At 42.5% G+C, this 123687-nt stretch overlaps 1 protein-coding gene across 1 annotated transcript; it reads left to right on the forward strand.

The window, feature by feature from the left end:
- Positions 1-12026: 12026 nt before the first annotated feature.
- Positions 12027-98335, forward strand: LOC124776693 (protein takeout-like). Its single transcript, XM_047251797.1, has 6 exons — positions 12027-12172; positions 39327-39419; positions 48784-48919; positions 73570-73703; positions 92451-92600; positions 97759-98335. The coding sequence occupies exons 1-6, from the start codon at positions 12085-12087 to the stop codon at positions 97908-97910; spliced, it is 753 nt and encodes a 250-aa protein (XP_047107753.1). The 5' UTR covers positions 12027-12084; the 3' UTR covers positions 97911-98335.
- The last annotated feature ends 25352 nt before the right edge of the window (positions 98336-123687 follow it).

The raw sequence follows: 123687 nt of genomic DNA on the forward strand, positions 1-123687 counted from the left end.
GGAGGTAACAATAGGAAACAAGATTACGTACAAAATGGGGATAGAGGTGGAGACCGGAAAGGCAATAGTCCACCGGTGAACAATGACCGGAAAAGGAGGTTCGATGACCGATATGAAACAGGCCCACCAAGCAATAGTAGATGGAAAAATGCCAGGGGGCCGTGGAACACCAATACCTATGATGATGCAAACCGAACTTGGCCACAGAACCAGAGGCCCAGTCCGGACCGGCAAAACAGTGAAAGATATGACAATAACCGACCGCCACCACAAAATGCGCCAATTGCGCAACCGTGGCGGCCGACGCAACACAACTTACACATACTGGAGGTCAGCGACACAGAGCAGCCACACCCATCCACCAGTAATAATCCAACAAACTAGATTCAGCCGAGATACGCTCTCCATCGTCGGCTGAGGTTTGGAGTGAGAGCAGCCCGACACAGAACAAAACATCGGAAATCTGTATCCTCTGGTATAATGACGGGGTACAGATGGGACATGAATTAATAACTGAACCACCCACGTGCACAAAGGAGCACAAAGACAAAGTACAAGCGATAATAGAGATCAAAATTAACAATATTGATGTGCAAGCAATCGTAGATACAGGTGCTACTGTCAGTGTCATGAGTATGGACTTATTCAGAGTACTGGGGAAAGAAAAGCGTATGCTGACTTTTCCTGTTAACAGTTGCAAAGTCACTGGAGCCATCAGTGCACAGCGACAAATAATTAAACTCCAAGTGCAGGTAGAGATGTATATAGGGGGAGAAGCCATAGCGTGCTCGTTCCTGGTAGTAAAGGGTTTAAAGGTAGCCTGCATTTTGGGGGTAGATTTTTTGAGAGAAAGGGACGCAGTAATCGACCTTTCTCGGAGAAAATTAAGTTTGATGAACACGGGTAGGAGGATAGAATTGTCCATGCTCAGATCTGAAGAGGTACCTGTGAAAGGGTCCTGTAGCCACCTTTCATTAGTCCGGTAGCCCATTTTCATTACCATTTCTCTTTCTTTTCCTTGTTTCTCTATTCTCTTTACTCTCATAGTAGTGTGATTGAATGAATGTGGTTGTGTGTCACGTTGCTAGACGGTGGCGTAGTCTGCTGCAGAAAGTCTGCGATAGTCGTACAGATTCAGCAGCAGTTGCACAGAATAGCCGACTCTCGTAGTGGTCAAGTCGGCAAAGAGGTTTCCGCTACTTGTGAGAAATCCACCTGCGTTAGGCTGGTGGCGGAAATGGCATCTTGGGGTTTTTCGGTCCACGCGGAGCGTGGAAGAGGCTGGAGAAGCGGGAGGCAGCCTGCCGCCGGTACGGGAAGCGTCCACAGCTGTGCTCCAGTCGAAGAAGGGTGAGTTAGACTGACCGCGTGGCGCGTTGTTACTTGGCGAGGGGAGAGCTGTTAGCCTTTGGTCTCGCTTTTCAAATCTGGAAGATTGCTTTGCCTTGTCGCAGCAAGGAATGCAAAACTTTGGCAGATTTTTCTTTTAGCAAATTTCTGTAGCAGACTTGGATCCGCCGGAAGAGCGCCACACAAAGGTGTCGATAAGAAGTGAGCACTCGCTTCTGTATGAATGTCTGTTTGCCTTCAGCTGTGCCTGTATAAGCTTTCACCTTTCTAAATATTTAGAGCCTTGCCTTCTCGTAAATTTTCCTTACTTTCCGTGTCTTTCGTCCGTGGGGCGCCAACCACGTGGTAGAACATTATAGTTGTTGGGCTACCGGCATCACTAACTGTCCGATCTCATGTTTGTTTTAGAAAATGTTAACATGATTGTATGATGTGATATTGTTGGAATTTGGCACTATGCCTAGAAATTGTGCCTCCACAAACCACGTGTTATCAGGAATCGTGTACATGCCTCACATCCTTAGTGTCCGCCCCCGGTAGTTGAGTGGTCAGCGCGACAGACTGTCAATTCAAAGGGCCCGGGTTCGATTCCCGGCTGGGTCGGAGATTTTCTCCGCTCAGGGACTGGGTGTTGTGTTGTCGTAATCATCATCATTTCATCCCCATCGACGCGCAAGTCGCCGAAGTGTCGTCAAATCGAAAGACTTGCACCAGGCGAACGGTCTACCCGACGGGAGGCCCTCGTCACACGACATTTCATTTCATACATCCTTAGTTTAGGAATAAATGATTTTATCTACAATTTTCTCTTGTGTTCCGAGATTACGTTTTTGCGCCTAAGCCACTCACCTCGTAGCTTTCCCATTAGCACATCCAATGCGTTTCCTTATGCACAGGTCCAGCGATTAGTCTCCTCTTGTATTTTATAACAAATGCTTTAGATTAAGTCATATTTTCAGGTGTGTTGCTGGGAGCTGATCTTATACAGTGTTCATGCATTTTCTATTTTATTTTAAATGTTTGATTGTCGTGAACAGCGCACGGGCAATACTATTAATTACATCGTATCCGCTGTGAGCGACCTCACAACGTATGCATTTTTGTGAGTTTTTGGTCTGTGATCAAATTAATTTATTTTCCGACTCGACCAAATCTTTGATTAGTTGTATGGTTTGAGTCGGTGGCGACCCTATTCTTCTCACGTTGATTTCATAAGCAATAAGTATTTCCATTCCCAATAATAAGGAATAACCCATAGTAACGTGGGTAGTTACACCTGTGCCTAATTGTAATGCTATTAACATAAAATGTAGGAATCAGTGGATACTACATTTAGACAATCATTCTCTAGGACAAAGTCTCTATTATCCAGACGTACAAAGTGATCAATTAAAAGCAAATATGGACGCACTTGTGAACAAAGTATCACAGTCCGAAAATTTGAACTCAATGCAACAGCAGGATTTGGTACAGTTATTATCTAACTATGCAGATGTATTTTCAGAACGACCAGGAATTGTTAAGGGATATCAATACAATATCGAGGTGAAGCCTCACAAAACGTACTGTCGAGCCTCATACTCCATTCCTTGATCCAAGAAGGAAATAGTAGCTATCTCTTAGCAGATCCCCACTCAGGGAGAGTACGGGGACTGTATCCGCGTAAGGATGTGAAAATATTCCTACAGTAAATGACTAATAGTCCTACGTGTTATGTGTCAAAAGGTACACCATTCTTTTGGAAATGAATGAACATTAATGATGTGTTATCTGTAGAGATAATGTACTAGTGTAGAAGTATTTAGTTATAAGAATATGATTGACTTTCTCTTTTGTTTATGATTATTTGTGATATGTCTTCTTTTTAATTAGTGTTAGCTTAAACATGCTCTAAATGTCTGCACAGATAACCTGATTAGTGCAATTATTTGTAGTGTTAAATTGTTACAGAGATCAGTCAGGAGGAACATTTTAGTAGTGATTAGTTTGTGTACTGCATGATATTCTATATGTGTGTTACACTTGAAATATTTCTTGGTACAGTCTTTTCTATTATATATATATATATATATGTGTGTGTGTGTGTGTGCAGCTGTCAGATTGACAGGTTCGAACCCAGAATAATATTAATAATATGAGACCCTGAGAACTTTATTTTCAAACCAGTATTATCAAACAGAGTAATGCACCCAGTAGTGACCCGAGGGCACCATGGGAGGCAAACTTATTGCAAATTTAAGTAACGCGAAGTTACGCACAAAGAAGCTTCAATTGAAGCATGTGCAGATCGAATCAGTAAAAAGAGCTAGCCTGATACAGTCCAAGTCAATTTTAGCCTACAGAGACTACACTGTAGTTACGTAGGACCTTGCAAGTAAAGTGAGACACAATTTCAAAGGAGTTATTGAACAATATGCCTGAATCCGGCTGGAATGCACAAATAAAATCTACTCGAACATAAATATAGATGATTTTTGGGAAAACTAATACGAAATTTTAGTATTTGTTACCATGTACGCAATTATCACACACCTTGGTAACGAGCGAACAAAGAAGTTACGAATGTGCTGTTACAAAACATTGCACAACGGACATTGTAACTGAAAAAAAACTTAAACAAAAGTGCAGTATTGTGTGGCAGAGACAGACAGTGACTGTTAAAACTGCAGCAATACGTCACGAGGTTGTTTTGAACGAGCAATAAGAAACTGTATCATCGCCGTGTGTGCAGGTGGACAAAGAACTAACACGACACGAACAGTGAGCCGATAACAGATGGTGGACCAAGGTAGTGTCAAACTATAACTCTTTGTGTGTCAAGGGACGCCAGGAAAGCGCATTGACTACAGAGATACATTTTGTTCTAAGGTGAAAACTTGCGTGTGACTAATGACAAGTCATGACATAGTGAAAAAATATTGTGTGCCCATAAAACGCGTTACTGTGACAACGAAACATTGTGCAAACCAGAATAGTGAAGGCCTACTGAATAATAACTGCCAATAACTATGTGCATTCTTTCCCACAGCAGGAAAAATGTCCATAAGGATAGTACACTGTTTGTGAACTTGTTGCATGTTTGCTGGAGCAGTGCAAGAAGATGTCACACGGGCGAACTGATATACAACGCGCATCCGGCTACTTCAGCCATGCAGCGGCCGCAGCAACCCGTAGCAGACCAGACAACCACACGCCTCTCCGCGCCGTAGCTGTCAACACCGGGGGCGGTGACCTACACGGAGCCGACGCGTCGCGCCGAGCGCCGCTCAGTAATCACTCCGCACCGCTCACCAACTACATCATTATTGACATATTCCAAAATATTTACACAAACTGCATAACATGTCAATGAACTCGATTTTTGACAAACATTGAACACTTATTATGTATACCCGTAAATTGACGAGAGAAAATGAACACTAACAAGTGTAGGAGATGGATTTGTAACACGTAGGTAGTGAGAACATTATGAAAAGTGACGTTGTACTAAATGATTTCAAAAAACTAAGTGATGTATCCTAGGACAAGTGACCTTGCAGTATATCGCAAAAATGATAATTACGAGTTGTTAAACACACACAACAAACTTTCGTTTAACTGTATGTGACTGTGATATTATGTAACCGTTGATGACAAACTGCTAAATCATTTCAAAACAATGACTGTTAAAGAGACAAGATTAATCATGAACCAACTGGTATGGCTGGGGTCCAGCACAGTTTTTCCCAGGTTTCCTGTCTGCCTTCTCCCAAATGGGGGAGCCATGAACATATATAACCCTGGGACTAATTAAAAGAGCCATTCCATAAAAAAAAACAGAATTGTAAAGAACGTTACTGGCACCAATGTGTCAAAGTATAGAAACTCTTTGTCAAATGCTGCCAGGGGGCAATGTAACGTTCCCTGGCAGCACACACACTATTAATAAAATGAAATGACATTTAATTGTACTATGTACGCCACTATGAAGCAATTCGTATGTACTGTAATTGTTTAACAAAAAAATATTATTTAATTTCGTATAAAGGACATTCGTTATTATTATAATATTTTCTGTAATAATATTCTTGATGTATTTATGATTGTAATATTTCTATACTCATAATGTAATTACGAAATATGTTAATATCTGCGATAAGAAAAATGTAAAATACAGCCACAGAGGAAAATAATGTTGTAAGATTACAAAGAGATGTTAATGGTCAGCAATAATATAAATAGCACTGCATGGTGTACGTTCTTTGTCGTCTTCCTCGAGAGCTGAAAGAGAGAGGAACCTGTGACGTAACATTTTATGAATGAGTAGACTTCTTTTGTCTACATCTATCTTTAGCCGCCATTAGAGGAGAAATTACAAAGTAATGTAAGTTAAATTATTGTTGTGGTCCGAATACGTTATAATTTATCAAAATTGTGTATTACTAATGTAAATTAGATTGCCCATGTCACCTACAATATTTCTTTAAAGAATTTTCAGCATTTTTAGCGATTATCGTTGGTGTTGCTGGGCTGTGCCGCGACCGAACGATTTGCAGCGGCGGCACATTTAAAAAAATTGTTCCGCTAAAAAATTAACCAAACCCGTAAATCGGGAGCAGATAAAATTAGCAGTGAATTACGAAATATTTGTCTTTTACAGCGATCCTGAGGCTGACGGAATTTATTACTGGTTTTATATTTGTGCATTCATAGGCGGATAATTAACGTTGAAGTTGTTAATCTGTTGGTTCTTTCAATTTCTAAAGCAAATAACTTAAACGTATAGTGAAGTGTGTTTTGTCAATGATAATTAAACGTTCAGGTCGGCTTGGCATTATTTAACCATTTTATGCTAACACAGACAGTCTTGTGTTCCATAGCTAACGCCGGGAAAGAATTCAGTAACTATTTAAAAAACCACTGCATTTAGAAAATGTTTGCCAAGGCCGAAATACGAAAAAAAAATTTAATTTATACAATTTTCAACTAAATGTTCTTAATCAGTTAGTATGAATTTATCAGCATGAGAGGGTTGCTAAGGTTCACGTAATTTTAAATGTGCTTAATTTTGTCTAAATGAATTTTTATTACCACACGTAAATAAGGGGTTCTACAACAAAGTTCGTATTGAAAGAGCAAATAACAAAAATATTTAAAGCCATTTCTTCCCCATTTTCATTTCATTCATTTTTTTTACATAATAAATATATAAATATATATTTTTTCATTAAACTATCAACTGAGCTTTCCTGACCGAGCCATTCTGCTGTTATCGCTTCTCTACAGAAATGAAATGTCGTGTGGCTAGGGCCTTCTGTCGGGTACACCGGTCGCCAAGTGCAAGTCTTTTGGAGTTGATGCCACTTCGGCGGCTGACAACAAAATAGCCGTTCCCGCTCCCATGCCCACCCCTTTCATTACTGACGAGCCCGCCTCTCATAACATCTGGTGGTCAATTTCGCATTACATTCGAGTGACAGGATATTTTTGATCGTATTGTGTATGTCCTGAGCTTCATTAGGATACTGATTAATGACATTGTTTCATTGAAAGTAAACATGTATAGGGCATTATTTATTTTTTAAGATGAATACCAATTAGACACTTTTCCTCCACAAAATCTATGCCCAATCCTGTCGTGGTTGGTTTTCCTTCATCTGACGCTCAGAAATCGTTATATCAGATGGTTGATAGAACGAGAGGGTGGCTACATAACTGTTATCCAGTCAGGGGCCAGCAGAGCGCATCACTACACTATGTTTAGGAAAAATGTATAACAACAACCCAAAACGCTGGTGACAGACTAGCAAATTATACCACATGGAAAACAGATTTCAGCCACCAGACTCATTTTTGAAATGTTTTGTAGTGTTACAGGTTAATACGTATGATCCCATTTATGCATTGAACAGTCACTTACTACCAGTCAGTCTTCATTCGTGACATTTAATTAACAGTTAGTGGCAAAAATATTTATTTCTGCGGAGACATATATTTACGAATGACGCTTGAGTCTTGGCTGATTTGATGGAGCGCTCTCAACAATGACACGTTCGTTTCTGTCGTAGGGTCAGCGATAAGTCTAATGATAAACATGAATACGTTATGTTAAAAAATGAAATTTCATCTACCACTATTGGTATTTGAATACGTCTTTGCTGTATGTGGCTTCCCTTCTTGCTGTGTTCCCACCTTCCTTTCTTCAGAAATGAAGAGACTGGGTGCCAGTTTATCCTACAGGAGGTAGTATTGCAGACTAATTCGTTTAAAACATGCCATATAATATGTGTCTAATTTTTGTTACTGAGATACAGATGGTTACAGAGATCAGTTTCAATTCTTCTTGCTGGTGCTTCAGCAATTGCAGAACTTCTACACGCACTAGTGTTCCACATTTATGAATATGGGGGACATTACGAATGTACGGCCTCCGCCGTACTGATTTACAATGGATTCGACACTTTCAAGAAGCTGATGAAGGTAATCGATTGAAATTTTCTCGTTGGCTAATTGTAAATCACCGAGTAATCATAATAAAATCGTTTACTGAAGTGGCCACTTTCACTCGTGACTGTATCAATAACATTGATAAATCACATATGCAGAACGATGAAAACACATGTGCCTTTGTCTACACACACTATCAAGGCACACTATGTACGAGTAAATATGTAGTTTGGTATGATAATCAGTTGACTGGGGCTGTTTTGTTACCTCATGGTCTTTCAGGTCTGTATATTCTAATGACCCAACATTCCCAGAAGATACATCGGCAGTAGTGACGTGATAATTCGTATTATGAAAGGTGCTGTCCTCATAAAAGAATGTTAATTCGACTCACAAAAGTGAATGTAAGTTGTGGAGAGTGCTCCAAAGTGCACAGAATTCATCAAAATCGGCCGGCCGCTGTGACCGAGCGGCTCTAGGCGCCTCAGTCTGTCACCACGCGACCGCTGCGGTCGCAGGTTCGAATCCTGCCTCGGGCATGGATGTGTGTGATGTCCTTAGGTTAGTTAAGTCTAAGTCAGGGCTTCACAACATACGTGCTCGCAGAGCAAGCTGTGAGCAGGAAGGCGCGAGCACGGAGCAGCGCGAGCACTGTACCCCCACTACCGGATCAGAGCGGAGAGTGGGGAGAGTCACGTGGGGCACACAACAGCTGCCGCCAGTCAGTGTAAATCCGCGGCCACCCGCAGGGACATCACTCACGAATTATTACTGCAATAAATGAAACAAATAAAGGAGAATGTACACGTGCCACATAATTTTATTAGCTTAGTGTATGCCTCTACATTCGTATTAATTTATGAACTGTTACACAATAAAAGGTGTCACTGAAGTGTGGGATTCTCGGTTATCTTGTACTTTTTGCCCTTTACAATAGCGCCTATGTTCGGAGTAATTGTTCTTGTGCGCAGCGTGCAGTTTAAATTTCGATCAGACAATGCGTTTCTCAGGCGCGTCTTGTTACATTTCATTGCAGAAAACAGTTGTTCACAAACATACGTGGAACCGAACATTGATTATTGTAGCCGTCAGTTTGTGCAAACGAGGAAATCTATCCTGAGGGAAGTGTCTGTAGAATTCCAAAATGCTTTTCTTCTTCTGAAATTTGTCTCTGTATTCTCTGTCACACTGCAGGTCAATAATTTCTAGTTGCAGCTCAGGACGAATCTCTTCAATATTCGCTGAATATGGGGAGGAGAACAGATCAAAATCACTGTCTAGTGCTGTCAGATCTTGGAAGCGTTGATAAAAATTCTTCCTTAAGGGCAACTAAACTATGTGAATAACGTTCACAGTCTTTGTGAACATCTTGCATGGATGATAATTTAGGAAAGTGAGCTAGATTACCTGTTTCCAGCTGACTCGCCCAAAGTGTCAATTTCATTTTAAAAGCTCGTATTCGATCTATGAAATGAGTAATTAGCAGATCTTTAGCTTGTAGTGAAATGTTCAAAGCATTCAGATGGCTAGTTAAATCTGCTAAGAACGCGAGATCACATTTCCATGAAGGCTCTTTAAATTCAGGAACACACGTGTTATTTATTTCCATGAACATATCTGTCTCATCTAATAGGCAAAAAAATTGATTTAATAATTCGCCACGACTAAGCCAGCGGACCTCGCTGTAATAAGGCAGGCTACCATACTGGCTTTCTACATCCTCAAGAAAGCTTTTAAACTGCCTGTGTTGTAGCCCATGGTTGCACGAACAACAACACTCATCACATTTTTTAGAGTGATACTCTTTGCACATAAGTTTTGCTGGTGGATCACACAGTGAACGCCCCTTATTTCATTCGGCACGGTCAGTTTTTGCATTTTCTCCTTCAACATCGCAACGAAACCTGATTTTTTCCCTGTCATTGCTGGTGCATCGTCTGTAGACACTGAAACTAAAGAATCCCACGACAGTCCTATATTTTCAACACTTTCTTCAACACTACTTAAAATATCACCTCCGGGTGTAGTGTTCTTCATGGCTACTACATCGAGGAGCTCCTCCCTCACCTGAAGATCTCTATTAACACCTCTATTAAATATGGCAAGATGCGCTGTTCCAATGATATCAACACTTTCGTCCAGAGCTAGAGAATACGCCATAAAATATTTACAGATATTTGCAAGCTGGCTCTGGACGTCGTCTGCCATGTCCTGTATACGACGCATAATGGTCATGTTAGATAATGGCACAATCCGAAACTGTTCGACTTGAGATGGACACAAATGTTCCGCTGCAACTACCAAACATTCTTTTATTAAATCGCCATCAGTGAAGGGGACACAAGAATTTTGCTAAAAGCAAAGCAATTTTGTAACTCACTCTGAGAGCTGCCTCAGTTGATTTTTCTTCGTCGTCCAGATCTTCTTCGGATACCTTCGTTTTAAGTTTAATAACTTCCTGTGTACGGTCTGGTCCGTCACATTTTCCACTTCCGTAGTCTTTCGCGTGGTACGACATATAATGTCGCTGCAAATTAAATTTCCTAAAAGAATTCAGCGTTTTGTGACATACTAAACATTCTGCAACACCATCTTTTTCTGTAAACAGATACAATTCCTCCCAATGGGGGTTGAACTGCGAAAGCATGGTTGGGGTTACACAACGGCGACTTGACATGATTCTTAACCAGCGAAGTGACTGTTAGAGCTGATCGTAATACTTTAAACGTTACAAAGTCGGCGCGAATTCAATAGGCACGCTGCGGCCCTATTCAAAAGTGCGCGCGCATTTCCCCTTCCTCCCTACTCCGCGACCTTGCACCTGCTCGCGAGCCCGTGCCTGAGCAGACGCGAGTACTCGCGCTCAAAACCGGCCAGTTGTTAAGCCCTGGTCTAAGTAGTTCTAAGTCTAGGGGACTGATGACCTCAGTTGTTAAGTCCAATAGTGCTTAGAGCCATCTGAACCATTTTTTAAATTGACTTTGAACATAATCATTTGCCTTTGCTTAATGCATTCTGCGAGTATTTTTATGGTTTATATTTAACAGCTGCATGTGTTTAACCAATAAAAATTAGTCGTATATTATATGAAATGTTTTATTCGAATTAATCTACACTGCCACCTTCTGTCGCTGAGTCTAAGGTCGATACACAGTTGGCGTCCAGGGCGTCTCCAGCCACGTCTTCGCAGGTTATCTGGGCTCGTTTCGAAGTGGGGCTTACCACTGAGGATAATTCATCTTCAATGAGATTCCAGGCCGAAGACATGCCTGGAGACGCGCTGGACAGAGGACCTCTTTGGTTGTCATCCGCAGTACCTTTACAGAACAGCGGTACGTCGACGACTTTCTACGCCTCGCTTTGTGTCCCTTAATGGCAAGCTATCCTGGGCTTACATTTCAGCAAGATAATGCCTGCTTGCACGCAGCGTGTGTTTCTACTACTTGTCTTTATGCTTACTGACCCATACCTTGGCCAGTACTGTCACCGGATCTCTTCCAAGTCGAGAATGTTCTGAGTATTGTCGGCAGGGCCCTCCAAGGAGTTCGGGATTATGACGATCAAATGCACCAGTTGGACAGAATTAAACACGAGATGCCTCGGAGGGCATCCAACATTCTTGCATGAGGGCCAGAGACAGACCAATGAGTTACTGACTTGCACAATTTGTGAAGACCTTTCTCTTGAATAAATCATCCATTTTTTCTGAAACTGTAGATGTACGTCACATCTACGAATTTCCTTATCATTCGGTTAAATCCTTCGTGATGCGTCTTTACTTTTTGTCTTAGAGTGTCTTCTTCCTGGAGTGTACTATATATTTATGTATTAATTACACCCTAAGACAGATAAAAGGTCAGTTGAGACATTGTAGGAGAATAGACTTCAGAACCACCTAAAAGCTAAATCTTTGCTCTGACTTGCATCACGAGCGAATCAAAGGTAGCCAGTGAATCCACTCAGCGGATGATATCAGACACGCTGGTGAGCAATAAAAGTGACAACGGAGGCTACTGTTCATAACTTAGCATTATTCGGCTGTCAAAAAACGACGCGTGTAACGAAGAGTATAGGACCTAAATAATAGCATGATGATTGCACGAATTCAGCTAGAGGAGGCCTTGAGATTCAAGTTTGTTGGAAAATGAAAAACAAAACTGAAGGCCATCGCAGTCCATTAATAGTTGCAACGGACTGTTGAAGGATAAGTACAGCGTTGCGAAATCGGCGTCGTTGCGGCGTTAACTGCGGGAACGGCTGGAGACCGGCTCTGAGCTCTTGCCAGTTGCTGCCGCTCAGACACACGCGATGTGCCGACGCGTGTGCTACGCACTGCCGCCGCTGCTGCTGCTGCTGCTGCTGTGTGCGGCGCATCAAGCCAGAGGCCGCGATTTGCGTGAGTACTTTGCGTAGCTTACTGGCAACAACAGCTCTGCCTCCATAGGACGACATTTTCACATTGAATTAGCCGAGATTGTATCCAGATCTCGATATTAACTACGCCATTTCTGTGGATGTGAAACGTGTGTTGATGGTCAGCGCTTCATTGCTCATGATTAATTTTCTGAACGATGTTATGTTGTTAGGAGAAGGTTGCTTTCCATTTTGATTAAGTTGTGTAACTGCTGATCGATGTTAGAGTACTTTGAAAGATATAGTTTAAACTATGGCGTTAGAATGGTTCCGAAACAGCATACTGGTGTTGGGATCTTCAGAACGCTAATTGAAACGCCCGCTAAACCCGCAGGGCAGAAAAGGTGATTAGGATTATGGAAAGGGTCAAATAAGGTGGCGATCAGTTTCACTTCATAATTGTAACTTACGTAATTTAATAACACATTTAAACCAAAACGGCACCTTTACAACTACGAGTTTCAAAATCCAATTCTTTCATGGCTGAAGGCCTCCAAGCAAGAAATCTTAAAAATCAACAATATAAATTTCAAGTGACTGAAGACAAGCAGTTAAAACTGCTAATAAAATAATTAAAATATATATGTATATATCACAGCTAGGCTGAAAGCCTCAAGGCAAAAGTGGATAGAACAAACATAAACAAAATGCAATACCAATGGCTGAAGGCCACAATTAAATTTCAAAATTTTAAAATATATTGCCATAATCTTTTAAGGCAGAAGGCCGCAATGTTTTCTCTTAAGGGGAAATTTTAAGAATAAGGCTTTAAGCGACTGAAGGCCTACAGTTGATTTTACAAAAATACAAAATACCTTAAACCTATAAGTTTTAAGTGGCTGACAGCGCACTAAATGAAAAGATAGCACAACAACAGTAACTTTCAGCAAAATATCCCCTTGCCAGAATACAAACTTACTTATACGGGCTGAAGGCCCTTGATTTACATAAAACACAATAAAAATCTGTTTTCCTTTTAAGCATTGGCTATAATATATTATCAAAACACTATTAAACACCCATGAAAAGGACAATATAGACAACAGCACTCACACGCCTCCGGGGGAGGGGCGGGGGACAGGGGAGGGGGGGAAGGGGGGGGGGGGGGTGCCCTCGAAACATTAACGTTCACTTAGGTGAGATAGGTGGTGGGCCCAACTACACCTAATCCGTCGGTAACCCAACCAAGAGATAGTCACGGACCGACCGACCAAACAAGTTGCTAACCGCCAATCGGTACATGATAAAGACCAAACTGTTACGGACGTGATTATCCACAATGAAATATGTATTAAGCAGTCAAAACTACTTACCATGTTGGACAGTGACAACAGGTCAGGAAAGGAAACCGCCTGAAATTACGTTAGTGGCCAGGGCAAGTAACAGGAACACTAACGGCCACAAGGCAGAAAATTCCGCTGGTGCACTTGAATTGTAATGAAGCAATATAATTCATTCCACATCACGGCGGCTCGATTTCACCACTGCAAACATTCGGTGTTGCTCACAGGAAAAGCTCCCTAACAGCGAACCACCGGAACGAACGACACAACATGAATAGACGTGGCTTGGGTACTTAAGACACCACTCAACTTTGACGTCCTGGGTCGGTGAGCCACGAAGCTTGTAGCGATCAGACAGCTCCAGACATGCTCCGACACTTCGTAGGGACCGCCACCGGACCCAGCTGACTGTGCCGCACGGAGATATCCTCCCTGGTCCGCACCAACCGTAGGAAGAGATCAAGGGTGCAGGCGTAACTCGCGAGGCTTCATGACTTGCGGTATTAAAGGCAAAACTGAGCCAGGGAAGACTGGAGTCCCGTTTGCTTGGTGTTTTATGATAAAAATAATCAAAGTGGATTTAAGATTCAGATTAACCCCTTTCCGCAAAGGGCCCCTGGGGATAATACAGGGCGGTGGTGACATGCGTAACACCATTCTAAAGGCACAAGGTCTTAAAGGGGCCCGAAAGAAAGGCAGGAGCGTTATCACTAACCAGCTGCTTACGTGGCCCGAAAACACTAAAGACACTAGCCAAGTGATTAATCGTGGTGGTAGCGGTAACGATATGACTGGGAAGGAGCCAAGCAAACCTAGAAAATGCATCAATCATAAAGAGTACTTATCGATGACCCCTTTTAGTCCGAGATAAAAGCCCCAAACAATCAATATAGAGCTTGTGCATGGGAGAGGACTCTCGTTCAGAACTCAACCAGCCTTGTTGAAGGGCATTGTTGGGTTTGGCTGCGTTACACAAGCGACATTGAGCTATCATTCGCCTAACATCCTGGTCCAAAGGGGGCCAAGTTAAAAGCTCCTTGATATTTTGGAGCGTCTTATAAGTCCCTAAATGGCCACCCACCAATGAATGATGAAAATAACGGAAGACTGGATGCACCAAGGTAGCAGGCAAACAGATCTTAGACTGAAACTTCCTGGCAGATTAAAACTGTGTGCCCGACCGAGACTCGAACTCGGGACTTTTGCCTTTCGCGGGCAAGTGCTCTAACAGGTTCGCAGGAGAGCTTCTGTAAAATTTGGAAGGTAGGAGACGAGATACTGGCAGAAGTAAAGCTGTGAGGACCGGTCGTCAGTCGTGCTTCGGTAGCTCAGATGGAGAGCACTTGCCCGCGAAAGGCAAAGGTCCCGAGTTCGAGTCTCGGTCGGGCACACAGTTTTAATCTGCCAGGAAGTTTCATATCAGCGTACACTCCGCTGCAGAGTGAAAATCTTATTCTAGATCTTAGACTGCTTAGCATTGCCCACCTTCCTGCAAAGAATATCCCTCTTAATCTCTTTTTCTTCCGAGAGCTCTCCTGCCAACACACGTTGCTTAATACCAGCCCACACAGGGTCCTGATCCTGATGGTGCGCAATGTCTTCAGACAAAAGGGGAATTTCACCTAACACCACACAATTAAGACTGTCGCCATCTACTTGGTCTTGCTTTCCTGACTAGACACGCCTTCGGCAAACATCCGGCTGAGAACATCCGCCAAGACATTTTTAGAACCTTTAACATGTTTAACTTCGAACTGAAAAGTCGAAACACGTACTGCCAACCTGGCAATACGGCCAGTCTTGCGCGGCCTCTCCAGTACCCAGCTCAACGCTTGCTTGTCGGTTTCCAATTGGAAAACCAGATGCTCAAGGTAGAACCGATACTTCTCTAATGCAAACGAAACGGCCAAGGCCTCGCATTCATAGACAGAGTACTTAAGCTCGGCATCTGTTAACCGCCGAGACGCGTAAACTAATGGTTGTCTCTGCCCCTAAAATTCCTGGAGGAGAACCACTGAAACACCGGCAATAGTAGCATCAGTCTGCAAGATAAACCTTTTGCTAAAATCGGGTACCCCAAGAACCGGCGGGTTGGCTATCGCTGTCGTAATTTGTTCAAAGGCAGCCTCCTGGGCAGGTCCCCATTCGAAACGCACGCCTTTACGGCTTAACTGATTTAAGGTTGCCGGCAACTGAGCAAAATTGGGCACAAAACGCCTAAAGTAATTTGCCATGCCATAAATCTAGCGATTCCCCGCTTATCAGCAGGAGAAGGCAATGCCCGCAGGGCTTTCATCCGCTCTTGGTCAATGCGAATACTCTGACCCGAGACTATATGGCCTAAGAAAGATACCTCCGGCCTAGCTAGCGTAATTTTACTAGGTTTAACAGTTAGATCAGCTCGCTGTAACCTCCACTTTCCACATATGCTCCAAGTGATCCTCAAACGAACGACTATAGATATACAAGTCGTCCATATAATTATAAACATATACTAACTTCAAGTCTCCAAGAATATTATCCAATAAACGAGGAAGCTAACCCAAAGGGGACTCTGTTAAACTCGAACAAGTTCTAATCCGTACAAAAGGCAGTGACATGTTTACATCCTCCAGCCAGCGGAATTTGATAATAGGCCTGATTCAAATCAAGAACAGTAAGCCAATTATCGCCAGCAAAACAAGTAAAAGGATTATGCATATCCAGCAAAGATACTGATTTCAGTACAACCTTGGCATTCAAACCCCGGTAGTCAACGACGGGTCTGAAATCCCGCCCCTGATCCTTAGGTACTAGAAAAATTGGAGAAGCATAAGCAGAAGTAGAAGGACTGATGACTCCTTGTTCCAGCATCTGAGATATCTTAGTGCTGAGTACCTTAACATTCGGGGATGACAGGCGGTATGGAGGTTGCCTAGCGAGGGTGTCATCGGACAATGGATATGATATCCAACAACGCTGGCGACACCCAGTGGAGAAAAACAGTGCAACAAATCGCGTAACTGAGACACCTGATTGGGCAAGAGATCGGCCAGATCAAATTCATTAGCTGCAACCTGTACGCCAAAGGTCCCAGCAGTTCGCCATACACCAGGTTGAGCGCGCTCACGAAGGCCAAACTTCTCACCAGGAGAGAACGTAAAGGACAAGGTGTGCCTGGAATACTCCAAGATGAGCCCGGTCTTATAAATGAAATCATATCCCAATATTAGATTAAGGGGCTCCGGAAAGGCTCAAAATCATGAAAAGTTCAATTTTTACTTTTTTTCGTTTTCTGACTCTGCAGACTATTACCTTTTAATAGATATATAATTTATTCAATCCCGAAGACTACAACTATTTTTAAATTTTTTTTGAAATGTGTTCTACATGGACGTGACCCACTGTGTCCCAAAGAAGAAGAGAGTTGGTGTAAATATAACAAAGGATTGTTAACTGGTGAAGTGTACACTCATAAGCATAGTCTGCCTCATGCAATAATGGAGGTGATAAAACCTATTTTCAGAGACTTAGCAGCACCTGAACTGTTGAAAAAGTGTATCCACGGAAAAACTCAAAACCACAATGAAAGTGTAAATAGTGTTATGTGGTCGAGAATCCCCAAGACTATATTTGTTGGAATAGAAACACTTCACTTTGGTGTGTATGATGCTGTTGCGACTTTCAATGATGGCAACATTGTAAGGTGCAAGGTATTTAGAAATATGGGAATGAAGATAGGTTCTAACACGGTACGAGCGATGCTTGCTTTAGACAAGGAACGCCTTCGGGCTGCAGACAGGGCTGTAAAGAGTCTAGAAATACAAGCAAGAGTAAACAGGAGGAGGAACACGAGGAAGCTTGAGGAGGAGTTTGCAGAGGATGAAGATAATCCATCCTATGGACCTGGAATGCACTAAAAAGTTAATCCAATCTTTGTCGCTCGATTCCCAAAACTTTTATTTTCTCATACTAATTACATGTTTTCTAAGGATCTTCCAAACATATTTGTTTCAAACTTTCAGTAAATATTACACAGTACCTTCTGCATAATTTAACACAGCCTTTATCCAAAAAACTGTATATTTTTGAATATATAAATAAAAAATTCCAAAAAAATGTTGTGAATTTTCATTACAATTGAAAAAAAATCATCTTTAATAACTGAAGTAAAATTTTGTAAAATCCCTGTGTTAAGTTGTAGCCCATATTCCAATAAATAATCTGTAAAAAGTTCAACTTGCTACCTCAAATACTTTGTGAGGAAAGATGTAATTTATAAGCGTTATTTTAACATTGCAAGTATAGGGCGTTCCGGAGCCCCTTAACAGACAGTCCCTTAACCGAGGCTAAAGGTACAGGCCAGGAAAACTCGGCAACTTATACACTGCCCCGGACCAAACCCTGCAAAGGTAACACCTGGCCGTTGGCCACCTCACATCTCTGCACCGGAGACAGGACGGAACGAAGTCTAGTAACATGCCCAAATTCCAAAAACCACTCAAAACTCAATAATGACAAGGAACTACCGGAATCCAAGAGAGAGCAAACGAGCTCGCCACCTAGCCGACAACAAACGTAAGGCAAAGAGGATGATGTGGGGGTGACCATGTGAGTACACCAAGGCCTAAAGGTTCGAACCCGGGTTTGCGTGCCAACCCGGCGTCATGTATTGGAGCACGAGGCTCATCACATGAGCATACCAAATGAGCTGTACTGCCGCATCTGAAACAATGCCTGGACTCCCTTTTGCTAACTTTAACGGATGTGGATAATCCGGAATCGGCCCCTATGTCGCGCCCTGCAACCTCCCCACGGCCGTCGTTCTCAGAGGGGAATGCGAATGCTGCTACAACCACATCACGGAGTTCTCCCCCAGTCTCAGGCTGCTTACGGAAAACAAAATGCGCCGCACAGAAACTAATTAGCGTTCAGGTAATTCAATCAGAAAAGCCAAGGAGCCTGTGTGGACTCTATCGACATTCTGATATAACTTCTGTCACCCCACTGCACTTTCCAAATGTGGCGGCACTCATCTTGTTTCCGAACCGCAGTTTTTTTATGTGTTGCCACAATGTAAGCAGTATGATTCGAAAGACAACAGAAAAACCTATACCGAATCAACTGTCGACCGATTAAAAAAAAAAACCTACATCGGTTACCAAACTATGGTGATCTGCTTACAATATTATGGTAGAGTATGTGTTGGGAACCAGAATGAAAAACGCTCCTATAATAGCAAAAATGGGGAATACTTCCTGGTCAGAGTTAGGGATGTAAAAGAAGGGCACTAGCTTTTCGACATATCCGGCAGCAGGAAAGACATTTAATTCAATATATAATTTTAGATATCATGGTTGGAGATAAAACAGCAACCTATTCCAAGTTATGACATAATGAAACAGTGAAGATCCCAAATAATCATTCATTTGAAAATGATGACCGATTTCAGCTTTTATGCTCGCCAACTTGAGATCCACGGCAATACATGTCTGAAGTCGGTGGTGCACGGAACAGTTGCGTGATTGCATGGTCGCTTAGTGCTCAAACGACCGTGCAATAAGTGAAGACGGCATCACGCAACTGTCCTGTGCATCGCCGACCACAGCCAAATGGTGCCGTAGCTCTGAAGATGGCCACTTGCGTGATGCCAAGTCGTTTACGGCTTAAACCACTGTCCAGTAAATGACCTTGGCATCACGGGACTGTTCTGCGCACTGCTGACTTCAGAAAAATGGTGCCGTAGATCTGTCAGCATAAAGGTCAAAACCCGTCATCATTTTTAAATAAATAATTATTTGCTATCTTGACTGTTTCAGAAACATACTGGTATAGTCGCGACTGTTTACGAGCTAACACTACTTCCACAGCGCAGTGAGCTGCCTAAACTGTAAGGTATTGACATACCTTCTTATTGCAATCTATAGGATAAATTCCCTGGTCCTGTACCCAAAATCCAGAAGATTTTCCACCCATAGTAAACAATATATAATATCAGATATGACTGAAGAGCGCACATGTTATAGGTAAAAAAAGTTTTTCTTGGCAGCGTGGGGGAGGGGCGGGAGATGGCAGGTAAAATTTCTACGGGTGAACTTGTTCCTGGAGAAACGCTACAGTAATTTTTTGATTTCCGGTTGGGGAAAGGGTTGATTTTTTTCTATGAGGGGACGGTTTCAAACACACTCCCCATTACATGTGTAGTGAGGGATGTAAGAACAAATAGACACAAATTTATGTGCTTCTAGAGAGTGGGATGCATCTACTATAGGAAGCATCTGGGAGTGGAGGTACATCTACAGGCTGTATCAAAAATAATCATCCTATTTGGCACGTCAATATTTCTGAAACTAATGAACATATACAACGGATTTGGTTCTCTGATGAACTGCAAACTCAAAAAGTTTCTTTCATACCTTTCCAAAGGTGTTCGATACGCCCCCTTGAGACGCATGGCATATATCATTGCGATATTCAAACTGTTCCCACACTGCAGCGAGCTTGTCTCGAGTTGTGATGTCACAGTTCATTCATTGTTGTTGTTAACGGAGGCACATAACCAGTCTTTTATAAATTTTATAAGCCCCCGCAAGAAATAGTCGCATACAGTCAAGTCCGGTGAACTGAGACCTATCCATCGTTCAGGAATCACTTGATTTAAAAATTCCCACACTTACAAATGACATTGTGGCAGTGCCCCATTCTGTTGGTATTTGAAGCCGTTCGAAACAGTTTACAACTTTGGGAAAAGGAAATTCTCAAGCGTATTGAGATATGTGCTTTCTGTAACAGTGTTCTCGGCAAAGAAAAATGGACCATACACGTTGTCCCGTGAAACTGCAATAAACACATAAAATTTTTGTGAGTCCCTCTCATGTTGTAAAACTTCATAGGATTGTTCCGGCTCGATATTTTCACATTATGGCGGTTCACCTTTCCATTTAAATGGATGCAGCAGCTGAATTTTGTGTGGTTTCATGTGTAAACATCGAAGCCACACATGCCAGATGGACATCGAGGGCATGTTGAGCTGTCGAGCTGCAGAGTGAACGAATTTCTGCGGACTCCTTGTGAAACTACGGCTGATGCATTCGACGTCTGTGTCAGACACTCCAGGACGGCCCGGCGATTTACCTTTACACAACCAACCTGTTTCTCGGAGTTTTTCATGTCTTCCTCCAATGCTCCATGCAGTAGGAGGATCGACACCATACCTAGTACGAAATTGACGCTGAACAGTCATTACTGATCCGCACTGCGCAGAACATAAAACACAAAATGCTTTCTGTTGTCCTGACACCATTTTTAATAGAACTGAAGTGGGCGCCCACTGCAGCTATCTAACGCAAACCAAGGAAAACTCGAGTGTTTGCTGTTTCCAACAGTATGCTGTTCACGCACATACCTGAAATAACATTATAGTAGTGATTTTTTTAAATCACATGATTCTTTTTGATACACCCTGTATAATACTAAGTATCCCAGAGTGGGTATGCATGCAACCTAATATTAGTGAGGTGTTGTGTTATATTGCACAAGATGACTAATTCCATGGTGGATGACTTGATGGAATGTGTCATGTTCCAGGACATATCACATATTATGTTACTCTACTTTACACAATGCATTATATTACATGATATTGGTACTAATACCAACAAGTAAAAAAGTAAGAATATATGCAGGTGTTTTGATTCCAAAGTCTTTGAAGCTGCCAAATAGGTCGAAAAGCTCGTTCCCCGCTTTTCCGTTTCTAAATGTGCCCAGCACATATTCACCTTTCTTGTACTGTGATAAGAGCATTTTTCATTGTGGTAAGCCACTGTTTCAGTCCAACAATTTGCAGAACTACTCATTTGCGTACAGCTCCTTGTAGTAATCTCAATAGGACTACAAATAAGTCAAGTATTAAAAAAATGGAAGTCATTCAATGAAATGTGTTAATAAATTAATTAATAAACAGTTAAAAAAACTATGCACTGAAATTTAGAAAAAGACTCATTTAAACCGATGTATAATGCGAAGGCACACTTTCAACAAATGATTATATCTGTATTTTCAAAACCCACCAGCAATGTTTAGAAAGCTGCTAGAGGAATAAAAAGAATATGGATGAAGAGTACAAATGGTTGTATTGGCCAGGATAAATATGGTGGCAGCTCCCTTTCATTCTGTTGCAGCAGCCTAGTGGTGAACAATTAAAACTGTTCAGAGAGTGAGTTTACTGTTGACATTTGTGTATTTTCCAGATGTCTTTTGTAACGAAAGTAAAAAATTTATTTGCATGTATGAAATATATAATTGTATATATAATGACAGTTAACTGCTACAATGCTGGTAAAACGTTATATTTTAGCTTTTGAAACACTCCATTTGTAAATTGCTATGGTTATGTAATTATCTGTATAAACTTCATTCAGCATAATGACATACAGTCAGTCCTAGTGGCCATTTACCTAACAAGGCAAACAATCAAACACATGTTTTGTAATGTGTTTACCTTATTTCAAGACAACCGAGTTGATGATAGGACAGTAGTATTTCACAAAATGAGTATATTACAGCATTAGTATATTACATTTTGCCAAAAAGCTATACATTGTTTTTACAGCAGTCTGTTAAGATTCCACTATATTACATAAGAATATCACTACAACAATAATGTTAGATACAGTAATAAAAAAAGATATCAGAGAATGAAGCTGTGTATAACCTAGTAATAACTTTTGTAAATACAATGGGAACACAGCTGAGATTACTAGCAGCAAGTCGAATACATATCATACCTTAATCAAAACTTAAATTAGGCCAACAACAACAAGAAGGAAAGAAAGCCAAAGCTAAAGCTATAGAGATGGGAAGGCAACAGTAATAATGTTGAGCCTATATACCACTAACCTGTTGGTAGGTAAGTTGAAGATAGATGAGCAGGTAAATAGCAGAGTAAGAAAACCAGTAGAAACTGAAAAAACTGTTCAGTACATCCAAACCTGTTGAACTGAATAATAAAACAATGACACAAGGAAAGGACCCAGTAAATAACAAGAAGCAACTTTTTGGAGAATAAAGTGAAGAACACAAGGACACTGTACATTTGTATTGCAGTGAAACTTTCCATATCAATGACAATGAATGCTATATTAAATGATCCAACTGCAAACTGTGGCATAATGATCAATGTGTTGGTTGTGAAGAGGATGAGAACATGTTTGTGTGTAAATATTGTATTAATACCTGACTCTTGAACATAATTTAACCTTTCCTTTTGACAAGCATTATGAAGCAAGTTGGAAACTGAAGAATCAATGAAAATTCTGCATAATATTTTTCAAATTTAAATATACTTCATTGTATACAATTCTATCTTTTTCATGTGACAATTTCTTGCTAGTCATCTGAATCTTATTTTTGTTGCTATCAGTCTTTGACAACTTTTCCCCACCAGCTGCACAAAGTGGTCGTTTTGGAGAGCTGAATAATAGTGGAGTTCTTTCAGTTGCAGAATAGCTACAGTTTATATAGAAGTATTTCATGTGCCAGCCAAAGAACTGGGATCAGAAGCCACAGTTTCCTTAGGGTGGCCACTTTACCAGCTTTCACCCATATATGTGTCATTCTGTGAGATTAGCATTCCCCTTACAGCCATTCTTACTATGTTATGGGAGCCTTTTCCTACATTTTACATCTCAGATTGTCACATTAAAAAAACTATAACTAATAATTGAGAAAATGGTAACAAACTCAATGGCAAATGACTAAAACTAGTTTTAGACCAGCTGCTGTAGAAACTTCCTTAAAGAACTTCCTTAAAAATTCATTGTTTAAATTTATCATTCATTGAATTTCTTTAAGATAAATAATTTAATTTAGGTTCACATTATTTGTTGTATGATCAATAAAATTATCATGACTTCTTGTACATATTTTGTACTTGTACACATAGCTCTTATGCTTAGTTTTAAACCCATTGTTACCTGAATGTTACTAGAGTGCTATTTCATTCTTCTGGTTTTTGCTGGTTTCCTGCCAAATTTTGATTGAATACAAACATCGCAGTGGTATTTTATATGTTTCAAAATTCGAGATGGAAAATATTTTTATGCCATTCTATTCAATATGATTTAAGGGAGTTTTTTAATATTGCTTTAATATACTTACTGTATACTTTGCATGAAATATCCTCAGAAAGTGTTATAAGTAGATAGTACTCAGTTTTTTGAAAATTCCTTAATGTTTTGAAAAATAAATAAAATAGTATCATTTATAACTCTCTTTAGGTAATACAACCAAATTTTAGCAACTTAGCTTTCTTTTACTTGTTGTCCAAATGTAAACTTCCTTCCTATATTACTTTTCCTTTTGAAGTTCGAGAAAGTGTTGTTCCTCTACATAAAGCAAAGATTAGAGGTGCAAATGGAATACCATTTTAATAAAGGTAACTTTTGTGAAGTTGCCATCTGTATATGAGAATCCGATGAGGCAAATTTGAAAACAGTATTTTAGAAAATAACTAAAAATTCAAGTTAATTTTGATAAATAATACAACTTTTGTAACTGACTATGTAACTGATTATGGTCGAAGTAGAGAGGATATAAAATGTAAACTGGCAATGGTAAGAAAAGCGTTTCTGAAGAAGAGAAATTTGTTAACATCGAGTATAGATTTAAGTGTCAGGAAGCCTTTCCTGAAAGTATATGTATGGAGCATAGCCATGTATGGAAGTGAAACGTGGACGATAAATAGTTTGGACAAGAAGAGAATAGAAGTTTTCGAAATGTGGTGCTACAGAAGAATGCTGAAGATTAGATCACATAACTAATGAGGAGGTACTGAATAGAATTGGGAAGAAGAGGAGTTTGTGGCACAATTTGACAAGAAGAAGGGATTGGTTGGTAGGACATGTTCTGAGGCGTCAAGGGATCACCAATTTAATATTGGAGGGCAGTGTGGAGGGTAAAAATTGTAGAGGAGACCAAGTGATGAATACACTAAGCAGATTCAGAAGGGTGCCGGTTGCAGTAGGTACTGGGAGATGTAGAATCTTTTACAGGATAGAGTAGCATGGAGAGATGCATCAAACCAGTTTTAGAACTGAAGACCACAACAACACAATTCTAAAAATATTTCCTAATTGTATATTGTTTCAAAAATAAAGATATTCATCATTGGTTTGGTATTTATAATGTAATCATTCCAAGTTGTTTTAGAAAAGCAAATTACTTGTGTTGTTGCACATGTTTCTTCAAATAGAAGAATTTAGCTGTTTAAAATATGAAAGGTGTTAGCACTCTGGCTTATAAAATTCAATAAACTAAATGTTCATAATCTAAGGCATTATGGGACAAACCATTTAAACTAAATTTTTCTTTTATAAAATTATGTGATATTGTTTTTTGTTTTTCTGTTGTTTGTTAAAATTAAACGTATAAATTGTACCTGTATTGCTTTCCTCTTGCTTCAGAGTAATCTGTTTCAGAAAAATGGCCTTTATTAAGAGAAACAGTCTGAGTTTGGTTTTCTGTCGATACCTATTCTGTGCAGAATTTTGTAAAATTTATGAAAGATAAATAGCGAAAATCATATGTTTTACAATGTGTCGGTTTTGAAGTATAATGTTATCAGTTCTAATATTCCTACAGAGATTCTGGCACTAATGATACACTTGCAATGTGATCCATGGTTTTTATGGGTAACCAAAGGCCAGTATTTAATTAAAGAAATTTGACACAGGTAACTGACATTTCATTTATTACTTTTCCCCTTTTGCTCACATCAAAATAGTTGATTTGTGCCAGAAAACATATTCTTTGTACTACAATATTAATTACAATATCAATTACAACAATATTAACTTGAACTCAGAGGTAGATGCACATATTATGCTTCTTACATCCTTACAGATGACTAATGATAGGTTTCCAGCATGCTGTATTAAATGCTATTTCAGAAAACACTGATTCATCTGCCTGGATGGTTTGAAACTGGGTCCAAGTAATCTAAAAGTAGCCATCAACTTAAAAAAATGTTAATTTTGCAACTTTGGCTGTTTGTAGGTCGAATAGGAAACTGATGTTTTGCTAAATGATAATGACTTTTCTAACTACAGCATAGAACTTTAAATGAAATTTACGTTTAAATAACAATCATATATGTGAATATAATTAGAATGTAAGTCAAATACATGCCAGTGAGGAAGCTATGTAACCCCTACTGAATACTTAACCCATGCCATCTCCAGTACTTCAGTTTCAAAATACAGGAACAAAATTTGTAGGTATGTGCATATGCTAAGTCCAACATGCTCATCATCATAATTCATTCGATATCCATTGGTAGGAAAAGCGTATTCTAGACTTTAAACCATTACACTTTTTGGCTGCATAGATCCATGTTGATTCACCATGTTTTCTAGTATCATATACATAAATGTGGAACCTTACTAACTATTGGAATACAGAAAAAAATTTATTTTGTTAATATTACATATATTTGTCTGTCTATATGACCTGCACACTTCTATTTAATTTTCACTGACATCATAATTATGTCTTCCATTCTAATCTGTCCCTGTTACATTTCTATCCTCTCTTCTTTCTTCTAGAATTTCTCAATGTGGATGTATCTATTACTCACTGAAAAAATTTCGTTTCTTCAGTTATCTCTACATGGAAAGTTCAAACCTCACTGCTGTGATTGCAAAATGAAATTACATACTGTCTTTGAAATTACAGTATGAAACAAATCAGGAGCATTGTTTCAAACATTGTATTTAGTTTACTACAAGCTATTACTCGATTATTTACTTTGCTATCCATTCAGTCAATGTCTTTAATTACCCCGTACACAGATACCCATCAACTGTTCTATGACTATTGTAAATTAGTAGCATTCTTCCAATTTGTTCATTACGCAAATCAGGGCTAATTCCAAACTTGACCTATATAGTGTTTCTACTAATAGATGAAGATCATCTGCACAATAAGCAAAGAGCATAATGTCACTTGGAAATCAGAAGTGTTGGAAAAATGTTCGATTAATCAATATTCTTTCTTCAATTTCATAGTTCAATACCTTGGATAGCTTCCAGAGGGCAACTGAAAACAATTCTGCTGAAATGACATGTTTCATGTAGCTGTACCTTGAATTCTATGTAGGGTGTAGGCGTCTAAAACAAACTGTATCATTGACATAAACAATCTTCCATCCACATGTAGGTTGAATCAACGCCTGTTTTTGATAGCAGCTGTTGGTGTTGAACTTAAAGCTATGAATTCTGAGCCAACCAGCATTTGTACTCATTTCTGTACTATTTTGTGAAAAGCTTAGCGAATAGTTTGCACATTACACAGAGGAAGTTGATACCTTGCCTGCATCTACTCTTGTAAAGAACAATAATTACAGCAGGTTATTGCAGTTTAAAGAAGTGATGTCATTCTACATACATTTTTAGAGGATAATTGGGCTACTTGGCGAAGATCTTGACTTTTGATTTTTTGTTAAGTGAAGAGATACTGGTGACTGCAGCAGACAGCTTAAGTTTTTGATTACAAAATAAGTGTTTAGGTCACCCCAAAACAACATTTCTTAAAAGCTTGCAATTGGCATACCCTGGGGATGAGTTGGCATAACCTGACTGAATAGGGGTACTTATGCAGAATACAGCAACTGTCGATGAAAAACATTTTATTTTGTCGAAACTTGGGGTTTCTTCCTTTTCAGAGACTAAATTTTCCAAAGATAAATTGGAATGAAGAAATAACATTTGAGCAAAATAAATTGTACTTGAGTGTATAACATCAGTGTGATCTTAAATGTATGAACAAACAATGAATTCTTCAAGAAAAATAAGGTCTGCTTATTACTACATCTACCTAAACCTATTCAGATATAATACATTCAAAGTTTCGAATCCAACATGAATGTAGGAGTAGGACGCTCATTTATTTTCATAGGTGGGTTCAAATTCTGCACTATTTTACTTCGATTGTATTTGATTGAATAATCTTCATCTGGCCATCTCCAGTTTTTCCCATTTTTGACCATGTTAGATATGCGAATTTCGTTGTCATTGTTTTCGGCAATCGTCCGAAGATACTGGTCGGCAGGCATGGTACTTCAAAGCAAAATTATTTACGTTGAATTCAGTGTGACTGAGAAGACCTTGAGATAATGGATCATTTGTTGTTGATCTTTTTCGATGTATCTGTTGGAAGGCATTTTCGCCCAGAAAGGAATTTCCTTGACGATTGTTCGGGAGAAGGCAGAAGGTGTAATAATCTGAGGACGCAAAATCAGGTAAGTAATGTTATGTGGAATGACTTCCCAACCCAGATCCTTCATAGTGCTTTTTTACCCTTTTTTGTCAGTCTAGCAGAAGGCGGGTGGGCGTTATCGTGGTGGAGTAGCGTCTTCCTGATCATTGTTCTTGGATTGCGTCTCAGTTGTTGAAAATAAATGTCAGCAGAGATGGCTACATCTCAGGGAAGCAGTTCGTGGTACACCACACCATCACTGTTCCATCAAATGCATAACATTATCTTTCGTGCATGCACAAAGGTTTTTGTAATGGATGTTGCTGCTTTGTTTGTGCTCAACCACTCCTTCTATTTGTTATATTAAGATAAATGTATATTTTCTTTTCATCAATAACAATTCAGGATAAGAATTTCAGTGTTGTTCACTATCGAATTGATGACGAGCAAGAAGAGGTGCACATATGGCCACCTGCTGATTTCCTTAATTTTCGCTTAGAGTATGCAGTACAAATTCACGCAATTTTTGAATCTTCTCCACGCATGCAAATGTTGTATGATGGTAGAAAGATCACAGTTCACTACATTTTCCAGTTCTCGAGGACACTGACGTGGACCATTGTAGATTAATGGGTTTAAACGATCTCCATCAGACCCCAAATGTCATCCAGAATGTGGACAGTCAGTAATGTCGAAACGACCCTACTTAAGACGAGAAAACAATTTCCTTTTCGTGGTCTGTTTAATAGCACTGTCCCATACACGGCGCAAATGCTTCAGGCTGCCACCGCTGCTGACACCCTTCTATTAAGTTCAAACAACTGTTACGATTTCTCCACTTGGCGATCCATTTCCTAGCGTCCACAGCTCGACTATCTCTAAGTGACAAAATGACAATCTGTAAACTCAAATAGCAACAGTGAACTACAAATAAAAATGACAAAAAATAAATATACACATATCACCCGCAAACTACGGCGTCCACAGACGTCATTCAACATTTAAACGTCACTACAGATATTCGGATTTAGGTTATGACATATTCGTTGTGACTGCCATCATTGGCGATGATGTGGAGCAGAGGAATAGTGAAATTCTACATGACCCGCTGAGGAGTCGGAATATCGATGCTGTCGACGAACTCTTGAATCCCTGTTTTCAGTTGAGGAATAGTTTTGGCGTTATTGCTGTACACTTGGCTCTAATATAACCCCATAAAAACGAGTCGCATGTACACTACTGGCCATTAAAATTGCTGCACCACGAAGATGACCTGTTACGGACGCGTAATTTAACTGACAGGAAGAAGATGCTGTGATATGCAAATGATTAGCTTTTCAGAGCATTCACACAAGGTTGGCGCCGGTGGCGACACCTACAACGTGCTGACATGAGGAAAGATTCCAACCGATTTCAAATACACAAACAGCAACTGACCGGCTTTGCCTGGTGAAACGTTGTTGTTCAAATGGCTCTGAGCACTATGGGACTTAACGTCTGAGATCACCAGTCCCCTAGAACTTAGAACTACTTAAACCTAACTAACCTAAGGACATCACACACATCCATGCCCGAGGCAGAATTCGAACCTGCGACCGCAGCGGTCGCGCGGTTCCAGACTGTAGCACCTAGAACCACTCGGCCACTCCGGCCGGCAAAACGTTGTTGTGATTCCTCGTGTAAGGAGGAGAAATGCGTACCATCACGTTTCCGAATTTGATAAAGGTAGGGTCGTAGCCTATCGCGTTTGCGGTTTATCGTATCGCGACATTGCTGCTCTCGTTGGTCGAGATCTAATGACTGTTAGCAGAATATGGAATCGGTGGGTTCAGGAGGGTAATACGGAACGACGTGCTGGATCCCAACGGCCTCGTATCACTAGCAGTCGAGGTAACAGGCATCTTACCCACATGGCTGTAACGGATCATGCAGCCACGCTTCGATCCCTGAGTCAACAGATGGGGACGTTTGCAAGACAACAACCATCTGCACGAGCAGTTCTACGACCTTTGCAGCAGCATAGACTATCAGCTCGGTGACCATAGCTGCGGTTACCATGGCTGCATCACAGACAGGAGCGTCTGCGGTGGTGTACTCAATGACGGACCTGGGTGCACGAATGGCAAAACGTCATTTTTTCGGATGAATCCAGGTTCTGTTTACAGCATCATGATGGTCGCATCCGTGTTTGGTGACATCGCGGTGAACGCACATTGGAAGCGTGTATTCGTCATCGCCATCCTGGCGTATTACCCGGCATGATGGTATGAGGTGTCATTGGTTACCCGTCTCGGTCACTTCTTGTTCGCATTGACGGAACTTTGAACAGTGGACGTTACATTTCAGATGTGTTACGACCCGTGGCTCTACCCTTCATTCGATCCCTGAGAAACCCTACATTTCAGCACGATAATGCACGACCGTTTGTTGGAGGTCCTGTACGAGCCTTTCTGGATACAGAAAATGTTCGACTGCTACCCTGGCCAGCACATTCTCCAGATCTCTCACCAATTGAAAATGCCTGGTCAATGGTGGCCGAGCAACTGGCTCATCACAATACACCAGTCACTATTCTTGATGGACTGTGGTATCATGTTGAAGCTGCGTGGGCAGCTGTACCTGTACACGCCATCCAAGCTCTGTTTGACTCAATACCCAGGCGTATCAAGGCCAGAGGTAGTTGTTCTGTGTACTGATTTCTCAGGATCTATGCACCAAATTTCGTGAAAATGTAATCACATGTCGGTTCTAGTACAATATACTTGTCCAATGAATACCCGTTTATCATCTGCATATCTTCTTGGTGTAACTATTTTAACGGCCAGTAGTGTATTCAGATCCGCAGAAAATGGAGGCCAATCGATCCCCAAGCCAGTGGCCTCTAGGTACCCCAGAACCAGAATACGGTCCCCAAAGTCCTCCTCCAGAACATTAAACGCTCTCCTGCTTCGACGGGGTCTAGCTCCGCCTCCTGTGGAAACCAGGGTTACCTTGGATAATGGGGATGAAATCATCTTCCAAAACCTTCACGTACCGTTTGGTAGTCTCCATTCCATTAAGGAATAACACACTGATTACTCCGTCTCAGGACATTGCACACCACAGTCACCCGTTGAGGGTGAAGAGAGTTCTCGATCAGAAATGCGCATTCTCTTTCCCCCAAATGCGCCAGTGTTGCTGACTGACGAACCCATCCAAATGAGAGTGGGCTTTGTCGCTAAACCAAACCATACGGCACATACTGATCCCAATCATACCTTGCGGCCAACCGTGCAGTTTGCACGTCCTAACGTAAACCGTTCAGAAGTTATGACAATTTTATTTCATGCAGTTCAATAATTGTCACTCTGAACTTCCAGCATGGCTTCTGTCGTTATTGTGTGTTTCTGATTCACATTTAGTGGCATACGGCTATTTAAAGAAACGTTTGAATGTTTGTTCAAATTTATCTCATTGTTTGATGTGTGCCAGTACAGTAACTACACAATACATGTTTCTATTTTGTTCTGTTCCTGCTCTTGTTGATGTCAGTTTTCCATTGTGAGTTCTCACTGCCGTAACTACATTTCCTCAGGTGCTTCATTTATTGGTTAATTTAACTGTTATATGTCCTTGTCCTTGAATACTGTCACATGACCTTCCTAAGAGACTACTTGTCTATTGTCTTCATTCCTACTTTTAGTCTGCATCTTCGTATTCCACAACAACTTGAAATTTAGAAGTTGGATTCGTTCTTTACATGAAGCCTGCCTCTTTATTGTTTGATAAAATATAGTACGCTTTATTATATTTTCGTACTAAAAAATAAGAATTTGCTATTTGTTTTTTTCATGCACTATTGTTATTGTTTTCAGCAATTCTGAGACGTGTGACCTCTGTTATTTGTGGTAACATATCCACCAAAGAACTGTTCTTTAGTATAAAAAATCCACATCATTTCCTTGCAGGATTTTCTATCATTTATCAGTTTCTGTCACTCTTCAGTATGTCTTCTGATTACTCGTCATTGCTTGGAATGATTTCCATTCAGTATATTTTTCTTATTTTTAAAAGAATTTTTTTAATCAGTGTGCAATTAATTAGATAGCTCTAACATTTTCTTGTGTACAGCAAAGCGTAATACGAAGTTTTCGTCTGAACTTCATTTCTTCGCAGTGAAACATACAACTTAATTTGAGTTGTACTTAATCGTTTTTTCTTCACGTTTTCTTGCATCTCACTTGATATTATTTAATGGTGCTCTAATTCCACCAACGTATCATCAGACGGTAAAGACTTGGGAATTAATCTTATTAAATAAAATGTTGCAGAAACGGATATCTAATGCCCTCTCTACTGTTCTTTTTGCTGTATGTTGTGCTAGCGTGTGCACAAACCACTTTAGTCAGGCACTATGACCTGAATCTGTTACATAAGTCACAGAAATAATCGTTCAAGTGAAAGATTCTCTCAGAAACTCAGTAACGGAAACCGGGATTCCAAAAATCCTTGCTTAAGATATATTACCGTGAATGGTCCAAAAAGCAGGCAAGATACATGAACAGCATGACACCTAGCAGCTCTATGCTCAAAGCTGTCTCAGCTCAGGTCTAAGTTCTTGTAAACGTCTAAACAGGGAAGCATCATAATAGTTAGCTTCCTGATCATCTGTCAGTAGAGGCAAATGTTTAGACTGCCATTTAGCAGTCAGTAATTCATAGAGTATTTGTACGACTCATACTTTATTTAGTCCAGAGCCAGTCTGTAGTGTGCGCTGGTGGGCAACCCATCCAAATTTGTTTCCTTTCCAGTGACCCATCAAGATTTTAGACTTGCGTGTGCTAACAGTTGCATGACGTGAGCGTCAGGTCCGAACACTGGGACACGTCCCAATTGTTTCCCATAAACCTCACTTTGATGGAATTACGGACTCTGGAATCGGTACTTGGTTAAGTCATTTTTGCAAAAGAAATTTTCTCGCTGCCGAACAAAATTGATGATAAATACAAGATTACTTGTCGACATCCGAAACACGTAAGTCATACGTAAAATTATTTAGGAATGATTAATGAGTTATATGAAATGGGAGGAATATATAATATTAGTAGCATTAAATGCATTAGTAAATGACTTGCATATAAAACGATAGTGGGACAAATTGAGTTTCACCGTTTGGATCGGTATAAAAAACACGAAAGTTAACATTCAACCTAAAGGAACTTAAATGGCAATCAGTGGGAGAAAGGCGACGTTCTACTCGCAAAACGGTGGTGATATACGTAGAAAAACCTGTAATAGAAGAAGACTATGTGATCATTCTGCGCCGGCCGGTGTGGCCGAGCGGTTCTAGGCGCTTCAGTCGGAAACCACGCGACCGCAACGGTCGCAGGTTCGAATCCTTTCTCGGGCATGGATGGGTGTGATGTCCTTAGGTTGGTTAGGTTTCAGTAGTTCTAAGTTCTAGGGGACTGATGACCTCAGATGTTAAGTCCCATAGTGCTCAGAGCCATTTGAACGAATTTGATCATTCTGCAGTCACATTTATTTATTTTGCGTCAAAAGGAAAGAAGGAAGATTAGGGATTAACCCCGAGGTTAATCCCTAATCTTCCTTCTTTCCTTTTGATGCAAAATAAATAAATGTGACTGCAGAATGATCAAATTAACCTCCTGTTGACATCGAGACCATTAGAGGAATTTCCTGTAGGGATCTTTGGAATAATGAGACTAGGCTACGTATCATAGAGCCACATAGTTTTGTCTCGCCCAACACATAAAAGAAATGTGATAGAAAATTGCTCTTTTGGTGCAAAGTACTCACCACCAGGTGACGCAGCATAGCTTTTGGCGTACAGGCTCTATACAGGGTGGTCAGAAACAGTCTGAGAAGCTTGTAATGGTGCTGCAGGATGGGTTATAACGAGAAACAGCTGTTAAGAAAATGTAGAGACGTTGCGCAGTTTTCGAGTTTCTTAGCACTGAAGCTAGCCAATCAGACCGTTGCACGCGCAAATTCAGACAGCCCGCCAGATACAGTTTGATAGCGCACATGACTGCTCATCGTTCGGTTCGGGTTCAGTTCCTACTAACGTCTTGTATTCAATTTTTCTATCACTCTATTGTCTGCTCCTAGGAAACACAAACGAAGACCAAATCTTTGCATGTCCTTCCTTGTAATGGATGATTACAAGCAAATTGGCTGTTCTATATCAAATGAAAATTAAAACATCTGCAGCCGTCACTTTTGCATTTAATTTATTTATGCAAGCAGTTTCGGTGTTCCATTACATCATCTTCTGACCTTTCGAAAAACGTAAATTGGGAGGAGTCCAATCTTATGCTCAGTATAACAGGAGTCAATATTTAATAACCGATGTCAATAGATCTCCGGTACACGCGAGATTGTACCTTTGTATTAAATAAATTAAATTCAAAAGTTACGGTTGCAGGCTTTTTAATTTTTATTCCAATGCACAACACGTTAGGCAACACTGTTTCTGGCCCGCCACTTGAATTTGCCCACACAATTGTTTGATTGGCTAACTTCAACAATCAGCGTATCGAATTCTTTTTTTAACAATTATTTCCCAGCACAACCTACCCTGCAGCGTTGTCACAAGCTTTTCAAACTGTTTCTGAGCGCCGTGTATACAGGTGTAGACTGCTTTATTAAATTTAATCTTTACAGGGTTGCACACATTTTCTATAGCTTTTCTAAACTACAAAATTATTAATCAATTTGGCCATACTCTGCTGTCCGTGTATTCAAGTCACTGTATATCTTTAAGCACATGTAAGTATTTCGTTGAGTTTTCGTAGTACATTGCTAGATATACGTAACGTTTTTAACTGAGATTACATTTGACATCTTGGGTTGTCGGGTGTTCTGCCGGATATCAGCGTCGTACTTGCACGATATTTCGGTCACGTAGCTCGTAACCTTCATCAGGTGCGACCTGAGACTGCTCCTCGAGTGGACCTGGTCCAGTATTTATGCCTATGGCCTTCCCCCTCCACCAACGGCTGCAGGCGCTTCCTCTGTGGTCCGCGCCCATTCCCTGCGACCTGCTGGAGCGTTGCTGCTCCGATTTCCGTCCGCTGCGGTTCTAGGTGTTCCCTCTGCGGTCCGCGCCCACCAAACCCGCTCCTGGGGGTTTCATCTACGGTCTGGGGTACCAAGCGTTCCCCTGCGGTCCGCGCCCGCTCACCACGACCTGTTGGAGCGTTGCCGCTCCGTTTTTCGTCCGCTGCGGCTGTGGATGTTCCCTCTGCGGTCCGTGCCCACCAGTCCTACTTCTGGGTGTTCCATCTTCGGCCTGGTGCACCTGGTAGTCCGTCAGGGGCTCGTTTTCCATCTCCATGTCTCTGGTTCTTCTGTTTGTGTAGTGTTGCAGCTGGCCTCGTTGCTCCTTTAACAATTCCAGAGCCGGATACCAGGCCCTGCTTAGCTGATACCCTGTGTCACGGTTCATAAGATCGTCAGCCATTTTAATTTCTATCGATTCTCTTATAACACTGTCCCAAAATCTGGGTGTTTGTGCTAGAATCTTGGTATCCTAATACTTCATGGCATGATCTAGTTCTAGACAGTGTTCAGCAACAGCTGACTTAGTCACCTGTCTTAATCTAGTGTGCCTCTGATGTTCTTTGCACCTGATATCCACAGTTCTTGTCGTCTGGCCAATGTAGGACATGCCACATTGACAAGGTATATTGTAAATCCCTTGTTTTCGTAACCCCAGGTCGTCTTTGACACTCCCCAGCAGCCCCCGATCTTGTTGGATGGACGGAAAACACACGTGATATTGTGTTTATCGAGGATCCTACTGATTCTGGCAGAAATAGAGCCAGCATAGGGCAGATATGCCACCTTCTTTGCTTCATCTTGGTCTTCTTCAGGATTGAGATTACATTTATTTGGTGGCCATCATGATTAGCTAGTGGGTAGCGCACTGCACTTCGAAACTGGAGATCCCGGATTCAGTCCCAGACAGAGTCATGGGTTTTTTCCGTTCCATTCTCTCGGGTACAGCCCCAAGCCTTCCCAATGAGTACCGGGGATCGTTCCCCGAGGTAGAAGGCCGCCGGCGCTGTGGGCACGCAACAACCCCCTTCTTAGTGCTGCGGCGAAGAAATGGCTCTGAGCACTATGAGACTTAACATCTATGGTCATCAGTCCCCTAGAATTTAGAACTACTTACACATAACTAACCTAAGGACAGCACACAACACCCAGTCATCACGAGGCAGAGAAAATCCCTGACCCCGCTGGGAATCGAACCTGGGAACCCGGGTTTGGGAAGCGAGAATGCTACCGCACGACCACGAGCTGTGGACGCTGTGGCGAAGAAAAGCTGTGCTCTGTCTACAGTGAGGCCAGTAGCCCCGTGATGGGGTACGCACCAAAGACTTTACCTTGACCTGTATTCATTTCCTCATTCAATTCCCTCAGCATAATCTGTGAAACCTATACATCAGTCTTCTACTGTATTGCTTTCACCTGTTTCAGTCACTCTTTCCCTAATACTTCCTTGAAGCACTCCCCAAACTCTGATTCTTTCAAATTAACCAGGTCCCATGTCCTAAAAGTCCTACCGTTCTGCAATTTATTCAGTTTTAATCCGTAGTTTATAATGTTTTACAGTGTACAGTCTGGTTTCACAGTCTCCAAACACAAAAAAAAGTGGTCAAATGTGTATGAAATCTTATTGGACTTAACTGCTAAGGTCATCAGTCCCTTAACTTACACACCACCTAACCTAAATTATCCTAAGGACAAACACACACACCCATGCCCGAGAGAGGACTCGAACCTCCGCCGGAAGGTTACACTCCTCTCCCCCATTTTGTGTTCTGCTACAACTTTTCCTTCTCTTCCCTTTCTCACTATCGAATTTCAGTCCTCATTAGTATTAAATTTTCATCTGGTTTAACGATCTAAATAATTTCTTTTATGGCATCAGACATTCTTACCATCTTTTCATGTGCGGAGCTAGTCAGCACACAAACTTTTACAGCCATAGTTAGTGTCGACTTGTATATAGCGCATTAATGGATTCACTATTTTGTATATGGTAGTCTGCTGCATTTCTATTTTTGTATTTATTGTGAGACCTCGTTCTGCATTACATCTATTTGATTCTGTGTTAAAAAGCGTGTACTGACCTGTCCAAAAATCCGTTCTTCCTGCCGCTGCGTATCTCTAATTAACACTACCTTTCATTTCAGCCTATCCAAACTCTATTTTTAATTCCTTTAACCTACCTACCCTCTTAAAGCATTAAGCGTGGAACGCTCCGACACGTAGGACGCTAGTTTACCTGATGGCCAATATCTTCCTGAGTATATGAATGGACTATTTTACCTCCTGTTGTTGTAACCGCAGGGTGGCTGAGAAATCGCGTCGGGACCAAACGGAAAGTGGCCCGCGAACAAACAAACGAACAGAAAGGACGGACATGAAACAACAACAATGGATGATCGAGAGAGACCTTACGACGACAACATGCAAGAAGCAATGGAGTGACAGGGACAACCAAACGAGTCCAACATGTCCACTAGTAATGAAAACAAAGAACGGTAAACAAGCAGTCTGTTGTCGAGGAAATATGTCACTACTGTCACTACTCACGCAACGATTAGATTCGCCGGCTGAGCTTTTTTTTTTTTCTTTATTGTATTTCAATTCCCCATCGGGGCGGGCTGGCAGCAGCATATGCACTGCTCTTCAGCCGAAAGACACAGAACAAACAATAGAAGATATTTAAAAAGAACAAAGGAGATAATATGGTGAACATAGATATAAAAAAGGGGGAACATCATGGAAGGCAATAGACAAAAAACGGGGTGACTGTAAAATGGAGATAAAAAACTGTTAAAACTGTTTAAAAGTAGCACACACAAAAAGTCACACACGGCGACAATTAAAAGAACACAAGGCACAGTATGATTGGTGCATAATAGGTATCGACAGATGGCGTAGCACATAACTAACACCGACGGTGAACCTCAAGGCAGTACACAATTAAAATCACACCTCTTGACGCACAGGAGAAACAGCACTAAACACAACACTGATGTAGCACACTGACCATGATCAAAACAGAGGATCTGCCAGGTGCAAGGAGATGAGGGAGACTGGAAGAAGGGAGGGAGGGGAAGAGATGAGGGAGATGAGCAGGGGGCGCACTGAAGAGGGCCAGGCAGGGAGGGATGTGGGAAGGAAAGAGGCAAGTATTGGGTACAGGGTCTCAGGGGAGGGGGGGGAAAGGAGAAAAATCCGCTCTGGGAGAAGGAGGGAAGAGGAAAAAAGGGGGCCCTGGGGAGGGGGGGGGGGAACAAGGCCAGGTTATAGTTGGAAGGAAGGGTAGATGTCACGGTGAAGTTCGTCATCCAGGAGGAGGAGGTGTTGGAAATTGCCCTGATGAAGGAGATGGAGGGTGTGGAGGTGGAAAGAGGGAGGGATACAGCGATAGAAGCGCGGCAATGGGCGAGGTTTGGAGAGGAAGGAGGAAACCAGAGGGCGGGGGGGGGGGGGGGATGAAGCCTGTGGACAATGTAAAGGATGCGGAGATGTTGGAGGAACAGGAGGAGGTGGGGGAAGGGGATCAGTTCATACAGGAGCCGTGTGGGGGAAGGAAGGCGGATACGGAAGGCAAGGCGGAGCGCATGGTGTTCAAGGATTTGGAGGGCCTTGTAAAAGCGGGTGGGGGCGGAGATCCATCCGGCTGAGCGAGAGGCAGGCACTTAAATACAGGATCAGGGGTGTCGCTATTGGCTGCTGGAACCACTTGTTCCTCACACTATAAATGCAGGCCAGGAGGCGTACGCCGCCTCGGCTTACGGCGCGATGGTGCAGAGACATCTAGGGGTCTTCGACGTCCATGATGTCTGGCGCTGATTCAAATTCCACGGCGCACAGTACCAGACCTCCGGGCTATATTACCTCCGGAATAATTTACCCATGAGGATATCATCCCATAACCCACACATGAGAGCTATCTGTTTTGAACTAAATGTAATAGCAGTAGTTTCGCTTTTCTTTCAGCCATTGATAGTGCCAATATATAAAGGCTATGTTGCCAAAGTTACAAGGCCAGATCAGTCAATCAGCTAGACTGTTGCCTCAGTGTAGAGGCTAATGTCACTCATCAGCATCACAGGCTACTCAGGACTCTCCATAGATTCATCTCTACATGTGTGTCTGTGTCGTAGAGCAAAGAAAGCCACCCACTTTGGCATGGTCCACAGTTCTTAGGTGGCGATGATAGGTCGGGGGGGGGGGGGGGGGGTAATCGTTTTATCAAGTATCAACCACTTGTACTAGAATATCAGAATAAACTAGGATATAAGAATAAAAGTAGTAGGCGTGTTTGATGTGTGTGTGTGTGTGGGGGGGGGGGGGGGAGAGGGGGGGGGGGCTGCATAGGGAGTCGAATGTAGTTAGCAGGTGCAAATGGATGCACGTTACTGTAGTTATAAAGAGATGCGGAGGCCTGCACAGGACAGACTGGCATATAGAGCTACATCAAAACAGTCTCCGGACTGAAGACCATAACAATAGTTCCTTGATGCATTTTTTGTTTGTATCTTGTAGTATCAAAGCAAAAATGCTCTTGTACCACATAAGACCTTTCTGTTTCAGCACAATACCTCAAAGCCTGCAGCGAGAAGGACTCAAACCTAAATGAATGTGCTCTGAAGAATGGTCGCGCTGCAATTCCCTATCTTGTGAAAGGTGAGTATAATTGATTACATTTTTGAATATAACGATGAAAGAACAGTCTTCCTTAGTTTATCTAAGGATATTGCGCCCCTTTCTTCCATTGTTCTAAGCGGTTTCCCTATTTGCAAAAACTGCTCACTTTGTACGTGTCCTGCAGTATGACATTCGTGTTACTATGTACATTTTACCACGCTGATCGGCACAAAATTAACTTGTGCTTAATAATACCTGTTTATAGTTTCTCAACAAGTCGCTACACAAAACACGACAAATGTTTGTAGGCGGTCTATTCTCTGTTTCACTGAATTGCAATGAGAAATACAAACTGCTTGGTATGCAGCCTAACCTCTCCTGTAATATGGTGTACTTGATGCAATACCGTTTTATGTGAAAAAAATATTTGCTCTTCGTTTTTTTTCCAACAGTTTCTACAGGTCTAACATCTTAGTACTTTCCGCGTTTAATACTGATATCTATAAATCTTCGTTGCACTCCCACATTAACTAATAAGGTTGGCAAGAACTCCAGAACAACGTTCCAAAATCATTATATCTGTAGTTTATAGATACTTTACCACACACTGACATTACAAGACTTTAGGACGATATTGACAATTCTACTAACTCGTCTCTAAGGAGAACTCTGACATAACCCGTTCCAGAATGACGGTTTCGTGGTTTACGCAAACATAACAAGCTCAATATTCGTTTTCAGGTTCGTTCTACTTCATCTCAATGCACTTGATCCCCTCACTACACTGGTTTGCATAGGCAATCTCCTCCTCCCTCACTATGTCGATTTCTTCCACCCCTCTTTGTGCGTCTTCTCTCCCCCCCCCCCCCCCCACTCTCTGACCTTGAACCTTTTGTCATTGTACACAGAACCGTGGATGGAAACTGAAGTCGATAGAAATGAGTACTAAAATCGGCTGGGATCGTTGGCATATGGGGGTATGAGAGCTGCTGGGTCGTGACGATAGTAAGTTCAGTGATTGTTTTCCATATTGTTTCAGTCTGCGAATGGGAAGAATTTCAAAGTTTCGGACGATTCGGAATCCGTGGTAGTATTCTAAACGCAGTCCGATAAGCTATAAATACGACTTTCCTGCTTGCTCTTAAAAGCAACCGCAAGGCAGAAACCAAAACATCACATTATTGTCTATACAATTATTTAAAAATATTATGTGTGTGGTCTGAGAATATACATTGGAGAAACAGTCTACTGGTTTAAATGCCTCCCATCGTAGTTAAAGCTGACTATGAGAAAGAAACTTAAACTGCCCATTTAGGCCGGCCGGTGTGGCCGTGCGGTTAAAGGCGCTTCAGTCTGGAACCGCGTGGCCGTTACGGTCGCGGGTTTTTGTGGCAGATTTGACAAATAACTGGTAACGCAAATTATCCAGCGTGTGGGAAATGCTATCACTTCCATTACACAGTGGGATAATAAACAGCTCAGGAGCTGTTTTTATTTCTTCACGGGTAGCGTCCGATTTCTTGTACATGCCAGATACTGCAGTCCGCAGCTCGTGGTCGTGCGGTAGCGTTCTCGCTTCCCAAGCCCGGGTTCGATTCCCGGCGGGGTCAGGGATTTTCTCTGCTTCGTGATGACTGGGTGTTGTGTGATGTCCTTAGGTTAGTTAGGTTTAATTAGTTCTAAGTTCTAAGAGACTGATGACCACAGATGTTAAGTCCCATAGTGCTCAGAGCCATTTGAACCAAACTGCCCATTATCACGGCACAGCATTCTTTTTATTGTATTCGGGTTTTACTGAAAGCCTGTACACTGCTGTTTTAAAGAATATAAAGCTTATGTCTGTATGAATGTTTTTAGAGTATTACGTAAAAATCTGAAGTAAATCGGTCAAGAACTATTCGATTTTTTTGGCAACAACTTATTGTTTTCGCATTGTTTCTAAATCACAATCGTTATAACAATATCGTAAAATTATGAATTCTCTGTTGTACAGTACTATACACAATACATACAAGAGTATTTTGGTAGTTGCGATTTTATGATATGATTGGTGTTACTACAATGAGGTGACAAAAGCCACGGGATAGCGACATGTCTGCATGTATACAGATTGCGGTAGTGTCTCGTACACAAGGTACAAAAGGGCAGCGCATTGGCGGAGGTGTCATTTGTACTCAGATGATACATGTGAAAATGGTTTCCGACGTGATTATGGCCGCACGACGGATATTAACAGATTTTGTATGCGGAATGGTAGTTTGAGCTAAATGCATGGGACATTCCATTTCCGAAACCGTTAGGGCATTCAATATACCGATATCACAGTGTGAAGAGGGCCGGGAATACCAAATTTTAGGCATTACTTATTATCATGGACGGCGTAGTGACCGATGGCTCTCACTTAACGACCGAAAGCATTGGCATTTGCGCAGAGCTGTGAGCGCTAACACACAAACAAGACTGCGTGAAACAAGCGCAGAAATCGATGTGGGACGTACGACGAACATATCCGTTAGGATAGTGCGGCGAAATTTGGCGTTAACGGGCAGTGACAGCTGACGACCGACGCGAGTGCCTTGGCTAACAGTACGACATCGCCTGCCGCCCCTCTCCTGGGCTCGTGACCATACCGGTTGGACTCTAGACCTTTGGAAAACCGTGGCCTGGTCAGACGAGTCCCGATTTCAGTTGATAAGAGCTGATGGTAGAGCTCCAGTGTGGAGCAGAACCTACGAAGCCAAGGACCCAAGTTGTTAACAAGGCACTGTGCAAGCTGGTGGGTGTCCTATAATGGTGGGGGCTGTGTTTACATGGTCTAATTGAAGCGATCATTGACTGGAAATGAATATGTTCGACTAATCGTAAACCATTTGCAACCGTCCATGTACTTTGTGTTCCCAAACAACGTTGGAATTTTTACAGATGACAATGCGACATTTCGCTGGGCCACGAATGTTCGCGATTGATCTGAAGAACATTCTGGACAGATCTAGCGAATGATATGGTCACTTATCGAACATTTATGGGACATAATCTAGGGGCAAAAGGAGGTACGGCACGGCACGGTGACTTGCGCCATAGGGTGGTGGGGTTTCGGGTTCCGCTAGATAGATCAGGAGTCCACTACACGCAACAAGCGACTACACGGGTAGCAGGGGTTGTGTGGCGTGGGCTGGGCGGTTTTTTAGGTTAGATGGCCTTGGGCAAGTACAGAAAGGGCAACAGCCTCAACGGGTGCGGGGCAATGTCAGGACATGCGGGGACCAAGCAGCAATCGGTATTGTAATTGTCAACTGTCGAAGCTGCGTTGGTAAAGTACCGGAACTTCAAGCGCTGATAGAAAGCACCGAAGTTGAAATCGTTATAGGTACAGAAAGCTGGCTTAAGCCAGAGATAAATTCTCCCGAAATTTTTACAAAGGTACAGACGGTGTTTAGAAAGGATAGATTGCATGCAACCGGTGGTGGAGTGTTCGTCGCTGTTAGTAGTAGTTTATCCTGTAGTGAAGTAGAAGTGGATAGTTCCTGTGAATTATTATGGGTGGAGGTTACACTAAACAACCGAACTAGGTTAATAATTGGCTCCTTTTACCGACCTCCCGACTCAGCAGCATTAGTGGCAGAACAACTGAGAGAAAATTTGGAATACATTTCACATAAATTTTCTCAGCATGTTATAGTCTTAGGTGGAGATTTCAATTTACCAGATATAAACTGGGACACTCAGATGTTTAGGACGGGTGGTAGGGACAGAGCATCGAGTGACATTATACTGAGTGCACTATCCGAAAATTACCTCGAGCAATTAAACAGAGAACCGACTCGTGGAGATAACATCTTGGACCTACTGATAACAAACAGACCCGAACTTTTCGACTCTGTATGTACAGAACAGGGAATCAGTGATCATAAGGCCGTTGCAGCATCCCTGAATATGGAAGTTAATAGGAATATAAAAAAAGGGAGGAAGGTTTATCTGTTTAGCAAGAGTAATAGAAGGCAGATTTCAGACTACCTAACAGATCAAAACGAAAATTTCTGTTCCGACACTGACAATGTTGAGTGTTTATGGAAAAAGTTCAAGGCAATCGTAAAATGCGTTTTAGACAGGTACGTGCCGAGTAAAACTGTGAGGGACGGGAAAAACCCACCGTGGTACAACAACAAAGTTAGGAAACTACTGCGAAGTTTAAACGCAGCCAAAACCTCTCAGACAAACAGAAGCTAAACGATGTCAAAGTTAGCGTAAGGAGGGCTATGCGTGAAGCGTTCATTGAATTCGAAAGTAAAATTCTATGTACCGACTTGACAGAAAATCCTAGGAAGTTCTGGTCTTACGTTAAATCAGTAAGTGGCTCGAAACAGCATATCCAGACACTACGGGATGATGATGGCATTGAAACAGAGGATGACACGCGTAAAACTGAAATACTAAACACCTTTTTCCAAAGCTGTTTCACAGAGGAAGACCGCACTGCAGTTCCTTCTCTAAATCCTCGCACAAACGAAAAAATGGCTGACATCGAAATAAGTGTCCAAGGAATAGAAAAGCAACTGGAATCACTCAATAGAGGAAAGTCCACTGGACCTGACGGGATACCAATTCGATTCTACACAGAGTACGCAAAAGAACTTGCCCACCTTCTAACAGCCGTGTACCGCAAGTCTCTAGAGGAACGGAGGGTTCCAAATGATTGGAAAAGAGCACAGATAGTCCTAGTCTTCAAGAAGGGTCGTCGAGCAGATGCGCAAAACTATACACCTATATCTCTGACGTCGATCTCTTGTAGAATTTTAGAACATGTTTTTTGCTCGCGTATCATGTCATTTCTGGAAACCCAGAATCTACTATGTAGGAATCAACATGGATTCCGGAAACAGCGATCGTGTGAGACCCAACTCGCCTTATTTGTTCATGAGACCCAGAAAATATTAGATACAGGCTCCCAGGTAGATGCTATTTTTCTTGACTTCCGGAAGGCGTTCGATACAGTTCCGCACTGTCGTCTGATAAACAAAGTAAGAGCCTACGGAATATCAGACCAGCTGTGTGGCTGGATTGAAGAGTTTTTAGCAAACAGAACACAGCATGTTGTTATCAATGGAGAGACGTCTACAGATGTTAAAGTAACCTCTGGCGTGCCACAGGGGAGTGTTATGGGACCATTGCTTTTCACAATATATATAAATGACTTAGTAGATAGTGTCGGAAGTTCCATGCGGCTTTTCGCGGATGATGCTGTAGTATACAGAGAAGTTGCAGCATTAGAAAATTGTAGCGAAATGCAGGAAGATCTGCAGCGGATAGGCACTTGGTGCAGGGAGTGGCAACTGACCCTTAACATAGACAAATGTAATGTATTGCGAATACATAGAAAGAAGGATCCTTTATTGTATGATTATATGATAGCGGAACAAACACTGGTAGCAGTTACTTCTGTAAAATATCTGGGAGTATGCGTGCGGAACGATTTGAAGTGGAATGATCATATAAAATTAATTGTTGGTAAGGCGGGTACCAGGTTGAGATTCATTGGGAGAGTGCTTAGAAAATCTAGTCCATCAACAAAGGAGGTGGCTTACAAAACACTCGTTCGACCTATACTTGAGTATTGCTCATCAGTGTGGGATCCGTACCAGATCGGTCTGACGGAGGAGATAGAGAAGATCCAAAGAAGAGCGGCGCGTTTCGTCACAGGGTTATTTGGTAACCGTGGCAGACTGTGCAAGAGAGGCGCTCTGCATCGCGGTGTAGCTTGCTCGCCAGGTTTCGAGAGGGTGCGTTTCTGGATGAGGTATCCAATATATTGCTTCCCCCTACTTATAACTCCCGAGGAGATCACGGATGTAAAATTAGAGAGATTAGAGCGCGCACGGAGGCTTTCAGACAGTCGTTCTTCCCGCGAACCATACGCGACTGGAACAGGAAAGGGAGGTAATGACAGTGGCACGTAAAGTGCCCTCCGCCACACACCGTTGGGTGGCTTGCGGAGTATAAATGTAGATGTAGATGTAGATGTTAGGAGGTATCCAATGACTTATCCCGCCTCAGTGAACGTGTTGCTTTATGATACCACATTTCGTTCATCTTTCAGTCGTGAAGTCGCACATGAAGCATTGTTTCAGAACTTGAGCATCTGACAGTAATTTTATTCTATGAAATGTGATCCTGAATTCCAATCAAGAACAACTGCCTAGACGAGAAACATAGAAATAGATATCCTCGGGGTCGCCAAGCTGCTTAATTCACTTAATAAAAGCAAATCTTCCGGTCCACATTGTATACCAGTCAGGTTCCTCTCAGAGTATGCTGATACATTAGCTCCATATTTAGCAATTATATACAACCGCTCGCTCACAGAATGATCCGTACCTAAAGACTGCAAAATTGCTCAAGTCACACCAATACCCAAAAAGGGAAGTAGGAGTAATCCGCTGAATTACAGACGCACATCACTAACATCGATTTACAGCAGGGTTTTGGAACATATACTGTATTCGAACATTATGAAGTACCTCGAAGAAAACGGTTTATTGACACGTAGTCAGCACGGATTCAGAAAATATCGTTCTTGCGAAACACTACTAGTTCTTTGTACTCATTAAGTAATAAGTGCTGTCGACAGGGGATGTCAAATTGATTCCATATTTTTAGATTTCTAGAAGGCTTTCTGTGACACTGTTCCTCACAAGCGTCTTCTAACCAAACTGCGTGTCTATGGAATATCGCCGCAGTTATGCGACTGGATTCGTGATTTCCTGTCAGAAAGGTCTCAGTTTGTAGTAATAGACGGAAAGTCATCGAGTAAAACAGAAGTAATATCCGGCGATCCTCAAGGAAGTTTTATAGGCCCTCTATCGTTCCTGATCTATATTAACGACACAGGATACAATCTGAGTAGCCCTATAGATTGTTTACAGATGATGCTGCCATTTACCGTCTTGTAAAGTCAACAGATGGCCAAAACGAATTGCAAAATGGTGCGACAAATGGAAATTGACCCTGAATAAGAAAAAGTGTCAAGTTATTCACTTGAGTACTAAGAGAAATCCGCTAAATTTCGATTACACGATAAGTCACACAAATATGAAGGCTGTAAATTGAACAAAACACATAGGGATTACAATTATAAATACAATAAATTGGAGCGATCACATAGATAATATTGTGGGTAGAGCCAACCAAAGACTGCGATTCATTGGCAGAACTCTTAAAAAGGTGCAACAGGTCTACTAAAGAGACTGCTTACACCACGCTTGTCCGCACTATTCTGGAGTATTGCTGTCCGGTGTGGGATCCGCATCAGATGGGACTGACGGATGACATCGAAAAAGTACAAAGAAGGGCAGCTCGATTTGTATTACCTCGAAATAGAGGAGATAGTGCCACAGATGTGATACATAAATTGGAGTGGCAGTCATTAAAACAAAGGCGTGTTTCGTTGCAAAGGGATCTTCTCATGAAATTTAAATCACCAGTTTTCTCCTCCGATTGCGAAAACATTTGTTGGCACCTACCTACGTAGGAAGAAATGATGATCACGATGAAATAAGAGAAGTCAGGCATCGCACAGAAAAATTTAAGTGCTCGTTTTTTCCCGTGATAGACAGCTTGAAGGTGGTTCATTTAACCCTCTGCCAGCCACTAGCCACTTTATTGTGAATGGCAATCACGTATATATATATATATATATATATATATATATATATATATATATATATATATATACTCCTGGAAATGGAAAAAAGGAACACATTGACACCGGTGTGTCAGACCCACCATACTTGCTCCAGACACTGCGAGAGGGCTGTACAAGCAATGATCACACGCACGGCACAGCGGACACACCAGGAACCGCGGTGTTGGCCGTCGAATGGCGCTAGCTGCGCAGCATTTGTGCACCGCCGCCGTCAGTGTCAGCCAGTTTCCGTGGCATACGGAGCTCCATCGCAGTCTTTAACACTGGTAGCATGCCGCGACAGCGTGGACGTGAACCGTATGTGCAGTTGACGGACTTTGAGCGAGGGCGTATAATGGGCATTCGGGAGGCCGGGTGGACGTACCGCCGAATTGCTCAACACGTGGGGCGTGAGGTCTCCACAGTACATCGATGTTATCGCCAGTGGTCGGCGGAAGGTGCACGTGCCCGTTGACCTGGGACCGGACCGCAGCGACGCACGGATGCACGCCAAGACCGTACCATTCTACGCAGTGCCGTAGGGGACCGCACCGCCACTTCCCAGCAAATTAGGGACACTGTTGCTCCTGGTGTATCGGCGAGGACCATTCGCAACCGTCTCCATGAAGCTGGGCTACGGTCCCGCACACCGTTAGGCCGTCTTCCGCTCACGCCCCAACATCGTGCAGCCCGCCTCCAGTGGTGTCGCGACAGGCGTGAATGGAGGGACGAATGGAGACGTGTCGTCTTCAGCGATGAGAGTCGCTTCTGCCTTGGTGCCAATGATGGTCGTAAGCGTGTTTGGCGCCGTGCAGGTGAACGCCACAATCAGGACTGCATACGACCGAGGCACACAGGGCCAACACCCGGCATCATGGTGTGGGGAGCGATCTCCTACACTGGCCGTACACCACTGGTGATCGTCGAGGGGACACTGAATAGTGCACGGTACATCCAAACCGTCATCGAACCCATCGTTCTACCATTCCTAGACCGGCAAGGAAACTTGCTGTTCCAACAGGACAATGCACGTCCGCATGTATCCCGTGCCACCCAACGTGCTCTAGAAGGTGTAAGTCAACTACCCTGGCCAGCAAGATCTCCGGATCTGTCCCCCATTGAGCATGTTTGGGACTGGATGAAGCGGCGTCTCACGCGGTCTGCACGTCCAGCACGAACGCTGGTCCAAATGAGGCGCCAGGTGGAAATGGCATGGCAAGCCGTTCCACAGGACTACATCCAGCATCTCTACGATCGTCTCCATGGGAGAATAGCAGCCTGCATTGCTGCGAAAGGTGGATACACACTGTACTAGTGCCGACATTGTGCATGCTCTGTTGCCTGTGTCTATGTGCCTGTGGTTCTGTCAGTGTGATCATGTGATGTGTCTGACCCCAGGAATGTGTCAATAAAGTTTCCCCTTCCTGGGACAATGAATTCACGGTGTTCTTATTTCAATTTCCAGGAGTATATATATATATATATATATATATATATATATATGTGTGTGTGTGTGTGTGTGTGTATATGTGCGTGTGAGAGAGAGAGAGAGAGAGAGAGAGAGAGAGAGATAGAGCTTAGTAAGGAACACAGTGACTGAACGCAATCCACAAAGTAACAAATTTACGAAATTTAATATTGGGACACAGTAGAGATCTGTGCATTCGTAGATACAATAAACGTATTGATTTTTCTTGCTTAATCTGTGTTTCCTTGCTCTGACAGGTGATCCGAGCATCAGACTTTTACCCATGGATCCACAGCAGATTACGGAAATGGTGGTGGACGACAAAGGGCTCAAGTTCATCATGAGAGACATCGTCATACTGGGACAAGCAAACGTACAGCTCCAAGATGTCAGGTACGGCGTCGTCTATTTAAAAGCAGAAAACGGAAATTAATATATTACATGGATGATGACAAATTTTCAATGTGAGGAATTATGCTTCTCAGAACCATAGAGTTATTGTCTCTAATGTTTCAAAGGAAAATGATACAATCTATTTCATGACGGACAAAACTTCTCCAACACTATAAATAATCCATATCATAGAATTAAAAAGAAAAGCTATTTTATGGAGATGCTTCGAATGCCTTTTTATATAACTGTATAACTGGGACAATAGAACACTAAAAATGTTTCATGTTTCAGACCGCACATATCAGACAGTCTCAAAGGAAGCAAGATTAGGATTTAATATTCAGTCTAGACGAGAACCTTGTTCATGGAATAGGGGACAGCAGTAACACACTAAGTTCCATGGTTGCATTAAATACACATCAGGTATGTTAGCTAGTTCAGATGTCTACACCAATATCAGCCACTGTGCTGTTGTGGGCTCCAGTCCAGAGACTGGTTTGATGCAGTTCTCCATGCTACTCCATCCCGCGCAAGCTTCTCCATCTCTGAGTAACTACTGCAACCTACATCCCCCTGAATCTGCTTAGTGTATTCATTTCTTGGTGTCCCTCTACGATTTTTGCCCTCCACGCTTCCATCCATCACTGAATTGGTGACCCCTTGTTGCCGCAAGACGTGTCCTACTAACCGATCCCATCTTCTAGTCAAGTTGTGCCATAAATTCCTCTTCTCCCCGATTCTATTCAGTACCTCCTCATCAGTTATTTGATCGACCCATCTAATATTCAGCATTCTTCTGTAGCACCACATTTCGGAAGCTTCTATTCTCTTCTTGTCTAAACCATTTACCGTCCATGTTTCACTTCCATACATGGCTACGCTCCATACAAATACTTTCAGAAACGACTTCCTGACACTTACATCTATACTCGATGTTAACAAATTTCTGTTCTTCAGAAACGCTTTCCTTGCCATTGCTAGTCTACATTTTATATCCTCTCTACTTCGACCATCATCAGTTATTTTGCTCCCCAAATAGCAGAACTCATCTACTGCTTTAAGTGTCTCATTTCCTAATCTAATTCCCTTAGCATCACCTGATTTCATTAGACTACATTCCATTATCCTCGCCGGCCGAAGTGGCCGTGCGGTTAAAGGCGCTGCAGTCTGGAACCGCAAGACCGCTACGGTCGCAGGTTCGAATTCTGCCTCGGGCATGGATGTTTGTGATGTCCTTAGGTTAGTTAGGTTTAACTAGTTCTAAGTTCTAGGGGACTAATGACCTCAGCAGTTGAGTCCCATAGTGCTCAGAGCCATTTGAACCATTATCCTCGTTTTGCATTTGTTGAGGTTCATCTTATATCCTCCTTTCAAGACACTGTCCATTCCGTTCAGCTACTCTTCCACGTCCTTTGCTGTCTCTGACAGAATTACAATGTCATCGGCAAACCTCAAAGTTTTTATTTCTTCTCCATGGATTTTAATTCCTGCTCCAAATTCTTCTTTTGTTTCCTTTACTGCTTGCTCAATTTACACACTGAATAACATTGGCCGGCCGCTGTGGCCGAGCGGTTCTAGGCCTTTCAGTCCGGAACCGCGCTGCTGCTAGGTTGCAGCTTCGAATCCTGCCTCGGACATGGATGTGTGTAATGTCCATAGGTTAGTTAGGTTTAAGTAGTTCTATGTCTAGGGGACTGATGACCTCAGATGTTAAGTCCCATACTGCTTAGAGCCATTTGAGCCATTTGAATAACTTCGGGGATAGGCTACAACTCTGTCTCACTCCCTTCCCAGTCGCTGCTTCCCTTTGATGCCCCTCCATTCTTATAACTGCCATCTGGTTCCTGTACAAATTGTAAATAGCCTTTCGCTCCCTGTATTTGACCCCTGCCACCTTCAGAAATTGTAAGTGTTCCAGCCAACACTGTCAAAAGCTTTCTCTAACAAGGGGGCCCTCCATAATGTAGATCTCTGATTTTGATGCGCTTGAAATATGTTGTAGAGGCACTTATCCTGAGTACTTGGCTATCCGGTTTTTTCGCGACGGGCTTGATGTTTGAGAAAATCGATTTTGAAGTTCATTTCGCGATTTTTATACCGGTAACATTACACATGTTTCGAGCAAGTCAACGTCGGGCAATGGTAAAGGTTCACGGCTACCACACTGGAGGTACCGTGTTCGAATGCTGCTCGTTACTTTCTTTTTTTTTCAAAATAGACCGAATTTTCAATTTTATTTCAAAGAATATAAACAAACAGTACAAGGTGTGCGAAATTATAAATGCTCCAGACTTGACGAAAGACAATAGAGAGATCGCCTCTAGGGAAGATTCGATAAAATTACAGTCGCTAATCCTACATCCATTCAGTGCACCTAATTTTGAAAGCATGATTAGATACGGATGGTTCGCATCGAAATTAGCCGATGAAAGAGAAATCTTTTTGAATGCAGAAGAATTGTGTTTCCCGGTATCGCTCATGAAGAAATCGTGCGTCTGCAAGACGGCTGCTTTCATAAAATGCGGGTGGTACTGCGAAAATTTGTGTTTCTGTTGTTTCTGTGATAAGTGTCACCCACAATATTGTTCTGGCACATCAAGCAAGATTTTGTAATATTGTGTGAAAGTAAAATTTAATAACTGAATATATCTTTATTATTTCGCACACCTTACTCTGTTTGTTGATATTCTTTGGAATAAAATTGAAAAATTCGGTCGATTCTGAAAAAAAGTACAAGAGCAAGATTCGAACACGGTACCTCCAGCGTGGTAGCTGTGAACTTTCACCGCTGTTCTACGCTGACTTGCTCGAAGCAGAGGTAATGTTACGGGTATACAGAACGCGGAATGAACTTCAAAATCGATTTTCTCAAAAACCAAGGCCCGACGCTAAAAAACCGGATAGTAATGTACTCAGGGTAAGTGCTTCTAAAACATATTTGAAGCGCACCAAAATCCGTGATTTACAGCATGGAGGGTCCCCTTGTAAGTATAAAAATACTAGAAACGTAGGTTTGCCTTTCCTTAATCTATCTTCTAACATAAGTCGTAGGGTCAGTATTGATTCACGTATTCCTAAATTTCTACGAAATCCGAACTGATCTTCCCCAGGGTCGTCTACTATTAGTCCTTCCATTCGTCCGTAATGAATTCATGTAAATATTTTGCAGCTGTGACTTATTAAACTGATAGTTCGGTAATTTTCACACCTGTCACCACCTGCTTTCTTTGGGATTGGAATTATTAAATTCTTCTTGAAGTCAGAGTATTTCACCTGTCTCATACATCTTGCTCCCCAGATGTTAGAGGTTTGTCATGGCTGGCTCTACCAAGGCTATCAGTAGTTCTAATGGAATGTTGTCTACTCCTGGGGCCTTGTTTCGACATAGGTCTTTCAGTGCTCTGTCGAACTTATCACGCAGTACCACATCTCCCATTTCATCTTCACTTACGCCCTCATCCAATTCCATAACATTGCCCTCAAGTACATCGCCCTTGTATAGACCCTCTGTATACTCCTTCTACCTTTCTGTTTTCGCTTATTTGCTTAGAACTGGTTTTTCATCTGAGCTCATGATATTCATACAAGTGTTTTTTTTTTTCTCCAAAGGTCTCTTCAATTTTCCTGTAGGCAGTTTCTATCTCACCCCTAGTGAAATATGCCTCTACATCCTTACATTTGTCCTCTAGCCATCCCAGCTTAGCCATTTTGCACTTCCTGTCGACCTCACTTTTGAGACGTTTGTATTCGTTTTTGCCTGCTTCATTTAGTGCATTTTTATATTTTCTCCTTTAATCAATTAAATTCAATATCTCTTCCGTTACCCAAGGATTTCTACCAGCCCTCGGCTTTTTTCCTACTTGATCCTCTTCTGCCTTCACTATTTCATCTCTCAAAGCTACCAATTCTTCTTCTACCGTATTTATTTGCCCTGCACCTGTCAATCGTTCCGTAATGCTCTCTCTGAAACTCTATACAACCTCTGGTTCTTTCTGTTTATCCAGGTCCCATCTTAAATTCCCACCTCTTTGCAGTTTATTCAGTTTTACTCTACAGTTCATAACCAATAAGTTGTGGTCAGAGGCCTCATTTGCCCCTGGAAATGTCTTACAATTTAAAACCTGGTTCCTAAATCTGTCTTACCATTATATAATCTATCTCAAACCTTCCAGTGTCTCCAGTCCTCTTCCATGTATACAACCTTCTTTCATGATTCTTAAACCAAGTGTTAGCTATGATCAAGTTTTGATCTGTGAAAAATTCTACTGGGCGGCTTCCTATTTCGATCCTTATCCCCATTCCATATTCACCTACTACTTTGCCTTCTCTTGCTTTTCCTACCATCGAATTTCGGTCCCCCATGACTATTAAATTTTCGTTTCCCTTCACTATCTGAATAATTTCTTTTATCTCATCATACATTTCTTCACTGTCTTCATCATCTGCGGAGCTAGGTGGCATATAAACTTTTACTACTGTGGTAGTTGTGTGTCTATCTTGGCTACAATAATGCGTTCACTGTTCTATTCGTAGTAGCTGACCCCCTATTTTTTATTCATTATTAAACCTACTCCTGCATTACCCCTATTTGATTTTGTATTTATAACCTTGTATTCACCTGACCAGAAGTCTTGTTCCTCCTGCCACCGAATTTCACTAATTCCCAGTATATATAACTTTAACCTATTCGTTTCCGTTTTTAAATTTTCTAACCTACCTGCCCGAATAAGGCATCTGACATTCCACGCTCCGATCCGTAGAACGCCAGTTTTCTTTCTTCTGATAAAGACATCATCCCGAGCAGTCCCCGCGTGGAGATCCGAATGGGGGACTATTTTACCTCCGGAATATTTTACCCAAGAGGATGCCATCATCATTTAACCATACAGTAAAGTTGCAAGCCCTCGGGAAAATTTACGATTGTAGTTTCCTCTTGCTTTCGGATATTCGCAGTACCAGCACAGCAAGGTCGTTTTGGTTAATATTACACGGCCAGGTCAGTAAGTCATCCAGACTGTTGCCCCTGCAACTACTGAAAAGGCCGTTACCTCTCTTTAGAAATCACAAGTTTGTCAACAGATACCCCTCCGCTGTGGTTGCACCTGCGGTACAGGTATGTGTATCACTGAGGCACTCAAGCCTCCCCACCAACAGCAAGGTCCATTGTTCACCAGCCACTATTATATCGAAAAATAAGTCTAAATGAGCCATGTAACACTCTGGGGTCCTCCTTGGCATTCTGCCCACAAAATGGTCCAGAGATTGCTGCTCAAACATCGATCGAGAAATATGTATGGCGAGGTTCTTGTGACGATACACTACAAGTTTCATCTGTCAATCATTGCGGTCATGTACATGTCAGCTAATACTGGATTCCATCCCAGTCAGTCAGTTCATCCCTTCTACAGGAAAGTGTTAACGAAATGGACGATATGTTCTCATGTGTTAGTGTGGACAGATCATCGGCGGAAAGTTTTAGGGCTGGTCACACGTTTGGAAGAACCTATCACGAACTAACTGGCCTTAACTTCAATAGCAATGACAGGCATTTGACATCTGTGCAAGAAACTGGTTCGAAACATCACTGCTCCATGCCCCTGATGAACCTGTGGGACTGAGAGCCCAATACTTGTATTGGTACACGGGCGCCATCGTATTCCTTTAGTGCAATAATCAGGCGTCACACTGAAGTGAAGAGATTCCGATGGGATCTATAGTCGAGACGGCGTAAGAAGGTCCTGACAGCTCACAGCAGTGTTACCAGCTTTCAGCTGCAGGCGAAAACAGTAGTCGTCTACCGAGCAGAGGGAACACTGTGGCGTTGCCATAGAGACGTTTGCAAAATCCCGTTACATTATTGATTGGGGTAGACTCGCGAAGCTGCCTTGTGCTTCCCACTGCAACTGTCAGGGATCAGCTTTCGCCGATTGCATTACAGCAACTTTTTATTCTTGGTATTGCCTATCCCAGCTACTTCCCACACTAGAGTCCTGTTTATAGGATTCCGTTTCCCAATCTGTAAAAATGCAACCCTTATAAGATGTAGTCCATCTGTCTGTCTGTCTGTCTGTCTGTCAGTCCGACTGTCAAGAACCTTTTTCTCAGCAACTCATGGACGTATCAAGCTCACATTTATGTCAAATATTAAAATTTATTGGCCCTTGGCGGTGTAAGATGTTTAAGCTTCTAATTCAATGCAATCAGTTTATGTCACATACTTTGATGCTCGAAAACTCTCTCATCAAAACCTATAACGTGTTCCCCATTGACCTAGAACCATAAAATTTGGCGAGAAGCACGGTTTCACAATAAAGGTGAAGAAAAAAAAATCTCAAATGGTTAATTTGTAATTATATAACACAAAAAATGTTTTTAACTGTTTATCTATCTGTCTGTCCGTCTGTTAAGAACAGGTGGACGTAGCAATTTCAAATTTATGTGACATTCTAAGATCTATGGTCCATTGGTGGTGAAAAAATGTAAGTTTTTGTCAATGTAGTCAAAAGAGTCGGTCATTATGTCACATATTTTGATACTTGCAAACTCATTCATCAAAACCTACGGAAGTAGCCTTGTTTCTCGTTGACCTAGAATCACGAACTTCGGCAGGAATCAAGGTTGCACGGTACAAGTATAGCGAAAAGTATGAAACTTGTTAAGATTATATCACATAAAAATATCTTTTGCTTTTTGAATATACATTGAATTCATGATCTGTCAAAAGCATAATAGACAAACATTACTGCATGCAAACGTAAAATGTAAGTTGTAGTAACTTTTTAGTTAGTTAATAAAAACGTTTCATTAAATCTTCTCTCTCTCTCTCTCTAGCTCTCTCTCTCTCTCTCTCTGAAATCCCCTGCTCGCTTCTTTTGTATGTATGGGCTAATCTAAAGAATTACAGTAGACATTTTCATACGATCTAGGAATTTCTAGGACCAATATCTTGTCAGTATCGATATCGATAACAGGCAAACATCATTGAGATTCTGGATTCCCAAGAAGGATGAACTATATGTAGACGTAGTTAAGTTCGTACGAAATCTTCAGCTCGCGACTCCCACTCGCACTTGACCAATCGTTTTTCTTTTGTTTACTGTTCTGCGTAATGGACCCCAAGAGAAGATATTATTTTTGTGGAGACTGTTCGCACTGTCTGTGTGGACACAGTTCCAAAAATGAAAGCGCACAGTTCTGCTTCATTCCTGTAGGCGTACCACGAGGCACGACCTGCTGGTAGCAATCAGCAGCTGGTATTTTCCACGGCAGGCGAAAACTGCAACATACTGTATGTCTCTAGTGTTATGTGTCTCTCGATAACGGTTGAATGTTCAAATTATGTCACTTACTTTCATTACATAGCGATTCCCTGAGCTAAAAGAGTGGTGAAAAAGAGGCTCAAGAAGAGAAAAAGCTATGGAATCATGAGGACTATGTCAATAGTTTTTTTCTACAATTTAGTCATCATCATCAATGCGAACACTTTTAGTTCCAAAGCCCGTCTCTCTGGCGATAACCATGTTACTAAGGCTAAAGGTAGAAGGATTCACACACGTATGACATTTAAGATTTGCTGACAATTCTTGAAACGCTGCTGGAAAATAACAGTGAAGAAAAAGCTCCCTGCTCCCTTCTCAGAGCCAATCTTTTAGTCTTCAGCGGAGCGCGTGTTTTTTTTAAAATTTCATGACAGGTTAAAATTGTGTGCTAAACTAAGACTAACCTGCAACATTACCTTTCTTCGGTAACACTCTTACTAACTATTTAAAATCTAAATTGACTTCTGATTAAACTATACGTATTAGTCGAACTGACAACACAGCTAAATAATTGTGAAATATGAAAGGCAGTAAATATAGGAGACACCTAGAAATTACTGCGTTAGTGTTCAAAAGATCTGTATATACATCTTATACGTAAAGTGACAAGTAATGAACCACATTGAAATTACCATTATCGATAGGTGTGACAAGCACATGGCCGGGGAGTTTCTGTATAGCCACCTCAGCAATTGCTGCAAGCCGTTTAGCAAAACAACAGAAAGTCTGCATCTGAGTGGTTGAAATAGGGATATGAACCCAACTTCGTACGATGAGAGTTAGTGAATTACTTGCTGCACAACTTTCCTCTATGGCTGTTTTGATCTATTTTCGTAGTTAAATTGTACTGGCTCATTGAATACAATGACAGAGTTTCTAACTGGTGGTACGTCTGAGAAACATCAGGTAAAAGATAAAGCATTATCTATCATTGAAGAAGTCTAGAATATTGTCAACAGCATGCTTTAACATCCATTAGGAGTGCATTCTAATTTTTGATGAGACGCGCTGTTGGAAATATCTGATTCATGTTCATCTCAGCTGAATTGTGCATCAAGTTTTGATGATTACTACGTCCACGATTTCGTTTTAAAATTTGGTGTTAGGCAGTCAGCAAGTGGAATTGCTCTGTATTCACTGGGTGTCGTCGGCTGCAAAGTTTATATTTCCCTATCATTTGCTACGTCTGCCAAATGGTCGACGCCACGGTCAACAGCATTCTGAAGTACACCCCTCATTCTTTATTCGGACAAAACAACACCCTACTAGGATAATACAACAATATAGCTCATGAAATACACAAATAATTACAAATGAAGAAGTAGAAAGAGAAATAAATAGCTATTATGCAATTCCACTCAGTAGCACAGAACAAAGCAGCTAAACTAACAGCTCTGTACAAACTAACAATAAGTGCTGCAGTTTCTGTTGTTGCAAATGGCAACTGCAAACTGGTCAGCGACTGGAACACTAATGACGAAATGGGATGTGTACAACAGCTGCACTCATTCAAATGCTCTGCATGATGCGACTAGTGGAGTTGCGTTTGTGATAGCTGTACCAACATGTGTACTGCATTCCATGAGCAGCGGCTACGATAACCTTCACTACACAATCTGTGTACGTAATGCCATGTTGTTATTGTTGCCTTTAGGGCCATATTACGTCTAGGTATAAATCAAACACATAGAACATATTTTTGATGCCTAAATGAAGTTAATGAGCTATAATTACAAGTATTTAGAATTTTACTGCTGACTTTTACTGTCCTGTTTCCTTGAAAAGAATCAGTTACTTAACAATTGCTAATTAACACAGATCTCACAAACTTTCAAAGAAGATGTCTTTGAATTACAATTAAATTTGCTACATTATACTTCTGAAGAAGAGAAATTTGTTAAAATAGTATATAGATTTATGTTAGAAAGTCTTTTCTGATTGTATGGAATGTAGCCATGCATGGAAGTGACAATGGACGACAAACAGTTTAGACAGGAAGAGAACGTAAGTTTTTGAAATGTGATGCTACAGAACAATGCTGAAGATTAGATAGATAGGTCACTTAACTAGTGAGGAGGTACTGAATAGAAGAAGGGAACGACTACTGGAAGAAATTCTGAGCAACGGATCACCAGTTTAGTACTCGATGGAAGTGTGTGTGTGTGTGTGAGGGGGGGGGGGGGGGAGGGATGGAAGAGGGGGAGGGAGGTACAAATCGTAGAGAGAGACTAAGAGGTGAATACAGTAAGCAGATTCAGAAGGATTTAGGTTGCAGTAGTTGTTCTGAGATGAAAAGGATTGCACAGGATAGAGGAGCATGGAGAGCTGCATCAACCTGTCCTCAGACATTATCATTATACATCACAGCTCTTGAAAGAGTTTGTATTTAATTGGCGCTGCTAAATTACACAGAGGATCATTCAACAGTATTCGTATCATAAGTTTCCTGATGAAATGGATTACTATAATGCTGTGCCGACATTATTGTTCATGTAAATGTGCTACTTTCGTCTCAGCTTCTAGACCTGTGAAAACTCATTTATATAGATTAGATTCAGCACTATAAAAACTACACTGAAACATTGGTGTTTGGATCTTCGAGTGAGCCAGTTATAGTAATGGATTACTATCATTAACCCAAGTGCACCAAAGGAAAAATTTAGTCCGTTTTCATAATGTTGTCGTGAATATCTTAATATCTGATTTTACTGATATGGATTTGGGCTTTCTAAGGCCCACTGTCGTTCGATTATCGTCTTAAGCCTTCTACAGCAGCTGGATCCTCATCGTAATTTCTACCAAACACACTGGATGAATGGCGATGATCATAGTTGACAAATATATTACGAGGAGCTTAAGGTCTTAAAATATCGGTAATTTATTTATTTATGTTAATGAGCTCTCTGTTTAGAAAATGACAGCAAATGGTTTTGATTTGTTTTGAAACAGGAAGCTGACATAAATCAGAAATCGGATGGGGAGTCTCCTGAAGTGACAAGCTTCATGACAAGTAGTTATATAAGAGACTTATGCTATGGTAGGGCTGCTGTTATGAGAATACACATACATTCAAGGAGTATTGCGAACTGGAATCTGCGTGCGGTCATTATGTTGTGGTCTACCGTCCAGATCATGTGCAAGGCTTTTCGTCTCTGCATAGTTACTGCAACCCCACGTCCATTCGATCTTGCTTACTGTATTCATGTCTACGTGTCCTACACTTTCGACCCATCAAACTTCCCTCCATTACCAAATACGAGGATCGCTCCGAAAGTAATGCCGCCTGTTTTTCGTGGTGACTTTGGATGTTCGCGCCAGATGTCGATGGTATAGTGCTAATGCTTGAACCTTCCTCTTTCATTTGCAGATGGTTCCGTTGCCCTGCGTTAGTTGACACCAGGAAAGGAGTGTTCCAAAATGGAGTCTGATATGCACGCGCGTATAAAACAGGGAAGTGTGATTGAATTACTCACTGCTGAAGAAATTGCACCGATTGAAATCCATCGACGCTCGGTAAAGGTGTATGGAGACGATAACATATACGTGAGCTATGTGAGGTGATGGATACGGCTTTTTCAAGGTGGTTAAAATTCACGGTTTGGTCGACCCTTCACAGCTGTCATTTCTCACAATGAAGAGACCAGAGAATTATCTGCAAAGCTGAATGTTGGCTGTAACGACTTGGAAACAATGTTGGAAAAGATCGGTTATTGCACAGTCTGTGCGAGATAGGTCCAGCGGATGCTTACAGAAGAACAAAAAACTAATCGAATGAAAATTTGTCAGGAACATGCTGGGCCAGTTTGAAGCTGAAGGTGACAATTTTCTGAACAGCACCGGAGACGAGACGTGGTGTCACCACTATGAGCCGGAATCCAAAAGAGAATCCCCGGAATCGCGACATTCGAATCCTCCGTCAGAGAAGAAATTGAAGACACAGCAGTCTGCAGGCAAGTGATGTGCACAGTCCAATTGGGTAGTCAGGGTGTAGTTCTTTTGGATGATCTGTAGACTGGAGAGACTGTCATTTCAGCATGCTACAAGACGACACTGGCTAAGCTGGGAACCCGAATTTCGAGTGTGAGGCCAGAGAAGAACACCAACTTTCACCTGCAACATTATAACGCCAGATCCCACATCAGTTTTGCAACCACGCAACTCATTGCAAAATTCGGCTCGACTGTCTTACCGCATCCACCGTACAGTCCCGATTTAGCGCCTTCAGACTTCCATCTCTTTAGGCCTCTGAAAGATGGACTACGTGGCGAACAATTTCAAGAATCGGATGCTGTGATCAAAACTGTGAGGAAGTAGTTAGCCTCAGTTGGTTCCAATTTTTACAAGCGCGGCATGCAGGCTTTGGTTGATCTTTGGCAAAAGTGATAACGAATGGTGGTGATTGTGTGTGAAAATGCAAATGAAATATGGCTCTATTTAGCTGTGCTGTTATGATTTATGTATCTCCTGAAGTTTCCATGAATGAGTGGCATTTTTTCTGGATCAACCCAAGTAGACTGTTTCTTAATGCCTCAGGATGTGTCCCATCAATCAGTCACTTCTTTTAGTCAAATTCTGTCATAAATTTCTTTTTTCCCAATTCCATGCACCATTTCTTCACTTTTAGTTTCCTCTTCCGATCTAATCTTCTACATTCTTGACTTTTATTCGCGTAACGTCCACCTTTTGTTTCTGTACATGGCAGAAAAATACGCCTTCAGAAGAGACTTCCCATCTCTTAAGCTTATATTCCACGTTACAATTTTGTCTTTTCCAAAAACAGCTTCCTTGATGCTGCTAGTCGCATTTTAAATTCTTCAAAATTCTTCCATCTTCAATTTTTTTGATGCTCATACAGCAGAAATCATCTACTATTTATAGCCTGTCAATCTTAAGTCTGATTTCCTCAGCAACGTCCTGGTTTAATTGTACAAACCTCCACTCTTTTTTTTACTTTTGTAGATGTTAATCTTATAATCTATTTTTCAAGAAATGTCGTTTATGGTGGTGTTAGAATTACAATACCATCAACTCATTTTTTATTCTGTCTGTATTCGCTTTCCTCTTTATCTTTGCTAGTATACTTAGTTAATAACGTTATGATTCGGCTGCAACCCTTTATTATTCCCTTCTGAACTACTACACATCTTTCATGTTTTTCTACTCGTAAACGTTTAGTTTGGTTTCTGTACAATTTTCAGATAACTTTAAGCTCCCAGTATTTGATCCTTGTTTCAGAATTTCGTAGAGTGTGTTCCAGTCAACAGTGCCAAAAGTTCTCTCTAAATCTACAAGTAGTGTAACCGTACCTCTTACGTTTGTCAGTACGTCTTCTGAGACAAGTCGTAAGGTCAGTTTAGCCAGACATATTTCTCCATTTCTGTGGAAGATAAACTGATCTTCGGTACTATATTGCAGAGCATGTGTTGTTAAGAAGAACGATGCAATGTTCCTTCCGACATGCAAGCACTGCGACCAGTACAGCCATTATGAAGTACATAAACTGTATTCGCAGTTGCGAATATGGACCACCATCAGCTGTATAAGGGGATGACGGCAACGGACCCGGCCTTCGTGGTTTACGGTGGCGGTCGCTTTCACCACTTTGGCTATTTGTGCGCGACTCAGGACCGTACGTTGACGTTACTCCATCACAACCTGTGCTCGTATACACAATACGTAATTCTAATACAGGGGAGGACATTTTTCACTGAAAGTCGCTGTATTGCGGTCGCTTTCTACTAGTGATCCTGTTTTTATGGAGATAATTAGTGGCAGCATTTTTCAACGATGATTAATTAAACCGACGTTTATGTAAAATGCGTACTTGTCAGGATGTATTTCCTGTACAGCTGTAATCATTACGTTCTTCTTTAAGTCTGAAGATACTTTGCCAGTCGTATACCAGACGGAATAGTTTTGTGATGACTAGTTCTCCCAAACACTCTAATAATGGAGAGTCAACATTAATTTTGCTTTGATGACTGCTGCTAATATAGACACGAGAGCAGTATTTGGAAGTAGAACACACGATTGAACTGTGTTGCAGTAACGTAAATAAAATGTATAATCAACTTCTTTTAATTTTCGGACACAATCACGACTACTTTTCCAGATTATCAATTTCGACTTTCACAAATGACCATCTTCAGATCTAAAATAAAAAACTGAAATCTGCTTATAATTTAAGCTACTCCGTATAAAACACTTTTTGTATTAAAAACTACAGACATAATAAAATTCTCTTCTGAATGGAGAGGTTGTAACCTTCCTGTATGAAATCATGATGTGTAATCTTCCCGAACAGAAAATAAAAATAAAATAATTAAATTTGGATAATTAAATCCTGACGTTTGAAAACCGATAAATCTTAACTCACGAAAAACTGACAAATTTTGACGTAAGTAGCGCTACGCCATGGCCCTGTGAAATCAATCTGAATCTGTCCGTGAAAAATAAACTGAAAAATTCTTACCTCGTGATGGTGTCGACGGATAGCGCTGTCTATATATCTGCTCATAAATGGCACAGGTTAGTGCAATGCTGGCTTATCTACTGATACTGGATGACATTTGTCTGAGAGCTGAATTACTAGAAAAACTGACTTTACGTAGTGACATAGCTGCACAGCTGGTCGTCTGATTACTAAAAAGCACTAGAGAAAAATTATGGAATATTTTAATTTAGATAAATGACTGGATCGGGACTGGCATTGACTTAAGGGGAAATTATACTTTTATTGTTGACTGGTAAAAACAATTGTATTCTAAAAATTTTTTACGTTATTGATAAAGATCTACAATCCGTTACACGAGAAAACTGAATATAATACAACTCTTGTCACCTGGTGCTGACGAATCACAAAAAAAGATTGAAACAAATTAATATTAACATCTCAGACAAGTGACTTAACTACGCGCATGCCAATAAAAATAATAAAATTTACCTTACAATAGATGGTTGACTTAAGTACAGTTGATTTTTCATTATACAGGGTGTTACAAAAAGGTACGGCCAAACTTTCAGGAAACATTCCTCACACACAAATAAAGAAAAGATGTTATGTGGACATGTGTCCGGAAACGCTCAATTTCCATGTTAGAGCTCATTTTAGTTTCGTCCACCTACGCTCAATGGAGCACGTTATCATGATTTCATACGGCATACTCTACCTGTGCTGCTAGAACATGTGTCTTTGCAAGTACGACACAACATGTGGTTCATGCACGATGAAGCTCCTGCACATTTCAGTCGAAGTGTTCGTACGCTTCTCAACAACAGATTCGGTGACCGATAGATTAGTAGAGGCGGACCAATTCCATGGTCTCCACGCTCTCCTGACCTCAACCCTCTTGGCTTTCATTTGTGGGGGCATTTGAAAGCTCTTGTTTACGCAACCCCGGTACGAAATGTAGAGACTCTTCGTGCTCGTATTGTGGACGGCTGTGATACAATACGCCATTCTCCAGGGCTGCATCAGCGCAACAGGGATTCCATGCGACGGAGGGTGGATGCATGTATCCTCGCTAACGGAGGACATTTTGAACATTTACTGTAACAAAGTGTTTGAAGTCACGCTGGTACGTTCTGTTACTGTGTGTTTCTATTCCATGATTAATGTGGTTTGAAGAGAAGTAATAAAGTGAGCTCTAACATGGAAAGTAAGCGTTTCCGGACACATGTCCACATAACATATTTTCTTTCTTTGTGTGTGAGGAATGTTTCCTGAAAGTTTGGCCTTACCTTTTTGTAACACCCTGTATTAACAATTAATCATTTGTTCATCATCTTCTCATTCCATGGTATCATTTAGCTCTGCGGCTGATCACAATTGTTATTCAGTTCCATATAATAAAACTTTACAATTTGTTCTGCACTGCGACTTTAACAACTACTAACTATAAACTGCGCAGTACCAGCGACGGACTACAACTACACTGTAGCAGCGAGCGACTGCAACTGCGGCAGAGACTGCTCTGACCTGCGATTCAATTGTAGCTCTCTTTTAACAGGGGCAAAGATATTTTATGTCTCAGGAAGCACCTGTGAATTGTCGTTCTAGGAAGTGAGCAATACATCGAGATTGCATTTGCTCCAGCATAGTGGTGAGCCCCTTACAAGGTTCTGAATGGAGAATTCTCTTCTGAATGGAGAAGCTGCGACACCAATACAGTACCACCAGGACTCGGAAGTTAGTGACATGACGGAAACACTGAAGCAGTAATGCCATGGCTGTTCAAGGATAGGACCTCACCACATCAGTTAGAGGGCAGAAGCGAAAGCAGAGCAGAGCAGGCTCTCATATACAGGGTGAGCATTCATCAAACCGACATACTGTAGGAACAGGTTCCTGAGTGGAAAGGAAGAAAAAGGTCTTCGGAACATGTATCCGGAAATGCGTCGTTGCCACGGTACATGGCGCTGACGAATGGCAGAATGGTCCAGTATTAATGCCGGGAACAAGGCAGATAGCAATGGTCGAGAGGCGGCGAGGCTATGACAAAACGAATACCCTCACAGACATTACCCACGTCACACAACATTTCAAGGCCTTTAGGAAGTTTCTGTGTGCGTACACCAGGTCTGGAGGACCGGGTTCTATACAACATTGAGACGAACCTTAGTACAAGCTGCACGCACGTTGCCCGCGAACATGGCATAAGGCAAAACAGGATTATGTGTATCCTGGATGACAACTGCTACTATCCCTCCACGTGTAGCAAGTGCAAGCGAATGTCCCTCTACAGGGAGGATTTTGTAGATTTTTTTTTAAACTAGACCATCACGATTATGGGATTTATATCATCGGTCTTCTTTACCGATGAAGCAACCTTTACCAGAACTGGCGACATCAATCTGCATAATCGTCATCTACAGGCTGCAGACAACCCACGGTTCAGCATCAGAGTGTGGGCAGGGATTCTTGTCGACCACATACTTAGACCTGTTATTATTCCACAACACCTCGACAGAGGGACGTACATGGACTTCCTGCGGAATACTATGTGTGGGCTGCTTGAGAATGTGTCTTTGGCAATACGACAGGTTACGTGGTTTCTGCATGACTGAGCACCGCCCCACATCCGCATTAAAGTTCGCCGACTTCTCAGCAACACCATTCTCTGTAGCTGGATAGGTCGCGGAGGCCCTACAGATTCACCTGCTAAATAATCGGACGCCCTGGATTTTTACATCTGGGGGCATTGGAAAAGCGTTGTGTGTGCTGAACCGCTTCCTAATGTGCAGACCCTTCAAAAGCTTGTTCAAGACGCCTGTGACGCTATTCGGAGAGAAACCGGAACGTGCAGAAGAGTGTGGCAATCCATAAAGCGACGTGTGAACGCGTGCATTGCATCCCATGGAGGCCACTTTGAACATCTGTTGTGACGAGGACGCGACGCAGCTCTGTACTGTGTTCCGGGTCCATTTCCGGACACATATTCATGGGACCTTTTTCCTCTGTTTCCAGTCAGAAATCCATCTCTGCAGTTTGTCTGGTGTTATTGGTGTCCACACTGTACTTAGCACCAAATTTTGACATCCAGTCTGAATAACCAGCCATTAGCCACGAAAGGAGCTCGACGCCAGTCCGTTTGTTAAGACGAGTCAGCGATCTGACAAGTTCTTCGCTAGCTGCAGGCCGCCGCCTATGCTGAGTCCCAGTGCCTTCCGACCGGCTGACTCTTTTGCTGTCGGCTGCCTACCTTGCTGGGCTGTGGTTCGTATCTGTAGTCCTGTCAAATAGCAGGTATATCTCGCAAAAGCTGGAGCGGAAGATTTTATTCTTTTAACCCATTTATATTGTTGGAGAAATTGAAAAACTAAAGTTTTACCAAAATAATTTAGTCTAAAAACTTTGAAAATTTCGTACCTATTTCAGTTTTGTCCAAAAAAGTCAATCTCTTGTGCTCCTAGAGCTTTCATGACTGTTTCCTTTCTTAAAAAGAGCAAAAAATTCTCTACAAATTCGATTGCTACAACTTACGGAATACCAAGGGCGCTACAGTTCGTCAAAAATTAGCAAAATTTCTAGTTTTTATGAACATTTATTTCAGTTTCTGTTTATATATCAGAAATGTATCAGATTTTACGTTATAAATTTGATCTGAACATCTCACCATGCGGTATTCAATTACTCTCTCTGGACTCGTGTAATTCCTGGGCATCTATACATCGCAGGAATACGCATCTATGTATCTATATATTGTCAAGAACAGTGACACAGAAGTAAAATATTTGAGAAAATATTCTTTAAACATGTTTTGAAATAATATAAGCGCCCTTTAAATATTAAGTAGTAATTTGGCAGTAAATTACTTTATAGTCAGTAAACAGTAATATGGACACTTTGTTATGTACTCATCGAATATGAGGTGTTATTAGCTAATTATTAAATAACTCTTTGAGCTGTGGTACTTTGCTTGATTTCCCGATTTCCTAAAAGCTGATATAATACTTTCGCCATTTTTTCGTGAGTCAAGTGCCAAATGTTAGAGCGTCGAGCTGCACGTATTTTTTGTTTGGTTAATGTTTCTGGCGCTGGTATCAACAGAGCTTTTTCAATTGAACCGTATGCTCTTTACAACTGCGTTCGATAGATCTTGAGAAGACAATTACAGTGATTTAGCATTTGTTAATATTTTCGTTGAAACGTGTCGTAAAAAATTTTAGAAATGTCCTAGAACTCAAGAGCACAGTGACCTGAATCGCCATTAGCGATGCAAACACCACCAAGAAGAGCTCTTGTGCTACTGTGTGTAAGAACGTCAACACACTTGCCTGTTTTCTTGTCTGCACTGCAGGCCGCACATTAGTGCTTCAACATGCGTTGCATACAGGCACGTACCGCAACGAGGAGTGGCTGGATATACCACTTTATATGGTGACTATAAAAGAAATGCCGTAAAGCAGTACAGAGGTATACGGCTAAATATTCAGTTCGCCAGTGTCGACGCGCCACGCAATTGCACGAATTATTAAGACGCTAGAGTTGGCAGGCTGCTTGAACGTCAAAAAGAGGACACGAAAGAAAACTGCAACAGTAACGAAAAATCCGCACAGTGGTACAAGACATATTACCAAGTAATATGGAATCAGCAAGACGAGTGTCATTTGCATTCTGCATGGACAATATTGCCATCCCTATCATCCGTTTCTACATCAGGTATTCGACGTCTGTGATTTCGAACGCCGCGTAGAATTTTGTCGGTTTGCCCTTCAGCAACTGATGGACGACCTTACATTTTCCCAACGTGTACTCTTCACCGATGAAGCAACGTTTTCTAAACACGCTAATGTAAATTTCCATTGCATACAGTACTGGGCAACCGAAAATCCACACTGGCTTCGTTAGGTGTAACATCAACGGCCGTAGAGTGTAAACGTATGGTGCGGCATTATAGGAAATTACATTGTAGATCCTTACTTCATATCAGCCGTTCTAAATGGACATTTCTAGGCACACTTTCTGACGAACATTCTGCCAGTTCTTCTAGAAAAAGTACCACTGAATATTCGACGGTGTATGTGACTGCAACGCTACGGTTGACCAGCTTACTCGTCCCGTGTTGCAACACAAATGCTGAATGAGAACTTTCCTGGACGTTGAATAGGACGAAATTCTATTGTCATGGCGTGCGAGGTCCCGCGATTTGACACCTCTTCATTTCTTTCTTTGGGTAACAACGATTCTGTCCATGACGAAGCCCCACGAAGCCTAATGATGTGTGTCGTCGAATCGCCAGTGCGTGCTCTGCCATATCATCTGTTGTAATTACATCTGTTCATCGTTCTGTCGAGCGGCGATTGCAAATGTGCCTTTCAGTCCATGGTCAACAGACTGACTATATGCTTAAATAAAGGATAAGTATAATTGTTAGTGAATTGTTTATTTCATATATGTGTGTATGATATTGCGTTGCAATGTCAAGTAAGTCGGCAGTTTGTATTGCACGTAGATGGTAACACTGTCATTACGCGCTTACGTTCAGCATGAAACGGGGTTTCGTTAAGAAGAATTTATTTTGCAGTGACAGGTAGTCACCAAAGTATGTTTAGTAAAATGTTTGGTTCAACGAATCTATCCCATATGATATAATTCAGAGCAGTGTTAACAGAGACAGTTGTCCGATCGCAAGTATTTTCCCTCTAAGAAGCACGTACAGGAAAAGATAGGTCAAATCTTTCTTCTTATATTCAGATATTTAATACAGAAGATGCTTTTTGCAGCTCACGTAAATATGGAAGTGTACATAATTGTGAAATAGTTTTCCGAAGCCCCTTTGTGATACGCTAGATTCTAGGTTATGTCATACATCATTATGAAACGTTCGTAGGTGAGCCTGCAGTTAGATGGCAAGTTGGTTCAAGGGGAAATACAGCTTTATTGTGGCAGAGCAGACCTTCCATGCGGTGTACATCTACGCAGTCTGGTCCGAGACGCCAGCTTGTATGTACTTGCACCGCAAATGCCATTCCGGGCCACGATGCTCTCTCATTCTAGAACATTTCTGGAATTTTTTTTTACGTTAAACATTAACCAAACAAAAACATGCTTGCCCCTAGACGTGCATAACATTTGTCGAAAACCGTGTTTCGATATGTGGAACCGTTCACAAAATTAAAGAGGTGTTACGTCTCAAACGCGCGCGCGAGCGCATATATATATATATATATATATATATATATATATATATATATGAAAGCCAAGGAAACTGCCTAGCATCGTGTAGGGCCCCCGCGGGAGGACGCAGAATTGATGCAACACGATGTGGCATGACACGACTAAAATCTGAAGTAGTGCTGGAGGTAACTGACACCATGAATCCTGCAGAGCTGTCCATAAATCCGTAAGAGAACAAGAAGGTGGGGATCTCTTCTGAACAGAACGTTGCACGACATCCCAGATATGCTCTATAATGTTCATGCCTGGGGTGTTTGGTGGCCAGCGGAAGTGTTTAAACTCAGAAGAGTGTTTCTGGAGCCACTCAGTAGCAATTCTAGACGTGTGAGGTGTCGCATTGTCCTCCTGGAACTGCCCATGGCCGTCGGAATGCTCAAGGGACATGAATGCATGCACGTGATCAGACAGGATGCCGACCTACGTGTCATCTGTGAGAGTCGGATCTAGACATATCAGGGGTCCCACATCACTCCAACTGCACACGCCCCAAACCATTACAGAGCCTCCACCAGCTTCAACAGCCCCTTGCTGACATGCAGGGCCCTTGGATTCATGAAGTTGTCTCCATAACCGTACTCGTCCATCCGCTGGATACAATTTGCAACGAGACTCCTCCGACCAGGCAACATGTTTCCAGTCATCAGCAGTCCATTGTCAGTGTTGTCAGATCCAGACGAGGCGTGATGTTCGTGTCGTGCAGTCATCAAGGGTACACGAGTGGATCTTCGGCTCCGAAAGCCCATATCGACTATGTTTCGTTGAATGGTTCGCACGCTGACACTTGCTGATGGTCTAGCACTGAAGTCTGCAACAATTTGCGGAAGGGTTGCACCTCTGTCACATTGAACGATTCTCTTCAGTCGTCGTTGGTCTCGTCCTTGAAGGATCTTTTTCCGGCCGCAGCGATGTCGGAGACTTTATGTTTTACCGGATTCCTGATATTCACTGTACGCTCGTGAAATAGTCGTACGGGAAAATCCCCACTTCATCGGTACTTCGGAGATGATGTGTCTCATCGCTCGTGTGCCGACTATAACACCATATTTTAAATTGACGTAAATCTTGATAACCTGCCATTGTAGTAGCAGTAACCGATCCAACAACTGCACCAGACACTTGAGGTCTTATATAGACGTGGCCGACCTCAGCGCTGTATCCTGCTATTTACATACGTTTCTACGAGAATACGCATGCCAATACCAGTTTGTTTCGCGCTTCACTGTAATACGACATTAGAACCTCAATCAAGCGAATTTAGAACTTAAGTTAAAATTAAAAATGAAAATTAAGTTGAAACTGTTGTATTAGAAAAGTACTAAATGCAAAACTGAATTTATGAAAATTAAAACAATTTAATAAGCTACATTAATTAGGTACGATTTAAGGGACACAATTTACGAAAAACAGAATCATAAATGGTAAATGGCCTTAAATGATGTAGGAATACTTTTCGCCGACAAAAGGAATTCAGTATTAAGTTCTTTATAGCAGGAGTTTCTGTACTCCGAAACACACGAAATTTCGTAATATTTCTAAGAGCTGTAATCGTCAGAACAGTGTCTGTTCCTTCAGGCGTTCATACATGTCTGAAGAACATTGTAACGTAAGATACAGAGCCTGCATAAACACACACGTAATAATAACGAGTTATCTTAAAAATGACGTTCAGCTTACCTCATATATATATATAAAATAAAAAGTTTCGCAACTCAGAATGTGCTTCTCTTCTTAATGACCCATGCACACCTGCCAGTAACGATGAGGAAGTGACACTGTTCTTGCCGTGACGGACTATGAAGTAGTCTACAACAAGACTGACACAACTGTACTAAGGTGGACAAACTCCGGATAAAGATTTGACGTTTTTCATGCACACTGGGGCACTTCAGACGTATTTTTCAGTGAAAAAAACTGAACATTCCCGTTTTTTCGTTTCTTGCCGAGGTGCGGCGTTGTGATTCTTGCATCAGTAGCTGAAGTGGAGCCCCAGGGCATATCAGCCATGGATTACGTGCATTTATAATAAATTACATCATTTACTCATTATGTTATATATATCAAATAGGTAGTGACGGAAAACTGGACTACTGGTATTAGCTGAAATAGGTGAAATGATGTAGGTAGCTAATTATGCTTGTATAAAGAAGCCAAGCAATTCAAATGAAACATAAGTAGCTTTATTACGGTTAAAAAACACTTGGATTCGCAGTGCTTGTGATAGAGTATTTCAACTTCTGCTGCAATTGAGGTGGATGTATCAGTCACTTACGACGTTTTCATGCACCAAGTTCCACTGTGTTCCCAGAAATGCCTTGAGTAGTAGAGTCAGGATAAGTAGATCGAGTGTATTCGACGTGTTCTTCCAGCAGTGAGTCAGCCGCTTCCAGATCGTTAGTTTGGACGTCTGTTTCCTCAAAAATTTATATAAATTTAATTCTTCTTCTCTTTCTTCATATAAAAATTCTGACAAGTTTTCGCATTTGACTCCACTGCTGTTTTTGCAGATTGGAGATCAATTCAAACCTGCTTTTTTGGAGGTGTGAGCTCCACCACAGCTCAGCTTACATGAGCACGAAACAACGTTAAGAACTGATTGAGGTGCTGGACTTTGGCTCATCACAACAGGCTTCGGACCCTGATTACCCTCAGTCCAGCCTCATTTCTTAAGAGATTTGCAGTTTCTCATCCAACTCTGGGCTTGCTGGAAACTCCGTTACGAATTATGTCGCGCAGCATCTTTCTGGGGGGGGGGGGGGGGGGGGGAGGAGGGTCACCTTGCAAGTTTCAATTTGCTTTTTGTGGCAGATTTGACAAATAACTGGTAACCCAAATTATCCAGCGCATGGGAAATGCTATCACTTCCATTATACAGTGCGATAATAAACAGCTCAGGAGCTGTTTTTATTTCTTCACGGGTAGCGTCCGATTTCTTGTACATGCCAGATACTGGAGTACACAGCTCGTGGTCGTGGGGTAGCGTTCTCGCCTCCCGCGCCCGCGTTCCCGGGTTCGATTCCCGGCGGGGTCAGGGATTTTCTCTGCCTCGTGATGACTGGGTGTTGTGTGATGTCCTTAGGTTAGTTAGGTTTAAGTAGTTCTAAGTTCTAGGGGACTGATGACCATAGATGTTAAGTCCCATAGTGCCATTTTGAACCAGATACTGAGCTTAGGTGTTCATTATTTTTAATAACGTTGCAGAACTTCGTTATGCCTTTGCCGAAAAAAGCGGATATTATATCACATCCACAGACGGAGGAAGTGAACAGAATATGTTCACTGATGAATTTGTAGGAAGCAGTGCAAAACCACTTGACTTCTGCACTTTCTCTTCTCGGTTTTAGAAAACAATAAGTTTTCGATGTCTTGCTCTAAACGAGTCGTGAGTACAAGGAGGTCAATATCTTTTCCCATTACAAGAACATTTCCAAAATGGTAAATGTTACAATGTTTCCCGCTAAATAGCAATTCCTACACAAAATGAAGGCCTTGCACGGCAGGTGTTGTCATCACTTAACACTTCTAGGCTGAGATGCCATGGTCCATACATAAGACTCTCCTCTGACGTTTCGCCTTCGACTGCGGAAGGCATCCTCCGAGGACAATCGGCGAACTGCAACGAGAGCACGAGTGAGCGCCGTATATATAAGCCACCCAGATGGCGCCGCTGTCAATCACTTGACGTCGGCTGTGCTATGATCTCTGATATTGCCAAATATCTCAGTTGAAATTAATCGATTGTCACGCTGTTGCTGCAATGTTGACATCCATATTTTATCCAGCTAAATGCCTTCATCTTTTCTATTAATTATTGCAGTGTTTTGCAATCTCAATCTCATACAAGGCAACAGCAGCCTCAAAATTTCTCCTACATTCTCCGTAAATCAGGGTCATTACAGTTTCTTCTGTGGTTGCAACATTCATCGTCCACTTGCACGTCTGTTCTCCAAATGACAGGTAAGTACGCAGGCAGTAAACACTGTTCAAGTATTGTAATACTTAGAATCGCTATCTGTTCTATGACTGCAAGATACGTGAGGCCCGGTTTCAGTGTACTGCCTGTTACGACGCGTCGTTGCTCGCTACACGACCACGGTGGCGCGTCGAGTTCGAAATAGCGGAGGAATACAACATGGCGAATGGGGTGCATGGAGGGCCCCACTTGTCATAGGATATTCAAGGGCCATTAAGTTGAAAGTAGTAAATCACTATTATGTACCCATTTTTATTGCTACGATTACAGCGAAACGACGAAAATGGTTTAAACAAAACATATATCAATTTTGTCGTAGAATCGTAATATGCAATAAATAACGGGGGTTCCACTGAAAACTTCAAAGTTATCTCCCGTCACCGACGAACGAGGTGGGGTGGTTGGTCTAGCTGCATGACCCCCTCTAAGGCAAACAAACTGGAATTATACCGTCTCTGATCCGAACTGTAGGTTTCGAGATATTTAAATGTCTTCATTTAAAATGAACACCCGGTGTATTCTTCATTGATCAACGTTTGCAATAGTTCATAGCATATACTGAGCAATGTAGTTGCATCATAATTATGTGAGAAGTGATGAGATGTACAGTCCTGTGTATTTGACAAGTTTTGAAATAGGATATTATCATATGCTCGGATTATCACTATATCTTGTGTTACAGAGTGCTTCTCAAAGAGAGACGCTTGGAGATGGACCTGTTTTTCCCTATGCTGGACATGAGCTTCAAGTACAATGTGTCTGGTAAGGTACTGGTGCTGCCACTGGATGGTTCGGGCACAGGCACAATGAAACTCGGTGAGTGCCGCTGGCAGTTCTGGTCGAGTAAGCGTACATGTAAGGTTCACAGATACTGCGCAAGGAAATTCTGCAAGCTTGTGCATTAGAGGATACACATTGAGGTGGCAAAAGTCATGGGACAGCGATAGGCTCGTATTCAGATGGCGTAGTATCGTGTATACAAGGTGTAAACGTCTGTGCATTGGCGGAGCTATCATTTGTATTCAGGTGATTCATGTGAAAGGGTCTCGGACGCGATTATGGCCGCACGACGGGAATTAATAGACTTAGAATGCGGAATCGTAGTTACAGCTATATGCATGGAACATTCCATTTAGGAAATCGTTAGAGAATTCGTTGTTATGAGACCCACAGTGTCAAGAGTGTGCCAAGAATACCGAATTTCAGGCGTTACCTTTCACAATGGATAACGCAGTGGCCCTCAGCCTTCAGTTAACGACCGAGAGCGTCGGTCTTTGCTTAGAGTTGTCAGGGCTAACAGACAAGCAACACAGCAGGATATAGCCGCAAAAATCAACGTGAGACGTACGATGAACGGATCCGTTACGACAATGCGACGAAATTTAGCATTAATGAGGTATGACAGTAGACGGCCAACGTGACTTCCTTTGCTAACAACATGACATCGCCCAGGAGCTCGTGCTCACATCGGCTGGGTCCTAGATGACTAGAAAACCTGGGCTGGTCGATGAGTCACGATTCCGTTGGTAAGAGCCAGTGGCAGGGTTTGAGTGTGGCACAGATCCCTCGAAGCCATCGACCCAAGTTGTCAACAAGGCACTGTGCAAGCTGGTAGTGGCTCCATTATGTTAGAGGCTGTATTTACAGCTAATAGAACACCATTTGCAACCATTCATGGCCTTCATGTTTCCAAGTAACGATGGAATTTTTATGGGTGACAATGCGGCATGTCACTGGGCCACACATGTTCGAGATTGGTTTGAAGAACATTTTGGACAGTTCGAGCGAATGATTTGGCCACCCAGATCGTTCTGCATCAATCCCATCGAACATTCATGGGTCATAAAGGAGAGGTCAGTTCATGCTCAACAACCTGCACCGGCAACACTTTCGCAATTACAGACTGCTGTAGAAACAGCTTGGCTTAATATTTCTGCAGGGAACTTCCAAGGACTTTTTGGGTCCGTTCCACGCCGAGTTGCTGCAATGCGGAGGGAAAAGGAGGTCCGACTCGATATTGGGAGGTATCCATGACTTTTGTCACCTCAGTATTAATGTTTGACGTCTAGAATGCGAGAGGTGTGTGTTTTAATACAGAAATATAGTACTCCGTGACAGAGCACACCGCACCTTTATGCTACAAAAATGAATGTGTATCACTCTAGATCTGCGATACATGTGATGTAATGTTTCAGAACGTCTTAGAAATCAAGTATAATAACTTAAAAATCGATTTTTTCTCATTTATTGTTTTATACATTCAAAAATTTTTCTTTCTTCTTTCCTTCTCCTGCGGGGGAGAGGGGCGGGGGGGGGGGGGGGGTTGGAAAAAGGTTATCATATGCACTGAAAGTAAATCACATTATCAGATGCCAATATTAACTTTACTGCTTCAGGAAAAAAAGGACTGCAATTGAAAGAGTCAACAATAAAACTGAACAAACAATGCGCCCCTTAACTTTCCTGCTTCCGTCAGACGATTTCTCGTGCATGCCTTGGGAGAATACGTATTTGCAGCAGGTCGTCTCTTCCTCCTCAAGGTTAATATACTAAAAGCACCTTTAAATTTGGCCTAGTAAAACACTGAAAGAGATGTATTTTTTCATAGTGGGACAAACATTGTGCGCTGCAATTTTGGGTGTTTCTGTCTCATCATTTGGAAGTTTAGAAAATCGTTGTACTGCACAGTGCTGTTGACGGAACTTTGCGGATTCCACCTGATACTCCGAATTATTTGTGCCCATCCTTTACGGGGTACATATGTACCTGTCTTCTCTATTGTGAAACTGATAGTCACACACTACATTTTCGCATGACCTGTTTCAAAAAATTCGTGATAAATCGATCGATTCTAAGTTTGGAATTTTCTTGTACAGAGACACACACTAACGTAAACGTATAGTTCTTCTGTTAACCCAAGCGTCCATCTTCCACTCATCGTGTTAAGACTTTCCTACTGCTCTTAGTGAAAGAATAGCAAATAATATGTAGTATTATTCCTAGTTGCTCTGCTGAAATATATTTTTGTCTAGCAAAGGTTTCATCAAGCAAAAAACTGCAATTTATCAGGCACGTTGTTACGGGCAAAGTCTTGTAAATTATGACGAAATACCGGATTATAATCGCACATTTAAAGTTTTAAGGGTACCAAAAAAATTATGTGGCATATTCAAGTCCGCACAGAGCAGTGAGAGCTCATAGCGGAGTGCTAAATTCGCGAATGAGGCATATCCAATATTGTGGCTTTATTAAACATGCTCATTTCACACGTTCGTGGTAATATATCTTGAATTTTTACTTACAGTACCAAAACAACTCATTAGAGGTTTCACCGTAACAGAGAGCTAGAAAAATGAAACTCGCCGAGAGATATAAGTCAAAATCACCATTTTCACGCACTCATGGTTTTGTTGTAAGGACGATACATTGCGTTCTGACTCTGTGGCGACTTGAAACATATTGAAGGCAAGGAAAATAAGAAACTGGCTGTTGGTTACAGACTTAAACAGACAACATGCAACAGTAGTGTTGGACAACCGTTAAATTGACTGGGAAGTCACCACCTTCAGTTAAACTTGCAGAGCACCATTAAGGAAAGGTAATCCATCAGATAAATAATCGTACAAGGGAGCACAAACTACCAAGTCAGAGGCTGAATTCGTCAAATACGTGGTGAGGTGCTTACATTCCTGTAATACCAGAAGTACTTACCTGACAGAATCAAAGCAGTGGCAACTAGAATTAATATTGACACCAAGACTAAGTTCTGTCGAAGATGACGGGCATGGCAAAAATATGAGACCGTTTCTACAACAGGTAGGCCAGAAACCGATACGACTACGACCGGGCTGACAAATCGCGAAAAATCGCTACAAAGAAGAGGCCTAAACGTGTCTCCGAGAAAGCTGTTGAGAGCTCTAATGCGGTACTGAGCGACATTGAGAACTGCTTCCGGGACACCAAAAGCAGAATTACAATTAACCACACCCGCGAAAGCTCAATCCACCTACACAGACGGCTCAAACAGGGGTGCCCTTTGTCTGCCACGTTGTGTGCCATAGGCTCGGAAATCCTTTTCTCTTGAATTCCAAATTACCACATCTTAGCTTTCGCAGTTCACATACAGTGGTACAAGTCTACACAGATAACGTAAGCATTGTCATTAAGAAGCAAGAGGAATTAACAGCGCCGTAAGAAATAATCATCGAATATTTGCAACATAGGTTAAACTCAATGATTAGAAATTTACTATATCAAAATTAGTATGTTTTGTATTCTGCCCACTCGTCTAATTTAGGGTGCCTACGGAGCTGTGTTCCCGGATCGTTAGGAAACAATTCAAGCAAATCGTATTAGTGGAGTTTATTACAATAAGTTAAACTGACAATACTTAGCTTTGGGTATTCAAAAAGGTGTGTTGCAAGCACATGGCAACTTGCAAATAATCAGTGTGCTTCCGTAAATACAATTTCATTGCAGGCAAAATAATATAGTTCAAAAGTCACTGCTGTAGCGTATGTATGACTGCCGGTCTTCCACTCAGGCCGCGGCTAGGCGGCGCGGCGCTTACATTCTCTTCGTGTAGGGCCGCTCCTGTCTCGGTGTCATCCTAGAGAGCGTACTGTGGTTAACGTCGTCCCAGAGCCATCTCTGCTCTTCCATTCTTCATGGTCGTGCCGGCGGCAGTTACGCCGGAACAGTATGAGCACACGGCCGTATAAATCAGCAATAGCTATGGCGGCTGGATGAAAGAAAGCAACTAGGAATGAGGACTATGGCAAACGTACTAACACTGAAACTTCCTGGCAGATTAAAACTGTGTGCCGAACCGAGAATCAAACTCGGGGCCTTAGCCTTTCGCGGGCAAGTGCTCTACCATCTGAGTTACCCACTGGCGTTGCTCTACTGCTTGTGTTTGGGTAGTTTAGGTGGTAGAGCACTTGCCCGCCAAAGGTAAAGGTCCCGAGTTCGAGTCTCGGTCTGGCACACAGTTTTAATCTGCCAGAAAGTTTCATATCAGCGCACACTCCACTGCAGAGTCAAAATCACATTCTGGAAACATCCCCCAGGCTGTGGCTAAGCCATGTCTCCCCAATATCCTTTCTTCCGGGAGTGCTAGTTGTGCAAGGTTCGCCGGCCGGAGTGGCCAAGCGGTTAAAGGCGCTACAGTCTGGAACCGCGCGACTGCTGCGGTCGCAGGTTCGAATCCTGCCTCGGACATGGATGTGTTTGATGTCCTTAGGTTAGTTAGGTTTAAGTAGTTCTAAGTTCTAGGGGACTGATGACCTTATAAGTTAAGTCCCATAGTGCTCAGAGCCATTTTTTTGCAAGGTTCGCAGGAGAGCTTCCGTAAAATTTGGAAGGTAGGAGACGAGGTACTGGCAGAAGTAAAGCTTTGAGGACGGGGTGTGAGTCATGCTTGGATAGCTCAGATGGTAGAGCACTTGCCCGCGAAAGGCAAAGGTCCCGAGTCCGAGTCTCGGTCCGGCACACAGTTTTAATCTTCCAGGAAGTTTCATATCAGCGCACACTCCGCTGCAGAGCGAAAATCTCATTCTGGTTACTAACACTGGTTCAGGCTAACTGGAGCAACGAAGCGAACTTAGTTTGGGTACTCTTACAGAGCAGAAGACGAGATCAATCGACAAGCTACAAGCAGCGTTTTATACACAGTGTGCGAAATTTAAGAAAGAAAGTAACTTTCGTATGACGTGTCACTGCGAAGTAACTTAGCTAGACTAAACCGGGACCATACATAGAAAAGATGGATACAATATAGGACAGTACAGATGATAACTGAAAGGAATACTCAGTGAGCCGAACAGAAGCACTTTTATTCAGAGACGGTAACTGAATTCAGTCACTGCGGTTCATGATCCTGTCATGTACGCCCCCGGTAGCCGAGTGGTCAACAGTCTGCCGCCTGCAGTGCTGCGAGGCGGTCACGTGCCAGAGCGCTACGGGCGAGGCGCGCACGGTGTGTTTGTGTTTACTTCGGCCGCTGTAAGAGCCGTTTTCTTTCTAGACCACCATGGCGCACAACTATCGGAAGAAGACATTGTGTTTCAACTTTTGTTCCGACTTCGCCCGACCCAAGGCCCTCGAGGTAGAACGATTTATCCGTGATGAAGTTAAAATACCACCAACGGATCTAATTGGTATCCACTTGTCCATAGAAGTACCGTCTACGTCAAAATGATCAACGATGCGGCGTGCGACAAGGTGTTCTAGAGGCAAAACGTGGACTGCGCTTCTGTCATTCCGACGGCAACGTCGGACCCTTTACCGTCGATCACGCAGGTCTCGGCACACGAACGATAAGGATCTTCGAACTGCCGTTCGAACTACCTGCAGACGTCGTCATCGAGGCGCTCCTTCCCTATGGCAACGTTCTGGAACATGTTGGCGAACGATGGGTACAATTTCAAACCTATCCCGTTTTAAACGGTGTTAGACAGGTCCGCATCGAGTCGCAGAAACACGTACCTTCCTATCTACGTATCGGAGGCTGCCGTGCCATTATAATGTACGACGGTCAACCTCGGTCTGTTCCGGTTGCGGGAAAGAAGGTCACCTACGGTCTGAATGCATTCAACGACGTTTCGCTCAGGTCCCGTTGTCGGAAGCGTCCGTCACACCCACGATGACCGCCCTACCGGTCACTTACTTGCCACGTCTACAGTTTCGTCCAGCCCGTCGCCCGGTCCCTCCGATCGGCATGTCCCACCGCCTCAGTCACCTACGGACGGTGCAGACGTCCCACCTGACAACCTTGCCGCCGAACAGGCTCCCGCACCGGACGCTGAGGAGACCAGTACTTCTTCACAGCACCTGTTTGACAATTTCATTGTACCCACCGACGCCTTCGAACCAGGTCGACGCTCCTCCTTGCCATCGTCCGACACTGAGGTACACGTGAGCAAACAACGCTCTCCACGTAGGCGCAAACACCGCCGCCGTTCACCGACGGGCTCTCAAAGCGTCGCCACCAGCGACGACGAAGACGACACCCAACTAGCCGACATTTCCACACAGAGGTCGGCGGACAGCTTTCAAGATGAACAAGACGCTTTGCAGGATGGGACCACCATGGAGGTCGCCACGCACAATGCAACGATCGGTGCGCTGGTTGAGACGCCTGTCTCCCCGCCGACAACTCCAGATCTCTCTCACCACGACGCAATTCCCATGGACATTGGACAGACACACGGCACCGGAGCATTGGCCGACGACATTGAGGAAGATATGCCCCCTCCTCCGGATGAGTTGCCTCCGCCGGACGAGGCTGCCTGTTAACATCAAAAGCGAGGCACTGCAGCTGATGAGACGGGACTTCCTGTCGGTGCCCTCCTCATACTTCCCTTGGTGATGGTAGATGCGCGTCCACCACCACTGAAACAAACGTACCGGTTCGCCACACTGAACATCAGCATGATTGGCACTGCACCCAAGCTGCAGCTCCTATGTTACATGCTTCGGGTCTCTGACGTCGACGTTCTTCAGGAAGTACACGTTGCCACACTACCACCAGCCTACGGCTACGACCCATACACGTGCACATGTGATCAATCAGGGCGTGAGTGGCTTTCTACATACGCGAAGGAATCCCCCTGAAGGACACGACAATCCTTCCCTGTGGAAGGGGCATGGCTGTTACCATCTTCGACACGCGCGTCACCAATATCTACGCTCCGTCTGGCTCCACGAACCGTCGGCAGCGGTCCACTTTCTTCGGACATGACGTGGCGCCCCTGTTTTCTGGACGCTATGATCGCCTTATCATGGGAGGCGATTTCAACTGCGTCCTCCATCCGCATGACCAAATGCCTGGTTATTCGCCATGCCCGGCGCTGCTCACCTTCATCGAAGATTTCCATCTAGTGGACGTTTGGGAGAAAATTCATGGAAATACCCCCGGTTTTACCCATTATACAGCACATTCTGAGAGCAGACTGGACCGGTTTTATGTCTGTGCCCACCTTGGCAACCAAGTCGCCCCAGCTGAACGATGGCCCCTTGCATTTTCGGACCATGCGCCGTCATTTACTCCCTGGCTCTGCCACCTCAGTCAGTGTATCGCAGCAGAGGTTACTGGAAGCTTAATACCTCTCTCCTTAATGATCCACACTGCCGACAATGTATTGCCACTACATGGGCGTCTTGCGAAAGACGCCTCTCGCAGTACACATCCACATTCCATTGGTGGCTCACATGTGCCAAACCTGCGATCAGAAACGTCTTCATGCAATGTGGGAAGGAAGCAGCAGCATGGCATCGAGACACCACAAATTTTCACTACGCCGTCCTCCGTGAGCTCGATGCGCTCCCTCCATCGCCTGACACCCATAGGGAACGACAGCGTATTAAAGCTCGTCTCCTTTCTCTCCAACGTGCACGACTGCATGGTGTCGTGGTGCGTTCCCGTCGACAAGACCTCCTCCACGACGAAACTCCATCCACAATCCATGCCGCATCCGACCATAGTCGTCGACGTCGACTTTTCGTCCCCAACATCACGACCTCCGACGGTTTTAACCACACAACACAGGCGGCAGTGGTGTCTGCCTTTGCTGAACATTATCGCCAATTTTATGATGATGAAACGATGGCAACGCCAATTCCTGATGATCTCCGTCCTTCCCCTGATCGGACCCTCACCGTAGCGGAGTGAACGTCCATGATGTCTGCAATCACCGCAGAAGAGGTGGTAGATGCGATCAACAAGGGGACCAAGAACAAATCCCCAGGACCAGATGCTTCCTCGCTGGACGGAAATGATTCGGGAACTCTTTACTCCGTCCTTCCCAATTCCACCTGAATTCGTCACTGGCATTCTTCTACCTGTGCCTAAGCCGAAGGGACGGTCTCATGTCACTGCATATCGCCCCCTTACACTGATGAATGCAGACTATAAAATCTATGCACGCCTCTTAGCAGCGCGCATACGCGCCGTCTTACCTACGGTCCTTTCACCGGAGCAGACTGCACGTAGTTGTGGGGCCACCCTACAAACAGCCCTAAGAGAATGCCGTGACCTCATCGCGCTGGCGTCGGTTTGTCGCCTTTGTGCAGCACTGGTATCCAACGATTTCACGAGTGCCTTTGATCGCGTTCAACATCCATTCCTCCTCATGGTGGCGACACGTATGGGGTTCCCATTACCTTTTGTCGATGCCATTCGCCGGTTACTACTTCCCGCAGTCTCGATGGTACAAGTCAATGGGAGGCTTGTAGGACCGATTCCTATACGCCGCTCTGTGCGTCAAGGATTCCCTATGTCTACCTTACTATATGCCATTGCACTTGAGCCCCTGGTCACTGGTCTTACCTCTAGACTGCAGGGTCTCACTTTGCGTGACTACACCTTTCACTGCAGGGCTTATGCGGACGACCTCCTCTTTCTCAACTGCTCCTCCACGGAACTCAATGACGCCATCCAATGGATCCACCAGTATGGACGTCTTTCTGGTAGCATTCTTAATGTCCGTAAATCGACTATGGTGCACATTGGGCGTGGCCTCCCGGCCATGGTGCCGACCCCACTCCCAGTCAGTACCACCCTTCGTTACTTGGGTATCGAATTTACGAGCTCCACACACCGCACAGTGGCCCTCGCTTACCCACGGCTTTTGCAGTCGATTCGGCACCACGTCCGCGGTCAAGTGCGCCGTAATTTAAACCAACTCCAACGTGTGTCCTACGTCAACATGTGTGTCGCCCCTAAACTGGTACACGTCGCCCAGAGCCTCCCAATGCCATTACTCCATGGCCGCCGCATCCAATCAGCCTTTGGATGTTTCGTGTCAGCAGGGGCACTTCTCAAAGTCCGCTACAACACTCTAACACTGCCTCCTGCAAAAGGTGGCCTTGGACTCGTCAACGTGCGGGCACGATCTTCTGCACTCTTTGTCCACACACTGTTGCGGCACTGGCAGGGGCCGGTCCCGTCCTTAACACGCAGTCTCTTAGACATCCTCCGACCAGCTTCTCTCGATCCACCGATCAATGTGGCACCTATTTCTCCATTATAGTGCCACGTCGGCAATTGTTTCATAGAACTCAGCTATGTTCGGGCCGGTCTTCGATTCACCTGTCCTCCCCATACAAAAGATTACTATCGTTTGTTCATGCTGTCGAACCCTTGTGACCCCATGGTGCTACAGCACCCTGACATTAACTGGCGAACGGTTTGGGGGTGTGTGCATGCACCCTTTTTACCGTCGTCTGTGTCTGCACTCTGGTATGTTTTAGTCTATGGAAAATTCCCGACTAATAGCCGACTTTATAGCATAGGACTGGCCACCTCCCCACTCTGCCCTGACTGTCAGCTCGAAGACACCGACGAGTACCGTCTTACGTGCCCCCTGAAACGAAACATATGGCTCCTCATCCAACGAATCGTGGGCTTTTACCTCCGTGCCCCGCCAACGATGGTAGCCCCGGATTTCTTGTTGTTGCCCCAGACATTTCACTGCCCTCTTGCTAAGCACCATACCCTAATCTGGTTTCGAGGACAGGCTTTAGAATACCTCTTTCAGAGTGGTCCGCATACAGTGCTCGACTTCTGGTACAAAGTTGTGAAAGTACATAGCACCCTCACCCGAAAACCATCTTACCGACAAACTTTTGCCGGTTATCTCCGCAGCGTCTTCCTCGGTACCCCTCAAAGTTGGGGTGTGCCATGCCTACCTGTCACATGATGCAACACCCTTCTCTACGTTTCATGCATCTACCAAAAAAAAAAAAAAAAAAAAAAAGAAAGGAAGAAGACAGAATATGTTATATTTTGTTGTATTTAATGTTTATGAAATATTTTCTTCTTAATTGACAGTCATTTGTATATGTTTAAATGGTACCTTGAAGAACTCTTGCATAGTGTATATATATGTACTGTTAGTTTGTGCAGTAAAGATCATTGGGGGAAAAAAAGGGGTCAGCGCGACAGGATGTCAATCACAAGGGCCCGGGTTCGATTCCTGGCTGGGTCGAAGATTTTCTCCGCTCAGGGACTGTGTGTTGTGTTGTCCTAATTATCATATTTCATCCCCATCGATGCACAAGTCTCCGAAGTGGCGTCAAATCGAAAGACTTTCACGCGGCGAATGGTCTACCTGACGGGAGGCACTAGTCACACAACATTTACATTTTATTTTTATCGTGTCATGGATATTATAAATGGACATAATTCTTAATCGGGTGTATTGTCATCACGGACGGCAGTGCATGCTCTGCACAAAGATTCCATGCTGGACATAAGATAGGTAAGAAATTCTTGTGGTAGGGGTCTCCATTTCTCGCCAACGCTTGACAACTGCTGACTGGTCGCTGGTCATTTGGACGTGCTGCGATATGTCTCCCCTACGCATCCCACACTTGCTCGATCGGAATTAGGCCGGGGGAACTGGCAGGCCGGTCCATTTACCCAATATCCTCTCGTTCCACGAACTCCTCCACTGCGCTGTTCAATGCGGTCGCAAACTCTCATCCATAAAAGTGAAGCATCTATGTTGAGACGCACCTGAGGAAGGACTGCAGTGTCACAATAACGTTGCGGATGAGTATACTGTGCTCAAAGATTTGGAGATCAGTAAGGCCATACATCATTCCTCCCAACACCATAGCACCTGAGCCACCAAAACGGTCATATTCGACAACGCTGGGCCACATGGCGAGAGCTGGAAACATGTAATGCACTCAGGAATATTGTCAAACATGGAACTGTGCAGGTAGAGGAACTCTTGGAACGAGAGGATATTTGGCAAATGAACTGGCCCGTGCTTTCCCCCGATTTAAATCGTATCGAGCAGGTGTAGGATGAGATGGGGAGACGTGTAGCAGCACGTCCATATGCACCAATGACCATCCAGCAGTTGTCAACCGCCCTAGTGGAGGAATGGAAAAATTTGGAAATTTGTGGTGAGTTCCTATGGGACCAAACGGCTAAGGTCATCGATCCCTAGGCTTACACACTACTTAATCTAACTTAAACTAACTACGCTAAGGACAATACATATGCCCATGCCCGAGGGAGGAGTCGAACCTCCGACGGGCATAGGCGCGTGAACCGTGGTAAGGCGCCTTCAGACAGCACGGCTGGAGGAATGGAACGCCCTACCGCAAGGACAACTTATCAACTTTGTGGTCAGCATGGGACCACATTGCAGAGTATGAGTTGCCATCTGTGGTCACTATAAACGCTAATAAGCGAAGTCACGCTCTTTGTAACGTCCAGAGAACCATTAGAAATTGGTTCTCTTCATTGGGTATTTCTTTCAATTAGCTTCAGGACCATACTGTCTGTGTATACTCCAGGTTTCTTCTACGAACGTTACTTGGCAATGACGTATTGTGTGAAAGTTTCTTTCATCCTTAAGTTTTTTAATTGCTATGTACAGTCAAAGTTCCATCACATTGCGGCGACGCTTCCTCCACCGAAGCCTATGATAATAAGTATCGTACCGACTGTGATCTGGCCATCACATTTTCAAGGTCCCCTTCGTTGTAACTGCCCTTCCCGTACAGAGTTGAGGTTTAGGTCGCCTTAATGGTGAAATTCGTTACAAGTCTGTCTTCTATTTTGTGCCATTTATTCGGCAAGTACCTTACAGCAACCCTTGGAAGTTTCATTATACATGAGGAGGTTCCATTAAGCGGTGCAATGTCGATCGTAGTTGTTAAGGATATGGACCCTATGGGCCAAGGCAGCTCTGGTCTGTAGAATACTGATGACTGCTCTGCCACCACATCGACGAATCATAAAACAACCATCACGAAACTGAGAAGAATCTGGAAGAATAGGCACGTTTCGATACTTCAGTCTAATGTTGAATCTTTGACAGGAAACTTGGCCACTCGCCAACTGCCGCTGAGACTATAAGTCTGAGCCATTCACTTTAGATGCCAATTCCGGTTATCTGCACAATCGAGAAAGGGTGTAGGATAACTGAGTTTCTGAAGGAAGTGTTGTCTTCCTTTCAGGCTGTGGCACTGCTTTATCTGCTTGTGGCCCGGTGGTAATTGCCGCTCAATGTACAAGCAAACACAAGTTCAAGTCCATCCGTTGCTTTATTTTTCAAACTACATTTCGCATATTTGTTGCGACTATCAGTTTGATGGGACGACAAGAATAATTTGCATCAGTATCAAACTCACCAGTAATAGAAAAACCTTTTGAAACATTTGTGGCGTGTTTCTGCACTCGCATAGACAAGCATGAAATGGTTTATTGTTATAGTTTGATTTTCCACGAGAAATAACCTCGATGAAACGAGTGAATACAGTGCAGTAACACAACACATGCAGGCTGCTATGAGTGTATTCATCAACTGCCATTTTTAAATTTGAAGTTCTAGTATTCATCTTGCGGATTTGTTTTGGATTTTGCTTATTTGATCTTGCGAATGCCGTTCAACCGTTGGCAAATAGCTGTAAGTTGGAAAAGTTCTAACATTAGCAACAGATTGTTTTCTTTGGGTTTAATAGAGTGGTGAAGGTAGTTCAGGGAGCTCGAAACATTTATAGCGTGTGTGGGGCTAGTGCTATGAAACAAATCACTTCAAAAAAGAATTTAAGTTTTCACGGAAAGATTGTTATGGCATCAATGATTTCCTACACCAGTAAGCCTTGATAACTGATCTGTGAACTGCGACATTTAACCTTAGTGAGACAGTTTCAATCAATAGGTAAAGTTTAGTAGTTGAATGTAAGAACACTGCATGCCCTGATTCAAGACAACAGAAACTGAAAGGGTGACTGTTACGGGATTTTTGTTTCAGTGTCATCTATTCGTTTGTCAAGAATCCCTAAGTGTTATTGTTACTGGTCACGAATTATGATGCTTCTTTTTATCTTCTTAAAAAAGAATAATTAACGGCTGAACCCTTACAAAAGATCATCTTGACCAAAGGGCAGTGTGAACAGATATTTTGCATCCCATGGCATAAAAGGAGTGTTGCGCCGTACGGACTACTGTTCCAGTGTGTGTGTGTGTGTGTGTGTGTGTGTGTGTGTGTATGTGTATTGAGGCCCAATCAACACAAGCTGACGCTCCGGACGCCAAGCAGAGACGGGCAACAGAGGCGCCACAACGGTAAGATTTCTATACGGGACGCTCGACTATTAATAACTGCCGCCTGAGGTGCCAGGCTGACAGGAGCGTCTGGTGCACCCAAATGCAAGATTTGTATGCAGTGTGTACCGTACTTAGTAGCGAAAACTGACGTGGGTGAAAGTGTGCGAAGGAAAAAGGGGCATCAAATCATAAGTTGGCTGTGTGGAAAAATGTTCTCGAACCATCCCTTAGCGTATTGCAGTTGGCATTTGCTGCAGCTATGGAACAATATACAGGGTCTAAGGAACGACCAACAAAACTGCATCAAGAGTTGCTTCTGCAAGATGACGTTTGCATGCATTCTGCTGATGGCACGAAAAAAGCTATCCACGAGTTTGTTTCCAGTGTCATCCCTTCGCACTTATTCTTCCGATCTTGGCCCTCAGAAGGTTACCTTCTCAATACTTATCGAATAACCACATAGCAAATTCCTTTCTGGACCAAAAAATACTTCAAATCTGGCTTGATGACACAATTAACTCGGAACCAGTAGGATTCCGCAGGCATGGGATCAGTAAACTACCTCAACATGGTCGTCAGCTTGTTTTAAATAATCGGACAAATTTCTCTCGTATGTATTATTGCAGTGCTCAATAAACTAATGGAAAACGCAGTTGAAATATGTACTATACGAAGGTAAATTAATTACAGCTTACCACAATAACATTAACACGAAAGTCTTTTTTAATAATACATAACATATTAGATAAGGGAGCCTAAATACACACAAACTGGCATGATATTATACAGTTTGGACATAGAAAAAATTCTTGCTTACGTGCTTTTCTCTGTCATACAAATGTAGTATGGAAATGTCGCAGGTGGAGCAGACATAAAGAAACCCTTTTAATAGGTTATTTAGAGCTACAATTTCATAATTGTGTACTCACAAAACCCAAAAACTATTCCAGTTCTAGTCATGTGAATGAAAAATGATGTTTTGTTACATAATTAATTTGTGAAAGATGAAGGCATAATTTGGTAACATACTCAATCCACAATTATTGCTTTATGGTATATGGCTCTGGTATTTTGGTTTTTCAATCTTAGGCGTAGTGATAACTGGAAATCTCATTAAATATTAGGATAATGTACAGTGGCTGCACTGTAAAAACTGTGAGTACGCAATGTATCTTTTAATCATTACAAACTTAAAAGATGGCTTTTTGGAGAATGTCATTGGTATTATTCCCAAAACACAGGAACACATATGAAAAGACAACATAACATTGGTTGCAAAATAATGAACATTCACAGACCTTATAAGCTACCAGTAATAAAGTAACCGTATCAAAGTCTACTGTGAAAGAAAACCGTATGCGATGACTGAAAAAGGCGCAAAGATAATGAAACCAGTGAATGTGTGCAGTGCAAGTTCTATTTGAGCTTCTGCTAATAAAAAATGGGAACCATTTGCCATCAGAACGTGTTAGATGGAAACAACGCTGACACTAATGTATAAAATTATTACTTGTAACAATACAGGGTTATTACAAGTGATTGAAGCGATTTCACAGCTCTACAATAACTTTATTATTTGAGATATTTTCACAATGCTTTGCACACACATACAAAAACTCAAAAAGTTTTTTTTGGGCATTCACAAATGTTCGATATGTGCCCCTTTAGTGGTTCAGCAGACATCAAGCTGATAATCAAGTTCCTCCCACACTTGGCGCAGGATGTCCCCATCAATGAGTTCGAAAGCATCGTTGATGCAAGCTCGCAGTTCTGGCACATTGTGTCTGTTCACTTCACCATTAAGAAAAAATGTTGCTTCATCACTGAAAACAAGTTTCACACTGAACGCATCCTCTTCCATGAGCTGTTGCAATCGCGCCGAAAATTCAAAGCGTTTGACTTTGTCATCGGGTGTCAGGGCTTGTAGCAATTGTAAACGGTAAGGCTTCTGCTTTAGCCTTTTCCGTAAGATTTTCCAAACCGTCGGCTGTGGTACGTTTAGCTGCCTGCTTGCTTTATTCGTCGACTTCCGCGGGCTACGCGTGAAACTTGCCCGCACGCGTTCAACCGTTTCTTCGCTTACTGCAGGCCGACCCGTTGATTTCCCCTTACAGAGGCATCCAGAAGCTTTAAGCTGCGCACACCATCACCAAATGGAGTTAGCAGTTGGTGGATCTTTGTTGAACTTCGTCCTGAAGTGTCGTTGCACTGTAATGACTGACTGTTGTGAGTGCATTTCAAGCACGACATACGCTTTCTCGGCTCCTGTCGCCATTTTGTCTCACTGCGGTCTCGAGCGCTCTGGCGGCAGAAACCTGAAGTGCGGCTACGTATCTGTAGTGTGTCGTGACAATATGTCAATGAATGGAGTTACAGTGAATTTATGAAATCACTTCAATCATTTGTAATAGCCCTGTATGTTATGGAAATTCTCAATAAGAGAATTGATGATGTTTAAATGTAATAAAACTTATACTGTTTGATTTTTGATGCCTTGAATCAGAACACGCTAGAATTTTGAGCCTTGCGTATTGAATGGATCTGTCTCACGAAGATTAAATGGTTACAGCTCATAGCATAAGTAATCAAGACTTCCTGAATTTGGAAAATCGTTAATTTTTCTTGTAAAACGAAAATTCTTTGTTTGACGTGATTTATCCGATGGCACTTGGCCCAAACATGATTTAAATTTTTAATGTTTCGTGCAGCTTCCACTACTTTCATCTCTGTATTAAACCTAAAGCAAAATGTATATTGTTAAGGTTAGACATTTTCTCACTTGAAACTTTATGTTACAACGCTCAGAAAGCGTTGTTTAGATTAAAGTATGCAAAGTCCAACACGTAAGTGCAAGATAAACACCTGCACTTCAGGTAAAGAACATAGCCAATAAATTCGCTCGCAGCAACCTATGATCGTTGTGTCAGTGCAACTGTGTTCGTTCGTTTTATAGAAGTTACTTCACGCAGGAAATCGAATCACAATAATAAACAATTTCATGCTTGCTAATGTTAGAACTTAAGTGATAATGTGCGTTGTGCTGCGTTTACCTTGACGGGTGGTGGATGGCTGGTGGCCACTGTACGGCGATGAAACTCTAGAGCATACACTGTTCTGATCTCGTCGCAGCCCCGAGCACATGTGCAGACAGGTTTCTGGGTTATTTGTGAGTCATAATGAGTAGAAAATTACCTTTGATGTTCCATCAGACTGATATCTGTGGCAGACAGACGAAATGCTGTTTAAAAATTAAACGAAAGAGTGGACGCGAAATCGCGACTGTGTGTCCACACTGTGTGACATTTACCACTAGACCAAGAGTAGATACAGCACCACAGCGGCTCGAGGGGAAGACAACAATTCCTCCGGAAACTATTGCATCCTATCTTGCTGCAAAAAAGTGCCGTTAGTCAGACTTAGAATTTCGAGGAACGGCCAGTTTTCTTTGGCACCTTAAATGTACTACTTGGACTTAATCTTTGCTGCAGTCGGCCAGCGGTCTATGTCAAATATCATACGTAGTTATTGGTACACCACGGTTATTAACTCTTTACCACAGAGACAAGGTTTTTTGGGTAAAATTTGCCACGTCGGCTTATTGTTTTTCGGTTCAATTAATAGGCTACACAGAACATATTTTTACTTGCAGAGATAACAATCAGCTGTGGGCTTGTGCACGTAAAATATGGTATATACACCTAGGTCAACAGCTGAATTTATTACGGTGGGTCCGGACTGGTCTCTCTACCTGGCACACAAAAATAATACTTTTGCCTGAGTAATGGAACATCTGGTCATTTTCACGTTACGTTCAAAATGAATGTTTACAGGTGATTGTCGAGACTATTTACGGCAACAACATTAAATCATAGAAGATAAACTCGGCAACAAATGTAAATCAAAATTTCACAATTTATGACTGTGGTAGTCCTCCATAATTCCAATGTTAGTCTTATTATTTCTATAGTATTTTATTGTTGTGCAGGAGGAATTTCATTAGCTTCTAAAAAGCGATCGTCATGGATTTTAAGTAATATTTATACATGGGCAGTTGATGCTGGGTTCTGAGAACAGGTTCATTACTCTTCAATAAGTTCAGTTCTTTTATTGTCTTTTAAACTAGATCCTTAATCGTTTACGAAGAAGAGTTTTCTCAAAGAAGAGGCTTCTTTTTTCCCAAAATGAGTATTTTGCTTCTTGAAGAGGTAATTAAACATTACCATATTCATCAAGAAGAGGACTGTCTTCAGTATTTACGTGTCACTTTCGTAACACAGACGATGCTTTTGAAAAAAATTGCTATAGGCTACATTCCCGATCCGAAGAAGGTGTATGTTACGGTGAATGCGAGACAGGGCTCAAGGAGTGATAAGAAGTCCCTTAATAAAAAATGAAATTAAAAAAAGAGAATTATATTGAAGTGGGAAAGAAAATGGATTACAAAAGAAAAAAATCAGTCCTTGTGGTACATTCGGCGTTCCGCTAAGTGCCCTCACTGCCCATGTTTCGTTCCACAGACTGGTAACTTCTTGCATTCGGTGAAAGACGACTTCTATGGCGTCAGTTCCACCACTCTGCCCCCCACCCTCCCCTCCCCCACACACTCAATTACTCTTTACTTTTAATAAACGAATCTATCATGTGTTTCATTTTCTTACAAAATTTTAGTATTGTTACTTCTTAACCTAAAAGCGTCAGACACCAATAGCGCAAACGTTTAAAATAAGAATGAAGCGCTCTCATTTTGAATTTGCGTCCTAGCGTTTTCACCGCTGGCATATTTTTTCTTGGTTCCACTGAAGCTCATCCGACTAATTCCACGCAAATTTCGTAGAAGAATCGAACATATCCATTTCTTACCGTTATTGATATCACGTAACATTATGTAAGGAAAACTTCTGAAACGTTCTAACATTAATATGTATATATGACTGCCAACTATTAGAAGGTCGTTCATTTAACCGGAGGCACCCTTTCATCTTGGGAAGTGGTAGCAGACACAATTTGATAGTCAGAAAAGCTAGAATTCCCAAATATCCAATAGAAATCAGTGGTAGTGGTACTATAGGACAGGAACATGACAACTTCTGAAACTGGTACTGTAGGTTCCAATTACTACCACGAGATGCGATGTTTGCTAGAGACATGTTCCTCTCACACAGCTCTGTCCAACACCTTGATGTACGAAGAGATACGTGGTGATCACTTTTACGGATCTCATACAAACAGTGATTAATGTTGCTAAAAATCTCTTTGTGTTGTACTGCCTCTCTGAAAGTCGTAGTGTAATTTTCACGATTATACGTAATGCTGTACTTTAATATTTACTCTTTAACATCTTTTCATTTACCTGACCATCCTCATTCACTTCAGTGCCTGCATATGTACATTCTACATAACCAGCACAACATTGTCTTCCCGTTCATGTTATCTTTGCCTTCTACAGTACAATCATTGTCAGAATATAATCTGCAGTTCTGCAATTTTTCCAGAAAATCTGACCGTCAGTTACATAATAAACTATGAACCTTTTAATAAGGGTGGCACTGACTATATGAAGGCAACAGTGGTGGATTCCAGAGGTGAAGTTGGGCACTTGACAATAAACCTGCAGAATTTATTCAACGGTGACAAATTTCTTGGTGAGTGCTCAAAAAAAGTATAAATAATAACTTATGTAATGATATCGTTTTAAGAAATAGCTTGTGGTAATAAACTGCATGTGGAATTACTCCAACACATCAAAAACTTTGAAAATTTAGCTCATCAGACAAATTACATGCTGATACATGAGGTTAAGTTTGGTACATGAGGTTAAGTTTGGTACATAAAAATAATCTCATAGCGTCTATTCAACGTACATTAAATTGTGAAACACAACACTGTTCCGTTATGCAGATGCTTACTATAATTTGATCCTCTTACACAAACATTTATTCGACCGACAAATCCATGATTTTCAGTGTACTTGTTCCATTAAGATTCTGAAAAGTATGTTACCGTAAATTAGTCGCAGTTAATTGACGCATCATTAACAATCATACGCTTTGAAATCAGATGGTTGTGTGGGACAGAAATCACACGTGTTTGGTTTCTGAATCTCCCAAGCAGGCAGCACCTCACGCCCTGTGTCGTCAATGTCAACAGTAAGTCTACTGAAATAGCCCGCTGAAACTATTGTGCAGGGTACTTATCCCATCTCGCCCTCCGAATTAAAATTCAATCATTATTAAGACATTTACATAAGAATAATTAATAATAATTAAACTGTGCTGTTAGGATTTAATATAATACAGTGTGCGGCAGCGTTAATAGTAGTGTATTAAAAGCACACCATCAGGCAGCTACTGTAATTTATGTATTACCTCTTATGTCAATAAACAGTTAAAGGTATGCCATTTACTAATGTGTAAGTCATTGTCCATTGCGTGGATTACTTTTTGAATATGACTCCTGTCACATGTTGCCCCCTCTGCACAACATATTCATCTAGGCGGCGTTGGAAGCTTTCCATAACTCGGCGTAACGTATTCCCTGGAACGTTGCCGACGGCAGTTCTGATGCGATCCTTCAACTCAGAAATGGTGACAGAATTGCATGGATTTCTTGCGACAGACATTTACCGGTAGATTAATTTCGCGTTTTGGTGACACTTCTTGACCGCCTCGCTCACCTGACCTTTCACGTGCAGACGTTTTAATTTGGGGCTACCTGAAGCAAGAAGTGTTTCGAAAACGTTGTGCCTCCATTCTTGAGCTGACGCACTGCATCAGAACTGCTGTCGGCAATGTCCCAGGGAATACGTTACGCCGAGTTATGGAAAACTTCCAACGCCGCCTAGAGGAATGTGTTGTGCAGAGGGGGCGTCATTTGACAGGAGTCATATTCGAAAAGTAATCCACGCAATGGACAATGACCTACACATTAGTAAATGGCATACCTTTAACTATTAATTGACATAAGACGTAACAAATAAATTATAGTTGATGCCTGACGGTGTGTTTTTAATATCCTACTATGAACACTGCCGCACACTGTACAACTACGTTAAGGTCGAAACACAGATATTTTCGAACTGGAAATGCGTTCTACAGAACACATTGAATTCCAGTCACTGAAAGGCGACTGTTAATTTGCCACGGTGATTTTCTGTGGGTTTTGGCCATAAATGTGAAAGTTGTGAATCTGATAAATATACTCAGCCCCTGTAGTATCAATATAACCATATTCTCTCAATGTCTGTGACTTTCAACACCAAGCAGTCTTATCAAAAAAGTCAGTCAATAGAACGGGAAAAGCTAAACTTGCTTTTAGTGGAGAAGCTCTCGGATGAATATACAGGGAATGATCGTTGAACTACACTCCTGGAAATTGAAATAAGAACACCGTGAATTCATTGTCCCAGGAAGGGGAAACTTTATTGACACATTCCTGGGGTCAGATACATCACATGATCACACTGACAGAACCACAGGCACATAGACACAGGCAACAGAGCATGCACAATGTCGGCACTAGTACAGTGTATATCCACCTTTCGCAACAATGCAGGCTGCTAATCTCCCATGGAGACGATCATAGAGATGCTGGATGTAGTCCTGTGGAACGGCTTGCCATGCCATTTCCACCTGGCGCCTCAGTTGGACCAGCGTTCGTGCTGGACGTGCAGACCGCGTGAGACGACGCTTCATCCAGTCCCAAACATGCTCAATGGGGGACAGATCCGGAGATCTTGCTGGCCGGGGTAGTTGACTTACACCTTCTAGAGCACGTTGGGTGACACGGGATACATGCGGACGTGCATTGTCCTGTTGGAACATCAAGTTCCCTTGCCGGTCTATGAATGGTAGAACGATGGGTTCGATGACGGTTTGGATGTACAGTGCACTATTCAGTGTCCCCTCGACGATCACCAGTGGTGTACGGCCAGTGTAGGAGATCGCTCCCCACACCATGATGCCGGGTGTTGGCCCTGTGTGCCTCGGTCGTATGCAGTCCTGATTGTGGCGCTCACCTGCACGGCGCCAAACACGCATACGACCATCATTGGCACCAAGGCAGAAGCGACTCTCATCGCTGAAGACGACACGTCTCCATTCGTCCCTCCATTCACGCCTGTCGCGACACCACTGGAGGCGGGCTGCACGATGCTGGGGCGTGAGCGGAAGACGGCCTAACGGTGTGCGGGACCGTAGCCCAGCTTCATGGAGACGGTTGCGAATGGTCCTCGCCGATACCCCAGGAGCAACAGTGTCCCTAATTTGCTGGGAAGTGGCGGTGCGGTCCCCTACGGCACTGCGTAGGATCCTACGGTCTTGGCGTGCACCTGTGCGTCGCTGCGGTCCGGTCCCAGGTCGACGGGCACGTGCACCTTCTGCCGACCACTGGCGACAACATCGATGTACTGTGGAGACCTCACGCCCCACGTGTTGAGCAATTCGGCGGTACGTCCACCCGGCCTCCCGCATGCCCACTATACGCCCTCGCTAAAAGTCCGTCAACTGCACATACGGTTCACGTCCACGCTGTCGCGGCATGCTACCAGTGTTAAAGACTGCGATGGAGCTCCGTATGCCACGGCAAACTGGCTGACACTGACGGCGGCGGTGCACAAATGCTGCGCAGCTAGCGCCATTCGACGGCCAACACCGCGGTTCCTGGTGTGTCCGCTGTGCCGTGCGTGTGATCATTGCTTGTACAGCCCTCTCGCAGTGTCCGGAGCAAGTATGGTGGGTCTGACACACCGGTGTCAATGTGTTCTTTTTTCCATTTCCAGGAGTGTATAAGCTCAAATGTGTTGAAGGAAAGGTACGGCTTTGTGCTCTCCTATTACTTGCTTATTTCTGCAGATGAGTAAAGCCGGAAATGCGTGTCATACAGGGAGATTCAGCTGCCTGTACCGATGTCGTTTTTTGCAACCCGCAGTTTTATATCTGACCTTGGGAAACAACGCGAGAGATTTTCATATTCTCTCGCAAGCTACGCGCAGACTATTACTAGCTACTGCAAAAAAGTTACCAGGACGTTTTCGTAGGAAATTTTATATAGCTAAGTTTTGTACTAGGATGCGGTTCCGTTGGAGGCCACGGTTTTCGAGTTATTCAAGAAAAACGTACAAAAGTGACCTTGAAACGCAACTCCATCCACACACGCATCCCTCATCAGTCACGGTATCTAGTATGTTGGTCGTGGAATTCCCTTCTACCATTGAACAAGAATTTCCGGATATACGAACTATTACTGATATTCGAACCTTTTTTGGTCTCTAATGACTGGACTATTAGACCACCAGCGTAGTCGGCTTTTTCGTCAGCATTTCTAATTTAACCGCAGCCGCGAAAGGAATGAAAGAAAAATGACTTTTGTAAACGTAACACTAAAACCAACGACGCTGACAATTCGATTCAAACTTAACCTCTACAAGTAATGTAGTTTCGTTGTCAGAAGGCCTGAAGAGTACAACGATTTAATGGTTTATTGATATTCACAAAGCTGTTATGTACATTGTAAAAAATGTCAATTTTACAATTTGGAAGCGCGCGACTAAGCCGGTGGTACAATAAGGCCAGCCAATGAAGACCAAGAACGATGGACTGTGAGAGGTAATTCGTAGAATAGCAAATTTTTGTACAGTGGCAGGAGGAAGTGCGATGAACAACTTACTAGAAATGCTGACCGAAGCTTGCTGAGTCTGAGAGTGTTTGAAAATCGCTTATGTACGTATTTTTGGAATAACTCGAAAACTACCATCTCTAAAGAAAACGTATTCTAATAAAAAATTTAACTACATTTAATTTCCTACAAAAAGGTCCTGTTAATTTTTCTCTGTAGGGTAATGGTTTGCTCGTAGCGAGCGAGAAGGCCCAGATATGACATTGTGGGTTGCAGGTGAATCGCCCTGTGTATATGACTACATTCAGGTTCGCCCCTCTAATACACTCAATATCCGAGTACGCTGGTGCAGTGGCTACCACATCGGGCCAACATTCTGGAGGACGACGGTTCTAATTAACGTCTGGCCATGCAGATTTTGGTTTTCTGTGTTTTTCCCTAAATCATTTAAGGCAAATGCCGGGACGGTTCTTTTTAAAGAGCACGGCCGATTTCCTTCCCCTTTCCTTCCTAATTCGAGCTTATTCTCAGTCTCTAACGACTTCGTTTTGACATGTCGCGAAACTCTAACCTTCCTTGTTTCCTTCCTTCACAGATACCACCAATTCGCTGTACCACTGAATGTGAACCCCGTTTGAAAACACAATTACGTTCTACCCTACAGCTTTAACAGTTTGCGAAATACTGATCGCAACAAAAACTGTATAATAATAGACCCAACATATTTCACTACACTTAGTAGCCGGCCGGGGTGGCCGAGCGGTTCTAGGCGCTACAGTCTGGAACCGCGCGACCGCTACGGTCGCAGGTTCGAATCCTGCCTCGGGCATGGATGTGTGTGACGTCCTTAGATTAGGTAGGTTTAATTAGTTCTAAGTTCTAGGGGACTGATGACCTTAGAAGTTAAGTCCCATAGTGCTCAGAGCCATTTGAACCGTTTTTGAACACTTGGTAAAACATTCTCTATAATTTCATTCACTTTCGACGTTGGCTTGTTTTTACGTTACGTAACCGTTTACTCGGCACAAATTTAATTTAGTTTCGCAGCGGTAGGATTCTCAGCGCATGGATTAAAAGATGACATACTCGTAGAAGCTGCATTAACATTTCCTCTCTTACTAAAATGTATTGTTTGCTGTTGACAAATAAGTGTTTTTTCAGTTTGAAATGTATTTGATTTCATTTCAGGTGAAAACACCAACAAAGTTCTGAACGAGAACTGGAAAGCACTCGTTGAAGAGGTAGGTCCGGCAATGTACGAATCGGACCGAGCCATAGCACAGAACCTGGTGGACACGTTGTTTGACGGGGTGCCATACAGGAAGGTGGTCCTCGAGTAAGTCGCCCACCACCTGCGGTCACGTTCCACAGGTGTGAGGCGGCTACGTCAAGAAAATTCCCTGCGACATTACTGAATGAGAGGATGTGCTCTTGGCGCGGAATTGAAAGAAGCTTTGGAATGAGTATCTTTAAAGAAAGTCGTAATTGGCTATGAAGACGTATACCTGAGATACCTAAATAGTAAAAGCGATTATCGCCACAAATAAAAAAGCTAAAGAATTTGTAAATCTTATTGCATCCTGATGCAATATTCGATTTATTTACACGTCACGTTGGATAGCAAGTTATGTAGTGGTCAGTTCAGTGAATGAACATGAGATATTCAGACAAACAGACCAATTACATAAAACTTAGTTTAATATGGGTGTTTAAATGTGCTAATTGTATAAATAAAAATATGAAGTATGCAAATTGTTGTAATCGATACACTGTAATTACATTTTATTTTCCCTAAACAATTTCCTGGATGCCACACCTAAGTTTCATTTGTTTATGCAGTTATTTCACGTGTAATTGCGCTTCCACTGTGAGTAAACATTACAGTGTGTTACGTGAGTAACATATAATAGTAACAGTAATAATCATATTTTGTATAATCAGGAAAATGTGATTTTAAGAGACATCAGTGTTATTAACAGTAAGCAATTTCCTATTTATGTGCCTGTCGAATGTAAGAAGTCACACATGACAGAAACGCATAATACCAGTACAGGAGGATGAATGTGAAGGAGGAGTTGATTGATCAGAGGAAGAGTGAGAAATAATAGGGTGTTCAAACGAAGATAGAATGATGAGGATAGCACAGAGAAAGGCGCTACACTAATGATGAAAAATATATATTTGCATTCAGAGTGATTTTGGAAAACAGATAGGTCATAGAGTAACTTATTCCATAATCCTACAGCTGAAATGGAGAAAGGAATGGAGAAAGATATAATGTGTTGAGCCTCGATGCTGGACAAATGTAATCTGGTACTGTCTTTTTTGGAATGATCACACATATTAGGTACTAGGTGCGACCTGCGGCTGTGCTCAGAAATCAGTAGTTTTGTTATGATGGGTGATGGTAAGTAAGCTATTGTACGTGCAATAACATCAGCTGCCATCATGTGCCTGCTTTTTTGGGTAGCGTAGCTCCTGAAGTTCAACCCACTTTCCCAAGATGACCCACTGCACTGCATGATGCATCAGCATGAGCAGCCTCGCTGCCGAGCAGGGCGTGCAGAGCGTGCAGAGGGGCACGGGCAAGAGCGCACATCTGTGCATCGTGCTGATGAAGTAGCTATGCGTTATACAACATGTCTATTATGCAACAAATAGTGTGGGCTACGAATATTGAAGTCTGCATAAGCACTGCGTTCATTACTTTCAATCAAACCTTGCAGCCCAAACATGTTAACCAATAAAAGCACTTGCACAGTTATCATAAAGATCAAGAGACAAAGACTAAACATCTTTTTCAATAACTAGATATTTTTTCTGTAATTCTTGCAATATGAGGGTTTTGTGAGAGTCACGACAATGCATCTCGTTTTTGTTACCCACAGAGCGGCCAGCAAGCTATACTTCTGTATGTCGGATGCGTGCGAATACTAATGTTTATGTTTATTTTCAAGATAGTTGTTACAATATTGAATGTATTTAGTGCCATAAAAATCTACTAAAAGTAAGAATTGGTACCACATTTCTCATTGTATAGTTTCCTGAAAACCTCTATGAGGTACAAGACTGTGCATTGCAGGACAGTTTATTTACAATTCTCTTATAAAGTACAGATATTTACTAAATAACGCCATTTTCCACTAATGACAAAAAACTGCTAGTATACACTAGAAGACTTGATCTTTCGCACAAGGACTTCGTATGTCTACAGAACAAAGCGAACTTTTGTTCGCTACACTTTCAGCCACATCAACGAACATTGAACGTAGATAACCTGTATTTAACGAATCAAAGAAGCCACCACACTAGCAGCTTAAGGGAAAATACAACGAGTGAAAATCTCGATACCTATTTGGCCGTATACAACCTATTACAGCCCACACCTCCACAAGAACCGAAACTAGAGAATGTAGTGGGGTTGGAAGTTGCGGTCTGGAGGGGAGTCGACGTTCTAACTCATTCTAAAGCTTCTCCATTGGGTCCAGATCCGGACTCTAATAGGAATGTTATTGTCATGCTGATACAATCAATCAAACTCTCTGACTGTTCATCTACTGTCTGCAATACACAATGTTGTAAAGTGTCTTCATATCTTCCCACATTTAAGATTTCCTTAAGAACAATAAGGAGTAAACACTGTAACCACTAGAAACACACCCACCCTGTGACACCACGCCCTCAATATTTCACTGTTGGCAATATATGTTATGACAGGTAATGTTATCCAGGCATTCGCCATACCCGAGCCATTCCATCAGACTGCCACAGGGTACAGTGTCATTAATTATTCTAAATAATTCGTTTCCTTCGTCTACTGAGCAGTGGCATCGTTCTTAACAGACTCAAGGTCTCTTAACAGTGACCACAGAAGTATGTAGGTATGTAAGGAGAGCTGAAGGGCAGTGTCACTGATGACATCATCGGTGATAACATGGACGATTCATGGGTTTCCCCCACCACAAACTGCTGCCACCCCCACCCCAATCCCACCCCACCCCACACCCATCACACCCTGAGCCCAACTCCACATACTCAATACCACCCACACCCCACCCTCACCACCATCTGACAAACGTCAACTGAATTGTTTAAAGTGGTGGACAGTTCCAGTTTTGGTGGGAAATTAAAAAAAATAGCCCAATTGCGCTAGTGTGTTTCATATGAGAGTAGAGCTATTATCCTAAGTATAAATAGACGGAAAATTCAAAATGAGGCATTGCCATGCTGGCTGACTTGGAATACTGACATTGGCTCTATGACGTCACAACCTAAGACTTGGAATACAAGCATCAGACGAACTATGATGTCAGAATTCAAGATGTCTGACCTAATACAAGATGGCGATTAAGGCATACTGGCATAGCTCTATGACGTCACAATCCATTTCAGACCTATTGGGCTATTTACAGCAGTGTTGAAATCTGGCAGACTGACCCAGAATTGATTTACAGGCGTGGCTCTAGTAAGACGTCATAATCCGAGATAGGTGATCAGGAATACAAGATGGCGATCGAACGTGGCGACCAGGGCATACTGTGACAGGCTCTACACCGGCATTATCTGAGTTCCGAAATACTGGCACTATGACGTCAGAGACAACATAACTTCAATAACGTAATGTCCAATACCTAACACAAGGAAATCTAACTAACTTTGATGTCTCTTGACATTCTTTGATATTGTCACTATGAGTGGAACTAATTATGCAACATAGACTGTCATGCTTCCCTGTAAATAGCAAATCTAAGCCAGAAATGTTGTCCTCTGAACCGAGCTCAAGAACTGCACTCCATAGCGTAACTCAGGAACTGAACTGAGCTAGCTGCTGGCACTGAAATATACCGTCTGACTGCAAGATCTCTACTGTCAGATGTGTCCATGGCGCGTTGTTGGTGGAAGGATCTCCATTCCTGGCAGAACTAGGCAGAAGCACTGTTGACAAGGTTCTATTCAGTAGCTAGCTACACTACCGGCTGACAAATGCCACACGCTGATCGACGTGACGGTGAAGCAGAAAATGGACCCTAATAGCCAGCGCCATCTGGAGTCTGCTCCTCGAAAATGAGAAGATGAGTGCCGGCCTGTAATAGTACTGTTGTGTATCTGTTGAGTCATGTGCGCAACAGAATTATCTCCAAATGTTCTGTTAACATGTTCTGGTAGTTATTTGTACAGAATGATCGGGACTTCCGTCATCTTGATACTACTTGGAGTGCCTAATATATCCAACGGAAAGTCTTGCAATAATTGAGCGTCCGTGTTTGTTAGTAACTACACTTGTGGCTGTTTAGAAATGCACCAGAATGTAACGCCAGTAATTTCATATCTGTTCCAGAACGATGTGTGTGTGTGTGTGTGTGTGTGTGTGTGTGTGTGTCACCAGTACCATGGTGAGCACGGTATCAGTAATAATATAATTTCTTCAGCAAAATTCCCAGACAGGAGTTGTTGACGGGATCCAGGTAGCGCTTGTAGTTTCCTAGGCAGAAGTTGCTACTTCAGCGTAAGACCTGTTAGTGTGCTCGGCCTGCAGCAATACGTGTGTGGTGTTTCAGTGGAATGCCACGGAGGGCGCGGCACTGTGTTGATGATCTATAGATGGCTCTGTGGGGTCACTGAATGCAGGGCTCTTAGAGACACCTGCAGTGCTGAAAGCAGACACCATACAGGAGGTTCTCCCGCCTCCAGACCCAGAATCATGAGGACTATCGGCGGTTTGTAGACCAGCAGCTGGGTGATGATGTTGTTAGGCAAAGCTGATGCTGCTTGGCCTCACATAGGACCGTCAGGAGGCGTGGAAACGATGTCAGTTGGTGTCGAAAGTTCTAGAAAAAGACTTACTGCAGAACGGCGAGTATTTACACTGTGATGACGATGGGATACCTGCTAATATCGTGTGAGATCTTCATTTCTCAACATAGTCCAGCAACTCGACGTGACGTGGACTCAACAAGTCGTAGGAAGTCCCCTAAAGCAATAATGAGCCACGCTGCCTCTATAGCCGTCCATAATTGCGAAAGTGTTGGCAGTGCAGAATTTTGTACATAAATTGATCTCTCGCTTATTTCTCATAAATGTTCAATTGGATTGATGTTAGGCGAATTGGGTGGCCAAATTGTTCTCTCGAATGTCCACAATGTTCTTGAAACCAGCCGCGAACTATTGTGTCCTCGTGACAATTCCATCATTGTTTGGGAACATTAAGTCCATGAACAGCTGCAAATTGTCTTCACGTAGCCGAACACAAACATTACCAGTCAATGATCGGTTCAATTGGACCAGAGGATCCAGTCCATTCCATGAAAACTCAGCGCACACCATTACGGAGCCACCACTGCCTTGCACACTGCCTTGTGAGAGCTAATGCATTAAATTTGGTATTCTTAGCACACTCTTGACCTTGCCTATCCCAGAATGTTGAATTCCCTAAGGATTTTCGAAATGGCATGTCCCATGCGTTTATCTCCAACTACCATTCTGGGTTCAAAGTCTGTCAATTCCCGTCGTGCGGCCATAATCATGACGGAAACCGTTATCACATGAATCACCTAAGTACAAATGACAGTTCCACCGATGCTCTGCCCTTTTATACCTTTTGTACGCGATACTACCTCCATCTGTACGTGTGAAAATCTCTGTCCCAGGACGTTTTTCACCTCGGTGTACAGTCGCTGTGCCCATCGCCATTGTGAGAGAGCCCCTCCCCCCACTCCTCACCCTACCCCCCTGGCCACATAGGCAAGTGGAAATCTAGCCCACCAATGCAGCGGACTGTGGTATTACATCATGCTATGCTACCAGTAATATAGTAACACATGGTACCAGTACTTCGTGAGTGGGTTGTGAAGTCTAGTCGGAAGTTGTTGCCGCAATAAATAGAACAAGTACGAGTTAAATTTTTTATGTACCGGTTTTTTTTAATCTGATTTGATTTACGGCCATCAGGTGTTCTCTTACGTCGGACCAGGATTTCACACAAAGAGTTACTTTTTCACATCACAATTACTTATGAAATAACAGTTTTATAATGACAAATATTAAATTGATCTGAGTGTTTCAAGTGCCTGTGAGCTAATAAAGTTAATAATGCCAGTATTTCCGCTACTACTTCTGATGACCCTATTATTGATAATAGCAATCACAACAATAATAATAGTGGCAGATATAAAAAACGTATAGGTGTACAAAATCGATGTTTTCTGATATAGCGAGTTCTGGACTAAGATTACTATATTTGTTTGGAAAGTAAGATGTACAAGAGTAATGTAATGTGTGGAGCGAATATGGCAATTACTATTGCTGCTTCAGCGGATGTGTTACTGTCTTCTGAAACTGGAGATGTTATTCAGTTCTCTAATATGATGTGTAAAGTTATGCCAGAGTCGACTTTCTGTTACTGAGAAGGACTTTGAGAAAGTGGCTAAACGATGGAGCGTACTGGAGAACACAGAGAAAAGAAAGTTGACACAGATCAATAAAGCTCCACCTGTCCTCCAAACCCAACCAAAAATCCACAAACTGAATCTTCCTGTGAGACCCACATGCCAAAATTACTCTCTGGAAATTTCATAGTACAAGAAGACAGAACCATTAAAAACACTACACAGCTAATACAACAAATAAAAGATATAAAAATCCTAGACAGAGCAACACTCCTCTCATTTGATATAGAAGATATATTCCTACAAACCAGTAACAGAAACAACAGAAATCATAGATAAGAAATTGAAAGCTTCTAGTTAACTCCCTGATGAACAAATTAAGGAAATATGCACATTAATAAAGCTCATAACAGAACAAAATTACTTCCAATTCAATAATGAACTTTATTTACAAGAATCCGGGTCACCAATGGGGTCCCCAGTTTCAGGACCCTTAGCAAATAATTTTGTAAACCACAATGAACAGATAGTTTTCAAAAAAATAGTAGCAAAAGAATACAACCTATTATATTGGTTCAGGTATATGGATGATACCCTTTGCTTAAAAGATGAACCACAAACGAAAATTGCAGAACTACATACTGACATCAAGAAGATACATAAAAATATAATATTCACAATTGAAAGAGAACAGAACAACCAAATTAACTTTCTGTATATAACAATCAAAAAACAAAACAATAAGCATATTTTTTTAATTTACCATAAACCCACAGCAATGGACATTACCATTCCCCAATCCCTGAACCATCCACACTCACAAAAGCAAGCAGTACTGTGACACATGCTCCATAGACTCAATACAGTGCCACTCACCAAAGAAAACTACCACAAAGAACTGGACATAATAATGCAGATAGCACAAAATAATAGTTACAATAGTAACATAGTCACAAAGCTAAGCAAAAAAATTAAAAGTACAATGAAATCAGAAGTCACCAAACCACAGAGAACAACACAATAGAACCAAACACAAACACGCAGACCCATAACAACTACACGGGATACATAGAAAAAGATTAAAGAAAACACAAGATGGTACACAATGACATACAACCAAACTCACCCATAAAATCACTAACATTTTCAAAAGATAGGGAATAAACATATCTTACTCAACAGACAACTCTATACAAAAATGCACCCCAAAACTGACAAAAACCAGAGACATATACCAGAAAGCAGGTATATATGAACTACAGTGTAACACTTGTGAAGGTGAATACATAGGGCAAGCAGGTAGAACATTTGATGTCAGATACAAGGAACACATGACAGCCTGGAAATATGGGACAAATCACCCCACATTTGGAGAACACCTAAGAGAACATGATCACAAACCGACCACTATTGAAGAGGACATGGAAATAATTAGAATCAACAATAAAAGACACCTCCTAACCCTGCAAGAAAATTAGCACATACAGAAAACCAAAACAGAAAGGAAAACCAAGTTGAATGATTAAGTACACATGCCAAGCAATTCATTGTTTACACTAATAGATAAAATAATAGAAGAATGCTCCCAAAGAGGATTAATATAGTAATACCATCCAATATAATAATAATAGCACCCAACATCTTTATACTCACTTACCCATAACTGCTCTACAGAACATTGAAACGAAAAGTCAAATCAGCTGTCACCAAAGCTTTCAAGCACTCCCTAACAGTTAGTACATTCATATTCAACACCATACAATTCAAACCACTACCCCCCACTCCCCCCCCCAACGAACACACACACACACACACACACACACACACACACACACACACACACACATACACACACAAAACTCTCCTCTGCTCTCTCTCTCTCACTCATATACACACACGATATAAATATCATAAAAATAAGTTAGTTTTAGACATACACTTTGTTAGGTCGGCAAAGAGTAGGTAATTACAACAGAGATGAGGAAACACGTAATGGAGTAGCAATATTTACGTTGTTAAGAGAAGTGCCCAAAGAAATAGTTATATTGAGTGGAAAAAGGACAATAGTACACCACAAAGGAGAAGGAGAAACATGGTGAGTAGTGTGAAAAAGGTCAGAACTCAAAGTTGTGCTTATATGTCGGTAATAAAGTGATTGTGCGATCTACGGACTAGATAGAAAACGCAGATCAGCAAATTGTAAGTAATTTCTTTTTTACATAAAAACTGCAACGTGAACTGTTTGATAGCCCAAAAATAACAATACCGTATCGTTATAGATCTGACTGATGGTGTCTTAAAAAAGAAAGAAGCGAAACTCGTTTGGGAAAAATAAATTAAGTGGCAGCAGGAAAAGGCAGTTTTATTTACAAAACAAGTGTTTCTATGGTTGCTGCGCAGGATGGCCAATCAGACAAACTTGTTATGATGTTCTTTATGTCATTGACTTCTTCACAACCTTTGCCATCTGGATCTTTCCCACCAACACCGGCTTTTCTGAATTACGCAGGTGGGAACTCTCCCAGTAATATTTCGAATGTTCTCACCACCTTCCTGGCCTCAGCCTTTGTTAGTCACTGTCCTTACCCATCAAGCCACTTCCCTGTTACCATTCAAGCACATCACAGCCCTCTGTTCCATCAGCGCATGCTCAGTCCTTTTTCTCTCCTTTCCCTCTATCCCCCCCCCCAAAGTGTCTAACACAATCCCCCTTACGACCCCAGCCTCCTCCTTACCCCCACCACCAGATGCCTCATCAATAATTTGCTGTTGCTCGCAATCTGGCTTCAGCAGCCACAGACTATGGTCATTTGGGTGTCACTTGCATCTGACTGTGTGTGTGTGTGTGTGTGTGTGTGTGTGTGTGTGTGTGTGTGTGTGTGTATGTTTGTGTGTGTGTGTGTTGTCTACTTCTGACGAAGGCCTTGTTAGCTGAAAGCTCATTTTCTGACAGTCTTTTTATTGTTCTATCCATAAATCAGTATCCCCGCTACATGATGAGTAGCAACGCTCCCCTTCATAATATTGTTATATTCCATCCAAGATTGTCCTATGTTTTATTTATGAATACTGATTTACATAAGCGTGAACATTCCGCTGCTTGTCAGAACCAGTGGTGGTGATGAATACTTGGAGGAGTGATCTGAACCACAGTTCCAGGTCTCGTTGAATGCTGCTATAGATTAACAGCATTATTAATATTAAAAACGAACGTATTCTGTTAAAAAATGAGATTTACTTTAGTGATATTCGACTTTTGCTTGTAATGTTTCTTCGCTCATCTCATTCCCATCCTGCAGAGTCACTACATGCCTCTTATCAAAAGTGAAGAGTTTTTCCCTCTCTCTCAGCGGCCAAGACTTAAAGGTCTCTGGAACATAATGGGATAATATACGGGATATGATAATTAGTGTTCCAGTTTCAAAATACTGTAGTAAGAGAACTACTTCTCAGAATTACGTCCAATTTGAACCGTGTATTATTAACACAGAGGGAAACGTCATGTAAGAAAAAAAAGTTAACGAAAATTCGAGCAACAGATAGCGCCATAAGCGTCAGAATATGCATACTAGCAGACGTGTGGTACAAATCTGTTCCTCATTTGTGTCTGACGCGATCAGTAAGCCTATTTCCATGAAGGATGGCGCACTGCTGGTAAAGCTCATTTACCAAAATGGTGACTGCCCCAGCAGCCCTGCAGAAGTACCGCCACTCAAGGGTATGAAAATAGGCATTGGTCTAATGTCAGCTATGTGTCTGGAGAAAATGATTACACAATTCTAAAAGAGAGCTTCTTTTGAAGAGCACTGTGGCAGAGGGAGGGAAGCAGTTGATCTGACGTCTGTCGAAGATGTGGCCACAACATTGCAGAAGGGGTCGAACGGCGATGTGCAAATATGCAGTGCATAGAGGCTTGCCCGAATGTTGGACGTGCCTGCGAGCACGCCGCATAAAATCCTACGAAACGTCCTGTATAGCTCTTTATACGAAATCACTCGTGCTCAGGAGTTACTTCCTTCTGACCTGCCAGCAAGATGAACGTGCGCTCTGGAATATTTTGCTCGCATAGAAGTGGACAACGAATCACCATGGATCGACCATTCTGTGGACAGACGAAGCCCTTGTCTGTTTCCGAAGACAAGTCAATACGGAGAATTGCAGAATATGCGGAACGGGAAATCCATATGTGCATCAAGCGGTACCGCTTCATACCGCAAAGGTGTCTGTTGGAGTTGGTTTGTGGCATCGTTCATCGTAGGGTCCTATTTTTTAGAGGCATAAGTCCTGCGGGTCTTGTTACTTATACCGTCACTGATAAACGCTAGAGACTTTTGAACACCAAAGTCATTCCAACACTTGAACTGCGTGGACGTGTGTGTCGGATCATTTTTATGCAAGATGGCGCTCCTCCGCACATTGCTCAGTCAGTGAAGCGGCTGCTGCAGAGGCATCTCTGACATGCCAGAATTACCAGTCGTGCCGGCCTGGGTGGCCGAGCGGTTCTAGGCGCTACAGTCTGAAACCGCACGACCGCTACGATCGCAGGTTCGAATCCTGCCTCGGGCATGGATGTGTGTGATGTCTTTAGGTTAGTTAGGTTTAACTAGTTCTAAGTTCTAGGGGACTAATGACCTCAGCAGTTAAGTCCCATAGTGCTCAAAGCCATTTGAACCAATTGCCAGCCGTCATTTCCCTACAGCCTGGCAGTCCAGATCACCTGATCTTAATCTGACTTCTGGCTACCTGAAAAATGTTGTATTCAGTGCTCCAGTTACTAACGGTGCTGAAGTGAGGGCACGCATTGCGCAACACATTCTGATCGTGACCTCCGCGACACTTAGATCTGTTGTGGAACATACTTTTCCTCGATTTCAACTTGTGGGTGTAAACAGTTTTATCATACACTGCTCCAGTCTCACAACAATTATAAACCAATATAATTTTGCTTTTTATGCTATTTTTAGCCCCTGGACAATTAAAAACAGATGTTATTTTGTTCTTATGCGGTTTTTGGTCAAAAACCGATTCTTATCCATCCGATGTGGTACGACCTCGCTGTGGTGACACAACTGTTGACTGCGGAACTTGTGCAGTCATGTATACTGAACAACGCGGATCGTGTAATGGCGCGTACTTCGATTCATGTCATTGGTAGCCGACCCCATTTAAGTAAAGACGCTTACAGCTCCATCTACTGGCAAAATTGTCGTTTTTTCCCCCCTGCGTCAATAATATGCTCTTCAATTTGAGTTGAATTGCTCTTTCTACAGCATTTTTAAACCTGAACATACAGACAAACCAAGGAGTCCGACAACGGCGTAGCTCATCACCTATACTTATACATTAATGATTGAGATATGGAAGCATATTTTTTTAGCACGGTACTTTTTGTAGACGATCTTGCTACTGTACAGGATAGCGCGTCCTCGCTACAAAGATCCATCTACAGTCTGAACCAAATTTCTAAAGAATACAGTGCGAAAATATCCATTCCAAAAACAGAAGTGATGGCTTTGAAATGGACAAAACTGCTGAATACTATGAACGTTATAGAAAACAAAACTACTGAACAACGTAGTACTTCAGTTACCAGGGAAATATTATGAGCTATCAGAATGAACTTGACATTGACAACAAACTGTAGAAAAATCGTATGATATGTGGAACAGTCAACAGAACATTGAGAAATAAAGTGAGAAAAGATACAAAATTCAAGATTCATGGTTATGGTCACCCACATATTCCCATTTGGAAGTGAAACTTGGACAGTTATTAAAAAGCAAGAAAGTGGATTCCGAGGGGTAGAAACGAAATTTCTAGAAGAGTTAAGGTCTGTACAAGATTAGACAGACTAAGAAACGAAGACATTAGAGCAGAGAATGGGATATATGTTATAAATGAGGAGATCGATTATAATAGACAAAACTGGCTGGAATATCTGCAAAAATGGCAGATTCAAGACTACGAAAAGAAGCCTTAAGTTGCAGACCTACGGGTGCAAAATCTAAAGGAAGACCAAGAAAAAGATGGCTGGATACTTAGAAGGAGGAACGAGCCTGTGGCCTAGACCATGGTGCAAAATGTTGTTTTACATCTGGGAAATTTGTGGTGAGGTCTTGTGGGACCAAACTGCTTAGGTCATCGGTCCCTAAGCTTACACACTGTTTAATATAACTTAAAGTAACTTACGCTAAGGACGACACACACTCATGTCATGTCGAACCTTCAACGGGGGGGAGCGGCGAGGACCGTGACATGACGCCCTAGACCGCGCGGCTACCCCGCGCGGCTTACATTTGGGCCTACATACATTCTCAGCTAATATTGTGATAATGTGCGAACGTACAGAAAAAGAGCTACTAGAACCGGTGTGGTACTCACGCAAATCGCGGCATCTGGTTAGATGAGCCGCACACAGCAGCAGAAGCAGCAGTGTGGAGCGGGCATAGCTGTGGTGGTGGTGGTGCGTTGGGGCTTATGGGCGCTCAACATCGAGGTCATCGGCGCCCTGACACACATTAAAAGGAACGAATGTGGACAGACCTAAGAAAACTAAAGCACACACTCAAACAAAGCAGGTAAAGAAGGAAAATGATACCTAAGAAAGAAAAACCTAAGGAAAGGGGAAACATAGCAATAAGAATGTCACAGGAAATTGTTATTGGCTGGCCACTTACATAAAATATGGCGAGCTTGTCACACAGTGAGCAAATTAAAATCCTCTCCCCAAAATCTTTGTAAAAACATTTGACAGGGCACAGAGCTTTAAAACTTTAGCCACATTCGTCCGAGTGTTGCCTAAAATAGATGGCAGGTCCGCTGGCAAGTCAGCCGCGACCCGCTGGTCAGAAAATAAAACGCAATCCAATAAAACGTGGCGCACAGTGACCTGGACGCTGCAAGCACCACACATTGGAGGGTCCTCTCGCCGGAGAAGGAAGCCATGCGTCACAGGGCTGTGGCCTATTCGAAGCCGAGTGAGGAGAACCTCGTCCCGTCGATGAGGCTGAAAGGAAGTACTCCACACACGCGTTGTGGGCTTGACTATACGGAGCTTATTGTCAGTCACTTCCAGCCACTCATCCTCCCACCGACGCATGACCCGTGAGCTCAACAGCGAGGTGAGTGCGTGCAAGGGGATAGCACACTGAGATACTTGTGGGGCGAGACACGCCTCCTTGGCTGCGAGATCTGCCCTTTCATTCCCAGCAATGTCAACATGCCCCGGAACCCAGCAGAAAGCTACAACTTTCCCCAGTCGCTGTAGTCGGAGGAGGGCATCCTGGATGGTCTGGACAATTTTGTCTGCCGCATACAAACGTTGCAGTAGCGACGCATCGTGTGTGTGTGTGCGTGCGCTGTCCGGCCCGGGCAGCTACTGGCGTCCACGCCTGTTCTCCGGTAGCACCTGGTGCGTGGGAACCCACACCAGTTTCGAAGCGCTCCACCTGAGGTTCGTCAGCGGTCCCTCCACAGAAACTCAGGATGGCGACCACTGAGTAAATCCCTAGTCGCATTGTAAACTCTATTTATCATCCACTCTGTGGGTTTCATGTTCTACATCTACATCCATATCTACATCCATACTCCGCAAGCCACCTGACGGTGTGTGGCGCAGGATACCTTGAGTACCTCTATAGGTTCTCCCTTCTATTCCAGTCTCGTATTCGTGGAAAGAAGGATTGTCGGTATGCCTCTGTGTGGGCTCTAATATCTCTGATTTTATCCTCATGGTCTCTTCGCGAGATATACGTAGGAGGGAGCAATATACTGCTTGACTCCTCGGTGAAGGTATGTTCTCGAAACTTCCACAAAAGCCCGTACCGAGCTACTGAGCGTCTCTCCTGCAGAGTCTTCCACTGGAGTTTATCTACCATCTCCGTAATGCTTTCGCAATTACTAAATGATCCTGTAACGAAGCGCGCTGCTCTCCGTTGGATCTTCTCTATCTCTTCTATCAACCCTATCTGGTACGGATCCCACACTGCTGAGCAGTTTTCAAGCAGTGGCCGAACAAGCGTACTGTAACCTACTTCCTTCGTTTTCGGATTGCATTTCCTTCGGATTCTTTCAATGAATCTCAGTCTGGCATCTGCTTTAGCGACGATCAACTTTATATGATCATTCCATTTTAAATCACTCCTAATGCGTACTCCCAGATAATTTATGGAATTAACTGCTTCCAGTTGCTGACCTGCTATATTATAGCTAAACGATAAGGGATCTTTCTTTCTATTTATTCGCAACACATTACACTTGTCTAGATTGAGATTCAATTGCCATTACCTGCACCATGCGTCAATTCGCTGCAGATCCTCCTGCATTTCAGTACAACTTTCCGTTGTTACAACCTCTCGATATACCACAGAATCATCCGGAAAAATGCCTCAGTGAACTTCCGATGTCATTCAGAAGGTCATTTATGTATATTGTGAATAGCAACGGTTCTACGACACTCCCCTGCGGCGCACCTGAAATCGTTCTTACTTCGGAAGACTTCTCTGCATTGAGAATGACATGCTGCGTTCTGTTATCTAGGAACTCTTCAATCCAATCACACAATTGGTCTGATAGTCCATATGCTCTTACTTTCCTTCCGCTAAGTCTTAAATTTCCTCACCTGTGACCTATTTAACCTACTTATCTGATTTGTTAAACAAAAATCGTACAGTCATACTATTCTCCAATTTCGATACACTCACCGTAAACCATTTTGACCGACTGTCATTTAACAGCATATCCAGAAGGTTTTACAATATATCCATCTGCTTGCTCTTAGCAAGTATACGGAAGATGTTTAACATGTTCAAAGCTGAGTCCGCTACCAGTTGTCACGTAAATGCTTTACAAATGTAGAATTATTTTATCAGTCAGTCTGTTGTGTTCGTAAAAGTCTTCAGTGTGCATCCAGATTGCCCTACGTAATTCATAGGCCATCAATCACATTTAACCTCGTAGCGTCTACGTGATCTGCTCATAACAGTCGTACCCTGAAAACATCAGCATTTAGACAATTCTACATCACTTTGATTCTTAATAAGAAGAAATAACACCTGTATTATTTTATGTTTTGAAGCGGTAGTATTGCCTTCTGACAGTATCTCCAAAGTACAGGCTAGCAATAATTAAAGTTCAGGTTTATAAATGCTGTAGAAAGAGCAATTCAACTCAAATTGAAGAGTATATTATGGACGCAGGGGGGAAAAACGACAATTTTGCCAGTAGATGGAGCTGTAAGCGTCTTTACTTAAATGCGGTCGGCTACCAATGACATGAATCGAAGTACGCGCCATTACACGATCCGCGTTGTTCAGTATACATGACTGCACAAGTTCCGCAGTCAACAGTTGTGGCACGGTAAACCCATTCACCACAGCGAGGTCGTACCACATCGGATGGAAAAGAATCGGTTATTGACCAAAAACCGCATAAGAACAAAATAACATCTGTTTTTAAGTGTCCAGGGGCTAAAAATAGCATAAAAAGCAAAATTATATCGGTTTATAATTGTTGTGAGACTGGAGCAGTGTATGATAAAACTGTTTTCACCCACAAGTTGAAATCGAGGAAAAGTATGTTCCAAAACAGATCTAAGTGTCGCGGAGGTCACGATCAGAATGTGTTGCACAATGCGTGCCCTCACTTCAGCACCGTTAGTAACTGGAGCCCTGAATACAACATTTTTCAGGTAGCCAGAAGTCAGATTAAGATCAGGTGATCTGGACTGCCAGGCTGTAGGGAAATGACGGCTGGCAATTGGTTCAAATGGCTTTGAGCACTATGGGACTTAACTGCTGAGGTCATTAGTCCCCTAGAACTTAGAACTAGTTAAACCTAACTAACCTAAAGACATCACACACATCCATGCCCGAGGCAGGATTCGAACCTGCGATCGTAGCGGTCGTGCGGTTTCAGACTGTAGCGCCTAGAACCGCTCGGCCACCCAGGCCGGCACGACTGGTAATTCTGGCATGTCAGAGATGCCTCTGCAGCAGCCGCTTCACTGACTGAGCAATGTGCGGAGGAGCGCCATCTTGCATAAAAATGATCCGACACACACGTCCACGCAGTTCAAGTGTTGGAATGACTTTGGTGTTCAAAAGTCTCTAGCGTTTATCAGTGACGGTATAAGTAACAAGACCCGCAGGACTTATGCCTCTAAAAAATAGGACCCTACGATGAACGATGCCACAAACCAACTCCAACAGACACCTTTGCGGTATGAAGCGGTACCGCTTGATGCACATATGGATTTCCCGTTCCGCATATTCTGCAATTCTCCGTATTGACTTGTCTTCGGAAACAGACAAGGGCTTCGTCTGTCCACAGAATGGTCGATCCATGGTGATTCGTTGTCCACTTCTATGCGAGCAAAATATTCCAGAGCGCACGTTCATCTTGCTGGCAGGTCAGAAGGAAGTAACTCCTGAGCACGAGTGATTTCGTATAAAGAGCTATACAGGACGTTTCGTAGGATTTTATGCGGCGTGCTCGCAGGCACGTCCAACATTCGGGCAAGCCTCTATGCACTGCATATTTGCACATCGCCGTTCGACCCCTTCTGCAATGTTGTGGCCACATCTTCGACAGACGTCAGATCAACTGCTTCCCTCCCTCTGCCACAGTGCTCTTCAAAAGAAGCTCTCTTTTAGAATTGTGTAATCATTTTCTCCAGACACATAGCTGACATTAGACCAATGCCTATTTTCATACCCTTGAGTGGCGGTACTTCTGCAGGGCTGCTGGGGCAGTCACCATTTTGGTAAATGAGCTTTACCAGCAGTGCGCCATCCTTCATGGAAATAGGCTTACTGATCGCGTCAGACACAAATGAGGAACAGCTTTGTACCACACGTCTGCTAGTATGCATATTCTGACGCTTATGGCGCTATCTGTTGCTCGAATTTTCGTTAACTTTTTTTTCTTACATGACGTTTCCCTCTGTGTTAATAATACACGGTTCAAATTGGACGTAATTCTGAGAAGTAGTTCTCTTACTACAGTATTTTGAAACTGGAACACTAATTATCATATCCCGTATATTATCCCATTATGTTCCAGAGACCTTTAAGTCTTGGCCGCTGAGAGAGAGGGAAAAACTCTTCACTTTTGATAAGAGGCATGTAGTGACTCTGCAGGATGGGAATGAGATGAGCGAAGAAACATTACAAGCAAAAGTCGAATATCACTAAAGTAAATCTCATTTTTTAACAGAATACGTTCGTTTTTAATATTAATAATGCTGTTAATCTATAGCAGCATTCAACGAGACCTGGAACTGTGGTTCAGATCACTCCTCCAAGTATTCATCACCACCACTGGTTCTGACAAGCAGCGGAATGTTCACGCTTATGTAAATCAGTATTCATAAATAAAACATAGGACAATCTTGGATGGAATATAACAATATTATGAAGGGGAGCGTTGCTACTCATCATGTAGCGGGGATACTGATTTATGGATAGAACAATAAAAAGACTGTCAGAAAATGAGCTTTCAGCTAACAAGGCCTTCGTCAGAAGTAGACAACACACACACACACACACACATACACACACACACACACAGTCAGATGCAAGTGACACCCAAATGACCATAGTCTGTGGCTGCTGAAGCCAGATTGCGAGCAACAGCAAATTATTGATGAGGCATCTGGTGGTGGGGGTAAGGAGGAGGCTGGGGTCGTAAGGGGGATTGTGTTAGACACTTTGGGGGGGGGGGGGGGGGATAGAGGGAAAGGAGAGAAAAAGGACTGAGCATGCGTTGATGGAACAGAGGGCTGTGATGTGCTTGAATGGTAACAGGGAAGTGGCTTGATGGGTAAGGACAGTGACTAACAAAGGCTGAGGCCAGGAAGGTGGTGAGAACATTCGAAATATTACTGGGAGAGTTCCCACCTGCGTAATTCAGAAAAGCCGGTGTTGGTGGGAAAGATCCAGATGGCAAAGGTTGTGAAGAAGTCAATGACATAAAGAACATCATAACAAGTTTGTCTGATTGGCCATCCTGCGCAGCAACCATAGAAACACTTGTTTTGTAAATAAAACTGCCTTTTCCTGCTGCCACTTAATTTATTTTTCCCAAACGAGTTTCGCTTCTTTCTTTTTTAAGGCACCATCAGTCAGATCTATAACGATACGGTATTGTTATTTTTGGGCTATCAAACAGTTCACGTTGCAGTTTTTATGTAAAAAAGAAATTACTTACAATTTGCTGATCTGCATTTTCTATCTAGTCCGTAGATCGCACAATCACTTTGTTACCGACATATAAGCACAACTTTGAGTTCTGACCTTTTTCACACTACTCACCATGTTTCTCCTTCTCCTTTGTGGTGTACTATTGTCCTTTTTCCACTCAATATAACTATTTCTTTGGGCACTTCTCTTAACAACGTAAATATTGCTACTCCATTACGTGTTTCCTCATCTCTGTTGTAATTACCTACTCTTTGCCGACCTAACAAAGTGTATGTCTAAAACTAACTTATTTTTATGATATTTATATCGTGTGTGTATATGAGTGAGAGAGAGAGAGCAGAGGAGAGTTTTGTGTGTGTATGTGTGTGTGTGTGTGTGTGTGTGTGTGTGTGTGTGTGTGTGTGTGTTCGTTGGGGGGGGGAGTGGGGGGTAGTGGTTTGAATTGTATGGTGTTGAATATGAATGTACTAACTGTTAGGGAGTGCTTGAAAGCTTTGGTGACAGCTGATTTGACTTTTCGTTTCAATGTTCTGTAGAGCAGTTATGGGTAAGTGAGTATAAAGATGTTGGGTGCTATTATTATTATATTGGATGGTATTACTATATTAATCCTCTTTGGGAGCATTCTTCTATTATTTTATCTATTAGTGTAAACAATGAATTGCTTGGCATGTGTACTTAATCATTCAACTTGGTTTTCCTTTCTGTTTTGGTTTTCTGTATGTGCTAATTTTCTTGCAGGGTTAGGAGGTGTCTTTTATTGTTGATTCTAATTATTTCCATGTCCTCTTCAATAGTGGTCGGTTTGTGATCATGTTCTCTTAGGTGCTCTCCAAATGTGGGGTGATTTGTCCCATATTTCCAGGCTGTCATGTGTTCCTTGTATCTGACATCAAATGTTCTACCTGCTTGCCCTATGTATTCACCTTCACAAGTGTTACACTGTAGTTCATATATACCTGCTTTCTGGTATATGTCTCTGGTTTTTGTCAGTTTTGGGGTGTATTTTTGTATAGAGTTGTCTGTTGAGTAAGATATGTTTATTCCCTATCTTTTGAAAATGTTAGTGATTTTATGGGTGAGTTTGGTTGTATGTCATTGTGTACCATCTTGTGTTTTCTTTAATCTTTTTCTATGTATCCCGTGTAGTTGTTATGGGTCTGCGTGTTTGTGTTTGGTTCTATTGTGTTGTTCTCTGTGGTTTGGTGACTTCTGATTTCATTGTACTTTTAATTTTTTTGCTTAGCTTTGTGACTATGTTACTATTGTAACTATTATTTTGTGCTATCTGCATTATTATGTCCAGTTCTTTGTGGTAGTTTTCTTTGGTGAGTGGCACTGTATTGAGTCTATGGAGCATGTGTCACAGTACTGCTTGCTTTTGTGAGTGTGGATGGTTCAGGGATTGGGGAATGGTAATGTCCATTGCTGTGGGTTTATGGCAAATTAAAAAAAATATGCTTATTGTTTTGTTTTTTGATTGTTATATACAGAAAGTTAATTTGGTTGTTCTGTTCTCTTTCAATTGTGAATATTATATTTTTATGTATCTTCTTGATGTCAGTATGTAGTTCTGCAATTTTCGTTTGTGGTTCATCTTTTAAGCAAAGGGTATCATCCATATACCTGAACCAATATAATAGGTTGTATTCTTTTGCTACTATTTTTTTGAAAACTATCTGTTCATTGTGGTTTACAAAATTATTTGCTAAGGCTCCTGAAACTGGGGACCCCATTGGTGACCCGTATTCTTGTAAATAAAGTTCATTATTGAATTGGAAGTAATTTTGTTCTGTTATGAGCTTTATTAATGTGCATATTTCCTCAATTTGTTCATCAGGGAGTTAACTAGAAGCTTTCAATTTCTTATCTATGATTTCTGTTGTTTCTGTTACTGGTTTGTAGGAATATATCTTCTATATCAAATGAGAGGAGTGTTGCTCTGTCTAGGATTTTTATATCTTTTATTTGTTGTATTAGCTGTGTAGTGTTTTTAATGGTTCTGTCTTCTTGTACTATGAAATTTCCAGAGAGTAATTTTGGCATGTGGGTCTCACAGGAAGATTCAGTTTGTGGATTTTTGGTTGGGTTTGGAGGACAGGTGGAGCTTTATTGATCTGTGTCAACTTTCTTTTCTCTGTGTTCTCCAGTACGCTCCATCGTTTAGCCACTTTCTCAAAGTCCTTCTCAGTAACAGAAACTCGACTCTGGCATAACTTTACACATCATATTAGAGAACTGAATAACATCTCCAGTTTCAGAAGACAGTAACACATCCGCTGAAGCAGCAATAGTAATTGCCATATTCGCTCCACACATTACATTACTCTTGTACATCTTACTTTCCAAACAAATATAGTAATCTTAGTCCAGAACTCGCTATATCAGAAAACATCGATTTTGTACACCTATACGTTTTTTTATATCTGCCACTATTATTATTGTTGTGATTGCTATTATCAATAATAGGGCCATCAGAAGTAGTAGCGGAAATACTGGCATTATTAACTTTATTAGCTCACAGGCACTTGAAACACTCAGATCAATTTAATATTTGTCATTATAAAACTGTTATTTCATAAGTAATTGTGATGTGAAAAAGTAACTCTTTGTGTGAAATCCTGGTCCGACGTAAGAGAACACCTGATGGCCGTAAATCAAATCAGATTAAAAAAAACCGGTACATAAAAAATTTAACTCGTACTTGTTCTATTTATTGCGGCAACAACTTCCGACTAGACTTCACAACCCACTCACGAAGTACTGGTACCATGCGTTACTATATTACTGGTAGCATAGCATGATGTAATACCACAGTCCGCTGCAGTGGTGGGCTAGATTTCCACTTGCCTATGTGGCCAGGGGGGTAGGGTGAGGAGTGGGGGGAGCGGCTCTCTCACAATGGCGATGGGCACAGCGACTGTACACCGAGGTGAAAAACGTCCTGGGACAGAGATTTTCACACGTACAGATGGAGGTAGTATCGCGTACAAAAGGTATAAAAGGGCAGAGCATCGGTGGAACTGTCATTTGTACTTAGGTGATTCATGTGATAACGGTTTCCGTCATGATTATGGCCGCACGACGGGAATTGACAGACTTTGAACCCAGAATGGTAGTTGGAGATAAACGCATGGGACATGCCATTTCGAAAATCGTTAGGGAATTCAACATTCTGGGATAGGCAAGGTCAAGAGTGTGCTAAGAATACCAAATTTAATGCATTAGCTCTCACAAGGCAGTGTGCAAGGCAGTGGTGGCTCCGTAATGGTGTGCGCTGAGTTTTCATGAAATGGACTGGATCCTCTGGTCCAATTGAACCGATCATTGACTGGTAATGTTTGTGTTCGGCTACGTGAAGACAATTTGCAGCTGTTCATGGACTTAATGTTCCCAAACAATGATGGAATTGTCACGAGGACACAATAGTTCGCGGCTGGTTTCAAGAACATTGTGGACATTCGAGAGAACAATTTGGCCACCCAATTCGCCTAACATCAATCCAATTGAACATTTATGAGAAATAAGCGAGAGGTCAATTTATGTACAAAATTCTGCACTGCCAACACTTTCGCAATTATGGACGGCTATAGAGGCAGCGTGGCTCATTATTGCTTTAGGGGACTTCCTACGACTTGTTGAGTCCACGTCACGTCGAGTTGCTGGACTATGTTGAGAAATGAAGATCTCACACGATATTAGCAGGTATCCCATCGTCATCACAGTGTAAATACTCGCCGTTCTGCAGTAAGTCTTTTTCTAGAACTTTCGACACCAACTGACATCGTTTCCACGCCTCCTGACGGTCCTATGTGAGGCCAAGCAGCATCAGCTTTGCCTAACAACATCATCACCCAGCTGCTGGTCTACAAACCGCCGATAGTCCTCATGATTCTGGGTCTGGAGGCGGGAGAACCTCCTGTATGGTGTCTGCTTTCAGCACTGCAGGTGTCTCTAAGAGCCCTGCATTCAGTGACCCCACAGAGCCATCTATAGATCATCAACACAGTGCCGCGCCCTCCGTGGCATTCCACTGAAACACCACACACGTATTGCTGCAGGCCGAGCACACTAACAGGTCTTACGCTGAAGTAGCAACTTCTGCCTAGGAAACTACAAGCGCTACCTGGATCCCGTCAACAACTCCTGTCTGGGAATTTTGCTGAAGAAATTATATTATTACTGATACCGTGCTCACCATGGTACTGGTGACACACACACACACACACACACACACACACACACACACACATCGTTCTGGAACAGATATGAAATTACTGGCGTTACATTCTGGTGCAACTCTAAACAGCCACAAGTGTAGTTACTAACAAACACGGACGCTCAATTATTGCAAGACTTTCCGTTGGATATATTAGGCACTCCAAGTAGTATCAAGATGACGGAAGTCCCGATCATTCTGTACAAATAACTACCAGAACATTTTAACAGAACATTTGGAGATAATTCTGTTGCGCACATGACTCAACAGATACACAACAGTACTATTACAGGCCGGCACTCATCTTCTCATTTTCGAGGAGCAGACTCCAGATGGCGCTGGCTATTAGGGTCCATTTTCTGCTTCACCGTCACGTCGATCAGCGTGTGGCATTTGTCAGCCGGTAGTGTAGCTAGCTACTGAATAGAACCTTGTCAACAGTGCTTCTGCCTAGTTCTGCCAGGAATGGAGATCCTTCCACCAACAACGCGCCATGGACACATCTGACAGTAGAGATCTTGCAGTCAGACGGTATATTTCAGTGCCAGCAGCTAGCTCAGTTCAGTTCCTGAGTTACGCTACGGAGTGCAGTTCTTGAGCTCGGTTCAGAGGACAACATTTCTGGCTTAGATTTGCTATTTACAGGGAAGCATGACAGTCTATGTTGCATAATTAGTTCCACTCATAGTGACAATATCAAAGAATGTCAAGAGACATCAAAGTTAGTTAGATTTCCTTGTGTTAGGTATTGGACATTACGTTATTGAAGTTATGTTGTCTCTGACGTCATAGTGCCAGTATTTCGGAACTCAGATAATGCCGGTGTAGAGCCTGTCACAGTATGCCCTGGTCGCCACGTTCGATCGCCATCTTGTATTCCTGATCACCTATCTCGGATTATGACGTCTTACTAGAGCCACGCCTGTAAATCAATTCTGGGTCAGTCTGCCAGATTTCAACACTGCTGTAAATAGCCCAATAGGTCTGAAATGGATTGTGACGTCATAGAGCTATGCCAGTATGCCTTAATCGCCATCTTGTATTAGGTCAGACATCTTGAATTCTGACATCATAGTTCGTCTGATGCTTGTATTCCAAGTCTTAGGTTGTGACGTCATAGAGCCAATGTCAGTATTCCAAGTCAGCCAGCATGGCAATGCCTCATTTTGAATTTTCCGTCTATTTATACTTAGGATAATAGCTCTACTCTCATATGAAACACACTAGCGCAATTGGGCTATTTTTTTTAATTTCCCACCAAAACTGGAACTGTCCACCACTTTAAACAATTCAGTTGGCGTTTGTCAGATGGTGGTGAGGGTGGGGTGTGGGTGGTATTGAGTGTGTGGAGTTGGGCTCAGGGTGTGATGGGTGTGGGGTGGGGTGGGATTGGGGTGGTGGGGTGGCAGCAGTTTGTGGTGGGGGAAACCCATGAATCGTCCATGTTATCACCGATGATGTCATCAGTGACACTGCCCTTCAGCTCTCCTTACATACCTACATACTTCTGTGGTCACTGTTAAGAGACCTTGAGTCTGTTAAGAACGATGCCACTGCTCAGTAGACGAAGGAAACGAATTATTTAGAATAATTAATGACACTGTACCCTGTGGCAGTCTGATGGAATGGCTCGGGTATGGCGAATGCCTGGATAACATTACCTGTCATAACATATATTGCCAACAGTGAAATATTGAGGGCGTGGTGTCACAGTGTGGGTGTGTTTCTCGTGGTTACAGTGTTTACTCCTTATTGTTCTTAAGGAAATCTTAAATGTGGGAAGATATGAAGACACTTTACAACATTGTGTATTGCAGACCGTAGATGAACAGTCAGAGAGTTTGATTGATTGTATCAGCATGACAATAACATTCCTATTAGAGTCCGGATCTGGACCCAATGGAGAAGCTTTAGAATGAGTTAGAACGTCGACTCCCCTCCAGACCGCAACTTCCAACCCCACTACATTCTCTAGTTTCGGTTCTTGTGGAGGTGTGGGCTGTAATAGGTTGTATACGGCCAAATAGGTATCGAGATTTTCACTCGTTGTATTTTCCCTTAAGCTGCTAGTGTGGTGGCTTCTTTGATTCGTTAAATACAGGTTATCTACGTTCAATGTTCGTTGATGTGGCTGAAAGTGTAGCGAACAAAAGTTCGCTTTGTTCTGTAGACATACGAAGTCCTTGTGCGAAAGATCAAGTCTTCTAGTGTATACTAGCAGTTTTTTGTCATTAGTGGAAAATGGCGTTATTTAGTAAATATCTGTACTTTATAAGAGAATTGTAAATAAACTGACCTGCAATGCACCGTCTTGTACCTCATAGAGGTTTTCAGGAAACTATACAATGAGAAATGTGGTACCAATTCTTACTTTTAGTAGATTTTTATGGCACTAAATACATTCAATATTGTAACAACTATCTTGAAAATAAACATATACATTAGTATTCGCACGCATCCGACATACAGAAGTATAGCTTGCTGGCCGCTCTGTGGGTAACAAAAACGAGATGCATTGTCGTGACTCTCACAAAACCCTCATATTGCAAGAATTACAGAAAAAATATCTAGTTATTGAAAAAGATGTTTAGTCTTTGTCTCTTGATCTTTATGATAACTGTGCAAGTGCTTTTATTGGTTAACATGTTTGGGCTGCAAGGTTTGATTGAAAGTAATGAACGCAGTGCTTATGCAGACTTCAATATTCGTAGCCCACACTATTTGTTGCATAATAGACATGTTGTATAACGCATAGCTACTTCATCAGCACGATGCACAGATGTGCGCTCTTGCCCGTGCCCCTCTGCACGCTCTGCACGCCCTGCTCGGCAGCGAGGCTGCTCATGCTGATGCATCATGCAGTGCAGTGGGTCATCTTGGGAAAGTGGGTTGAACTTCAGGAGCTACGCTACCCAAAAAAGCAGGCACATGATGGCAGCTGATGTTATTGCACGTACAATAGCTTACTTACCATCACCCATCATAACAAAACTACTGATTTCTGAGCACAGCCGCAGGTCGCACCTAGTACCTAATATGTGTGATCATTCCAAAAAAGACAGTACCAGATTACATTTGTCCAGCATCGAGGCTCAACACATTATATCTTTCTCCATTCCTTTCTCCATTTCAGCTGTAGGATTATGGAATAAGTTACTCTATGACCTATCTGTTTTCCAAAATCACTCTGAATGCAAATATATATTTTTCATCATTAGTGTAGCGCCTTTCTCTGTGCTATCCTCATCATTCTATCTTCGTTTGAACACCCTATTATTTCTCACTCTTCCTCTGATCAATCAACTCCTTCTTC

This window comes from Schistocerca piceifrons, chromosome 2 (genome assembly GCF_021461385.2).
Source record: "Schistocerca piceifrons isolate TAMUIC-IGC-003096 chromosome 2, iqSchPice1.1, whole genome shotgun sequence".
In the NCBI taxonomy this organism is placed as follows: Eukaryota; Metazoa; Arthropoda; class Insecta; order Orthoptera; family Acrididae; genus Schistocerca; species Schistocerca piceifrons.

Excerpts from the sequence above, each read along its gene's own strand:
- LOC124776693 (XM_047251797.1), top strand. The coding sequence starts at position 12,085 with ATGTGCCGACGCGTGTGCTACGCACTGCCGCCGCTGCTGCTGCTGCTG. Across the intron at positions 48,920-73,569 it reads GTACAGCTCCAAGATGTCAG|AGTGCTTCTCAAAGAGAGAC; the intron begins GTACGGCGTCGT and ends CTTGTGTTACAG. Across the intron at positions 92,601-97,758 it reads CAACGGTGACAAATTTCTTG|GTGAAAACACCAACAAAGTT; the intron begins GTGAGTGCTCAA and ends ATTTCATTTCAG.